General features: G+C 47.9%; 1 protein-coding gene and 1 non-coding gene across 3 annotated transcripts; one reads left to right on the top strand and one right to left on the bottom strand.

Annotated features, from left to right (window-relative positions):
* Positions 1-36730: 36730 nt before the first annotated feature.
* Positions 36731-112423, bottom strand: MAP3K9 (mitogen-activated protein kinase kinase kinase 9). 2 transcript variants are annotated; one of them, XM_066277038.1, is made up of 12 exons: positions 111705-112423; positions 105057-105470; positions 61861-62041; positions 55539-55687; positions 54430-54605; positions 48665-48905; positions 47004-47126; positions 44691-44844; positions 42456-42524; positions 41001-41113; positions 39259-40062; positions 36731-37916 (listed from the first exon to the last, which is right to left on the bottom strand). In XM_066277038.1, exons 1-12 carry the CDS (start codon positions 112102-112104, stop codon positions 37432-37434), a joined length of 3309 nt encoding a protein of 1102 aa, XP_066133135.1. In that variant the 5' UTR covers positions 112105-112423; the 3' UTR covers positions 36731-37431. The 2 variants fall into 2 exon arrangements, with proteins under 2 accessions (XP_066133135.1, XP_066133134.1); XM_066277037.1 differs by lacking the exon at positions 42456-42524.
* Positions 63720-63836, top strand: LOC136337093 (small nucleolar RNA SNORA68). Its single transcript, XR_010731803.1, has one exon. It is a non-coding gene; the product is annotated as a small nucleolar RNA SNORA68 (small nucleolar RNA).
* Positions 112424-112627: the final 204 nt, after the last annotated feature.

The following is a 112627-nucleotide window of genomic DNA, read 5'->3' as shown; positions in this document are numbered from 1 at the left end:
TGTACTTCTTTCTTTGTGAATTTTATATTTATTTGATATTGGTATGTTTGCCTTTATTATCACTGTGTAATTTTATTAAGAGTATTATTTTTGTCAAGAAACATTGCAAATACGCTTTCCAAGTGCTTTGCTTTCTACTTTTGTTTATGGTGCTTCTTTGACACACATAAATTCTTAACTCTGCAATTAATTTGTTCTTCTGTCGCCAGTTTCTTCTGCCCCCAACTCACTCTCCCATTTCTGTTAGAGTGGCCCTTCTAAAACACAACTGATTATGTCGCTTCACAGCTTAAAATCTGTAGTGGTGCCTCATCACTTAAAAACCCAACTCCTTAATGTAATACACGAGGTCTTTGATGTGATTTTTCCCACTGACTCTTCCAGGCTCACTTGCTGGTCTTCATCTCAGGGTACCTGCCTTCCATTGCTGCACTGCTTCCTGTGACTCCCTGAACCCATTGCTCTGTCTGCCTAGCTGCCTGTGCCTCACCCTTCCACCTCCCTTCTTTGCCTATAGGGCTTTAAGCATCACTATTTGAAAGCCTTCCTCGCCCCTTAGTCGGCTCTCCTAAAGCAACATGAGCCTTCCTCTGGCTTGCACTTGCTACAGTGAATTGCGATTTCTTACTTAGGTTTGCCTCCCCCACTACCTGGATATTCAAGGTTGGCATTGTGATTTATTAATTTTTGCAGCCAGGATGTCTAGCACAATGCCTGCACACAGCAAATGCTCAATAAATGTTAAGTATTGAGCTTGGAATGAATGAATAATGGACTCAGCGGCAAATGTTACTTGAGGTAAACGCAGAGCCGGACTGGATCTGTGCTTCTGGGAACTGAAGAAATCCTGGGAGACTTGGGTTAGAAGAGAAGCCATGTGCTTCACTGCTATGCTTTCCAAAACATCAGAATCACTTGAAGTAGCTTTTTAAAAATGCATAATCTCAGACTCTGCTTTAGACCCATTGAATCAGACTCATGGGAATAATACTGAAGATACTCTAGAACTTTTTTTTTTTTTAATTTTGAGTCTTGAAGTGTTTCTGATGACCAGCCAGGTTAAAGAGCAGCTACTGAGGCAGACTAGCAGATAAATCAGAGCCCCTGGCCCTGCCGTTTCAAACCATTCAATCTTAGGAGTGGATAGATGGTGCAGTATTTGAATACCAGCTTTGGCATCCACTGGCTGTGTGACCTTGGGACAACTGCTTGACTTTTCAGATCCTCATTAGCCTCACTTACACATGAGGACAATAGTATATATTCCTGAAAAGGATGTAGGGAGAATTAAGTACCTGTCTCCTAGCTCAGTGCCTATCACAGAGTAAGCATGAAATAAACATTCATTTCCCACACCCCCTCCAGCCTCAGTTTCCTCATTTATAGCGTAGCTGTTAATACCTGTATGTTTATCTCTCTATTTCCACACTGAACTCTGGAAGGGAGAGAGCTTCCCACAGCCCTTGGATTACTCTGATCGAGCAGGACCGGTACTTGGGCAATGCAGGGGGCAGAGGAAGCGCAGCTGTTAATACCCGTATGTCTCTCTTCTCTATTTCCACACTGAACTCTGGAAGGGAGAGAGCTTCCCACAGCCCTGGGATTACTCTGATCGAGCAGGACCAGTACTTGGGCAATGCAGGGGGCAGAGGAAGCGCAGCTGTTAATACCCGTATGTTTATCTCTCTATTTCCACACTGAACTCTGGAAGGGAGAGAGATTCCCACAGCCCTTGGATTACTCTGATCGAGCAGGACCGGTACTTGGGTAATGCAGGGGGCAGAGGAAGCCCCCTATTCTGCCAAGCGTGTTCTCTCCAAGCGTATCAGAAAATGTATAGCAATCAATTAGAATAATTCTGATGCTTTTCAGAACCAGTTATGTTTTAGTCACATCCAAAGATCAACAGTTTTCTTTTTGTGGTTTTACCGAGAGGCCAGTGACCTCTGAGCTACAAGGTGAAGGCAACTGTCAGAAAAAAGAGTAGCCATTGCCCGCTCTCCTTCCAGTGCCATGGATCCTCATCCCACCCCTCAGGGTTGGAAAGACAAGACTGGATATGAGGTCACAGTAGCTCATCTGCAGCCGCTTTGATGAAGATGCCCCTGCTTCCCACTCCCAATGCCGACACTCTCCCCACCTGCCCAGGCCCGGCAGCAGAGACAGGGAAAATGCATTCGGTCCCTCAGGCCTGACAGAGTTCAAATTACCAAGTCAGTATGAAAAGTTGCACTCTAAATGGACTGAAATTGGATTCTATTAAAAACCACATCACTGAGGTCCTTGGCTATTAATATTTGCTAAGACATAGAGGAGGGGCAGGAGGCAGAGGCCCCTGCAAATTGTTGGAGATTGCAGCTGTTCTGTTGAATTGCTTTTCTGGAAGCAAGCCTACATCTGAAAGCTAGATTTACCGTTTTCAACATTTCACAGAATATGAGGGCTAGAAGGAATCTTGAAGCTCTATAGTTCAACCTTTCACCTCATGGATGAGGGACCAAGCCCAGAGAAGGTAAGTGACTTACTTAAGGTAGCACAGCTAATATATAAGTAACAAAGCCAGAATTGAAACTTGTATCAGTTTTCCGACAACAAGCATAACAGACTTTACAGTGAACTAACACACACTTATAAAGCACCTGTCTTAATGTAATGCTGTAAAATTATTCTGTTCAAAAGAAATGTTAACCTAAAAATAAAAGGCCAAAGTAAGAGGGAACAAGCATTTATTTGAGATTAAAAAAAATAATAACTACTCTTAGTAGACTTAAAATATAAATTTTTTAAAAAGAGAGAAAAGATATAACATAAAGCAATTACTTTCAAATATTGGAGAGTCCTGTTTTTAGTTTTTCAAAATATTATATTTACATTTAAATATGATTGAAGAATACAATATGCGAACCTTGGCTGGATCCAGATTGGGGAGGGACACAAGTGATCAAGAATATTGTTGGAAAAAAAAAAAGAATATTGTTGGTGCCTGACCAGGCGGTGGCACAGTGGATAGAGCATCAGATTGGTATGTGGAGGACCCAGGTTCAAAACCCCAGGATCACCAGCTTGAGTGCAGGCTCATCTGGTTTGAGAGAGGCTCACCAGCTTGAGCCCAAGGTTGCTGGCTTGAGCAAGGGGTCACTCGCTCTGCTGTAGACCCCCAGTCAAGGCACATATAAGAAAGCAATCAATGAACAGCGAAGGTGCCGCAACAAAGAATTTGATGCTACTTATCTCTCTCCCTTCCTGTCTGTCTGTCCCTCTCTCTGTCTCTGTCTCTGTCACACACACACACACACACACACACACACACACACACACACACAAAGAATGTTGTTGGTATTTTATACTTCACATTTGCTGAGAGAGTAGACCTTAAATATCACTAAAAAAAAAAAAGGTAAAGTCATAGCATGTTAACTAATTGTGGTAATTTCATATTACACATATCAAAATCATCATGTTGTATACCTTAAATTTATACAATGTTATAACTGGTTAAGCAGAGAAAATACCTTGTTAACCATTGAACCACCTATACTGAAGTACCTGGTGATATATACCAATAAACATGGAAAATAGTATATATAAAAAAAAGAATAGCAATTCAGGAAGCATTGATTAGGGCAGAAACCCAAATCCAAACTCCTCAGATGGAGAGACAAAGGCAAGGGCTACTTATGAGAAAGGGAAGGGGAAGAGCCAGATCAGTTGAAGGAAGGCATTTCTATTGGTGCAGATAAGCTACATAGTGATGCTATTTCAAAACAATGTTTTAAATTTTCAGTACAATAGTCCTCAGTCCAGTAGTCATAACTGCCTTCTTGTTATCATCCTTGCAAATAGTTCTTTGGGATACAATGTTGCCTTAGGCTCAGTCCAAAGGTTATTTTGATGTTTTAACATTCCAAAAGTTTAAGGCATAGATATGAAAGGAAGTGCGGGGATGGCCGCTCCAACTCCATGTTAAAGTGGCTGTCTCTCTATGTATCACCCCAGCTACTTCAGGTTAGGTACTTCAGTGGTTCAGAAGGTATTTTCTCTGCTTAACAAGTTTACAGTCTACAAGGAAGAAAGAAAAGTAAAAGGGCAACTTCAAATCTGTGTATTAAAAACACCAAGGGCACACAAAGAGGCAGCGTCTATATACCTTCCAGTTCTGGAAGGTCAAGGAGGATTTTCCTGAGAGGGTGCCAACTGGTGGAGCAGCAGTGGTGAGAGCTGAGTAAACTTCAGTCCAGGGTCAATGGCAATGCTCTGCTACTCCCTTTCCTAGTTTCAATGTGGAAAGATTTGAGATTTGGAGACCAAGAGCTATCTTTTCTTCTCTTTGCCCTGGTTTACAATGCCTGAGCTCAGGCAACGTCACTTTTTAGTACCTTGTAGACCCAAGGGCTGAGAAGTCACAGAGGACTCTGAAGGTTATATCTGATTAAATTCCCTCGTTGTAGAACAGGGACAAGTGGCTACACGTCTTATCTCTGAGTATGATCAGAAGTTCTTCAGGACTTGTGATTTCACCTGACCTGTGGTGGCACAGTGGATAAAGTGCTGACCTGGAATTATGAGGTCACCAGTTCGAAACCCTGGGCTTGCTCGATCAAGGCACATTTGGGAAACGACTACTTTGAGTTTATGCTTCCTGCTTCTCCGCTCACGCCCACCTTCTCTCTTCCTCTCTGTCTCTCTCTGGCTTGCTCTCTCCCCTCTATCTAAAAATCAGTAATAATAGCCTTAATAAAAAGACATGTGAAATAAGCAAAAATTCTAGACCAGGTTTCACAAATATTGTGCCAGAGTCATAATTTCATGATTGCTCTATGTCCCATTGTTTTATTTTTCTTTGTTTTCTCTAAGCTCAGCTCTTTTATTCTTGAACAGCACTATTCACTAGAAATATGTGGTCCACTAATATAATTTTAAATGTTCTAGCAGCCACCTTTTAAAAAGTAAAACTAAACAGAAAATTACCTTAATAACATGGTCTAAACAAAAATAAAATAGGAAAAACAATTTAAAAAATAAAATACTATGGGAATAAATTTAGCAAGAGAAGTACAAAACTTACTGGAGCTACAAAAACGTTATTGGAAGAAATTTAAAAAGACCTAAATTAATGGGAAGATAGCCCATTTTGTGAAACAGAAAGCTTACTATTGAGATGGTAACATGGACACAGCACGATCTCTATCATGTCCCACATTATTTCTTTGCAGAAACTTACAAACAGATCCTAAATTTCCTATGGAAATTCAAAGGACCCAGCAGAGCCAAGGCAATCTTGCAAAAAGAAGAGCAAATTTGGAGGACTGACACGTCTTGATTTCAATACTTAGTACAAAACCACAGTAATCAAGACTATGGCACTGGCATAAAGACAGACAATAGGCCTGACCTGTGGTGGTGCAGTGGATAAAATATTGACCTGGAACGCTGAGGTCGCCAGTTTGAATGCCCAGTCAAGGCACATCCAGGAAACAACTACTGAGTTGATGCTTCCTGCTTCTTCTCTCTCTCTCTCTCTCTCCCCTCCCCACTCCTATCTTTAAAACAGAGAAAGACAGACAACACATCAGTGGAATAGAAATGATAATCCACAAATAGCCTCAAATTTATGGTAATTTGATTTTTGACAAGAGTATTAAGAGAACTCAACTGGGGGATGGAGGAAGAGTCTTTCCAACAAACTGCGTTGGAACAGCCGGACAGCCACAGGAGGAAAGAAAAATGAAGTTGGATCACTACCTCACATCATACACAAAAATGTACTCAAAATGGATTAAAGACCTAAATGTAAGAGATAAAACTATAAAACTCTTAGAATGTAGTATAACTCTGTGATCTTGGCAGGTGATGGTTTCCTGGATGTGACCCCAAAAGTATACACAACTACAGAAAAAAAAAATAACCTGGACTTTTTCTCTATTTAATTTAAAAACTTTGCTTTTCGGCCCTGGCTGGTTGGCTCAGCGGTAGAGCATCAGTCTGGCGTGCAGGAGTCCCAGGTTCGATTCCCGGCCAGGGAACACAAGAGAAGTGCCCATCTGCTTCTCCACCCCTCCCCTTCTCCTTCCTCTCTGTCTCTCTCTTCCCCTCCCGCAGCTGAGGCTCCATTGGAGCAAAGATGGCCCGGGCGCTGAGGATGGCTCTGTGGCCTCTGCCTCAGGTGCTAGAATGGCTCTGGATGCAACAGAGCGACGCCCCAGAGGGGCAGAGCATCGCCCCCTGGTGGGCATGCCAGGTGGATCCTGGTCAGGCGCATACGGGAGTCTGTCTGACTGCCTCCCCGTTTCCAGCTTTGGAAAAATGAATAAACAAACAAACAAAAAACAAAAAAAACTTTGCTTTTCAAAGGACACCAACAATAAAGCAAGATGACCAGGAGAAAATTTTGCAATCAAATATCTGGTAAGATAGCTGTATTTAGAATATATAAAGAACTATTATAACTTACTAACAAAAGACAAATAACCCACTTTAAAAACGGACAGGGCCTGACCTGTGATGGTGCAATGGACAAAGTGTTGACCTGGAATGCTGAGGTTGCCGGTTGAAAACCCTGGGCTTGCCCAGTCAAGGCACATATGAGAAGCAGCTACTGTGAGTGGATGCTTCCAGCTCCCCTCTTCCTCCTTCTCTCTTTCTCTCCTCACTCTAAAATCAATAAATAAAGTTTTTTAAAACATGGACAGGACCTCTGAATAGACATTTTTTCCAAAGAAGATATGCAAATAGTCACTAAATACATTAACAGATGCTGATCATTAGCAACTAAAGAAGCGCGAACCGAAACCACAATGAGATATCACTTCATATACGCTAGGATGGCTGTCATCAAAAACACAGATAACAGTCGACCTGGAATGCTGAGGTCAGCGGTTCGAAACCCTGGGCTTGCCCTGTCAAGGCACATACCAGAAGCAACTATTACAAGTTGACGCTTCCCACTCCTTCCCAACCCCCTTTCTCTTTCTCTCTTCTCTCTAATAAATCAAGAAATTAAAAATTTAAAACACACACACAGATAACAAGTGTTGGTGGGAATGTAGAGAAATTAGAACCCTTACACACTGCCGGTGGTGATTCAATAACGTGCAGCTGCTATGGAAAACAGTCTGGTGGCTCCTCACACAGTTAAACATGGAGCTACCTTATGACCCATATATGCACTATAAATACACAGAGCTCAAGTGACAACTGGTAAGTCCTAAAAATGAATACACACTCCTGCAACCAGCACAACAATCATGATACAGAACTTCGTCCTCACCCTGGAAAGTTCCCTCATGCTCCTTTCCAGCCAATTTCCTCCGGGAAATTCTAGAGACAACTACTATTCTGCTTTCTAGCTCCATAGAATTGTTTTGTTTTGTTTTGTTTTTTAAAAAAAAAGATCTTTGAAATTCATATAAATGGAACAACCTAGTATTATAGCATTATATTTTTATCTTAATGCACAATCTTATTCCTGTTAAATTTAACCATGTTGATTTCAGTCTTTCCTTACGGCTCGTTGCAAGCATTTTCATCTTGATTCCATCACACATATCTGCTCATTTCCGCAACTTCATGCACCTACACCTTCCTGTCCTTAATCCAACATGAAACAAGAACAAAGGTGGAGTCCAGCAGTACTAATGTAGAAAGTTCCCTTCCAAGATTAGGAGATGAGGAGCATTGTGGAGGCTCTGGCGGAGGGAGGGGGTGGGGCAACCACGCTGATGGAGAGGACTGGATCCTGTCTGGCACACATTGAAAGCGGGAGGTAGAGACAGGACATCCCAGTGGGGTCGTGTGCTGGGGAGAGGGCAGGGCTGCAGGGACAGTCTGAGAGTCGCATGCATAGAAATGAGCCCGGACATAAAAGGCGGTAGAGAGCTCCTGAGAGGAAGGACCGAGGGCTCTACCCGTCACCCGAAATTAGAAGGTCACGAAAATTTCCAAGATCATCGCAGGAGTCCTGAGCTACAGTTACCGTTTGGCCCGGTTTTAGATTTTGTTTTGCTTGTTTTGGTAAATCCTAAATGGAATCTGACAGCTTGTAAGGGAATTTTAATTTCCTAGATTTAGAACGTACTGAAATTGTTAAAAATCAAAGAGGTCTCTTAGTCTCTCCCCATACTCCCCCAGTCTCAAAGCAGTGAGTCTTTGGGGACCAGCTGAGAGCAGGCTGAAGGGTGGGGCTGGGGGGAAAGACATTTGCAACATGTTGGGGACCTCTCTGGTCTTATCCAAATGTTCCCTCAGGCCCTGGCTGGGCAGCTCATTTGGTGAGAGCATTGCCCTGATAGGCCAAGGCTGCGGGTTCCACCCACCCAGATGGGGGTGACAGGCCCCGTTTACCCCACCCCCATCTATTAACGGCAAAAGAGAGTCAGAAATCTGTCTGAGTGTCAGAACTAGACATCATTTTAAAAGAAACAGTTGGTGGGATCCTGGAAACTGCATTTTTTAGACTAAATTTTGACACTGGTTCACAGACTGGTATTTAAGAATCACTAAACTACTGGTAAGGTCTGTTATAGTTCCAATATTCTATAATATGTGGTAAGACATCCTCTCTGAACCCAAAAAGAATCGGTCCTTTGTGGTCTATGCATTTATTTCATTTATTTGCATGAATTAATATTTATAGTGGTCAAATTGGGGAAAGATTTTTGGGGAGGGGGTCAGAAGAAAAGATGGAAGGATAGCAATAAAGATAATGGGGATGGAGTGCCTGACCGTCCAGCATGGTTACAAGTTCATGGCAAGTTGATATTTGATGGAAACTTCTTTTAAAATTTTTTAACTGATTTTGAGAGAGAGAGAGAGAGAGAAACATCAACTTGTTGTTCCACTTATCTATGCATTTATTGGTTGACTGCTTTATGTGTCTTGACTGGGGATCAAACCCACAAGCTGGGTGTATCAGGACAATGTTCTAATGAACTGAGCTACCTAGCCAGGGCCTGATGGAAACTTCTATGATAAGAAAATAGATGTAACCTGACCAGGCGGTGGCTCAGTGGATAGAGCGTCGGACTGGGATGCCGAGGACCCAGGTTCGAGACTCCGAGGTCGCCAGCTTGAGTGCAGGCTCATCGGGTTTGAGCAAGGCTCACCAGCTTGAGCCCAAGGTCGCTGGCTCAAGCAAGGGGTTACTCGGTCTGCTGTACCCACCCTCCACCCCGGTCAAGGCACATATGAGAAAGCAACCAATGAACAACTAAGGTGTCACAACGAAGAATTGATGTTTCTCATCTCTCTCCCTTCCTGTCAGTCTGTCCCTCTCTTTGACTCTCTCTGTCTCTGCCACACACACACACACACACACACACACACACACACGATGTAAAAAGGCATGCCAGGGCCCAATTGGCACATAATTCAGTGTGAAAAGGTACTGACACCTCATCCCCGGTGGATTGACCATGCAACTTTTGAGCATGGGGTAGCTTAGGGCTCTCAGGAGCCATCAGGGCTGTCACCGAACTTGTAGAAGGGCTAACTTCTCCAGCTTCCTTCATCCCCCATCCACCCCTTGCAACCAATAGATGATGAATGCAGACACATTCCCCATACTCCCATCCCACATCCCACTGACCTATCCTTTCTGAGCTTCCTCCGCCCAGCCCCGCCCTTCCCACATCAGAGATCCTCCCACCAAGTCCAAGTAACCTTATCTTTAATGTTAAACGCTTTATCCATAGTGTATTTTATTTGTTCTTAAAAGGTAGGTAATATCATTCCCATTTTTACACAGGCAAACTGAAGCTTATAGACTGCATTAAATACCTAATTGGGTGATTCCCCACTTTCCTCTTCTCTGAAAAGCTTCGACCCACCCCCCAAGGTGGGTTGTTGCTGGCAGGTTGGTACAAGACACACACCAACCACCACACTCCTCAAGCCAGGGATGAAACTTGACCCCAGTGCAGAACACTGGTCATCTTTTCCCAGAAATGTAGATTCGGATGTAGAGACATTTGTCCTCACTGATAGGCCTTCATAAAGGTGGGACTGCAACACCAGCGTGTGGTCACGTGTACCGTGAAGGCCAGCTGAGAAAGAAGAATCAGCAGTGCCGAGCAAAGCAGGAGCAGAGAAAAGCTGCCACCTCAGAGAAGAGAGGAGACAGGCCACACCCTGGTCCACAGGGGCTCTCCCACCAGCTCCCAGGTTTTCTGAGAATCCCTCTGATTCTTCAAATTAAGTACTCTATTTTAATCAAGCTACATCAAGTGGCTTTCAGTTCTTGGTAACGAAAGGGACTTGACTCAGAAAAGTTTAGTAATTTAACCGATGCCACACAGCCCAGAAGGATGGAGCTGGAGCCGCAAAGCCCTCACACTGCTGTCACTGCCAAGCTGCTCAGGGGCTGGCAGGGCAGACGTAGGGCATTTCCTACCAGATCATTGTCTCCTGTCCCTTCTTTTACACCCAATACACTTTCTCAAGGACCTCCAGGGCAGCCTCAAATGGGAAAAGAAGTTACAACGTAGAGACTTGTCCTCACTGATAGGCCTTCATAAAGGTGGGACTTTATAAAGGAAGAGAGAAGGGCAGCACCACTTTGGTGGGCGGGGATGGGGCATCATAGGGCAAATTCTTGTTTTTACCAAATCTCAGGTCTTTGCAAGAACAGGTGGAGCCATCTCCTTCCCTCCATGAGACCCAGCTCAGCAGATGGCTAGAGCGAGGAGGGAAGAGGCCAGGAAGGAATGGGGACAGCTGAGTCTTTGGAACGGGAACTTTGACCATGAGCCCCTCAGGCCCAAGGCCCTCCAGGGAACAACATTCAGATTTGCCCCAAATGTGCAGTCAAGCCAGGTGAAGCCCAAAGGAAAGTGGGTCAAGTCTTCTCTGGGCACATGCATGAGAAGTAGCTGCTCCCTGAGAGCCACTTGAAGCCGCAGCTCCTGGAGCTCCGTTTATTGACTCTGTTTATTTCCCTAATTCGTCAAGTACTGTCTGCAAGCTGGAGCTTGCCTCCTAAATGCTCAGCTTCCATCCCGCCTTGCAGGCTTCACCAATTTGATTAGCATACTCTATGCTCTCTCTTTTGAGTCATTAATGAAAACACTGATGAATACTGGGCATCAGTCAGATCCCTGGGAGGCCTCTTGGCTGCAATCTCTTTTTGCCTGGCTGACAACCTAACAGGGATGACCCTTCTTTTCAGACTGTTTTTTGCCCATCATTCAAGAGTTTTTGTCCCCTCTTTTCATCCACTTATTTACTCATTCACTCATTCATTCATTCATTGCACTAGGGCTAGAGAGTTACCCCAATTCCTGGAAAGTGAAAATTCATGGCAAATGCTTAACAAAGGCAAGCTATTACGACTATTCGGTGTTGTGGGAGAACAGAGATACACAGGACAGACCCCAGCCCTCAGCAGTGGGAATAACAGCTTCCACTTGCCAGCGCTGGGCTGAGTTTCATGCAGGTGTTGTCCAACCTGTGCCTGAGATCAGCCACCCGAGGGAAGGAGCTGTTGGTAACGATGAGGAGTAAGAATTCTAAAGTTTTTATTCTGGCTTAAACTTCTTTGGCTTAGATTCTCTCTTTGTAAACTTACCTTCTGGGGTTGTTAAAAGGACTTAAATTACTAAATTAGATAATATAGAAGAGGTATGTGGAGCATTGCTCAATACATAATAAGCATTCACTAAATGCTAGCTATTACTCTTATTTCAAGCACTATGTATAACTATCCAACATGAGGTCTTATTATCTGTGTTTTACCAGCAAGAAAGCTGAGGGTTAGGAAGATAAGTAATTTGCCCAAAGTTTCAGCCGATAATAGAACTAGGGTTCAAGCCCAAGTCTGTTTGATGCCAAATCTCATTTGCTTTCTTATCATAACCTAAAAAGGCAGAGGACATGCACAAATAACTATTTTACAAGATAGAAAAGCCAATGAGACTGTAGAGAATATTTTCATGACACAGAGTAGATGCTCAATAAATACTACCAAATGATGATGATGATGATAAAATTATAAGCACCATACTGAAGTTTTAGGAAAAAAGTGTTTTACGATATCAGAAGAGAGAGATCTTTTTTTTTTTCTTAAGTGAGAAGTAGGGAGGCAGAGAGACAGACTCCCACATGTGCCCCGACCAGGATCTACCTAGCAAACCCTACTGGGCACTGCTCTGCCCATCTGGAGCTGTAGCTCCGTTTCTCAGCAACCAAGTTATTTTAGCACCTGAGGCAAGGTCATGGAGCCATCCTCAGTGCCCAGGGCCAACTTGCTCAAACCGTTTCAGCCATGGCTACAGGAGGGGAAGAAAGAGGGGGGGGGAGAGAGAGAGAGAGAGGGGGGGGGGGGAGGGGTGGAGAAGCAGATGGTTGCTTCTCTTGTGTTCCCTGACTGGAAATCAAACCCAGGACATCCGCATGCCTGGCCAATGCTCTACCATTGAGCCAGCCAGCAAGGCAAGAGAGATTATCTCTACGCAGGAGAATAGTTGGAGACTTTTATGGAGAAGGGGCCATTTGACTAGGCTTTAGCAGATGGGTGTGAGTTAGACACAAAAAGAAAAGAGTGTGGGCCCCAATTAGAAAGATATCTGTCAAAATGGACTTCTTGTCACTAACTGGGCCAAAATTCATAACCAGAGTCTGGAGGCCATTGCTGACAAAGGCCTCTCACACACTCTGTATTTCAGGAAAAGCCATATGAGCCCTCAACCTCTTGAAGTATGTATGCTCCTGCCATCTGAGTCAACCATTGTAAGGGAGTTTCTGCTTTTGTCATTTGACCAAAGGACTGACACCTGTCCTGTTCAATCAGAATTGCACAATTATATCCTTATTTGCACCTAAACTGATCAATCAGGACTGCTCTATAATAACCAATTAGAACACCCAATACTGACCAATCAGAACTGTCCACCTTTAGAAACCTCATTTGCATAAAATTGAACCAATCAGGAACCTTCTCTATAAACTGTGGCCTCCCCTATGTGTTGAAGGAAGGCACTTTTTGTTTCTACCAGAGACTGTGTTTCCCCCATTTGCAAACTGCTCACCTAAAGTACCACCTTTTCCCACATCTCTTTGGGAATTTGTGGCAACAAAGATAAAGGCACTCCTGATAGAGGAAACTGCATGAGCAAAGGCATGAAGATTAGGAATGTTTAGGGTGTGTTTGAAAAAAATATAACAAGAAGTTCCATTTAGATAGTCTGTGGAATAATAAAGGACATAGTTTGGAATGAACTAGAAAGTATTGGTAAATGAAGTCTGGACCACAACACTGACCTAAGTCGAGAGATTTCTCATACTCCAAGAGTCTCCTAAATACACTGGGGGAAGTGCCATAGTGGGGATTTGGGGATAAGGAAGGGGATTTCTTTAGTATTCAGACAAGAGTAATTTTCAGAACTGTGTGATAAGGCTTAAGCTTGAGGTGGGGGCCACAACAGGGCTGACAGCTGATTTATGTGTATAAGTATAAATTGTTAAAATACCAAAGTGTTTTGAACCTTGAGGACATGAGGCTAAGTGAAATAAGCCAGTCACAAAAGGACAAATATTGTATGCTTCCACTTGTAAAATATCTAAAATGGTCAAAATCAAAGAAACAGAAAGTACAAGGGTTGTTTGTTGCAAAAGAATGAGGGGAGAAGGAAGGGAGAATTAGTGGTTAGTGGGTATAGAGTTTTAAGTTTGCAAGATGGACAAGTTCTAGAGATCTGTTGCACAACAATGTAAACACACTTAACGCTACTGAACTAAGCTCTGAAAACTGGTATCTTTAATGTTGTGTGTGTTTTTACAATAAAGTAAAGAAAAAGTGAATCCCCTCCCCAATACATTCAAGTGCTTTCTATCCAGCTGGTGAATGGCACCGCCCTCAGCCACCCAAAGCCCCTTCTCCGGACCCTGGACCTCCTTGACATCCTGCCGTGAAAGGATTAATGTCTGGCACTATTTTGAAAACCACCCCTGGGGTTAGGGGACTTGGCTTGAAGTTGCATTTGCACAGCATTTTTCTTAAGATGGAAAAACACAACAATTGTGTCAATGAATGGGGGAGGCATCCCAAGCAGTTGCTGAAGAGTGTTGAAAAAGCAAACAGACCCACCAGGGGCACTCTGGCCTCAGATATTCCTCAGGCAAGATCCCTGCAAAAGCAAGCAAGCAAGCATTGCCGGGAACTCTCTTCCTGCTGAGTCATGGGGCGGCAGGGCTGCCCAGCCATGAGACTTGTGAGGGAGTCTGGAAGTACAGAACCTGCAGGGGTCCCTTTCTGAACCCAGGGCGACCGCAAGAGTCCATATCAGGACAATAGCGGCACCACGCTAGGCACACACCTGCCCGTCTACCTTGTGGATGCCTCGTTTTCCCATTGCTCCTAGCATCAGATATCCCTAATCCCTCCATTAGCTTGGCAGTGCTGTGGAGAGTGTCAGAGAAAAAGCAATCCTAAAGCATTGGTTCTTGGCAGCGTTGTCCCAGTCATTTCTCTTCCTAATGAACCAGCAGAGAGCTGGCTCGGTTGGGACCCTGTCGCTCCTTGTCCGGCTCCTGATTCATCATCTGTGAGGCTGTACCACTTCATCCGAGGTGACAGGAGGGAAGGAGAGGCAGAAGCTTGGGGCCTGCTGTCCCTTCTGCTGCAGCTGTTCTCCTCCTGCCCCAAGGAGCAGCCTTGCTCAGCCTGGTGTTTCAGTTTGATTACTCCCACTCCCACCATCACCGCCCCAACCCCCAGCCCTGCACCAAAGACAGCCTAGAGCGGGGAGGAAGGGATCCTGAGGGCGGGTCCCCTACAAGGCCGAGGTCCAAAGGCAACTCCAGAGGTCAGGTGTGAGCGGTGCTCCAGGATGAACGGTGCCCCCACGCACCCCCACGCACCCCCTGCTGCTCCTCACGGAGGGGGGGGCACGACAGGCCCACCCCGGAGCCAGGAGCAGTAGGAAGGAGGACCTGGACTTCCTGCATCTGCCCTCCTGCTGGGTGAGATATTGTTTCTTTAACAAAAGTGGGGGCTTTCCATCCTCTTAAGAAGACAGATAGGCCCTGGCCGGTTGGCTCAGCAGTAGAGCGTCGGCCTGGCGTGCGGGGGACCTATGTTCGATTCCCGGCCAGGGCACACAGGAGAAGCGCCCATTTGCTTCTCCACCCCCCCCCTTCCGCTCTGTCTCTCTCTTCCCCTCCCGCAGCCAGGGCTCCATTGGAGCAAAGATGGCCCGGGCGCTGGGGATGGCTCCTTGGCCTCTGCCCCAGGCGCTAGAGTGGCTCTGGTCGCAGCAGAGCGACGCCCCGGAGGGGCAGAGCATCGCCCCCTGGTGGGCAGAGCGTCGCCCCTGGTGGGCGTGCCGGGTGGATCCTGGTCGGGCGCATGCAGGAGTCTGTCTGACTGTCTCTCCCCGTTTCCAGCTTCAGAAAAATACAAAAAAAAAAAAAAAAAAAAAAAAGAAGACATAAAAGACCTTAACTCCTCCACCCCTAGGTGTGGCTTCTGAGGGTGGCTTTTCCTTGGGGCATCTCTCCCAGGAGGGGGAAGGGGAACCCATGAATGGCATTGAGGGCCTGAACAAAAGAGAAGGGGTGAAGGACATGTAGGAAAAGGGTTGTGACAATTTAAAGGGGTCTTTATTGGCATGTCAGCCCTCCACATGCAGCAAGCAGGTCCCCCCTACCATCCCCAAAAGGTTCCTAAGGAAGCATGTGTGTGGTCCCTCTTGGCCATTCGCATCCCCCTCCAACAGCACGTGCTCTCTGCCCTCCTGCTCACACTGGCCCGATGTTTAGTCCGGTGGGTGCCAGAATGACATCTTTCCTGTCCACGAGGAACCCACCTGCCATTCCACATCCCCCCCTCAACTCCTCTTCCTGCAGCAGCTCCCAACCCTCATGCTGCCTGTGTGAATTTGGGAGCTTGTTCCAGCCTCGCCTGGGTATCACCAGTGTTGGCCCGGTCACCCCACGATGGCCTTTTAGTCAGCTTCCCGTGGCTGAAAGGGACCCTCTCCTACATGCAGAAGAACCCTTAGCTACGCCTCATCAATTCACATTTACATGGATAACAACACCTAATACTTATAAAGCTCGAGTGCCAGGCACTGTCCAAAGTATTTACACGCATTACTCATTTAACCCTCACAATTACAATTCCACGAGGCCTCCACTATTGTCCGCCCTGACTGACAGACAGAGGAAACTGGAGCATAAATATTTGGTGACAGAGGAAACTGGAGCATAAATATTTGGTGACGTAGCCAGAGCTGCATATAAGAAACTGAGCCCAGACTCCAACCCACGCTATTAAGCTCCAGAGCACAGGCGCTTCCCAAAACATCATACCACAGGGCCACCAGAGAGGTACCCGGGCCTGATACCTAGCCCTTCCCCCAGAACAGGTGCTAAGTGCTGGGTGGAGGAGCAGGGAGGAGGCAGATGCCTGAAAGAGGGAGGGGAAAGAGTGCAGAGAGGGGATCAGAGCAAAGGGCCACAGGGGAACTTTGAGTCCCTCTCTGTGCTGTCTGCGAGCTGGCTGTCACCGCGGGTGAGATGTGGGTGGGGGTGAGGAGAAGGGGATTTGGGAAGTGGAATGAGAGTGAGCGAGCAGCGGGCGCCTGGAGGTGGAGGTGAGGAATGCCGACAGGGTGACCTGAGAGACTGGTACAGACACACCCAGAGCCCGATGGGAGGGGGGAAGGGAGCCAGCAGCGCCCAAAGGTGCTGACCCAAGTCTGGATTGCTGACTCGGGGGCTGACCAGGCAGTCATCAACTTTGGTTTTACCACCAGAAAGCAATGCATTCATTACTGCACGCTACTTCTTGACCAAGTTTTCCCAAAGGTATAAGATGCCAGTGGCTGCTCAACGGGACGCTGCAGGTTCTGGGGAAGAGAGGGCCAGGGAGGCCAAAACGGAGACCAGACACTAATTCTTCTGCCAGCAGAGTCAGAGCAAGCCTGTCAGTGCCGGCCCACCGGCCGAAGCTGGCCACAGGCAGCCAGGACAGGCACAGGCCAGGGCAAGGCAAGGGAGTAGGCCGCCCCAAGGCCCTCGGGATACCTTGTCAACAGGCCAGTGTCCCTTGGAAACAATCCAGATGAAACAGCAACTGTGAGACAAAGGATTTCCTTCCTCTTCAGGCTTGTCATAGGTTCCCTCAGGGTTCTTCCAGGAGCCAGGGTCCGTCTTTATAAAAATCCTAGTCTAAGCTTTTAATCCACCCTGAAAATGGGAAATGGAGAAAAAAGCGAGATTGAAAAGGTGTTGCTGTGGTCATCCACGCAGGATAGACTACCATTACTGAGCAGAGAGCAGCTGAGCAGTGTGGGGTCAAGACCACTGTCTGGGAGCAGGATTCTCTAAGGTCATTCATGCCCTGTGATGCCCGCCTCACCCACTGTCTGAGGGCTGTTAGAGCTGGGGAGACCTCGGTGCTCCTCACACCAGTAGACCAGGGAGGGGAAGGGATCGCCCAAGACCACACAGTAAGTTAGCGGCAGAGGAAGTGCCAGAGCCTAGGTCTCCTAGTGATCAAACCTACCATCTCATTGCTACATGCACCACACTGAGTCCTGAGAATAGGAGAGATGCTCCCAAAATGTCGGGTTTCAATAGGAGGGACAGGTTCGCACAAGAGAAGGGGCAGGCATACCACAGGGGTCTCGCTCTGTGGCACTCGGAGAAACCCTGGCAGAGCTGTGGCTACAGGCCCTGCGCACTGTGTTGTCGGAGTGAAGAGTGCTGGGTTCTGGGCTCAAACAAATAAGGACTTGAATTGTGTGTGACCCCGGCTAGGTGACTCAACTTCTCTAAGCCTCAGGTGCTACTTCTGTACAACAAAGAGAAAATGAATACCTCACAGGATTTGGGAGAGGATTAAATAAAATAATCCACACAGAGCCCTTAGGACATTTGAAAACTGGCACTGAATAAGCACTTGATCTAATGGTTCTCATTTTTATCTACAGCGGTTGTCTGATTTAATTTTCACACCTTTTAAGAGAGGGAGGACATCGGCTCAGAAAAGGTCAGTTGCTTGCTCAGACGTGTATGTATCCACTCAGATTCCTTAAACTTACGTCAAGAGCCAGACACTGTTCTAGACGTGGGGATGCAGCAGAGAGCAAAGTTGACAAAGGTCCCTGCCCTCACAGCACTTACATTGTCTTTGAGGAAGATAAACAATAAAAAATATAAATGAGTGGTATGCTATGCTAGAGGGTGATAGGTGCTATAGAGAAGCAAAGCAGGGAAGAGGATGGGGTGACAGTGTGGGGGATGGCAGTACTAGAGCAGCCAAGAAAGGCCTTCCCCTGATGACACTGAGCAAAGGCTTGAAGAAGGCAGGGGTGAGGGCATCTGGGGGAAGAGCATTCCAGAGAAAGGGAAGTACAAGTGCAAAGGTCCTGAGGCAGGCACCAAGTATTAGAACAGGGGTCAGGAAACCTTTTGGCTGAGAGAGCCATAAACGCCACATATTTTAAAATGTAATTCCATGAGAGCCATACAACCACCCGTGTACATTAGGCATTATCCAATAAAAATTTGGTGTTGTCCCGGAGGGCAGCTGTGATTGGCTCCAGCCACCCGCACCATAAACATGAGCGGTAGGAAATGAATGGATTGTAATACATGAGAATGTTTTATATTTTTAACGTTATTATTTTTTTTAATTAAAGATTTGTCTGCGAGCCAGATGCAGCCATCAAAAGAGCCACATCTGGCTTGTGAGCCATAGGTTCCCGACCCCTGTATTAGAAGGACAAGTTGGAGGCTAGTGCTGAGAAGCAGAGGAGTGCAGGAGGAGTAAGAGATGAAGTTAGAAATTCTATAAATTATGATGCAGGAAATGTGCATTTGAACCCAGAACTGATTCCCAAACCCATGCACACATGCACACTCACACACATACACACTCACACATGCACATGCACACCTTGCCTGGATCCCTCACAGCTTCCCTAGGTGATTGGCAGTTGTGACTGGGGAGTTAATTCTATTCTTCCCAGAGAGGGTTTTTTGTGGTTCCAAGTCAAATCCCAGGGAGTGGGTAAAGAATTCCATTTCTAAATAAGTATACTGTCTCTAGTTTCAGAATCAAAAACCAGAATACAAATTCCAATAAAGAGGGTAGGACAGAATACTTGAACAGGGCATCTAAGACATCCAGGACACGGTCACCTTAAACAAGCACAGATGCTTCCATCCCAAAGACCTGCAGCTGTTTCACCTGTATCCACCTCTGCTAAAGAGCAGCTGAGAAGCTCCTTCACTGGTCTTGGGAAGGAGAAACTGGGACTCTAACATCCTCTATCTGCAGCAGCAGGAGCAAGTCCAAATGGGCCAGTGGGCTGACTTCTGGTCACCCTCAGGACCTTCTGACAACCATCATCTGCTTCCCACCCCCATCTGCCCACCTCGGAGGATATTGCTGGGAAGGATCAAAGAGAACCTCTTGAAAGGGCTGGCTCCCATTCCAGATAATTGCCAGGTAAACACGCAGTGTCTTTGTGATGTAATGGGCCTGTGCTGGCAGAGCAGAGGAAATTGCTCACTTTGGGGAGAGGCAGGAACTCTTCCAGGCCATTACGATCCACTAAGTAAGTTGCCTTTGCCAAGGTGAAATGGTTCCCTCGTGATCTGAAAAGCGAACTATCTTCTACCATCTCAGAAAGCATTTCAGTTACCTGGGCTATGACGTGACCTTCTCTCTCCATGAACCCCCCTGCAGCAGAGTTCCCAGACTCCTGGCAAAAAGACTGGGAAAGGAGCATGTATTTCAAAGAGGGTGGGAATTCCTATTGAATGCGGGCTGGGGGAAGAAGAGACTGCTCCATAGGGGCCTCCGGGTTATACCCTGTGCCAGTTCCAGTCCTGGTCATTGGTCATTTCCTCATAGGCCCCCCCCCCCATCAGCTGAGTGACCTTGAGCAAGTCAGTTCTTGACTCTGGCCCTCAGATTTATCATATATAACATGGGAAGGTAATTGTAAAGTTGACATTCAGCTCTAAAATTCTGTCATTTTAAGCAGAAGAGATTGTGTGGGGCATTTATAATGACCAGGATGGTTCATGATTTGAACTGAATGATCTGTCTTTGTTTTGGGTCCAGAAACAACACCTTCAGCTGAATGTTATTATTGCAAGTCACAATGAGACCTAGGCAGGGATTTTCACATAGGCAGAAATAAAATAAAACACAATTAACCACGTTATGGGGTTGGGGCGCGGGTCATTTCTGCTTGGAGCTTGGAAACCCAGAGGAAAAACCGCAAATAGGGCTGGGGACCCACACACATACTCAGCAACTGAATTTTAATATCAGAAGATCACTTTCATAAGCTACATCAACAACTTGTATCTCAGTAGGTGCCAACTAAGCCCTCCCGCTTAATTACATGCCTGGAGCACTACAATTTAAAATCCTGGCAACCATGTTCTATGTAATTAAAAACAAACTAACAAACAGGCCTTCCTTGAGCCCCTAATATTTTATTAGAGTGTTTGCCTGCGGTTCTCCCACTCCCCTGGTGACACAGAAGGCTCCTCACCGACCAGCCTCAGTCCCCTATTCCCTAACGCCAGCTGATCACTCCCCGGCCTCAGTCAAGAGGTCCAACATCAGGTGCCACTCAAACCAACAGTTGTGCTTCCTCCCAGCCTGAGTTTCCAGGTCACTGTGCTTCCACTTTGCCCTGTTGGAGCACAAGATTCCTGAGCTGGGGATGCTGAGAGAATTTTGCATCATCAGTGGCTTTAAAAGTAAGACATTAGTATGCTGCCTCAATTAACCTTCAATCACTAATCAGCTTTGCTTTTTCTGCTTTCCCAGGTTTATGAGCAGAAATTGGGGCCTGAGAGACACTATCAGCCAGAATCCCAGGGGGCAGAGAACCCTGAACCCACAGCACTCCCTTCTATACATCAACTCCACTAAACGTTAGCCCAACAACATATTCATATGAGAGCTACGCTAGCAGGCAGCTAGGGGTCCGGCGCAAAGTGTACCCATGCCTCCCCCCTTCTTCCAGCAAACGAGGGAGCAAAGGGGACACCATCAGATATGCTTAGGGATGGAGTCTCCACATCAAATCCATCAGCAAGATCTGGGTGTTCTACTTCCAAAAGTGTGAGCATTTATCCCCTTCCCTCCACCCCAGTTCAGGTTACCATCATTTATTTCTTGGGTGTTGGGCAGACAACAGCCTCCTTTAATAGCTATGACTTTCTCTATTACTCTAATCCAGGGGTCCCCAAACTACGGCCTGGCCCGTGGGCCACATGCGGCCCCCTGAGGCCATTTATCCGGCTCCAGCTGCACTTCCGGAAGGGGCACCCCTTTCATTGGTGGTCAGTGAGAGGAGCATAGTTCCCATTGAAAAACTGGTCAGTTTGTTGATTTAAACTTACTTGTTCTTTATTTTAAATATTGTATTGTTCCCGCTTTGTTTTTTTACTTTAAAATAAGATATGTGCAGTGTGCATAGGGATTTGTTAATCGTTTTTTTTTATTGTCCGGCCCTCCAACGGTCTGAGGGACAGTGAACTGGCCCCCTGTGTAAAAAGTTTGGGGACCCCTGCTCTAGTCAATCCATTCTCCACGCCACAGCGTGAATGATTTTGTCAAAAGTCAAAGTAAATGATGTCACCCGTGATTAAAAACATTGATTCTTTTCTATAAACAATATCCAAACTCCTTACTGTGACCTAAGAGACTCCCAGTGCAATTCTGTTCTCTCTTGATGGCTCGGCTTCTCATCTTTCTGGTCTTAGCTTTAATCAGTGGTTCTCAATAGGGAGCACTTTTGGCCGCCAGGGGATATTTGACAGTATCTGGAGACAGTTTTGGTTGTCAAAGTAGGGGTGGAGGGTGCTTCTGGATCTAGTGGGCAGAGGCCAGGGATGCCGCTAAAAGTCCTACCATGTGCAGGATAGTCACCGCAACAAAGAACTGTCTGACCCAAAAGGTCAATAGTGCCAAGGTGGACGAATGCTGGCTTAAATCCACTTCCTCAGAGAGGTCTTCCCTGAGCATCTTTATCTACAGTTGGTCCTGGTGCCCCTCAGCCTTCACCTCGTTAGCCACTGTCTGTAAATACGCTTTTGTTCTTGTTTACACACTGGTGTGCTCCACCAGGTGAGAGACCAACTATGTCTTGTTAAGCACCTGTCACTTAATAGGTGATTACTAAATATTCATGGAAATGAAAGGGCAAGAAGGAAGGGCAGGGGGAGGAGAAAGGACCGTGGAGCGGGAGCAGCGTCCCGGCCACCCTTTCTGAGCCTCTCACGGGGTCACTCCCACCTTCAGCTCCACGTGGAAAAGCTGCCATTCAACTTGGCCAACTGCGCTGATAGTTTTACCAGAGAATAAACTCAGTGGACTTTGAAACATTTTTAAAAAGCCTATGTTGAGCGGTTGGCGTGAAGATGTCTAGATTTCTTGTACAGTATGGGCTTTGCTTTTTCCAAACGAGTCGCCCTGCAGGTAGGACGTGGGTCTACTTCAGTTTGCACTGGAGAGCCAGCACCCGGCAAAGTGCCTAGCACACAGTGAGCAGGTTCCAAACTCTGAATGAATAAATATCAAAGGGGGAACACATGGAAACCCCAGCCTCATTGCACCTGCTTCTCTAGCATCTCCTAAATCCATTCAGAGAGCCCGCTGCCCGCTGCCCACTGCCCTCACCACCTTTCTAGGCCCCATCTCCTTTGATTGCTGACCCTTAAAGAAAGCCCTGCCAATAAAACTTCACTTCTGGAAAAGACTTCTCTCCTTTGTCAGCTATTTCAGACTGCCCTGGAAGGAAAAGTAAATTTGGCTTCGAGTTTTCCCAAGGCCCATTGTCGTTCCTCACCCAAAGCCCTGACATTTATACTATTGATATTTTGTCATCTTGTGGCCCACTCACTCTCTTAAAGGGAACCTTCTCTCCACCCCCACCCCAATGGCTCCGCCCCAATTACCTCCTCCCCCACTCAGGGCTTCCTGGTACCTAGAGGAATGAGCTGCTGGCTGTGAGGTTTCTACAGTGCACTCCTCACTGGAATAAATCTGCCTAAATTTCACTCTTAAACCCCAGGGATTAATGTTATTTTATTAGCGACACAAAATGGGAAAGACTGAGCTCTTTCAAACCTAATCTGCTTTGGCTGCCTAGGCTGCAGGGAGCTTCTCCAAGGAATGTGCTTGGCTATTGTTAGAAGGGGGAAAAAAGCCCTACATATTATTTGGCATAAATCTGCCTATCTAATTTAGATTGTGAAAACCCAGCTGATTAAGCCCTGCACCTATCTTTTTTTTTTCTTATGGAGTCTACAAATATCATTACTATTAGGAAATATTATACCATAAAACTCACTACTACAAATACTACTTTTATTCTCTCTCTCTCTCTCTCTCTCTCTCTCTCTCTCTCTCTCACACACACACACACACACAAATCTACTCTTTATTCTCATCAACGCCATCTGGTGGTGACTCAAATCTTCTACTTTAAAAACTATTAACTCCCCAATGCCTGTATATGTATACATATTGTATCTATTGTATTTATCTATTGTATTAAAAAATAAAACCTAGAAAGAAAAATAATTTATTGATTAATTTAAAAATTACAATAATAATCCCATTAAAATTTTAACAAACACATTTTAATAAAAAATAATCATATGTTCCAAAACAAAATATATAGAGAGTACCATTATTTTACTTTTCTCTCTCTTTTTTTTTTTTTACAGAGACAGAGTCAGAGAGAGAGATAGATAGGGACAGATAGACAGGAATGGAGAGAGATGAGAAGCATCAATCATCAGTTTTTCGTTGCAACACCTTAGTTGTTCACTGATTGCTTTCTCATATGTGCCCTGACCGTGGGCCTTCAGCAGACCGAGTAACCCCTTGCTCAAGCCAGCGACATTGGGTCCAAGCTGGTGAGCTTTGCTCAAACCAGATGAGCCCACGCTCAAGCTGGAGACCTCGAGGTCTTGAACCTGGGTCCTCCGCATCCCAGTCCGACAGTCTATCCACTGTGCCACCGCCTGGTCAGGCCCATTATTTTACATTTCTGCACATCTCTTTAATGTCTGGCTTAATAAAACAGCCAAATTCTCATTTCTGTTTCTAAACTCAGTCTATTTCAATATCTTGTTTTTGGTGGAAATATATGAAGAAAATCTGCCCTCACACAGATACATAGCTGGAAAAAGGGGTATTTAATAGCCTTTCCATATAATTGTGGGCATTCTGCTTTCATAGTATACCAAAATTCAATAAGTTATACAGTTTCTTAAAAGTTAGTTGGAATGTGGAACCTAAAATCATAATCATAAACTTTTTGTACTATGCTACATTGAAATTCATTGGTCTATCTTAGACTTTGAATGAATATTTGATGCATGATTTTATAACTTTATTCCTTTTCATATGGAAAATACTGTTCACTGAATTATACAGAATTTCCAAAGGTTGACACATTTCATTATATGACATCAAAATATCATATTCATTAATATCATTATCAACCTCATCAGAAAAGTCAAATCAGAAAAGTATTAAGAAGCTATTATGCTCATAACAAACTCACATTTCGCCAAATCCTAATTTTCACTTGAAAGTTCAAATTTTATCATTGGGAACTAATAGTATCAATTGTTTTCCTTGAAGTAACAGTTTCAGCCCTGGCCAGTTGGCTCAGTGGTAGAGTGTCAGCCCCATGCATGGATGTCCCAGGTTTGACTCCTGGTCAGGGTGCACAGGAGAAGCGCCCATCTGCTTTACCACCCCTCCCCCTCTCGCTTCTCTCTCTCTCTTCCTCTCCTGCAGCCATGGCTCAATTGGAGCGAGTTGGCCCCTGGCCCTGAGGATGGCTCCATGGCCTCCGTCTCAGGTGCTATAAAGAGCTCAGTTGCTGCACAAGGGAGCAACACCCCAGAGAGGCAGAGCATCGCCCTCTAGTGGGCTTGCCGGCTGGATCCCGGTCAGGGTGCTTGCGGGAGTCTGTCTCTGCTTCCCCTCCATTCACTGAATAAAAAAAGAAGAAGTAACAGTCTCACTTGATTCATTTTCGAGAAAATTTCTGCCGAATACCACAGCTTGTTTGTCAATCATTCTTTTGAGGAAAAAATGGTGCTCCACTACAGAAAGAAAGCAGCTAATTCAGCTAGCAACTCAATCATATACGTGCTTTTAAAAAAAGACAACCCTCTTCTACTAACATAAGCAACAAAAATGCCTCATGCAAACTTCACACCTCATCATATAGAATGTTAAAAAGATGTACTCATGAGTCATTATGTATTACATTAGTACTGCGCAGCTGACGCTTCGGTTGCTGCGAGTGCACGGTGGTGATGAATACAGGGGTGCTGTCCAGTCTGGCATCAGGGCCATGACATGTGTAAAGGTGCCAGGAGTTTTACCTACCGTTGATTTTTGCATCCCTGGTGCAGATATCAACACAGTGGAAAAGCAAACAACTGGTTACTACTATTGGAAAAATAGTTTCAGCCTCACAGGTCTCCAAGGGTCTATGGATCACACTTCAAAAATCATTGCTCTGTTGGGGTAAATCTCCTAATATGGGCTGCAAAAGGAAGGACAGAGAGGCTGTTATATTCTGTCATGAATATAATTTGCACAGAGATGGGATAAAAAAAAAAAAGATCCCCATACCCAGAACTCATCTCCTCAACCCTCACCTCTCAGGTTCTTTTCCATTGCCAGTAAGTACCCTGTTCTAACTCCCCATAGAAAGTCTCCTGAGAGGTGCAACTCTTATTGTCACTACAGGGCAGACAAAGTGGCACCGGTGGGACCCACTTTACCTCCCACCTAGGCTAACGTTTATCTTTTCTTTATCTCTCCCAGTTATCACCTAACCCCTAGCACTTATGATTAGGAAATAAAAAAGGCTTCAAGAACAAAGCACCCCAGAGATGAGGTAAAGAATGCAAGATGAGCAATCTGGCAGAGGCTATAAAAATCCCCTTTCTGTGGGCTTCTTGCAACACATGGAATCCCCATCGCCATTACCACCCAGTGACTGTTTTCGACTCAGTCATCTTTCAGGTTTCAACTAAAACATCACTTTCTATCTCTCTAACTATATCTGCCTATCTGTCTAGATGGTGCTGGAATGGCACAGAGAGTCCTCGAGTTACGACACAGTTCTGTTCCTATGACAGTGATTTAACCCAATTTTGGTGTAAGTAGAACCACACCCTAGCAGTCCAAAATGGCATCGGTAAGTGTAGGGGGGAGGGGGGACACACCAACTCCCTCCTTCATATGCCCATTACTGTGTATTCTGCCATGTGCAACCAAATTATTTCACCCACGCAGTCCGTTAGTACGACACTAACGGCGTAATCCCAAACACTTACCTCTCAATTTTTTTAAAGTTTTTATGGGAGTGAGCGTTGTAAACCCCAAGCGTCGTATGTCAAGACTACGTAACCTGAAGACCCTGTACATAGATGCACAGCCGTATCTCAGCCTCGGATGCCTTCACTGTCCGCTGCCTTTCGTGCTTCCCCCCACTAGATGGTAAACCCCAAAAAGGCAGTAGTCATTTTCTGCCAAGGGATTTAAAACATAGGGCAGATGGTTTATGCATTCTTTTTGTAAGCCAGTGCCTCTAGATGGGGCATTCCTCTTCATTCTCCGCAGTCTCCTGCCACATCCTGTTGTTATAAGAATGCACCACTCACGGACCTGCCTGGCCCTGAAAGAATTAGAATTTGCGAGTCACACCGCCTCCCAGAACAGACTTGGCCCTCTGTAAGTACTGTATTTTTCAGAGGAATATTCTTTTCTTTTCAGGTTTGCTTAAAGCACAAAATGAGATGGGGGGTTCATGCTCCTTTAACTGGCCAGCCTTCACTCACCCCCCCCCCAGGGCTGCTTTTATTTGCGGGAGTCCCTTTGCGCTTGGGCCACTGCTTCCCTGCACCCCAGCACAGTTGGTCTCATGAGGGAGCTGTGACATTCTAGAGCGCAGAATCTAAGTCGCTCTTCCTTTCTCCGCTTACCCTCTTTCTCTTGCCTCATTCTCCCTTGCCTCCTTCTACCCCCATTCAACCATTTAATGTCAATCACTTAATTAGGTTACAGTTAAGGTGGACGCCCAGGTAGGGAGCAGAGAGTCTGCTCGTAAAGAGGATAATGCTCTCTCAGGCAGAAGGCCTCTGTTCCTGGAAGATCGAGTCTTACAAGAAACAGGGACGTGCACAGTCTCATGGGCGGGGGAGGGCAGGAAAACTGGTAGGACTTCGGGAAGGTAGGCTGGGACCTGACTGGGATGGGCCCTCAAGGCCATGCTAAAGAATGCAAGTCTTTTCCTACAGACATTGGGGGTTAACATGACCGGACCTGTCTTCCATAAGCTTATTTCCTAGGGCTAATCTTCTATTCCAACTCTTCCCCTTTCCTCCCTTATCACAAAGACGTCTCCAGTGCCTGCCAGTAAGACATGAGAGGCCCTCCTGATCGGTGGCTGCAGTGTGACCAGGTCTGAGAGGAGGGGCAGGGCAGGACACGGCAGCAGCTGCCCACCCTTCCCACAACCCTTCTCCTACCAAAACACGTTCTCCAGCTTGAGCTGGTCTGACTAGACTGGGTGGGGACCCGAGGGCTCAGACGATTAGCATATCGGTCCCAGCCTTAACGAAGCACATTCCACAGTCAAGTAAACAGGGTGTGGTGTACCCAGGCCCCGCCCTGCGCAGAGGAGCGTGTGCATGTGCTGCCCCCTAGGAGACCTCCTTGGTGCTTCCTCTCTTAGAACATCCTCTGTCCCTCCTCTCCCTCCCTCTCTCTCTCTTTCTCTCCTTCCTCTCTAAAAAATATCAATAATTAAAAAAACAAAAAACAGAGGGTGAGGCCCTGGCCAGTTGGCTCAGTGGTAGAGTGTCGGCCCAGCTTGTGAAAGTCCCAGGTTTGATTCCCAGTCAAGGCACACAGGAGAAGCACCCATCTGCTTCTCCACCTTTCCCCCTCTCCTTCCTCTCTGTCTCTCTCTTCCCTTCCCGCAGCCAAGGCTCCATTGGAGCAAAGTTGGCCCAGGTGCTGAGGATGGCTCCATGGCCTCTGCCTCAGGCACTAGAATGGCTCTGGTTGTGATGGAGCAATGCCCCACATGGGCAGAGCATCGCCCCCTGGTGGACATGCCGGTGGATCCTGGTCAGGCGCATGTGGGAGTCTCTCTGCCTCCCTGCTTCTCACTTCAGAAAAATACAAAAAATAAAAATAAATAAAAAATTTAAGAAAAGAACAGAGGATGGAGGAAGACTGAAAAATATCTCATTTGGGTCATTGGTAGACACTTGAACTCTCCTGTAAATAATGTTGGGATGACCTGTAAGTGGATTTTTGCTTGCATCTGACTCATTCTCATGACACAAGTGTTCATGCTAGAATCAGACCAATCCCAGCCCCGCTATTTGATGTGTGGCCCTGGACATGTTACTTGACTTTGATCCTCATTTCCCTCAATACAAAATGAAGATAATAATGAGATCTACTTTTAAGGATGTTAAAAGGTTGCAAATGAGATAATGTAAGGTCAAGTCCTAGCTCACTGTAGCTAGTTTTTACTACCTTGTTTCCCCGAAAATCAAACATCCCCCGAAAATAAGACCTAGTGCAATTTTTTTCAAGTTTAGAAATATGAGGCCTCCCCTGAGAATAAGACCTAGCGCATCTTTAGGAGCAAAAATGAATATAAGACAATGGTTTATTTTCGGGGAAACAGGGTAGATTGTTGTACATGGAAATAGAGTCACAGGAAATTCTTGATGAAATTCAGAGTTTGGCTGGTTATGCTGATGTTTGTGATGACATGACTAAAGTATATTAATAAATGTTTATTTTTTGTTCAACAATAAATGTGAATTCTTGTTCATGGAAAAATAACGGAGCCCCTGAAAATAAGACCTAGCATGTCTTTAGGAGACACTGTCTTATTGTCAGGGAAACATGGTACTACATGATATTTCTGGGCCCGTGTTATAAAATTAATGTCACATAGGCACAGTGGGATAAAGCGTCGACCTGGAACACTGAGGTTGCCAGTTCGAAACCTTGGGCTTGCCTGGTCAAGGCACATATGGGAGTTGATGCTTCCTGCTCCTCTCCCTCCTCTCTCTCTCTCTCTCCCTTTCTCTCTCTCCCCCCTCTCTCTAAAAATCAATAAATAAAATATAAAAAAAGAAAAAAGAAAAAAAATGAATGTCACATAGCCATACTGCTTCCCAGAAACAGGGGGCAATTTATCCACGTGCGTCTGGCACATGTCACCTTTCCTGGTATCTTCTTCAGCAAGGCGTTCGGTCAGTTTCCCATCTTCACCCAACCCACTGTCCATAGCAGATTACATAGGCCCGGGACAAGCCTGCCTTGAAATCCAGCAAAGCTCATCTTTCTCCTCACAATCAAAGTGTCCGGCACAGAGCCCCACCTCACAGAGCGAATGAAATGTCACGGCTTTCAGGCAGGAGGGTGTCAGTATAGAAGTTCAGAAGCCATTTTTCCACATGCAGCTAAAAGTTGAAATAGGACACTGTGGGGAAGAAAGCCCCCAACTCAGTCTTCCTGTCTGCTTTCACCCTCACTCCTACCCAACATATAATCACTCAGAGTAAGAGCACAACAGCCATGTTATGCTGCAGAAGTGGCCCAGAGAGGTAATGTGTTGTGCCCAAGGTCACGCAGCTAACGAGTGCCATTACAGGTTTCAAGACCACAGGGGATCCATGACACGCAGCCAACAAATCTTGTCTACGAGTGTAAAACTCCATTTGTGTTTGTCCCCTTAACCCTATTCACAACTGTACCGGCATTGTCAGGGTAGGCAATGACAGGGAGCAGGGGACAACACAAACTTGCTCGGGGCTCTGAAAGCCAAAATCCATGGGCTGTGCCAAAGTCAGTTGTGAGAAGAGACCGACTCACCTGGACAGGGGCACTCAGTGTCATGCTCCAGAAAAGCCCCTGTGGTCCAGTTGGGGGTGCTAGGACCTTAAGGGAGGCGCCTCACCCGCCTCTTTCCTGCACCGTATCCATCTTTCTCTGGCTTTTCCCCACATACGGGAAATGCCCCACAAACTTGTACGTCTTATCTAATTAAAAAGAAATGAGGGACCCTGGCTGGATAGCTTGGTTGGTTAAAGCGTCGTCCCAAAGCCCAGAGGTTGCTGGTTCGATCCCCAGTCAGGGCACATACAGGAACAGATCAATGTTCCTGTCTCTGTTTCCCTCTCTCTTCCTCTCTCTCTAAAATCAACAAAATAAACATTTAAAAAAAATAAAAAGGGGGAAATAACAAGTTTATAAAGCACCACGGTAAACCAGAAGTCATTGTTATAACAGTTTTATTCAAGTTTGTGTGTACTCTGGTGGGAAGACCAGGCTGAGATCAGCATTACACGGTAATACAGTAAGAGGTTAAGCCATTGAACCAAGCCTGCTTGGCACCCCTAGTCAACAATTTACAGTACCTTGAAAAAAAAAAGCCAAAGAAAAGAACCTGAAAAGTTTCCTCCAGGACTTTTCGATTTTTAAATATTGTTGATGAAATAACAATAACTTAAATCCCAAAACAAAATGGGAATTCAAGAACACAGGGTCAGGACACACGGACAGGACACTGGAGCAGGGAAAACCCAGGCATGAAAACTGGTGGCTAATTACAGAGGAGCAAACGAACACGTGTGTGAACTCTCACATTACCTAGACTCAAAGGTTCAAACAAGGACGAAAACCTCAAAGAAAGCTTTTTTTGTGAGCTAGATCAAGCCCATCTCCAACTCCTTCCCCTAATCGCTAGAAAATACACCTTAGCCTAAATCTGAGTGAACACATGACCATTTGCATGTGTGTGTGTGTGTGTGTGTGTGTGTGTAGAGCAGGTGATAAGGAAAAATCAGAGGAGAAAGTCGACAAGTTCATCAACCCCCTTCTTTGCTACAACTGGGTACCAAGGGTCTATGGTGCCTCAATACAAGTACAACTTCAAGATCCCAGTGAGGAGCGATGATAAGGCTTCCACACTGGAAAGACCAGAAGGGACGTAGGTGGAAGCTTTAGCAAAGAGCAGCGATGGGGCCACTAGAGCTGGAAAGGGGAGCGAGGCCCATAGGTCTTCAGTGGTCCTGGAAGGGCTACAGAATCAATACGTTCAAACCCCCCGTGTGGAACAAATCCCTGGAAGTTTGTGGGAACGATGAGGAGAAAGCAACCAGGAGCAGGATGCTGGGAGGTTGCAGGTCCTGCCGGGTGAGTCCAGTGACGAAGGCAGGAGGGGTAGCCACAGGACACATCCCTCCTCGCACAAAGCGCCGTCTCCAAGTTTAGGCAGACCTATGCCAGGCTGATTTTACCCCAGGGCTTCTAAATAGTGGCCCCAAATGTGCTCAAAAGAAAATGAGAAACAACTTTGGAGGCAAGCAGATCAGTAGCGCTGTTTCATAGCCTTGTGTGCTGCTACATAGCATGTTATATAATTATCTGAGCCTCGGTTTCCACATCCTCGGTTTCCAGATGGGGGTCATACCTTCCCTTCAAGGATTATTGTGATTCAGAATATAAGGATAAACCTCTGGGACAGCACCTCCCCCACAGGAGAAAGGTAATGGTTTCTTATCACTTCTTCTTAGTCGCCATGCCCGGGCCAGGATGAACCCATGCCTCACTCCCACAGTGATGAAGAAAAGGGCCATAGCCAGCATGGCTTCTGGAACTGGACGGAGAGGTAAGGGACGAGAGTGAGATAAAGACGAGAGAACGATACTGGCAGGGAGAGGGCACGACGGCTGACATTACGAAGGCTTGCTGGGGGCCGGGCACAAGGCTGCAGCACTCCAGCGACTGCAGTCCTTGCTGGAATCTGGGAGAGGGCATGAGTATGAGTCATTCCCATCTCCCAGAGGTCAGAGGTGGCCCAAAGAGCCGTCAGAGGAGAGTCAAAAGGGTCCTCTACTGTAATGACCATCCTTTCTCCTAAAACCCCCGACACACCTCTTACGTGGCCTCAGGGTTTCAGGGAGCCTGATGGGAAGCTAGAAAACTTCCATGAAAAGTTACCCCCAATTATAGGCCCAGAGATGAAAACTGCCCTCACATGCTTCACTGTTCTAAGTCGACACATTCCTATTAAAATTAAATACTCCCAGCGAACTACCACCTCACTCGGGACTTGAGGGTAAAGGCAACCAGAAACCCCCCTAAACCCTATTCCCCAAATCTGCCTGAGTACTGTCACAGATCCGGGTGAGGGCCCTATTCCCCAATTCTGCCTGAGTACTGCCGCAGATCTGGGTGAGGGCCCTATTCCCCAACTCTGCCCGAGTACTGCCGCAGACCCGGGTGAGGGCCCTATTCCCCAACTCTGCCCGAGTACTGCCGCAGACCCGGGTGAGGGCCCTATTCCCCAACTCTGCCCGAGTACTGCCGCAGACCCGGGTGAGGGCCCTATTCCCCAACTCTGCCCGAGTACTGCCGCAGACCCGGGTGAGGGCCCTATTCCCCAACTCTGCCCGAGTACTGCCGCAGACCCGGGTGAGGGCCCTATTCCCCAATTCTGCCCGAGTACTGCCGCAGACCCGGGTGAGGGCCCTATTCCCCAATTCTGCCTGAGTACTGCCGCAGATCCGGGTGAGGGCCGGCAGGGCCAGGCTGGGGGGGTGAGGGGTGTTCACTGTGGATGAAAAACTAAGAGGGCACCAGCACAATTCTCGGTGTGGAGACAAGTGGCAACACATCCACAGGGCCTTCATTCCCCGGACTGTTCTTCACAAAACCACTCTGCCCTCTGGATTCAGAACTCCTGGATGTCAACTGCTCATAAAGGGCTATCTCGGAAGGCCTGGAACTGTCCACCCGCCCGTGTCCCAGCTGAGACACCTCTCCAGTTGTCAGGTCCACACCTGCCAAACGGGTCTAGCAGAACTAGGTTGTGGGTGTTTGCAGGGAAGGGGGGTCAGGAGAGAGGTGGATCTGTTTCCAGGAGAAACAAAGAGAGGGGTGGAGAAGCTCCTGGCTCTGCTAACCCACGGGCCCTCCTCTATTGATTCTCTTTCTGGCTGCGGTTGTGAGCTAAAGACCCAAAGCAAGGCTCTGGGCAGGGGCTGCAGGGAACCAGATGGGAAGAATCAGGAAGGACCAGCCCTACTGGCTCCAGGAGGGAGCCCAACCTTTGGAAGAACAAATGCCAGGACTCCTTCAGAAGCCTGGACAGGCCAGGGTGCTTCCTGGGCCAAGACTGGAAATGGACAAAGGAGGGGGTGGGGCCCGAAAGTATCTCATCAAGATGAATGGAAAACAGTCAACAGTCTGAGAAATCTAGGAGAGGCTCAGTTGGCCTGCACAGTCAACCAGAAGCCCAGGGCTGGGTCAGGTTAATTAGGCACCTAAGCCCTGTTAATTAGCCTTAATCAGCCAGGACTCCAGTGTCTGCCTCCTGTCTTCCAACACCAGTGCACGGGCCAGGCCAGGAAAAAGCCAGGGACACAGGACCCTCCGCCCAGAAGCAGCAGTGGGTATCCCTTTCTGATGTGGATTTTTATTAATTTGATTTCCTGATCTCAGAAAACAAGGATTTGTCTGGAAGAAGAGAGGTGCATTCGGGAAGGTGTTCCTACAACAACTGCAGCTTAACAGAAAACCATCTTCGGGCCTGAGGCCAAGGAGAGAGGCCAATGGTAGCAGGTTGAACCACATGAAACTGCTTTTTTACCCCTACTGTTTTTTTGACCTACAACAACTCCTCCCACACACACATAATTTTCTCTACAGAGAGAAGCAATCTAGCAAGATGAGGCTTATCAGCGCTGGACCGTTCCAAGACCACACATATTTTAAAGTTAGAAGGGCTCCATGCTTCAGGTAGGAAAGAGCATCATCCTTAGTACACGGCTAGGCTGACGTCCAGAGACAGGAAGAGACACTTGCAACTCCATACAATTAGCATGTGGGCAGCTCAGATCACCAGATTCCCGTGGCTCCTGCTGCCACTTCACTCCCGTTCACCTCCGATCGCAATGCGCTGTGGGCTGCCCTCATTTCTGACCAGGTCTGCCGTCTCCGGCGGAGCCCTCCAGGAAAGCCTGGCCCTACAAAAAACTCAGCACCTTCTTCCCCCAGTCTTTCAAGAGGCAGCGTCTGACCCCCCTGGAGGGGCCTCCCACTCCTGAGTCAAGGCACAGGCTGATGAGAGGAAAAGGGCAGGTCCTGCACTCAGAGGGGCCTGCCCGGCGGACATTTCAGCCCTGAAGTGGAGCCTTTGCGGCCATTCGGTTTCATGGATCTCTGCTCCATGCTTTGTTAAAAGCGAGCTTGAAAAGTTAGGAATGTTTAGGTGTCTCCCTCCTTGTAGGGGAGGGATGGGGGAGAGGGGCCCCCAATGTGGAGACCGTGGAGTGTTGACAAGAAGTCAGGCCTTTCTGCCCTTGTGTGTGTGTGTGTGTGTGTGGGGGGTCTCACCATGTCCCTGAGAAATCGCGGTCTGAGGGAAAAGGGCTTTGTGAGGAAACCCACACCAGGACACAGGTCCCAAGGCCAGCAGACCCTTTCCCAAAGATTCTTCCAGGAACTGGCCTGATTACACTCTCTATAAACAAAGAAGACTCTGGGAATGACTCCAAGAAACTAGAGAACCCAAACTGCTGCTCCGGTGCTGCTGCAGCCGCTTCCTCCTCTGTAAGACACCGCGGTGGAGAAGGCCACCCAACACGTTAGGCGGGGGAATGGGAAAGGACGCAAGTAAACAGCAGGTGCTACATAAATGCAGAAGAGCAGGGCCGGACCGTGGTCCCTATCAGTCACACAGAGCCAGCTCCCAGTCACTCCTCTGCCAGAAGACACAGGGAAGAGACAGTAGGGGGGACCCCTAGACGTAAAGGTGATGAGAACCACTGTCAACTTCTGCAGTTCATCCCAGTCCCGCCCGCAGGGGCCGTGCGCTTCCCTGACCTGCTGGTACTCCCTCTCGTTGCCCTTGTGAGGGAGGCGGGTGATACGGGCAGCTCTTACAGGAAGGTAACATGAGAGGGACGAGGAGACAAGCCCGAGGTCAGACAGCAGAAGCCGAAAGGGGAACAGAGCCAACTCGCTCAGCTCTGAGCCTGGTGCCCGACTCAGCAATCAATCCAAGCAGCTTTTTAATTTCTCTTCTCGTGAATCTGTCCTTAAGCACTTCCCCGTCTCTACCGGCAAAAATATCGAATGTAGAAGGAAAATGATGTCACTGTATAAAGGTCAGGAGAAAGGTTAGCATTATTCCGAGTCATGCAAATGTAAGCTATCGTCACCATCGTCACTACCAGACCTCGGGATACCAAAGCATGAGAAGTTAAGAGCATTTCCCTTAGAAGAAGCCTCTCAGAAGTAACAGATGAGGGTAAATGGGACATCTACTCAGCCTGGCAGTGGCCTGGATGCCCAGGGGGGTAAGTGAAGGGCAGTTCTGTTTAGAAGCAGTGGAAGGAGCCCACAGATCTGAGGAGGGGGGCAGGGCACAGAGTCCGTTTCCCGTCAGCATCGTCCAGGCAGGGGAAGAGCACCTGCCCAGGGCAGGGGAAGTCTCTGAGGAGAGAGAAGCAAAGGGACAAGGGAGGCCGCCATGGCCACTGCTGGGCTCGCTCCCAGAGTCAAGGCCTGACCCTCACCATGACCACAGAGGCGAGGGTACCCGAGTGGACAGGAAGCAATTCGAACTTGGCGCCCCATTAGGGTCCTTGTCCCACCCCAGCCTTGCTTGCCCTCCAGGGAGACTATGGCGAGCGGGGGCCCAGAGAGATGGTAACTCCTTCATCTCCATGGAAACTCATAGAAACACTTTCAAAATAACCCTGCTTCTGCCTCTGGCAGGTACAATTCTTCCCTTGGCAGAGACCCAGCTTTCCATCTTCTCCCTCGATGAAGGAGGAAGAACTGTCACTCAGTGGCAAGTGGCTGTCATTTGGTTTATGCGACACCAGTTACACTACTACCTCCAAGAAAGATGGCTACAACCTAACAAAATGACAAAACTGAAAATGAGCACAGGAACAATCCCCGCCTCCCACCACAGAGCACGGCCCCAAGCAGCGTGGTTTGGATGAGGCTGGAGCCTGCACTCCACGGAGAGCCGCTTAGTGGTGTACAGATGTGCTAGTGGCTGAGACGGGGGCTGTGGAGAGCCCAGGGGAAGGGCCCAGGACGGACCTTCTGCGCTCCTCTCCCCACCAAGAAAGGAGAGGAGTCACTCGGTTGGCTGTGCACAGGCAAGAGGCCTTGGTCAGTCTCCAGTGCTTGGGACCAGAAGGGCCACTGTACCGTGGCGGTTCACTGAGCACCCTGCAGACAGCACCCCCCCTGCTAAGGGCTCTGCTTCCCTCCGAGGGCATCACAGAACGATGGCCTGGCTGACAAGGAACACCCACTCCCAGTTCTGACTCCCGGTGTCCAGGACCCCCGCTGACCCCATGCGCTACTCTGGTGCAATGCAGAGATATCTACCAACCAAATATATGACCCAAAGTCCACTATTTCAAGGGACAGAGGAAAGATCAAAGGAAGAAAATAATGTAAAGATAACAAAAGGGACAAACAAGGGGACTTTGCCTCTGGCATCCCCAAAAACTTAACCATGGGATGGGCATATGTTAGTATCAGAAGCTGGTCTGACCACGTCCAGACCCTAGGGAGGACACGGGTGCTGTCTGCAGGGACTGCTTCCCTCCCTTCTTTGAGTTTTTCCATAAGGAACAAGGACAGACAGACTCTGTTACCCTCTTTACTGAAACTCGACTGTATTTTTCCCAGCTCCCTCCCCACCCAGTCCTCCCTGAGGCAGTTCCCTGACCACTGGTAGGCTCAAACAAACACCTGGGGCGCCTGGACATGCCGGCGGGGCCAGGCCCACCAGCTCCCACGCGCCACACCGGCACCTGGCCTTTAGTCCTCCAGCTGGCACGAAAGGGCTCAGGCCACAGAAAAGCTCCTCTTTCACATCAGACAAGGTTCTGACTCCTGGGTGTTCAGAAAGAATGTGGAAGATGAACAAAACTAATCACAGAACATCCAATCCTGGTGTTTGGGAAGGCTGAACTCAGGGCTAACGAGGACGCAGGGCAGGCTCTGGGCAGACCCGGGGGCTGAGGACAGGGAGCAGCAGACAGATTTGGCTGGGTGACGCTACAAGGGTCACCCTGAAGGCGAGGAAGACTGTGGAGGGTGGGGGACATGCACGCACCCCTCCCTCCCCTACACAGCCAGAGCTGCTAGCCACAGCCCCTCCAGTGGATGTGGGCCAAGGCCCTGCAGGCCAGAGGCCCTCTGAAGGGGCCCTGCGTCCATCCCTTCCATCTTCAAAGTGCATTATCAGTGCAAGAAGTAGGACTGGATTCAGGGGCTCCGACTCTGAGAAAGGGCTGTGCCAGCCAGCTCCCCAGCTCCTCCTGCTTCCCCCTGGCCCGCCCTGGAGCCTTCCCAGGCTACGACCAGAATTCTTGCTGGATCTCGTAAGGGGCAGGCCTGTGTGTGTTCAGGCCGGCTCTACACAGTGGCACAGTGCTGTCCTGGCTCTGGCCCTCTGTGTCCAGGTCCAGAAGCGTCCGCTCGGCGGGGGGCAGCGGCCCCGCCTGGAACGGGAGCAGGGCTGGAAGCCCAGGCCGCTCCTCCACAGTGCTGCTGCTGCTAGCAAAGCAGGAGTCCAGGTTGCTGGGCGTCTCTGTGCTGGAGCTGTTGGCCGGGGAGGCGCTACGGGCATGGCTGGGGGACACAAACCACCAAGGGTCCAGCCGCTGCCGGTTGGCAGATGGACGTGGCCGAGGCAGAAACTCCAGGGTCTTGGGTCTCTCCAAGGTGGGGTCCTGCTGTGTGCTCCAGCGCCTTGGGGTTGGGGGAAAGACTACATTGGGGTCAGGGAGACGGGGGAATTCACCTGGGTCTCGGCTAGGGCTGGGGGTCTTCAACGTTCCTGGTCAAAAAGACAGAGGGAGAGGCATCAGATGAGGGTGCCGTGGTTAGAGGCCAGGTATACACTGCCCCTCCCTTGAAATAACATGAATAGCAAGTGCTTAGTGAGCACCTACTATGTGCTATACAGTGTGTTGGAGGCACTAGAAATACAATAGTGAACTAGAAAGCCAAGGTCACTCTATCTGATAACAATGATGGGACATACGAGGTTCTATCTGTAATAGTTACTTAAGGTTGATGTTGGCAAACTACAACTCACACAGCAGCCATCTGTGTTCGTATTAAGTTTTATTAGAACACAGCAACACCTACTATGTCCTGTCCCACAACAGCAGCAGGAATGAGCAGTCACAACAGAAACCGTGTGACCGATAAAGCCAAAATATTTACTATCTGGCCCTTTACCAAAAATGTTTGCTGACCCTGGGCTTAAGGAAACGTCTGTTCATTCATAGTTCATCTGTTTAATAAACGTGATGGGAACAAAGCTAGGTATCAGAAATCTAAAAAAGATGAGTGATATAGGGGACTCTAGCCCCAAAGAGTTCATACATTTATGTTTAACAAAAAAATCTAAAGAGGGCAGAGAGAGCTGAGTGGCCAAATACCATGATCATTTACACGCAAATCTCGTGGGAAGGGTGTTGCCATCCCCTCTCCCACTGGGTTGGAGGTGGTTTCGAAATCAGGTCCATGTCTTCTAGTGAGGAAGGGGCAATGATGGGAAAGACTAGGAGCGTGTGTGCATGCCCAAGAGTCACAAGGGTCAGAGGGAGAAGGCGGGTGCACGCACAAACAGCAATTTACCTGGACACACCTCCACTTCCAAAAAGCCAGGCCTGAGTACGGAGAGAGAGCTGAAGAGCAGGAGGCAGAGGTGGAAGCTTGCCTCCTGAGTGTGCCTGTACTAATGCCATGATGAGTGTGCTCTACAGAGCACAGCTACGTGGCGGACAACAGCCCTCCCAGGTTCGGGGCAGGGTTCCTTCCGGAACCTGTCTCCTCGGCAGGGAACAAGCAGAGCTGGACTCCGCCCTCCCTGTACTGACTCTGACCCTCTGCATCCTGGTCCAAGAGTGCTGCTCTCTGTAGTCCAAGGCCCAGGGCCTGAACACCTGCAGGATCCAGCGCCGACCCTTCCTAGAACCTGCCTGTCTTCTTTTGCTCCTTGGGGAAGACCCCCTGCGTCACAGGACAGAGAGAAGTTGGCCCCGCCTCCACCCCAGATCAGCCTGTCTTGATTGGCTGAGTCAGAGGAGGAACAGTGTTCATCCCAGCGTCTCTACTTCTGGGGGAGACACACAGGCCGGAAAGAGAACAAAGAAGGGGGCAGGACTCACCTGCTCCAGGGCTGAGGCTCAACCCACTGCTAGAGGGGCTCCTGCTGACTAGGGGATCCGCTGGCTTGAGAGCCCCATCAGAAGGAGTCCTCCGGTGACCACTGGGCTGCTTGGGGGCCGTAAGGGTGACGTGAGTAGGAGTCAGGGATTGGTTAGGGTCTCGTTTGAAGCGCTCCACTCGGATGTTGACCAAGGGGTTGTGGGTGCAGGGGGTTGGGGGTGGGGCCTCCACCGGGCTGACAGGCATCTCATATACCACTATCTCATCGCTGTCCGAACGCAGAAGGGAGCGGGTGGAGTTGCACTCGGAGATGGAGGAGAGAGAGAGCAGTGTTAGGGAGGCAGAAGGGTCTCCTAGCAACAGCAAAGGATCTTCCTTCTTGAAGAGCTTCCGGGACGGGGGGCTGGTGCTCCGACGAGGACGACTGGCCCTCTGGAAAAGACCCTCACGCCTCTTCTTCTCCTCCCGCGCTGGTGGCTCAGGCTCCTCCGGGAGGAACAGCTGGCACTTGCCAGCTTCCAGCAGGTCAAATCCTAGGCCTGTGGCTGCGAGAACAGCTCCACAGCCCAGCAGAGCCACTTCGCAGCGGCGGTGGTGGGTGCCGCCCCGCTTGAGGCTGTTGGTTGGCGTCAGCTGAGGGGTACTGGTGGCTGAGTTGACTGGGGTGGGCTCTTCGTGGGCTCCGTCACTGGAGGGGCCGTCCCCATCTTCTCCGCGAGGGAATGGGATACAGAGGTAGGACTGGTTGGGTGAATGCTGCAGACGGCTCTCCCCGCTCCCTGGGCCTTCGCTATCCTCATCCTCTGTGAGGACGAGAGGAGTGGATGGAAATAGAAAAACGGAATGCAGCAGCAAGAATAAGATTATGGTCCTTCCCCCCAAGCCCAGACCTCCTGGCCTAGTGTCAGAGATGCAGAGGTCAAACAGTCCGATGGGCGGGACAAGGGACTAGGCATTGAGCTGAGAGCACTCTACCCGTCCACACTCAACTGCGACCAGTGAGGAATCACGCTCCACTCCAGAGCCTGCTTTCCAATTTGCAGAAAGGGGACTGCTCATTTGCTACTCTTTCATTGGGACCCCCAACACAAAACGTGGAGCGAGTTTCCTAGAACACCGGACAGAACAGAAACATCCCTTATTTTTTTGCATTTTGGAATTGCAAGAGACCTTTCAGAATTATAGCCTAAAAATCTGTCTTAAGACTAGACTCCTGCAAAGGATTAGAATCCCCTACATGGATAAAAGCCAATCTGCTCTGCAGACTGACCTACTATGGCCTTGGATATCTACAGAGATAACACCTGAGAGAGAGCCTGGACAAGCCCTTACCAATCCGATGCTCAGGGACAATACTGCAAAGCTGCCTTTAGAGGGAGACTGTGGCACCTTCCACCACCCTCTCCTGTTTTATGGCCTGCCTCCCTACACTAAAGTAACAGGAAGCAGACCAGAAGAGCGGAGTGCCTGATTCAAGGCCTCACCTTCCTGCACTCCCCTAAGAAGACTACAGCTGGCCCCTGGGACAGAAAGCCAGGAGCAGGCTCCATGGCAGCGGTGGTGATGTGGGAAGTCAATGAAATGGGAACAGGGCAAACGAGGAGGGAACAGGGTGGGGGACCAGGGTTTGAGTAAAAGAGGAGACGACCTCCCTGCAGTAGTACGGAGGGCCCTAACCAGCCCTAGGAACTTGGCCAGGAACTCCCTGAAGAGGAGAGAGCATGACAAGGGCAGTGCTTACCGATCTCCATAAGGCTGGTGAACCCTGGCAGGGCGGGGCTGCTTCTCGGGCCCTTCCCCAGGTTGGGGGCGCTGGATGACCACTGTTTGTATCCATCTACCAGGGACTTGAGGCTAGACAAGGGGAAATGAGGAAACTGTTGATACTGGTTACTTCCCTTACTCCACCCTCAACTCCACGTGCCCATGGAAATGTGCCTCCCTTAACGACACCAAAGCCCAAGGGCCCTGGGGTACAGGCAGCAAACCTTAGTGAGCCCGCCTGCACATGCTCTGGGGAAGGAAAAGCGGCGCACGGCGTGCCCTTCACAGGCGGCCACGGGCTGTGGAAGGATCTGGAGGGCAGGCCAGGCCGGATAGAGAGAATAAGGACTGCCCGGCACCCGCCAGGGTCCAAGCCCATCATAAGGGAGAGGCCATCAACCCACAGACACTGAACACAGCACATTGATGACATCGCAAACATTGTAACTTGAAGACTTGCAATGCAAGCCAAGCACTGGGCAGATGAGCTAGCAGTTATGGGCCAGGTCACCCCATTGCATAATTTCTCAGTTTCTCCTTTCAAGCTTATGGCATGCCTAGGCAACTTTTAAAGCCATTCACTTTTCAAAAACAAAAATCAACCAACAAAGCTGCACCCACCCAGTGCACTCTGGGACAGACCTATGTGGGGTATACATAACGTACCTGAGCCCTCGGTTTGTTGAGGACTGGAGGGCACAGCAGCTCACTTGCAAATCCCTGTAATCTCACACTAGCAAGCCAGCAACTCCAGGACACAGACTGGGAAGCTCACAAACCCTCTTCTAGCCTGGGGGACAGGAGTCTATGCTATGTGATGGTTGCCTTAGAGACCACAGGATTAGAACCAGAAATGGCTCTCATTTTAGGGCTAGAAAGAGCTGTCAAACGAAAGCCCACTCTTCCCAGCCAATCCTAAGGGAGAGAGAAGGACCAACATTTTCCCTGAATTCAGGTCTCTGTTTCAAGTGCTATCACAAATACCACCAAATTAAAATACATCCCAGCCACTAGTGGTGTGGACGAAAATGCACAGCCAGAGACAAGCAGGCTGTTAACGCCCTAGCCTGCTGGGACTCCCTAGCCTGCTGGGACTCCCGATGATCTTATGACATTGCCTCCAGCTCGGGGTCCAAGGAAATCAAGATTAGCAGAGTCAGAGCCAGTGCAAACAGCCAAGTACTGTCCCCCTAAAACTAAGGGTACCCAGACAGGAGTAGTAAGGGAAGTGAAGAACCAGGTGAAGTTAGACCAACACAGGCATTCTCCCAAGGTGCACGGTGGTACTGCTTACAAAAAAAGAAAGGAAGAAAAAAAAAAAAAGCCGCAGTCTGGCAATAACGAGGCTTGATTTTATGAGGTGCGCGGTGAGAACAAAGAACTGGAAGGGGATTATTGCCAACACATTTGAAACGGTGAAGATTAGACTCACCCCAAGTGGAAATGTGGAGAGTCTGATGGGGTACTTAAACCATTAGCTTTCTCACGTCTCTGAGGGGATCTTCAATGAATAAAGAGAATCAGTAGTGGGCAGCAGCAGGGGAGAGACCCCTTCTCAAGGCTGGATACGAGCTACGTCGCCAGCCACCCCCCTTGTCCAGTCCGCAAAGCCCACGCCATCAAAGAATTTTAACAAGCGGGCCCTGCTGGAGCTGCTGTGGACCAGAACCTCCCCACCTGTGGGACACAGGCCCCTGGGAAGCCACAGCACAGTTCAAAGGGGCCTGTGGACTCATGGATTCCCACGCTGTCTACAGACAAGTACATCCATTTCCTACAACTGGGTACTATTTTTTTTTTAAATATGGAGATGCAAATTCACTTAACATTACTAAATTCAATAGAGCTTTATGTCATTATATTTTCTTTAGCCAGTAGAGACTAAATTTAGAAATACTGGCATATGCAGGTTCTCAAAAAGTTCTACTATTAAGAGGTCTTTCACTCAAGACTTGATGGAATATATTTTATTTCTTCAACAGGAATTTTGAGGGCAAGTCTATGTGAGAAGGAAGAAAATTCCAAAGTTAATATTTTATAATGCAAAAGTCACATAACTTACTAGCAAGACAAAAGCCAAACCACAGAAACTATGGGGACCCATAGCCAACCTGGTAAGTCCTAGCTGTAATCTCACTAAGGTCAGAAAAATTATAGGTTCCGAGTAACTGAGTTTTTCCTTGGCCCCAGGTCACCCCAACTCTAGCCTGGGGCTCAGAGGACACACCGAGTAGCCCCTGCTCCTGTAGAACTTAGTACAGCAGAGTCACCTGCCACGCCCAGGGGCTTCAATCACTGAGTTCCCACAAAGCACAGGCGGTGGGCCCTACATGTCTAAACTTCCACTACAAGGTATCTAGCGATTTCCAAAGCCTGGCTTCAAACAGTCAATCCTTTATGATCCAAACTGTTACTTTCATCTTCAGCTCAGATCTGACATAGGAAGAGATTTTTGCCATGAAATCTTAGTGTTCGGAGGAATACTAAGGCCAATTACAGGTTCAGGACATCTATAAGCCTAATACTGAATCTTTGAAGCTCTTTGGAAAGCCACTAGAACGGGTGAAGCAGGTTGCTGCTTATTCTCACACTAGAAAAAATAGAAAAAACAAAACATGGTTCTAGATTCTATCAACAAGAACAGGCACTATACACCATTATGTTTGTTCTTCAGGTATAAAACAGAATTGCATAAGAAGCATGGAAGAAGCACAGCAAATACTTCAACATGCTTACCAGGAGCCAGCTATTCATCTTCTTTGGCACTTCACAAAGATGAGCTTATTTATTCCTCTATCACTTCCATGAGATGGGTATGGCTATAATCTCCATTTTATACATAAGAAAACCTAAGGTCCCACAGCTAGGCATGGTGGAGCCAGGATTCGAACCCTGGCAGCCCCGGGTCAGCATCCCAGCTCCTCACTACTATACTACAAGTGACTGGCCTCTGAAGGACAGGGACCAGGAGAATGAGTCCTAAGTCACAAGCCCACAGAGCAAACACAAGCACATCTAACACACCAAGACATGCTGTGTGCTTTGTCCAGAGGCCCTTACACCTGTCAGTGTGGCTCAGGGGTAGAACCTAAAGGAAGTCTAGTGGCCCTGGAGTGGATTACTCTGCCTGCCCCACACTCAGGATGAGCCTCCAGTCAAGACAGTCCCATAATCTACGCTTCCTTCTCCTTCCTTTGAGCAGATGTTTTAAGGGGAAGAGCCAAGTATAAGTACAATGCTCAAGCAGAGCTCTATACATCTGGGTCATGCTTAGACTACTTGCTGCTCTGAGTAGGACACTTTGAGGGGTTGGTAAACTGTAACTCATGGCTAAATCCTGCCAACTACCTGTTTTTCACTTGCGTCCTGGCCGTGGCCTATGGCTGCTTCTGCACTACCACGGTGAAGTCGAGTTGTTATCACAGACACCACACGGCCCACAAAGCCTAACGTTATTACTTGGCCCTTTATGGAAAAGGTATGCCGACCCCTGTTCTAGGATGTCGCAGGGGAAAGGATATTGGCCAACTCCCTGTTGTAAAGATCAAGTGGCTTATAGTTTCTCAGAAAAAAGTGAAACACACAACAGAGAAAAAGGCATTTCTCATCATAGTTTGAAAAGAGTGCCCCGTCTTGAAACGAGAACTTCCCAGCACCTGGCCCTTACCCTTCATCTCCTGAGGCAAGCTCCTTCTGACCAAGTGTGCCTGGCCCCCACGTCCGTCCCTTCTTCTTGGAGGCCCTCTTCTCCTCCTCCTCCCCTTCCTCCTTTGGGACGACTGAGCTCCGGCCCCAGGTTTTGCTGCTTTCCCCTGGTGTCACTGTGAACAATAAAGGTTGGTTGGGACCTGGAAACAGACATACAGTGCTCCCCACCCCAAAAACTAGCCTCTACCCAAACAGACAGACACACACACACACACACACACACACACACACACACACACACACACACTTGGAGCTCCTGAAAGAAGTTAGACTTCCACAAATACTCTGTTTGCAAGTGGAGCCTTCCAGGAAACCAATGGTGTTCTCAGCCACCAGTCACTTAGCATTCTCAAAGCCAGGGGTCCCCAACTATGCCCTGGGCCACATGCAGCCCCCTGAGGCCATTTATCCAGCCCCAGCCGCACTTCCGGAAGGGGCACCTCTTTCATTGGTGGTCAGTGAGAGAAGCATAGTTCCCACTGAAATACTGGTCAGTTTGTTGATTTAAATTTACTTGTTCTTTATTTTAAACATTGTATTTGTTCCCCTTTTGTTTTTTTACTTTAAAATAAGATATGTGCAGTGTGCACAGGGATTTGTTCATAGTTTTTTTTATAGTCTGGCCCTCCAACAGTCTGAGGGACAGTGAACTGGCCCCCTGTGTAAAAAGTTTGGGGACCCCTGCTCAAAGCACTAAACGTGGAAACACATCTGTACTGCTCACAAACCCAACGTCAAGCTGCTGGAGCTCGAGCCAGCCAAGCCTCAGAGCGCCAAACAGATCTCACTCAAGGAATTCGTTGGGTTGGGTGGAGCTGGATTGTGGTGTGGGTGGATGAGGAGACAGGTGGGAGAGAAAAAGGACCAGGTGTAAGGAAGATGTGGTAGTGCAGAACTTTTGGTAAGGCAGGTGTTGGAAAGGAAGAAAATAGGAGTTTCCAGACTGTGGAGAAGGAAGTCAGGAGCAGGAGGACGGGGAAGGAACAAGCCCAGAGAAATACTGTCAATAAGAGGGGAGGAGCCCTGGCCGGTTGGCTCAGCAGTAGAGCGTCGGCCTAGCGTGCGGAGGACCCGGGTTCGATTCCCAGCCAGGGCACACAGGAGAAGCGCCCATTTGCTTCTCCACCCCTCCACCGCGCTTTCCTCTCTGTCTCTCTCTTCCCCTCCCGCAGCCAAGGCTCCATTGGAGCAAAGATGGCTCAGGCTCTGGGGATGGCTCTGTGGCCTCTGCCTCAGGCGCTAGAGTGGCTCTGGTTGCAACATGGCGACGCCCAGGATGGGCAGAGCATCGCCCCCTGGTGGGCAGAGCGTCCCCCTGGTGGGCGTGCCGGGTGGATCCCGGTCAGGCGCATGCGGGAGTCTGTCTATCTCTCCCTGTTTCCAGCTTCAGAAAAATGGAAGAAAAAAAAAAAAAAAAGAGGGGAGGACAGTCTTCTGAAATTGATGCCTGAGGACGTGGGCTGGAGCCCGAATGCTTCTGACTTGGCTTAGAGCATAAATGAGAGAAGTGAGCCAGTTGCCAACACAGGAGGCACTGAGGGAACTGAGGCAAAACACAAAGCATGTGGATGCTGCCATGGGTCCCAGCCAACTGTAGGGCGGGCAAAGCAAAATCCACTGATCCGATTTTTTTTTTTTTTTTAAGGAAAGCCAGAAGTCCAGGGTGTGTGTGTGTGTGTGTGTGTGTGTGTGTGTGAAATCACTCTATCTTTAAATCAGGGAAACTAATTCATACACATAAGAACACACGCATACGTGTGCACATGTATGTGTTGGTTGTATGCATAAATTCTTTTCAAGAATTAAGAGCACTGTAAAAATAAAACTGATCTGGATTTGGCCTGTCATAAAATATTTGGGTGAGTTTTCTTAGGACCTACACTTTGCGTACATCCTTCCTGGGATGCACAAACAAAAGAAAATCAATGATGCTCCAAATATGGCAGCATGGACAGGTGCTCAGGTCATGGTACCAACCTGTGTATGCTCCACACATTAGTTTCAAAATTGCTTTGTACCCACAATACTCACAGAGCCCTTTGCTGGTATCTGACTAAGAGTGAGAGGGAGAGGAGGCAGCAGTAAAGCTAATGGAGAGAGAGAGGGGGAGGCCCACAATGTCCATACACATGTGCGTATATGTACACAGTGTCGAGGAGAGGCGGCAGAAGCTATGGATGGTGCAAGCCTGAACCAGTCGGTGGCTGGACAGAGTAGGGAACAGGTGCCCCTGGTGTGTTCTGGCCCCGGCTAATTTGGGAAACAGTCTCACACTGGATGGCTCGAAGGCGAGGAATGATGGTGGGGCTCGCAGGAGGACTGGAGCGGCTGTTGATGAGACTTTTCCTTTTATCCATGGTGGGGGAGGCCTGGACCGTGAACTTGTGCTGGAAATCTGCTTGGGGAAAGACAAACACATGCATGTGCGTTACAATTTTCCCACAGTCAGATTCCTCCGAGAAAACTGACACTTCCTGCCAGGCTTGAGGGACAGGCCCGTTTTCTGAGAAACTCCTTGTTCACCTGGGGAATGTTCTCTTTCAGAATCATCTCTTTTCACCAAAAGATGGCAGGATGGCAAGGTGAACAGGCAAGGAGGAAGAAAATTCCTTACCCGAGCGAAAGTCCTTAGTTTTCATAAATGTATGCAGATGTAGCAATTACAAATTTAGAATAGTCTTTTTTATAGATCGTGAAAGCTGATGATTATTCTAGAAATCTAAATTCTCCATTTCCTATAATCTATTAGTATGCACCCCCTCTTCTCACGGACCAAAGCCAGCAGACTAATGCTTCTCACTAAGCACAGGCAGAGCAGGGTGGTAAGAACTAATTCTCGGTGGAAACCTAGGGACGTGAGGGACACGGCTGACGGGCTAAATTCTGATGCATTCCAAAGGCAGTTACGGCACTGCCTAAGCGACGTGAGCCTCACAGCGCTGCACTTCTGAGTGGCATTCTCCTCATCTCCCAAGGAGGGGTAATTACAGCTGCAGGTCGACACTAGGTCTCCCCCAGATCCCCCAGACGGTGCCCCCCCCCTGGAACTATCGCCCTTCTGTCTGCCGCCCCAGCATGCAGCGGTGCACTGGCACGCGCTGGATGCTCAGGGGGCGCTAGAGGCTCTGTGTCGCCTGGAAAGAGGAAAAACGTGCCACAAGGAAACCAGTCAACAGGTCCCACGAACACGTTCACTGATTTCCACGAAATGAGTTCCCTGGTCTGTACTTATGCCATCATCCCTGTGCTTACAATCATCCACTGCTGCTCCTATGTGCCATTTTCCCTCGGCTCCTTCACTGCTGGGCCTTAAGGACTCCGAATACAGTGAACTTTTTTTATCGACGGAAACACACCCTTGAGCACTCACCTCCCTCCACAGGGACATTGCACCCCACAAGATTCTCAGTCACAGTTTCATATTTCTTTGCATTTTTCCCAAGGCTGTGCGCATCACAAATGTGCTTGTATTCAGCCCATGTATTTCTGAAAGGGTATGTGTAAGTCAAATTCTTATACATGAACCCTAACCTCAACTACAGGCAGAACTAATTATTTAAGGAAACCTTGAGATGAATTATTTTATAGAGACAAGCATTCTCTGGTCTCACACATAACATCCTCTGGAATTTCCCTTCCCCCCATTTACATGCTCCCCTCACCAGGCGTGCCTACAGTGTGACATGTGCCTTCCTGAGTAACCGTGCCCGGACTGTGCGTTCCCGGCAGGCCCACCACCAGTTGGTCTTCCCTTCATGTTCTATGTTTAGTCACACTTAAAAGTCCCCTGGAGTGGGGTCGCTTTCAGCAGGCCAGACTACCACTGGCCAGCGCGGCCCATTCCCCACTGGCTCCAAGCTGAGACTCAGGGTCTGTGTCTCCAAGCTCAGCACCCCTGTGGTCCCGGCCCGGCCCTGCCCCACCCCTACTGACCGGAAGGGAGGCTGATGCGGTTTCCATCTTTGAGTTTCAGCCGGCTCTTCCGGAACTTGCCCTTGCGCTTCTTCACCCGTGGCTTCTCCTGGCACAGCTGGTGGATGATGATGTTGAGCTCCCGTTCCAGGATGTCGATCTCCCGCTCGGCCAGCTCTTGCTCCCGGCGCCGCAGCAGCTCCTCCTGGTTCTTCTGCTGCAGCGCAGCCCGCGTCAGCTCCTCCTCCCAGGTGCGGAGCTCCTGCAGGGTTGGAGGGACCAGGAGCAGGAGGGGGCGATTGGGGCAGAGGGCTAAGGCTTCGAGCCCAGGGGCTGGGGCTCACTGCCACCTGGAGAGCACTCCCATAATGCCCCGCACGTCACATTCCCAGCAGAGATGGCAGCACAATAGTTAGCTGGCAAATGAACACCTGGCCACCTGAATGGCTGGGAAAGGAAGGCTCGGAGCAGCCAAACTGAGGAACAGCTAGGAAGGAGCCATGGGCCAAGCCCTGGCTGAGGATTCTCGGTTGCTTCTTGATTACTGATTAAAATTGCCTGTGACCTGGCAAAAAAATGGGTGTTTGAGAAGAAAATATAACATCTACTTAAATTTTACAGACTTGGTTCTATTTTAATTTTTTTCTGTCACATAAAAAAAATTTTTTTTTGCCCTGGCCAGTTGGCTCAGCAGTAGAGCGTCGGCCCAGCGTGTGGAGGTCCCAGGTTCGATTCCCGGCCAGGGCACATAGGAGAAGCACACATCTGCTTCTCCCCCCTCCCCCCTCTCCTTTCTCTCTGTTCTCTGCCTCTCTCTCTCTTCCCCTCCCGCAGCCAAGGCTCCATTGGAGTGAGGATGACCTGGGGGGTGAGGATGGCTCCATGGCCTCCACCTCAGGTGCTAGAATGGCTCTGATTGCAGCAGAGCAACACCCCAGATGGGCAGAGCATCGCCCCCTAGTGGGCATGCCGGGTAGATCAAAAGGTATGTGAGGCACGTCCCCTAGGTGAGTGATGCCACAGAAGCTTGTGGTTTGAACTCTCATCTTATCTTAAAGAACAACCATTTGCTTAAGAAGGATCGTGCCAGTTCAGCAACAAGAGGAGAGAGAGAGAGAACATGAAGTGAGAAAGAACATTTCCTGATGCCTTTGTCAGGCACTGGCACCAGGATGGCTGCCACATGAGGTGAGCAGAGCCTCTCCCCTGCCTTCCCTCTTTCCTTCTGCATGAAATTTATCAATGAACCCAGCATGAAGTTCTGGGAAGAACTGAAGGATATAGAATCAGGAAATAGGAGAGAAAACAGGAAGGAGAACAAACCATGTGCATAAAATGTTTAAACATGGAATCTAACCTGTTAACATTAGCTTCTCCGGGCCTGGGACTGGAGTGGGGTGGGGACAGGGAGAAACCTAGGCGGCTTTCAGGTTAATAACCCGAGGGAACCATGCCTAAAAAGAGGGAAGTGCCTTCAGGAAAGAAGCCAAAGCAACACAACTGTGGTCGAAAACCTAAAAATCTTAATGACATGCTCCTCTAGAAGAAGTCATTCTGGAAACTACAAACTACTGTAGATAAGGAACCCAGAGCTATTTTTTAGAAAAGTATGTGCACACATACTGGGGAAGCTGAGCGACAGATAGAGAGCAGAAGGGAAAGCAAAGGTGGGAATAAAACATCCTGGTGGTAGGAGCTCTCATTGGCCTTGCCCTCCATTCCCAAGAAAATATCAAAATAATCATAAAAGTAATAAAAGAGTAATAAAAGAGAAATGAGAAGAGGATTAGCACCTCTAAACTTTTCTAGTACACAGCAGGTGCTCAATAGTTGCTGAATAACCTGTTGAGTCAATGAAGGAACGAATGAGAAAGGAGGAGATAGAAGACAATTTTATAAATGCAATCCTGCTTTATGAGAACACAGATTCGTCATCAGTCTCTACGAGGTGAGCTTGAACTTTTGAGCTTCTCCTTTGATGAAATAAGCTCCAGAGAGATTAATTGTGCACCCTGCACTTCCTTGCTTCCCTGTCCCCATTACTTGGTTTTCACCAAAAACACCTGGAAGATTTAGAAAAAGTATTACTGGTTGGTTGATTTTGCTGCTAAATGGGAAAACTAAACAGTTCAAGCTCATACCAGCTTTCCTAACTCCTCTCTTCCACATGCTATTGTCTAATAAGGGACGTTTTGAGTCTAAGCCCCTTCCTTTAAGGGAACTCGGACCCCAGTCCAGAGACCAATCTACGATCACAATACCTAGAAGCAGTAGGTTGAGCCAACTTGAGAATCAGCTGAATCATATAGGACACCAGGACATTTCCAGAGCATTCTTCTATGGTGCCACAACACCTGGAAGACCCTCAAACACGGTAGGTCCCCTTCCTGTGAAACACCTGTTTGAGGATCAACTTCACAGTATGCAAATCACATCTCCCACAAATAATAAGAGGAACCCCTCCAGGGAGAAAGCTCATTATTCATCTTACCCTTGCTTGTCCAACAACCAGCTTTATTTTTATTTATTTATTTATTTTTTTGTATTTTTCTGAAGCTGGAAATGGGGAGGCAGTCAGACAGACTCCCGTATGCGCCCGACAGGGATCCACCCGGCATGCCCACCAGGGGGCGATGCTCTGCCCATCTGGGGCGTCGCTCTGTTGCGACCAGAGCCATTCTAGCGCCTGAGGCAGAGGCCATGGAGCCATCCCCAGCGTCCGGGCCATCTTTGCTCCAATGGAGCCTTGGCTGCGGGAGGGGAAGAGAGAGACAGAGAGGAAGGAGAGGGGAAGGGGTGGAGAAGCAGATGGGCACTTCTCCTGTGTGCCCTGGCCGAGAATCGAACCCGGGACTTCTGCACGCCAGGCTGATGCTCTATCACTGAGCCAACTGGCCAGGGCCTCCAACAACCAGCTTTATAATGGAGAGGCATCACAGCATGGTGATTAAGAGCAAGGACTCTAGAACAAACTGCCTGAACTGTGGCCTTGGGCAATTTAATATGGGCTTCATCTGTGATATGGAGTTAACAGCACCAACATCACAGGGTTGTATCCATAAGACAATTATTATTGTATTATGTAAGATTCTGTAAGAATTCACATAAATTACTTATAACAAACCATGACACACTGTACATGCTCTACAAATGATAGCTCTTATGAGAATGGGTTTGGCTTTTTCTAGTAACAACTTATTGACAAAAATCCAACTTTTATTTATTTTTTTTTACAGAGTGGTAGCAGTAAAATTCCATCAATCAAAAGAAATAACCAAGAGGCCCTGGCCGGTTGGCTCAGTGGTAGAGCATTGGCTTGGTGTGTGGATGTCCCGGGTTCAATTCCCAGCCAGGGTATACAGGAGAAGTGCCCATCTGCTTCTCCACCCTTCCTCCTCTCCTTTCTCTCTCTCTTTGCCTCCTGTAGCCAAGTCTCCACTGGAGCAAAGTTGGCCCAGGCGCTGAGGATGGATCCATGGCCTCCGCCTCAGGTGCTAGAATGGCTCTAGTTGCAAAGGAGCAAAGCCCCAGATGGGCAGAGCATCGCCCCCTAGTGGGCTTGCCGGGTGGATCCCAGTCGGATGCATGCGGGAGTCTGTCTCTCTGCCTCCCTGCTTCTTACTTCAGAAAAACAAAACAACAAAAAACAAAAACTAAAATAATAATAATAATAAATAAATAAATAAAACAAGAGCCCTGGCCAGTCGACCTGTCATGTGGATGTCCTGGGTTCAATTCTTGGTCAGGGCACACAGAAGAAGCACCTATCTGCTTCCCTACCTCCCCCCTCACTTCTCTCTCTCTTCTCTTCTCTCCCCCTCCTGCAGCCATAGCTCGATTGGAGCAAGTTGGCCCTGGGTGCTGAGGATGGCTCCATGGCGTCTGCCTCAGATGCTAAGAAGACTTTGGTTGCTCAGCAACCAAGCAACACGCCAGGTGGACAGAGCATCGTCCCCTAGTGGACTTGCTAGGTGGGTCCTGGTTGGAGTGCATACAGTAGCCTGTCTCTCTGCCTCCCCTCCTCTCACTGAGTAAAAAAATTAATTAATTAAAAAAAATAATAACCAAGAGTCAGTGATTCAGCAATCTAAAAAAAGGCCAGCAACTCTGTGGTTCTTCTAGTTGGAATAGCATCAGTACTAGGAACAGTCTCTCTCTCTCTTTTTGTAGGAGGGAAGGGGGGAGGGGAGGAGAGAGAGAGAGAGAGAGAGAGAGAGAGAGAGAGACACGAGAGTGAGAAGCATCAATTCTTAGTTGCTTCACTTTAGTAGTTTACTGATTGCTTCTCCTATGTGTCTTGACCAGGGGCACAGGCCAAGCCAGTGACTCCTTGCTCATGCCAGCAACCGTGGGCTTCAATGACCTTTGGGCTAAGCCAGTGACCTTGATCATGTACGCAAGATGCCGACCCCACGCTCAAGCTGGCGTGCCTGTGAAGTTCATGAACCCACACTCAAGTCGGTGAATTTGGGGTTTCGAACTGGGGTCCTCAGAGTCCCAGGTCAATGCTCTATACACTATGCCACCACCAGTCAGGCAGGAAGTCTCTTTTAATCATTTTGCTCAATGGTCAGTGCAGGTCCACCCTCCAACCCCTGGATCTCTAAAGATAGGTCACAAGCTCATTCCATTCCTCTGTAGAATGCTTGTTGACTTGTCAAACAGTACAGAGTTTAGGATTGCTATGTTGAATAAAAAGAGTTTAATCTCTTCCACTCAGTTCCAGAAATGATATTTAAGCCATTTGTTTAGGGAAACAACAATGATACTGGAAAGTGGATGGTCTTGGAATCAGAAGCCCCAGGTTGAAGATTCTGTTCCCCACTTCCTAGATAGAGTCACTGATCCTCAGCTCTGAGACGAAAAGAATAATACCACCCGCCCTACATGCTGGTGGCAGAGACCAAAAGATTCCTGGATAAAAAGAACAAAAAGGTCTTATCAGACCTTTCAAGTGAAAGAACTGGGAAGTAATTAAAAACATATATAACGTTAGCTACCATTATTATCATATTGCTTCCCAAATTTCCATGGAGGGGAATGAGAAGGGTACAAGAAATTAACCATCTATATACAGGCATCCCTCCTGCCCCTCGCCGTGGCCCTTAGATTCAGTCCTGCCCTTGCAGTATAAAGCAACACCTGTGAGGACACTGACTGCACCGAGGGCTTAGAGAGGGGCCACTTAGGGAACGGCCACCAAAACAAGATGGATCCTTACCCGCTCAGTCTCTGAACTCCCCAGTTGGTTAGGCCTTTCAGCCCTTTTCATAAAAACATGAAAAATGCCAAACAATTTCAGATCCACGGTATTTTTAGCCTATGTGCTATTTCTGATTCTGATACCAAAAGACACTGGCAGATGTTCCAATAACTGCTCTCCATGTTGAAGTTAACCCTGTCTCAGGCTAACCCCTCTAGAAGTCCACTGCAAAACCGAGACGCCTTGCTAGGACCCTCGTCTTCTCAGCTGGCAGGTGAGACACCATGCTGGTTCCTGCCCAGGGTGCTCTCCCTCCAGTTCAGACAATGAAGTAGATACACTCGAGAGCCTTGGACCCGTGACTCCCCCCGCTTAGTCCTGCCACATCCCCCAAAGAAAGAAAATGTCTATATCACTTTAGGTCACACCTGAGGCCTGGAGAATTCTTTCCATGCAAAGCTGGGAAGGGAAGAGCTTCCCTGTTACCGCAAATCAAGCAGGAAAGTGGTCGTGTCAGGACGTCCAGAGCCCCCGTGGAGAAGGCTCACTGATTCAGTGCATGCCTTTATCTTTTCTTTCTTACCTTTTCTTTGGCCCTGAGTTGGTCAAACATCTCCTGGATTTCATGTTTCCAGTCATCCTGCAGGCAGTGGAAGGAGTCCTTGGGCATTTCAAAGAAGCCAGATTCCTCTATGGTAGTTAGCTGGTCCAGGATATTCGTGAAGGATGGTCGTGAGTGGGGGTCAGGATTCCAGCAATCTTCGTGGGACACGTGGGCCGACAAAAAGCATGAACGGACAAGGGCACATATAAGACTTAGGATGTTAAGTGACCTCATTTATCAGAAAAGTACCTCTCATTTCTCCTTCCAGAAACACAGACTGGGATCTAGGTCCACAAATAGGGCTTAGGAAGTAAAGCACAGTGCTTTCATAAAGAGTGAATCTGGGAAGAAAATGCAACACGTCTGCACCCCATCTGATCCTGACTATTGACCTGGCATGAGAAAAGCAAGTCCAGAGAGTTCCTTTGTGGGCAGTACACTACCACAATTTATCAAGGTACCGATGATTCCAGTCCACACAACGCGTAACTGTACCATGGACCTCAGTTCCCCACAGATAAATGAGCCACCCTGCCCAACCTCAACAGGCAGTCGAGAAGGCAAGGATCAGCAGCACTGGCGTGGGAGTCAGGAAAAGGGAATTCTTCCTACTCCCAGCTCAGCCGGAACGGATAAGGTGGCCACCTGTCCAAGCTGCCTCTGCTTTGGCTTTCTCACCAAATTACAGGGTTTGACTAGATGACTTTTAGAGTTCCTTTCTTCTCAGGTATACTTTATTTCTACATGTAAGACAGTCGGAGGTCCTGAAATAAAAGCTGCTAAACCTTCTCAGTTTGTATTAAATAGTAATATAAAGAAGCACTGGGTAGCAGGCTTTAGTTACTAAGTTATGATTGTCAGCGGAGATGGCCAGAAGGGACATCTGTGACATCGATGTATCAGGGTGCTGACAACATCGATGTAACATCTTGAAGTAGCTCTTCCAATGGGCCATAGGATTCCTCCTTGAGTGACTAACACTTCCTCTCCCCTTTCGGGAACTGATACTGCAGAATTGGCCAAAATCACTCAGGCGCAGATAGGAAGGTGACCTGTCTCCGGTTTTGTTCCAGCCAGGGATCACTTACCTTCCATGAGTTTGGCAAAAGGTTCTGGGCACGTAGAAGGGATGGGAAGGGCGAGCTTGTTCATGGCCACTCCATAAGCGACTGCTAAACCATCAATTCCTCGGAAGGGCACCTCACCAGTCAGTAGCTCCCAAAGCAGCACCCCATAGCTAAGAAGAGAGAGAAAACAGAAGCCACATAATAGCCACAGGTGCAACTTCACTCAAATAGCTCACAAGGTCTCGCTGAGAAGTCCACATTCTCCACAGCACGTCGGGGGACCAACAAAACAGACATACTCATGTATGATGAAAGGGAGACCATAAGGCCCACTGGCTGAAAGCAAAAACTCTGGCATCAGACATACCTGGTTTCAAAGTCTGTTCCTCAAATTCCTCACCTGCAGGCCCTGGCCAGTTGGCTCAGTGGTAGAGTGTCGGCCTGGCGTGCAGGAGTCCCAGGTTTGATTCCCGGCCAGAGCACACAGCAGAAGTGCCCATCTGCTTCTCCACCCCTCCCCCTCTCCCTCCTCTCTGTCTCTTTCTTCCCCTCCTGCAGCCGAGGCTCCATTGGAGCAAAGTTGGCCTGGGCGCTGAGGATGGCTCTATGGCCTCTGTCTCAGGCGCTAGAATGGCTCTGGTCGGCAACAGAGCGACGTCCCAGATGGGCAGAGCATCGCCCCCTGGTGGGCGTGCCAGGTGGATCCCACTCGGGTGCATGTGGGAGTCTGACTGCCTCCCCGTTTCCAACTTCAGAAAAATACAAAAACAAACGAATTCCTCACCTGCAAAGGGCAAATAACACTAGCAGTCTCTCAAGACAGCCATGAAACTGAATGAGCCACTCAAGTGTTTACATCAGTGACCAAGGGCCACAGCTACTTTGTTGTTGTTATTATTAATGTAATAAACTGAAAGAAGGAGCAACCTCCCCAAAATACAATTTTTGTTTTAAAAAAACTTTAGTCACAAATGCATTTTTTTTCTAGCCTTTAGAAATGCAGAGTTGACCACTCAAAACAAACATTCTTTTTTTGTTGTAAAAGATTTCTGGCCCTGGCTGGTTGGCACAGTAGACAGAGTGTCAGCCTGGTGTATGGACATCCCCAATTCGATCCCCAGTCAGGGTGCCCAAGAAAAGTAACCATCTGCTTCTCATCCCCTCTCCCTCCCTCTTCTCTCTCTCTTCTCCTCCCGAAGCCACTGGCTTGACTGGTTTGAGTGTTGGCCCTGGACACTGAGGATGGCTTGGTTGGTCCAAGCACTTTGGCCTCGGGCACTAAAAATAGCTTGGTTGATTTGAGCATCGGCCTCAGACAGGGGTTGCCAGGTGGATGCTGGTCAGGGTGCATGTGAGTGTCTGTCTCTATCTTTGGATAGATTCCTGGTCCCCTCAGTGTGAGTCCTTCATGGACACCTCTGTCTAATTCAGAGGGGAAAGTTTCACCATGGTGGCCAGCACCAGAGGGACAGAGATCATCAGCTGTGAGGACTTACTTCAGAGTTCCCTCCCTACCTGCAAGTTCACATGAAAAATTTCTTTTCACAGGTCCTGGAAGTCAGAAAACGAGGAGCATAAAGCTTAGCGTAATTATTATTCTACAAATTCCCAATCAGAACAAGACAGAACTATGTAGCATTTAATCCTCCCAGGAATAAGTCAGGGTGAGGAAACACAAGAGCATGAACAGCTGGAACAGCGGCTCTCCTTGTTTTCAACATAAATCTCAAATTTTTTAATGGTCGTCAGTAGTTTACAAACAACAAGAAATCATAATAATTTAAAAAAATAATAAACCCAGTATCTATTGTATCATGGTACCTGGCATGTGCAGGGGGCTATGCCATTTACAAACATCATCTTGAATCCTTATAACAAACCTGTGAGATAAGTTTCATCGTCATTTTGCAGATGAGGAAAGCAAGTTTTAGATAGGTTCAGCAGTGTATAGAAAGGGCATACATGACTTAAGTCATGGTGGACCCTGGACCAACTTACAATTCTTTCTCTCTAGAATGCCCTTCTACCATTTCTCTGCCTGGTAAACTCTAATAGTCTATCAAGGTCTGACTCAAATATACCACCATTTACTCATTCATTTTAAACATCTACTAAATATTTCTTATGCATCAAGTTCAGTACCAGGCACTTGGATACAGGATAGAAGATACAGATCTTATCCACGAAGAGACTCGTGAGAAGAAGAGAAAACACACCAATTCCCAGATGCCGAAATGAGTCACAACATAGATGCTGTAAGAGCCCAGAGGAGGATCATCCACACCGGACCACGATGCGGCAGGGGCTGCTCACCCTGGACTCGGAGTGAAGGGACAGCCAGCGCTCCAGAAAGGGGGAGCAGCACGTTCAAGGACACGAATTTGTCTTGAAAGAAGCCCAGTGGCCTGGCCTGGCTCCAAAGAGCAGCAATGTGCCCGGGTATCTGGGGGATCCCTACAGATGGACCCTGGGAATGGCCTGGTCAGGCTCCTTGGACAATGGCTTTACCCCAGTGACCCCTCCAAATACTTTTGTTTTCTTTATGCAACTTGACAGAGAAAAGCCTGGCACATGGTTGCAAGTCATGTCTTGTCCAGACGGGGAGCTGGATTTTAGACTGAGGCTGATGGGCACGATTAGACACTTTATGAAGCCTTCCCTAACACCCCCAGGTGTTACTCAGCCTTTGGTTGGGCTGCCCCAGATTGTAGTTGTCTGTCCACCAGCCTGTGGGCTCCTAGGGGGCAGGGGCAGTATTTTTTAATCTGCTTCCTCAGGGCCCTGCTCAGGCTCTCGTACATGGTAGGCACGCAGTTAGTGAGTTGGTGGATGGGTGAGGAAGTGAGTGCATGGTGAGGTGGTTCTGCAGGGTGCAGGGGGTACCCTAGAAGTAAGCCCTGAATACCACCAAGAATGGCACTATTGTATTTCCTGCCAAACCTTTAATGGGACTTACCCCGACAGTGGTCATGCTGGGTAGCTTCTACCAAGTATCTCTAGGAACTCTCAACACTGCTGATTACATTCCTAGGTTAGTGTGACTTTCATCACCAGTGGCTGCTCTGGGCATTACTGCCCATCTCTGCCCATCTCTGCCCTAAGGAATGAAAATCCAAGGTCCCAAAGAACCCCTTTCTCCCATCCAGGCAAAGACAACTGGTGATATAACCTCCTGGAAAGAGAGTGTCTCAAAGATCCAAACACATGTCCTCTTTGTGTCCCAGTGTCCCCTCTGTGATGGTTTTCACATGGAGCCCTAGGTGACCCATGGAGACGCCTCAGGTGACCTGGATAAAACGGGAGGCAGCACGCTCACCCCCTCCCCCAACATTCAACATGGGCAGCTCTGCTCATTCCTGGCCTGCTTCTTTGCTCCTCGACATTCCATTCCCGTCGAAGGGCTCTAAAACTAAGTGAAACGGGAGGACTGCTGCTCAAGAAGCACTGAGACAGACTCGAGTCAAATGCCTGCCCTGCCACTCGAGTCAAATGCCTGCTCTGCCACTCCCCAGCTGTGTGACCCTGCAAAGCAAGTCCACGCCTCCAAACCTCAGTCCCCTCCTCTGTACAACAAAGACAGCCATCCCTGCACCTTACAGATAGCTGCAAGGAGTATGCAACACCTGCTCCTCATCCAGAAATGGCCATCTACAGCTGGCAGGCACTGTGTCCCCCTTGGAAAGAGCCTGACACGAGAAGTGGCTGTGGGAGCTGGGGGAGCCCACTGTGCCCGGACAGAGCCCTGTGGAAGGACATCGGCCTTGGAAAGAGCCTGACACGAGAAGTGTCTGTGGGAGCTGGGGGAGCCCACTGTGCCTGGACGAGCCCTGGGGAAGGACATCGGCCTTGGAAAGAACCTGACACGAGAAGTGTCTGTGGGAGCTGGGGGAGCCCACTGTGCCCGGACAGAGCCCTGGGAAAGGACATCGGCCTTGGAAAGAACCTGACACGAGAAGTGTCTGTGGGAGCTGGGGGAGCCCACTGTGCCCGGACAGAGCCCTGTGGAAGGACGTCGGCCTTCTGGCCAGAAGCCTTTCTGGGGATGACTAAACCAGCCAGTTTTCCTCTGCCAGTGTTTGTTTATTTTTGTAACAGAAGGTGGGTGATAGAAAGGAGGTCCTGGAATTCCTTTCACAGGCACAGAGCCCAGGAAGGAAACTGGAGAAATACAGGTTAGTTGGGTCTGAACCCCAGGGAGATGTGGGCAGAAGCCCACAGGTTTAGCCTACTTTGCAGCCCTCCCGAGACTGAGAAAATAGGTGAAGGGGTCCTTTCAAGACCATTTCAAAGCAGCCTGGAGGTAGCAGCTAACACATGGCCTCGGAGTCCCTCCCCCACAGAGAACGCCAGCTCCCACAATGCCACCAGCGACTCCCCAAGAACCCTCCCTCCTAACCTGAACCCTCTGGGAGTCCACCTGCTTGTCACTAATTAGCCACCTGGATCCACAGGTGCAGTAACCCTCTCCACTGTTTGGTATGGCGAAGGTGGGGGAGGTGTGTTTTATTTTTTTCGACTTGAAGAAAAGCATTGGAATGGATAGCAATCCTTCCCAACTAAAAGGCGCAGCAATTCTGCACCTGAACTGGACCAGGACTGCTTTCTGATCAACCCGTGTTATCTCTAAATTAAAGATAACCTGTTTATTAGCAATAACTGTCAACTCCAGGGCCATGCTCTGAAAGGACAGGTGGCCCCTGAATGGGCTCTTGCACTTGGCAATCAGCTGTGATCCCACATTCAGGAACCACACTGACTGTTTATTAATCTTTGGCCAGGACAACTGAACTTACTCTATGTGAAACACCGCAAATTACAAAATAACATACAATTCTTCTTGTTAACCAGACCCTCATTCAAAATGATGATGCACTTACTAACATATATGTAATACATACATTAATATTTTTACTGACAATAAATATTTATTGATAGGCTCATGCAATATTATATTTAAACAGTAGCTTAAAAAACAGAATGATCCCATTTTAAGGGACGGGTGGATGAGCATGTGAACAGGAATAAACACGCTGACATATCAACATAAGTTCTCTTTAGAAGTAGGTTGTGGCAGATCCCCAAGCCTGCTTTCAGGATCTGTGGTTTAAGGGCAAGACCTGGAGGTTAGTCTTAGAACGAGGACATTTTGGGCAAAAGTTGAAAGGTCCTGCCTTGTTCCTTCCATGATGGACAGAGCCCCGCCATGGCCTCACTCTTCCTCCTCTGCCATTTCTAACACCAGGAGAAGATCCTACATTGGGCATTTGGGTTTTCCTTTTCCACCAAGAATGTACCTGCCCAAATCACTGTAGCGGCAGCAGTCTTTGGAGTGTATGACAGTAAAACCTATTAGCATCATCCCCACATTCTCTTACAGCCAGACACTGAGCCATGTGGAAGCCACGACTTCCCAGGCTGGAGTACAGGGGTAACCTGTCACCTTTCCTTTGCACAGCAAGGTGACGCTGCTGTCTCATAGCCAGGAGTGTGCATACTCTGTAGATGCTCATCCTGTCAGTGGGGACAAGAATTTAGATCCATGTCCTTGTGACCTCTCGGGCTGACATTTACTAGGGGAACAGCTGGTCTAATCTGCAACTCTGCATTTCTGGGCACGTGCCCAGAACCTGTCTTTTCCCATATTCAACAGATAGACTAAAAAGTTCAACTGGATAACTGGAAGAAAAAAGAGAGAGAGGGAGAGAAAGAGAGAGAGAGACAGCACAGTGAATATTTCTCAGTCCAGGAGCTTCCAGTGAGGACAAGTCGAGCAGTAACAGCCACTGTTGCTAAGCAAGGCAGGTGAGCCTGGTGGAGGTCTCCGGTAGCGCGAGTGCCCTCCCCACCCTAGAGGCCCTGACGAGAGTACACACTGCCCCTGGTGGAGGTCTCTGGGGGAGCGAGCGCCCTCCCCACCCTAGAGGCCCTGACGGCAGTACACACTGCCCCTGGTGGAGGTCTCCGGGAGAGCCGGCGCCCTCCCCACCCTAGAGGCCCTGGCGGCAGTACACACTGCCCCTGGTGGAGGTCTCCGGGGGAGTGGGCGCCCTCCCCACCCTAGAGGCCCTGGCGGCAGTACACACTGCCCCTGGAATATGCCGATCTTCCCCAGGGAGCAGTCACCAACAGAGGGGCCTGCACAGTGTATACTTACTACAGCACCAGAGGGATTTCTGGTAGATGAGGAAATTGGAAACTGTCCCCCGGCAGCACGGGAATTAGTGTAGACTGCTCTGACGGGGTCTCTTAGACCTACTTGGGGTTCCTGGGAGTCTACGCAACCTCAATTCTCCAAGTCCAAAACAGACCTGGGGATCCCTGAGCCCACACCTCTGGCCCTTACCTCCACACATCGCTGCCTTTGGAAAACATGGAGGCACGAATGACTTCAGGTGCCATCCAAGCATATGTCCCTGCCGCGCTCATCTTGGTGGTTCGGTGCCACTCCCGAGCCAGGCCGAAATCAGTGATCTTCAGAATCTTGTTGCTCAGGTCTCCATTCTCCACCTTCTGGAGGACCAGGACTGGCAAGGAAGGGAACACAGAAGAGACCAGACGGTCGCATTAATCACTAGTCACAGAGCCCTCCTGCACCCGCCTGTCCTCTCCCGCAGGCACTAGGGACTGACGGATGGTAGGAGCCATCATCTCTCGAACACCAACGGTGCATCCATCTTTATCCAGAGTCTTTCCTAGGCATTCTCTCCAACCCTCCCAACAGCCTTATGAGGTGGGCACTATCGCCATCTCTGGTTGACAGAGGAACTTACGATGGGGACACTGAGTTATAGCACAGGAAATAAACTTTCCAAGGCCACCACACTAACAACCCAGGGCCAAAACTCAGGCAGCCTGACTTGGGAGCCTTCTCTCTTACCATTCCTACCATTCAGCCCATCCACACCCTGGGAAAGGAGTTGGGAGGTCCCAGCTGACCCTTCTGAGGAGGGGCTGCTTGGGCTTCCTGCCTGCCAGGGCACGCAGGGGCTGTAACCACCCGCAGGCCACAAGGAACAGAGATGCACGTTGGATTTTCAAGGTTTCAGTGTCTGAACAGTTTCCATGAACCAATTCGAATTACTCTTAAGAAAACACATTTTGGGACACAGAGGTTCCCTATAATCCAGGAACGCACCCCTACCCACTGAGAACTGGCTGACAGGAACAGAGGGCACACACATGTCCCCACCGGTGATGTTCTCTGTGAAGATGGCCCAGGAAGGACGGAACGGTGCACTGAGCTGGTTATATCCTCAGCCCTGTCTTCAGAGTTATAACACGAAAGCCACGTGGTGTGGGAGGCACCTTGGCATTCCTAGGACAGCAGATGAGGCTGCCACCTCATCCATAGGATAGTTCTGGCGAGAAGTGTGCCCATCTCCTCCAAAAGGACAAATTGATTACAGCACTGTAAACTAAGCCAAGGAACTCCGCCCAACTCCTTGGGCCGGTGGAAGGCAAGCCTCCATTTTCCCAAGTGGGATGGTATCAAAGGCCCAGGACAAACACAATCTTTTGTGGGCCAGGCACTGAGTCATGTGGGATCCAGAGTTCTGAACATAGGATTTCAGGGAAGAAGAATTCTCTCTGCCACTGGGGGGGAGGGGGCAGTTTTAGGGCAAGGGCCACAGGCAGGTCCCTAAAGTCACACAACTGTACTTTTCCTGACGAGCCCCCTGGCTCAGCAAATGTCCACTGAATTGCTACCAAAGATCTCTAAGTCCTATGAGCTCCTCAGAAAATTGTCAGTAAAGAGGGAATGCAAGCAGCCTGACCTGGGGTGGCACAGTGGATAGAGCATCGACCTGGGATGCTGAGGTGGCCAGTTCAAAACCCTGGGCTTGCCCGATCAAGGCACATGCAACAAGCAAGCAATGAACGGCTAAAGTGAAGCAACTATGAGTTGATACTTCTCGCTCCCCCCATTCCTCTCTGTAAAATCAATAAATAAAATCTTAAAAAAAAAAGGGGGGGAGAAAGAGAGAGAGAATGCAAGCAGCTACAGAGCTGGAGGCATGCAAGAAAATAGTGCCAGCCACTCCCTAGCCATAATGGACTAAGTCTCCTTCCTGCACACCCTCCCTGGCACACGCCTCCCCCTCCAAGCGTCCAGCACACTGTATGGGTCCAGGCCTCTGCATGCTTGGGCAGACTAAACAAACAAAAACCCTTTCTCCATGTCATCTAATAAAAGCCCTTCCACAAGCACCTAAGCCCAAGAACTGTTTGTCATAGCAGCAGCTTACACACAGGTGCTGGCAGCAAGCCTTTGGGGGCTGGGGCTGTGCCCCTCAAAGTGAACTGGGGGGTTCTACACTCCTGGAAATAAATCTTTCTAGATTCTTCTGTGCCTCTCTCCCCCTCTCCTCAAACAGAGGCAATGGGCACATGTGCACTCAGGTTGCTGACACTAAGCGAAGGTGACACCAGAGAAGCCCACCGCTCCCTCTGAGGAGGGGCCACCAGCTGCTGAGCCGCCTTTAAACCAAAGGTTCAGCGAGAACCCTCCCTCTTCCACAGTCAGTGGGGTGTGGTCCTGTCACCCCCAATCTCCCGGCGGCTGGCGCAGGGTGCAGTGGGGAGGAGGGTGAGGGTTTCACGGCAGGTATGGGACCAGCTGAACTTCCTCAGATGCTGTGAGGGAAGGGGAAGCAGAGAAGTTTAGGTTCTGTTACAGGAAGTGGATTTTAGCAACTCAATGGCATACTGCAGATGATTATTTAAAAATAGACTAGTCTGTTAGAGGATTTAAGAAGGAAAGCAAGGCCCTGGCCGTTTGGCTCAGTGGTAGAGTGTCGGCCTGGCGTGCAGGAGTCCCGGGTTCGATTCCCGGCCAGGGCACACAGGAGAAGCGCCCATCTGCTTCTCCACCCCTCCCCCTCTCCTTCCTCTCTGTCTCTCTCTTCCCCTCCCGCAGCCAAGGCTCCATTGGAGCAAAGATGGCCCGGGTGCTGAGGATGGCTCCTTGGCCTCTGCCTCAGGCTCTAGAGTGGCTCTGGTTGCAACAGAGCAACGCCCCAAGATGGGCAGAGCATCGCCGCCCCCTGGTGGGCGTGCCGGGTGGATCCCGGTCAGGCGCATGCGGAAGTCTGTCTGACTGCCTCCCCGTTTCCAACTTCAGAAAAACACACACAAAAAAAAAAAAAAAAAAGAAGGAGGAAAGCAGAACAACAGAGATAGGGCAAGAATCGGCCTGGAGACTGCCAGTCTGAATCTGAATTCCTACAGACAGGCAGGTCCAGCCGGTTTCACCTAGTCCCCACTGCTCCCTGCTGCCGTGCACCCCGCGGGCCTCAAACATTTATCCCAGTGGGTTGGGCCCCTGAAGTCATAGGAGTTAGAAATCCCTGGCTGAGGTGTCCTGCCCTCAGTCAAGAAGAGAAGCCATAATCAGAAGCCAGACAGTTCTGCAGATGACGAGATACTGTATATAGAAAACCCTATGATTCCACCAAAAAACTACTAGAACTGAATGATGAATTCAATAAAGTAGCAGGTTCCAAAATAAATATACAGAAATCAGTTGCATTTGCATTTTTTTTTGTATTTTTCTGAAGTGAGAAGCAAGGAGGCAGAGGGACAGACTCCCACATGCACCCGACTGGGATCCACCCGGCATGCCCACCAGGGGGCGATGCTCTGCCCAGGGGCATTGCTCCATTGCAACTGGAGCCATTCTAGGGCCTGAGGCAGAGGCCATAGAGCTATCCTCAGCACCTGGGTCAACTTTGCTCCAATGGAGCCTTGGCTGCGGGAGGGGAAGAGAGAGAGACAGAGAAAGGTGAGGGGGAGGGGTGGAGAGACAGATGGGTGCTTCTCCTGTGTGCCCTGGCTGGGAATCAAATGTGAGACTTCCAAACACCGGGCCAACGCTCTACCACTAAGCCAACTAGTCAGAGCTGTCAGTTGCATTTTTTAAAAAAGATTTTATTTATTGATTTTAGAGAGGAGAGAGAGAGAGAGAAAGATGGGACGGGAAAGGGGAAGAGGAGCAGGAAGCATCAGCCCATAGTTGCTTCTTGCATGTGCCTTGACCAGGCTAGCTTGGGGTTTGAACTGGTGACCCCAACATTCCAGGTTGATGTTCTATCCACTGAGCTCACCACAGGTAAGGCAATCAGTTGCATTTTTATAGAACAATAAGAATTATTAGAAAGGGAAACTAAGAAAAACAATCCCACTTACAATTTGCATTTAAAAAAAAATCCAAGGAATAAATTTAACCAAGGATATAAAAAATTTGTACTTAGAAAATTGTAAGACATTGAAGAAGGGAAGTAAAGAGAATACAAATAAGAGGAAGCATATACCGTGTTAATGGATAGGAAGAATTAACATCATTTAGGCCCTGGCTGGTTGGCTTAGTGAATAGAACATCGGCCTTGCATGCAGAAGTCGCAGGTTCAATCCCTGATCAAAGCACACATGAGAAGCGACCATCTACTTCTCTTCTCCTCCTCCTCCTCTCCCTTCTTTCTCTCTTCCCCTTTCACAGCCAGTGGCTAGACTGGTTAAAGCATCAGCCCTGAGCGAGGATAGCTCGGTTGGTTTGAGCATTGGCCTCAGGCACCAATCATAGCTCAGTTGATTCAAGCATCGTCCCTAGATGGGGTTGCCAGGTGAATCTCAGTCAGGATGCATGCAGGAGTCAGTCTCTCTATCCCCTCCTCTTACTTAAAGAAAAAAAATTAACATCATTAAAATATCCATACTACCCAAAACAATCTATAGATTCAAAGCAATTTCTATCAAGATACCAATGGCATATTTCACAGAACTTGAACAAATATTCCAAAAATGTATATGGAACCACAAAAGGCCGAATAGTCACATCAATCTTGAGAAAAAAGAACAAAGTTGAAGAAATCATGCTACCAGATATCAAACTACACAACATGGCCATAGTAATCAAAACAGCATGGTACTGGCATAAAAACAGAAATATAGATCAATGGAACAGAATAGAGAGCCCAGAAATAAACACACACATTTATAGTGAACTAATATTTAACAAAAGAAGCAAAAACATACAATAGGGTAAAGACAGTCTATTCAATAAATGGTGTTGAGAAAACTGGATAGTTACATGCAAAACAACAAAACTAGACCTTCTTACACTATACACGAGAATAAACTCAAAATAGATTAAAGACTTCAATGTTAGACTCAAAACCTTAAGAATCCTAGAAGAGGCCCTGGCCGGTTGGCTCAGCGGTAGAGCGCCGGCCTGGCGTGCAGAAGTCCCGGGTTCGATTCCCGGCCAGGGCACACAGGAGAAGCGCCCATCTGCTTCTCCACCCCTCCCCCTCTCCTTCCTCTCTGTCTCTCTCTTCCTCTCCCGCAGCCAAGGCTCCATTGGAGCAAAGATGGCCCAGGCGCTGGGGATGGCTCTATGGCCTCTGCCTCAGGCGCTAGACTAGCTCTGGTCACAACAGAGCGATGCCCCGGGTGGGCAGAGCATCGCCCCCTGGTGGGCATGCCGGGTAGATCCCGGTCGGGCGCATTCAGGAGTCTGTCTGACTGCTTCCCCGTTTCCGGCTTCAGAAAAATACAAAAAAAAAAAAAAAAAGAATCCTAGAAGAAAAGATAGGCAGTAAAATCTTGGACATTTCTTGTAGGAATGTTTTTTCTGATATATCTCTTTGGGCAAGGGAAAACAAAAGAAAAATAAACAAATGGAACTACATTAAACTAAAAAGCTTCTCAACAGCAAAGGAAACCATCAACAAAATGAAAAGACCTCCCACTGAATGAGAGAACATATTTGCCAATGATATATCTGATAAGGGGTTAATATCCAAAATTTATAAAAAATATATAAAACTCAACACCAAAAAACCCCAATCCAATTAGAAAATAGGCAAAGGACCTAAATAGACACTTCTCCAAAGAGGACAAAGAGATGGCCAAAAACAAGAAAAGATACTCAATGTCACTAATCATCAGAGAAATATAAATTAAAACCACAATGAGATATCACCTCACACCTGTCAAAATGGCTATCATCAATAAATCAACAAACTGCCTGAACAAGCGGTAGCGCAGGTCTCCAAACTTTTTACACAGGGGGCCAGTTCACTGTCCCTCAGACTGTTGGAGGGCCGCCACATACAGTGCTCCTCTCACTGACCACCAATGAAAGAGGTGCCCCTTCCGGAAGTGCATCAGGGGCCGAATAAATTGCCGCAGGTGGCCACATGCAGCCCATGGGCCGTAGTTTAGGGACGCCTGAATAGAGCCTTGGACTGGGATGCAGAGGACCCAGGTTCGAGACGCCGAGGTCACTATCTTGAGTGTGGGCTCATCTGGTTTGAGCAAAATTCACCAGCTTGGACCCAAGGTCACTGGCTTGAGCAAGGGGTTACTTGGTCTGCTGAAGGCCCACGGTCAAGGCACATATGAGAAAGCAATCAATGAACAACTAAGGTGTCGTAACGAAAACTTGATGATTGATGCTTCTCATCTCTCTCCGTTCCTGTCTGTCTGTCTGTCCCTGTCTATCCCTCTCTCTGACTCTGTCTCTGTAAAAATAAATAAATAAATAAATAAATAAACAAACAAACAACATGTGTTGATGAGGATGTGGAGAAAAGGGGGCCCTTCTGCACTATTGGTGGGAATGCAGATTAGTGCAGCCACTGTGGAAAGCAGTATGGAATTACCTCAAATAATTAAAAAACAAACTGCCTTATGACCCAGCTATTATTCCACTTCTGGGAAGATATTATCCAAAGAAACCTGAAACACTACTTCAAGAGAGTATATGCACCCCTACATTCATTGCAGCATTATTTATTTATAATAGCCAAGACTTGGAAGCAGCCCAAGTACCCATCAGTAGATGAGTGGATAAAAAGCTGTGGTACATTTGCACAATGGAATACTATTCAGCTGTAAAAAAGAAGGAAATCTTACCATTTGTGAGCACATGGATGAACTTGGAGAATATTATGCTAAGTGAAATAAGCTAGTTAGAGAAATACAAGTACCACATAATTACATGTGGAACTAAACAAACAAAATAGAAAAAGACTCACAGATACATGGAACAGACTGATAGCTGTCAGAGGGGAGGGAGTTTGGGGGCTGGATGAATAAAGTGAAGGGATTAAACAAAGAAAAAGAAATAAAAAGAAGCCAGCTAGTAATCCTGGCAGATGGTTACAGCCCATCATTCTTTTTATTTTTTTTTAATTTTTTGTATTTTTCTGAAGTTGGAAATGGGAAGGCAGTCAGACAGACTCCTGCATGCACCCGACCGGGATCCACCCAGCAAGCCCACCAGGGGGCGATGCTCTGCCCATCTGGGGCATCGCTCTGCCGCAATCAGAGCCATTCTAGCACCTGAGGCAGAGGCCACAGAGCCATCCTCAGCGCCCAGGCCAACTTTGCTCCAATGGAGCCTTGGCTGTGGGAGGGGAAGAGAGAGACAGAGAGGAAGGAGAGAGGGAGGGGTGGAGAAGCAGATGGGTGCTTCTCCTGTGTGCCCTGGCCAGGAATCGAACCCGGGACTCCCACACGCCAGGCCGACGCTCTACTACTGAGCCAACTGGCCAGGGCTACAGCCCATGATTCTTAACAGCAGTGTCCTGACATTCTGGCATCAACCCAGTATGTATTACTAGTAATAGCTGTGGTTTTCAAGTTTGTGAAAGCTTTATGGTTTCTTTTTCAGTTTTTAAAAATTGAGATGAAATTCACATAACAAATTAACCATTTTAAAGTGAACAAATTCAATGGTATTTAGTATGTTCACAATGTTGTACAACTACCACCTCTATCTAGATCCAAAATCATCACCCTCACAAGGAAACCCCATATCCATCAAGCAATTATTCCCCATTCTCCCTTCCTTGTAAGCCCTGGCAATCACCAATCTGATCTTTATCTCTAGGGATTTACCTATTTTGGATATTTCACTTATATGGAATCATATAATATGTGACACATATGATTACTCCACTTAGTATGCTTTCAAGATTCATCCACATTATGCATTGTATCAGTACTTCGTTCCTTTTAGTGACTGAATAACATTCCATTGTGTGAATGTACCACAATGTGTTTATCCATCCGTCCACTAAGAGACACCTGGGTTGTGTCCCTCTTTTGATTACTATGAATAGTGCTACAAACATGTGTGTACATACATTTGTTTGAGTGCCTGTTTTCAATATGTTGGGGTATATACCTAGGAGTGGAATTACTTGGTTACATGGTAATTCTATGTTTAACTTTTTGAGGAATCCCCAAACTTTTCCACAGTAGTTGAACCAGTTTACATTCCCAGCAGCAATGGGTAACAACTCCAATTTCTCCATATCCTCACCACACTTATTTTCTTTTTCCTTTTCTTTTTTTAAATAATTATCCTGGTGGCTGTGAAATGGTATCTCATTGTGGTTTTGACTTCCATTTCCCCAATGATTAATGATGCTGAGCATCCTTTCAGGTGCTTTTTTAGCCATTTGTATATCTCCTTTGGAAAAATGTCTGTTGTTTGTCTGTTTTGAATTAGAAGAATTCTTTGTATATTCTGGATACTGGACCCTTATCAAATATATGATTTGCAAATATTTTTCCCTTTCTGTAGGCTGTCTTTTCACTTAATAATGTCCTTTGATGCATAAAATTTTTTAATTTAGATGAAGTCCACTTTATCTATTTTTCTCTTCTGTTGTTCATGCTTTTGGTACACTATCAAAGAATTCATCACCAAATCCAAGATTGTGGAGATTTACCTCTATGTTTTCTTCTGAGAGTTATATGGTTTCAGCTTTGTATGTAAGTCATTCATTCATTCTTAGTTAATTTTTGTATACTGGATGAGATAGGGGTCCAACTTCATTTTTTTTTATGTGGTTAATCCAGCTATACCAATGCCATTTGTTAAAGAGGAAAGCTTTGCCTTTTAAAACAGAATGGAGCTCTGGCCAGGTACCTCAGTTGGTTAGAACAATGTCCCAATACAGCAAGGGTGTGGGTTTGATCCCTGGCCAGTACACATAGAAGAATAAACCAATGAGTGCATAAATAAATGAAACGACAAATTGATGTTTGTTTCTCTCCCTCTCCCTCTCCCTCTCCCTCTCTCTCTCTCTCTCCCCCCCCTTCCTCTCTCATTTAAAAAACAAACAAAACAAGCCCAGAATGGAGACAATATTTTCCCAAGATGCTTTCCCAGGAGGCAAAGAAAGGTTATATTCACACGCTTACTCATCTGAAGCACTGCAGTGGACCCATTCTAAGCTTCCACCACTGACAAACAGCTGCGGCAGTAACAAATTATTGTACTTTACTTCTTGGGAAATTTAAGAATGCGTTATCAAAATCTAGGATGCCGCCTGACCAGGCGGTGGTGCAGTGGATAGAGCGCCGGACTGGGATGCAGAGGACCTGGGTTCGAGACCCCGAGGTTGCCAGCTTGAGTGCGGGCTCATCTGGTTTGAGGAAAAGCCCACCAGCTTGAACCCAAGGTTGCTGCCTCCAGCAAGGATTTACTCGGTCTGCTGAAGGCCCGCGGTCAAGGCACATATGAGAAAGCAATCAATGAACAACTAAGGTGTTGCAACGCCAATGAAAAACTAATGATTGATGCTTCTCATCTCTCTCCATTCCTGTCTTTCTGTCCCTGTCTATCCCTCTCTCTGACTCACTCTCTGTCTCTGTAAAAAAAAAAATCTAGGATGCCATAAAAGAATACTGTGTAAACCTCACCTCTCATGTGGGGCAGTAGAACAAATCCCAAGAACAACTCAAAGGTCAGGACGAAGTCAGTGGGTGCCTGGCCAGAGTGAGGGGAACAGAGAGGAAAAGATGCATCTGAACTAAGAACCTAGTGATAAACCAGACAGAGGGGCTTGGTGGAGAAGGGAGAGGTCTCCAGCCTTTCAGACAAGAGTGACAAGTGGAACTGCAGTGACAAAGCCCATTTGAGGAAGCCAAGTTCAGCGGGACATAATGGGTTTAGGGTGACAGTGACAAGAGTCAGTATGGAACAGAAAAAGAGCAGATGCCTTAAATCCCAGGCTTGACACTCCACGAGATCCCAGACAAGTGTCACACACTGGGCGCCTCTATTCCTGCTTCGATTAAATGGGGACAGGGATTAAAGGCAGTATAAGAATAAACACCTGGCGGGGTGCATGACGCAGGACACTACAGCTATTATTATTACTGTCCTGATGAAGTGTCTTGTACGTAAGTGAAGCCCCTGGGACTCGGCAGCCACAGTATTGAGGTGAGAAGCCTGGCAGCCCCTGACACATAACAACCATGGAATAAGTTCTTACCATATCAATAAACAAAATGGCTGATTAAGTAATAACGATAGCTACCCATTATGGATCGCTTCCTATGTAGTAGCATGTTGCTCTTTACATGATGTATGTGAAGTGGCTGGTGTACACCGCCTTAGTTCATCTTTAAGTCAACCCTGTGAAGTAGGCAGACATCATTATCCCGAGTATCTGTGCTGAAACAGACACAGAGGGTTAGGTCAGTGAGGACAGGAATGGGATCCGAAGCCAGACCTCTCGAGCGCTGTGCCACCCAGAGGACGGAGAGAAATCCTGTGCCTCCCAGGTCTACTTCAGTTTCCACCTGATTCCTAAAACGGTCACTGATGAGTCTTCACTGCTCTCCCTTTTCCTGCATTATTTATTCCTTCCGCATCCAAACCACTGGCACACGACTTAACATCAGACACTCCTTTCATCATTCCCGCAGCTGCAGGTGCGTGCCTCTCCATTTCCTCTAGAATGTGACGGAATAGGACTCCTGGGAGGCAAGGGGCCCACACAGCCTCCACACCTGGGGACCCAGCACAGGGCTGGGCTCTCGGAAAGAGCGGACCCCTCCCTGGCCTCTCACTCCACTGAAGGAGTCCCTGTCCATCGTTCCCAGGCTATCCACGTGCTGGGTGTGGGGGGCATCTTCCCAATGTGACCAATCCCTGGGAAACTAACGGGAGCCAAGGGCAGAGCAGGGAGGATAGCGACCCTGGAGAGAGAGCAGTGCCTCAGCCAGTGCTCACTAGTGACTAATACAAGCATCCGGTGCTGGGTGGGGGGACACAGGAAAGATGAGCTGGTGGCTCTCCCATCGAGCACCTTCCAAAAGCTATACCGGAAGATATACGACGAAACTGAGTATTGTGTGACGACACAGTGTGCATCAGTAAGGCCTAAGGTTTTGCTATGATCACCGAGACGATCATGGTTTTCCAAACCTCAGTAGCTCAAGGTGACTGACTCGTTATTATTTCCACATTGGGACACCACCTACATGCCGTAAAAAAATATTTACTTAATATTTTTCTTTAAATTGACTTCTTAAAAAATGACTTAAAACAGGGGTCAGGCCCTAGCCAGTTGGCTCAGTGGTAGAGCGTCGGCCTGGCGTGCAGAAGTCCCGGGTTCGGGTTCGATTTCCGGCCAGGGCACACAGGAGAAGCGCCCATCTGCTTCTCCACTCCTCCCCCTCTTCTTCCTCTCTGTCTCTCTCTTCCCCTCCCGCAGCCAAGGCTCCATTGGAGCAAAGATGGCCCAGGCGCTGTGGATGGCTCCTTGGCCTCTGCCCCAGGCGCTAGAGTGGCTCTGGTCGCAACAGAGCGATGCCCCAGAGGGGCAGAGCATCGCCCCTGGTGGGCGAGCCGGGTGGATCCCGGTCGGGCGCATGCGGGAGTCTGTCTGACTGACTCTCCCTGTTTCCAGCTTCAGAAAAAACAAAACAAAACAAACAAACAAAAAAAAAACAGGGGTCGGGAACCTTTTTGGCTGAGAGAGCCATGAATGCCACATATTTTACAATGTAATTCCGTGAGAGCCACACAACAACCCGTGTACGTTATGCATTATCCAATAAAAATTTGTTGTTGTCCCGGAGGACAGCTGTGATTGGCTCCAGCCACCCGCAACCATGAACATGAGCAGTAGAAAGTGAATGGATTGTAATACATGAGAATGTTTTATATTTTTAACATTATTTTTTTATTAAAGATTTGTCTGCAAGCCAGATGCAGCCATCAAAAGAGCCACATCTGGCTCACGAGCCATACGTTCCTGACCCCTGACTTAAAAGGAGAAAGTTTATATCATAACAATAGGAAAAAAATGTTCTCCTAATATTAGGTACAAATAAGTAAAATAAAAATAACTTATTACGTTTCAGTAGATCCTGCTATTATTCAAAGTTCTGAGCCAAAGGCCCGCTTTCCTGGTTAGAAGTGTTAGGAATACAGGCAAACTAGTGCCCAAACGGAGTTGAGCGTCTCTGAATATGAAGCGGCGGAATGACTTTCTATGGGATTCAATGGTATTTCACACAGATCACCTGGAAGGGGGTGCGGGCACCCCCCACTAGCAGGTCAGCAGAAGGAATGCCTTGGGCAGGATGGCCCCAGAGGCTTCGTGCATCATGCCCTTTAGCCGGAGACCAGGCTCTCACAACTCGGCATAACTGAGACGCCCTCGCGTGTCCTAATGTTGAGTGATTTTTTCAGATTTTTTTTTTTTTTATAAAGACAGAGAGAGAATCAGAGAGAGGGACAGACAGACAGGAACAAAGAGAGATGAGAAGCATCAATCATCAGTTTTTCATTGTGACACCTTAGTTGTTTGTTGATGGCTTTCTCATACGTGCCTTGACCGTGGGCCTTCAGCAGACCGAGTAACCCCCTGCTGGAGCCAGTGACCTTGGGTCCAAGCTGGTGAGGTTTGCTCAAACCAGATGAGCCCGCGCTCAAGCTGGCGACCTCGGGGTCTCGAACCTCGGTCCTTCCACATCCCAGTCCGATGCTCTATCCACTGCACCACTGCCTGGTCAGGTTCAGATTTCTTATTTTTCGCCTCCATCAGCACAAGGGGCTGATTGGTTAAACGCTCACCGGGCACCAAGGTTCCTTCCCTGGGCCTTCACTTGGTTCAGTGATTCCGCATCATCTGTCCTAGATTAAGCAACTGGTCTAACTCAGTTCTGAGGGTTACATTTTGCCTGGTTTCATCTTTTTTTTTTTAAAGTTTATTGTCAAATATACACATAGCAGAGGGTATAGAAACCATGTATCACAGTTTAAAGAAAGGAAAATGAAAAATGAAAACCCAGGTGAGCCCAGCCAATCGCTTAGAAGCTCCGTGTACCCCTTCCTGTCATTTCCCCTTCACTCTCCACAAATCCTGACTTCTGTCATTCACTCCTTTACTTCTCCTTGTAATTTACCTCCTCTGTCTACATCCCTAAACATAATATTATTTAGTTTTGAAAAAGGGGGACAAGCACAAACCAGTTTCCCAGGGCCACCATGAGAAACTAACACAAATTTGGTGGCTTAAAACAACAACAGAAACGTATTTCCTCTCAGTGCTGGAAGCTAGAATCCTAGTCCGAAATCAAGTGCTGGCAGGGCCCTCTCCCTCAGGAGGCTCCAGGGAAGATCCTGCCCTGCCTCTTCTAGCTTCTGGGAGCTGCCAGCAAGTCTCGGCGCTCCCTGGCTTCGGGCAGCACAACCCCAGTCTCTTCATGGCCCTCTGCCTTCTTCTGTGTCTGCCTGGGTCTTCACGTGGCCTTCTCATCTCTGTGTCCATATCCAAATCCCCATCCGTGGATTGGTGCCGATCCTCACCCAGCACAACCTCGTCCTCACTCGATTACCTCTATAGAAACCCTATTTCCTAAAAAGGTCAAATTCACAGGTTAGGCCATCAACAGACCTTTTTTAGGGAGATACAATTCTATCCACAATCCTGTATGACAGTAAAAATATTGTCTTCACCTCTCAGAAGGGAATAAGCTGAATAGAGTGTTTGGTCATGGTTCCAGAGAATTGCCAAGAGCCCTTTCTGGGAAAGTAGGTAAGCAAGATCATAAACGAATCCCAACAGCATTGGGCAGGTGGCCACAGTGGGGACATCTGGCAGCGAGGACATGAGGGGAGGTGCAGAGACTGGGCATCCATCAGGGAGATGGCTCAAGGAGTGAGCTCCTCTGATTTCCTATTGCTGAGTTCACGATGGCCTGCCCCTGGTTCTCAGGGTTGGGCAAAGAAAACACGGTCTCTCCGGTCAGCAGAGCAAAGTCGGTGAGCAAGACAGCCAAGTGCAGATAAGAATCCGGGCCAGGCTCCCCCAGGTAGTCAGTCCTCAGGCTAAGCTGATGGAACACTGGCAGTGGGTGAGCAGGTGGTGACAGCCCTGAGTCACACTGCCTGTCCTCTGTCTGCTGCACGGCTGTCCTCCTGGGATCTCTCTTCACCGTCCTCAGGGACCTCCCTGCATCTCTCTGCTGGGCTCATTCCTGTGCCCTGTGCCCCATTTTCTCTTTGGCAGGTTTCTTTTCTTGCTTTGGGGGGGGGGTGCGTGCGTTCTCCAGTAGTTCCTTAGAAGGGATGCGTGGAAGACTCTTTTGTTGTTGTTGTTATAAATTATCCGTTCCATCCTCACACTTAGTATAGAAATGACTGGAGATTTTCCTTCATAAGTCTGAAGGCATCATGCATTCTACTCTTGCTTCCAGCGCTGCTGGTAAGAAGCCCTGAGCACTTAGTTTCCTGATGTTCTGGGTATGATGCATCTTTTTCTTTCATTCAGAATATTTTTAGTCTCTTCTTCTTTTTTTTTTTTTCTTTTGTATTTTTCTGAAGTTGGAAACAGGGAGGCAGTCAGACAGACTCCCGCATGCGCCCGACCGGGATCCACCTGGCACGCAAACCAGGGGGCGATGCTCTGCCCCTCTGGGGCGTCGCTCTGTCGCGACCAGAGCCACTCTAGTGCCTGGGGCAGAGGCCAAGGAGCCATCCCCAGCGCCCGGGCCATCTTTTGCTCCAATGGAGCCTCAGCTGCGGGAGCGGAAGAGAGAGACAGAGAGGAAGGAGAGGGGGAGAGGTAGAGAAGCAGATGGGTGCCTCTCCTGTGTGCCCTGGCCGGGAATTGAACCCGGGACTTCCGCACGCCAGGCCGACGCTCTACCACTGAGCCAACCGGCCAGGGCTTTAGTCTCTTCTTAATTCCCAGTGTTCTGAAATCTCAGAGGGTGGGAATTAGTGACTACTTTCAAATCTGAACCCTCCCATCCTTCGGTTACAGCGAATTTTCTTGAAGTATTTTACTATTCATTTCCTCCCCAATATTTCTCGGCTTTCTCTTTCTCTAGAACCTCTATTCAGATACTGGGCTTTTGAGACTGGTCCTCCAATTGCATCTTTTCCACTTTGCCCAGCTTTTTTTATTCTTGCTCTTCTTCCTGAGGCATCGTCCCTTTTTCCTCTAACCCTCCTACTGGGTTTGTCATTCCCCATCACGGTTTTCATTCCTAAAAGCTCTTTTTAGTTCATTGGATTTTTTAAAAAGGATGGTTTTCATTTCTTTGTTTTCTCCCAATGTTGTCTGTTCCAGCTGTTTTTTCTTGTGCCTTGGTCTCTAGTGCACTTTTTCTCAGCGTTATAGTAATCCCAGGCTGTCTGTTCATAACTAAGAACCAAATTGTGCTTAGGTCATAAAAAGGAAGTCCTTAGGCTTTAAAGGTACATACTGAAATATTTAATATATAAATAATACTGTATATATACATCTGATATTGCAGATTTTCTTCAAAATAATCTATATATAATATATAATTAATAATAATATATTATCATATATTAAATATATTATATGTATATTATATATATATATCTGATATTGCAGATTTCCTTCAAAATGATCAAGGGTGGGGAATGAGTGGGGTGACAGAAGATACAAGATTACCTGTTGTAATCTTTGTTGAAACTGCTGGAGTCACATGGGGGCTCATTATGGCATCCCTGTTACTTGTGTATAAGTTTTCTGTAATAATAAGGGGGGAGGGTCAAAAGCTAGTTGGAATCTCTAAGCACATATAGGAGGAATTAGCCAGCTTTGAACCTCACTGTGCGGAAAGTCTAGACGAGACAATCTGAGGCCATTTCTCTTGAGCTGCTGTGCTCCCAGAGGGCAGTACTCTCCCAAACCGCTAGGAAAACCAAGGTCTGGCTGCCGGCGATCTGGGAATCAAGTCATGACGAGTGCAAGCTGGTCTCAGAATGTAGGCTTTAGTATAGAAACAGTGACTTCATCTCCCTATTTTTTTTAACAGTTTTTTTTTTATTCATTTTAGAGAGGAGGGGGAGAGACAGAGAGAAAGGAGAGAGAGGAGAGACAGAGAGAGAGAAGGGGGGAGGAGCAGGAAGCATCAACTCCCATATGTGCCTTGACCAGGCAAGCCCAGGGTTTTGAACCGGCGACCTCAGCATTTCCAGGTCAACGCTTTATCCACTGCGCCACCACAGGTCAGGCCTTCATCTCCCTATTTTTTAAAGTAAAGTACCCATCCTCTCCATAGGCTCAGTGTCCTGAGTCCAGAAACTTTCACCCCTTCCAAAAGGAAAGGCCGCCCGCTGGCTGCATGGAGTGGAGAAGGAGGCAGTCCAGGACCCAGATGCACTGCCTGCAGTTTCCACCCAATCTTTCCCTATTTTAGCACCCCCCGCACCCTAGTTCCTGAGATACCTGGAGCTGCCAGTTCCTAGATTTTTAAGGAGCCTGCGATATAAACAGAATGGTCCTTTGCTTTCCTCACTGTCAGCTTAAAAATTATCTTTCTCAAATGTTAGTCAGTTACCACGAATCCACCTGATTTCCAGCTTTCAAAATGTTACTGCTGTTGTCTCCTCTCCTGTTTGCCTCGTGCGTTCCTGGCCTTGCAGTTGGAGTTCAAGAGAGCACAAGCAGATGGAGCATGCGTATGTATTCACCCTGCCTTCCTAGCCCGGAAGGCTGCCTTTGGGAAGGCTGTTTGTTTTCTTGGGTAGGGAGAAGGAAACTGGTGCCGTCTGTATCAGAGGCGCCCTGCACACTCTTCCCGCTTTCCTTGGCCTGGTTCTTCCAACTCTCCCAACATGCGAGATCTGTGCTCCTGCTTGTTCCTGCCAGAGCTCAGCCCAGCCACCAGATCCAGTCGCAGCCTCCTCTCCCACCTTAACAAGAGCATTTCTGAGCTTCAGCGAAGAAGAAAAGAAAGAGCAACAGATGAAGACCCAGAATGTCTGGTCTGGCTTCACCACCATGTGGTCTTCACCTGGACCTCACTCCCCCACCTCTGACATTCTTTGTAATTCCCAAAAGCAGTGTCAGTCTTTCTTGGGCCCAGCTAAGCTCCCCCACCCATCTGAGCTAGGGAACTGCTACACTCAAGGGCAAAGAGAAGTTAGGCCAGAGAATCCTACCACAGAGAAAAGCTCCCCAGACACAGCTGGGCCACAGCCTGAGTCAGCACGGGAGACATCTGCCTCCTGCAGCACTTCGTCTCCAGTGGCAGAGGGCAGACTCCCTGTCGTGCTGACTCAGCAAAGCCACAGGGAGGCGCCTGACTCATGGACCACTACCACGCAGTGAAAACGTGGCCAGCATGCATCCCCCGGCCTCTCTTGGCCACTGGCCCTCCAGCAAGGCCAAGAGAGGCCAGATTTGCTTACTGAGGCAAATGATTCACCACCTAGACACCCCGACTCTGCCTCAGCAGAGGTGTGGTGCATCCTGCAGACAGCAGGGAGATGCCAGCGGCAGCTACGGCCCCAGCCGGGTTCAGCAACGTCAGCAGAGCTGCGCCGAGTTCACTGGCACAACCGGCGAAGCTGAGCTTCCCAGCAAACACTCGGGCCCAGGCAGCTGGAAGGCCCCGTGGGAACAACTACAGATGGGTGCAGAGAGTTGGGTCTTTGGGGACTTAGGACCTGCCCCCTCTTGGTTCAGAAGAGAAACCACTGGATGTGTGCAATGCACTGCCAGCAGAGCCAGAGAATACTCAGCTCAGTGACCTTTTCCTGTGACCCAGAACTAGAGCAAAGCTGAACTACAACGGCCTCCCTTTCTAGATCTCTCACCTGGGGAGGCCTGTAGGTGCTCAATAAATATCTGTCTTGAATTAATGAATGAATACAAATCATCCCAAAAGTTTCTGACAGATCGATGAAGGCAGTAGTTCCTAAATATCTGTATGAGAGCCGGCTACATCAGAATCACCAAAGAAATGATAGCAAATACATCCATTCAGCCTTAAAAAAATGTTATCATGATGGTAAATGTACTTTTAGTGTGTCAATCCGGAAAAACAATAAGCAGAGCTAATGTTTATGAGGGCCTCGATGTGTGCTGCACAGCAGACTAAGTGATGCATCCATAGTCTTATTTAATTCTCCCCACAGTTCTGGAAGACACTTTTAGACATGGACACTAGAACTCGGGCCGGTCACCGGGGGAAGCAGCAGCGCCAGAACACAGCCCAGGTCTGAAAGAAATCGCAGTCAGAGCCCCAGACCATCATACCAAATGAAACACCCAATAAGAAAACTGCTTTTGAATGAATATGTATTTTATCCAAGCAGCAGTACCTACACCCATATGAAAAACAAGACTATGAATAGTTGCCCTTGCTAAGAACATACTCACATTCAAGGACACCGTGAAGCTGACCCCTCCCCAGGGGTCTACAGCCTATCACTGGGAACCACTGAGCTCAACGACGGAAACATCTCACATCCAAGCAGGAGTCTCAAAGCCTCCGACCCCAGGGATGGATGGGAGAGAATCTCCACGGAAGGGTTAAAACAGAAGGACACAGTCAGCAGGCGTGAGAAAGGGAAAACAAATTGAAAACACAGCAGAAACAAATTGCTACATTAGCAATCCTGGCAACATATTGTGGAAGGACTAACAGGGATTAATGATAGGAAAAGAGCCTGAAATCTGTGATCCAGACTGCTAGTCGCCCATCACTGTTTTTCTCCCCGCCTCCCATAGTAACAGAATCCTCAATTTCAAGATGGGCGTCTAGCCACCTATAACATCGACATTTCCCAGTCTCCTTGTTCCTAGGTATAGCCAGGTGACTAAGACGTATCCAGTGGCTGCTTTCTGTAACTTGTCTTAAAAGAGAACAGTTCAGGGCCTCTAGCCCTGCTTCTTCATCCCTTCCTAGGTAATATATGTGATTATGTTAAAATAAAATATTAGTATACAAAAATACATAGTTTGATCATATTTCCCTTTTCTTTTTAGGGAGCGAGAGAGACAGGAAGGGAGAGAGATGAGAAGCCTCAATTCGTAGTTGCATCACTTTAGTTGTTCATTGGTTGCTTCTCATACATGCCTTGATGGGGGTGGGGTGGGGGGATCCAGATGAGTCAGTGACCCCTTGCTCAAGCCAGTGACCTTGGGCATCAATCCAGTGACCTTTGGGCTCAAGCCAGCGACCATGGGATCGTCAATGATCCCATACTCAAGCCATCAAACCTGTGCTCAAGACAGATGAACCCAGGTTCAAACTGGCGACCTTAGGGTTTTGATCAGTGGTCCCAGTTCTATACTCTATCCACTGTGCCACTACCAGTCAGGTGACCATATTTCTTTTTGTAAGAATATGCTTGAAAACACATGAAAAGATATATACCTATACCTAAATGCTAACAGTAGTTATATCTAGGCATTGGGATTTGAGGTGACAAATTCTTCTTTATACTCATCTATATGGTTAAAATTATCTAAAATAAACTTTTTAAAAATATAATAAATAGGTTATTTAATAATAACAACAACCATACTACTAATAACAGCAGCTACCATTTCTTGCATGCCTCATATGTCCCAGGCATAATAGTAGAAACTTCACAAATGCTACCTCATTCATCTTTATGACAACCTTGCAAAGTGGGCAGCATGCTCATCTTACAGACGCAAAAGCTGGAACTCAGTGGGTAAGTAACTTTTCATCATCGAAGGAGAGAGGGGACCAAAATTTGACTCCTGCTCTGGCTTCAAGGCCCACGCTGCCCCCTCCAGTCGGGTTCAAATGTTCAGCAGTTATATCTCTACAACAAGACCTTGTACATCTCTACAAGGCTGGTCTCTCCTATGCCACAGTGCACCCCACATCTTCCTTTTATTTGTTGTCTTGGGATGGGCTCCTATCCTAAATTAATTGGGCAGGCACATCACCTAATCCTATGATCCTGTGTCCTGTACGGACAGAGCCACTGCTAAGAACGGTTTGCTCACAGCAGTTAGTTGATGATGGCCACTTCTCACTGGCCAGGACAAAGAGGGATAACTGTCTAGAACAAAAGAAAATCAGCAGAGAAGCCACCAAAGCTCAGAGTAAAACCCAATTCTACCTGAGTCCACTGTCCTTTCCACTAGAACTCAAGTGGTCTCTGCAACCAAACCACCTGAGTATCGCTCTGTGATCTTTCCAGGGAGGGGAACCAGCCTTTTATCTTTAAACAGGAGTGCTTTAGAAGTAAAGGCCAAATATCTGAGATGCTCTACCCTCTCTCGGGCTGCTGCATTAAGATTTTCTTAGACAAGTTTCCTGCAATTAAAACAAAAATCAGCCCTGGCCGGTTGGCTCAGCGGTAGAGCGTCGGCCTGGCGTGCGGGGGACCCAGGTTCGATTCCCAGCCAGGGCACATAGGAGAAGCGCCCAGTTGCTTCTCCACTCCCCCCTCCCCTCCTTCCTCTCTGTCTCTCTCTTCCCCTCCCACAGCCAAGGCTCCATTGGAGCAAAGATGGCCCGGGCACTGGGGATGGCTCCTTGGCCTCTGCCCCAGGTGCTAGAGTGGCTCTGGTCGCGGCAGAGCGACGCCCCGGAGGGGCAGAGCATCGCCCCTGGTGGGCGTGCCGGGTGGATCCCGGTGGGGTGCATGCGGGAGTTTGTCTGACTGTCTCTCCCCGTTTCCAGCTTCAGAAAAATACAAAAAAAAAAAAAAAAAAAGAACAAAAATCAGTGCCGTCTCCCTGGCCAAACCTTCCAGCATGTGTATGCAGACGTCTTCCTCTCTCCATCATCATACAATATGATATTTCAAAAGATGTCAACCTGGGTACCTACAGCTACTGCCATCTTGTGCAAATTAAGCCCAGATAACACAGCTGGCCGTCCGGCCTCATGCCTACCCGACACAGATGTCACCAGCAGGAAGCACAAAAGCAGAGGTGGAGCCCTTATGCAGCCAGTATGCTCGTGGGAGAGCATCATCCCAGACACCTGTGTGCCCTGAGCACTCCCACAGCACCAGCTTGACTTTTCCAAGCCGAGCTGCCAGACCTCTCCATGCCTTTGAAGCACACAGCGACCAACTGGACAAAAATACTGTAACAACAACAACAAAAAAAGAGGCAGCACATCAGACCTTTGATGAATCTGTCAACAGAAAGTCATTCTTCTTTCTTGGCAGGAGGGCATGGGGTGCTGCTGAGGCCCAGGCTCTCGGGACCTGTAGCCTAAGTTTGGCCACCAGAGCTCCCTTGGCAGGCATGGCAGTGGCATTTTCAAAATGGCACAACATCTGTCATCTTATAGGATTCTCTCCAATGTGACTGGACACTCCTCGCACTGAGAGGCGGGTCTCTGTCCCCTCTGCTGGAGTCTCAATGGGCCAGAGCTCACTTTAACTACTAGAGTGCAGTGGCAGTGACACTAAGCCAGATCAGAAAAGACAGTGCAGCTTCTGCCTTGCTCACTTGTGCTTGAAGCCTTGAGCCACCACGTGAGGAGGCCAGGAGCCCTGGGACAGCCACACTCACAGAGGAGTCTGCGGTGGGCACCGTTGTCAGCAGTCCTGGCCTTCGAGTCCCGCCAGCCCAGGCTTCGGATGTGAGTGTGAACCAGCCTTTCCCAAGATTCCTGCCCCCATCTCCGGCCTCCCCCTGAGCCTGCAGATCTTCTCAGCCACGGCGCCACACACCGAGGAGCAGAAACAAGCCATTCCTGATCCCTTCCCAAATTCCCAACCCCAGGCCTCTATGAGCATAATGAAATGGTTCTCGTTAGGGGCAGTCTGTTCTGAAGCAACAGGAATGGAAACTGTAGTCTCATCTGCGGCTGAAAGAGAAGTGAACAGTGTTTTTGAAAAAGAAAAAGCTCCCTTTTATCAAGCATTTACTTTGTGCCCAGCATCATGCTAAGGGCTTACACACATAATTTCATTTAATGCTCATTACCATGCTGTAAGTAAACACTATTATCACCAAATGGAAATGAGCTCAGAGGCTGAAGACCTTACCCAGATCCGCCTGAGTCAGAGCCCATTAACACTGGGCCGCGGTCTGCTCTTGTCACTCGGAGATGGTGCTTCTATAAGGAAGACTCAGCTACTTGGAGCACAGTCTCCCTGTTCAATAGCCCAGGTCCGGGAACTTCCTAAAGAACCCAGGTGCCAGGCGCACGGCATCAACAAACACTTGGCCTTGTCTGAACTGGGGCAGAACCACCCCCCGGATAGTCACGGCTGTGGCCCAGCACCCCATTAGTAATTCCCCCTGAACCCTACGCCTTCTTTAAGGCCTAACTCCTTCTTCAAGGCCTTCCAGAGGATTCCGCCTCCTCTAGACACCATCTCACGCAGGTTGGGCACACCATTCCACACCGCCCACAGTGCTCTGGGTGGGTGTGTTCCACAGTCAGGCTCCTGAGGATGGACACAATGTGTCGGAAGCGGCGTCTGAGTTACAAATATGATAAGTGACCTAACCCGCAGCACCCACACAACAGCAAGTACACAGCCTCTTCGGACGAGAAGCATCATCCACGCACAATGCAAACATTCCAGGCTCTGGCGGCCTGCACTTCACCCCAGGCGTCCCAGAGGAGAAGGGACGTTGAGGCCAGTGAAGGAAGTCACCTGACCCGTCACAGACACCTTTCCCCACCACCTGGCAGCCCAGGAAGCCCTGATCACAAAGGCTTAACACAATGGGAGCTGTCACATTGAACCTTAAGTCCTTAATAGCCCTGGAAAGCTAAGAAACACAAATTCAAGTTTCCTATGAGTCACTCAGCAACCTCTCCATCTCAGAGTAAGGAGGGACCAATCTCACGTATCTCCTCAAGCTAAGACTAGCTTTGTTCTGACTCACTGTTGTGCTGTCTGTGCTTCGGATGCTTTTCCTAGACCCTTCCTTCTGCCTCCACGCCCACTGGGATGGGTAAGTCCAGGTTTGTGTACCTTCCCAACCCACATCCAAAAATGACTCTGCAAACCCTGTTCCCCATGAGAGGGAGCTGAGTATCTTACTACGGTTGGGCAAACTAAGACCACACAGGTTCGCAAGGCGGTACACCTCAGTTTCCAGGAGAAGCCAGTCTTCCTTCCTTCCCTGCTACCGAGGACGGCAGGGATAATGAGCATACCCAGAAAACTGCTGGGAAATATCCCAATGCCTGATTTCCTGCGCTTGGGGAATCTCCCTGTGAGGAAAGGTCTTAGAATATCTCCCTCTTCCTCAACAGGGGCATTCTTATGCTTTCTGGAAGGTCATCATCGGTGACCCTGAGATTCCCAGCCTCTCCTCCAATCTGCTACATAGCAAATCAAGCACCAAAAAAGCTTACAGGAGCCTAAAATTGTCCAGATGCATGGTCTGTGCCAACTAGAGCCATGTATATAAAGCCAGGGTCAAAGGTTATAATCACACCCAGTGGGAGGAGGGGCGGCATCCTAAAGGAAACTAAAGTTTGTTGAAATGTTTCCTTATTTTGTCAGGCATCAGAGGGTTCATACTGTCGACAGCAATATGTCTTCAAATCCCCCTTTCTTGGCCTGACCTGTGGTGGCGCAGTGGATAAAGTGTTGACCTGGAAGTGCTAAGGTTGCCGGTTCAAAACCCTGGGCTTGCCTGGTCAAGACACATATGGGAGTTGATGCTTCCAGCTCCTCCCCCCTTCTCTCTCTCTGTCTCTCTCTTGTCTCTCTTTCTCCTCTCTAAAAAAAAAAAAAAAAAAAAAAAAAAAAAACCCCCTTACTGCCCTTACACAAAGATGCCCACAAACCTCCTGCTTAAAATTACTTTTTAAAAAGTGTTTCTGTCAAGCTGAATGGGAGGATTCCAGTCCTTGTCCCTTCTCTCCCCCCCCCCCCCATTGCAAAAGCTCAAAAGTACTAGTAGCAACATAGTCAAATTCTCTCCAGTGCAGTGGAGAGGGGAACCCTGGGGAAGCTTCACTCAGCACAGTCTGGGGCTGTTCCACCAGCAGTTGATCCAAATTGAAGTATTAAAGAATGAATGGTGAAAAACCAGCTTTCTCTTTCATGATATTAATCTGAAACTATAAGTGAGCACTACAAAGCATGCCTATTTACCTCTCCCCCTGGGGAATACAATCACCATGCTGGTCTGCCATGGTTTCTCCTGGTTACAAACTCTCTTGCAAAGGCAATATTCAGCGGGGGTAGGACTGCTCACTGCCAAGAGGACCTGAGCTAACAGCCATGGCATCTGAATAACACGCAACGCTCTGCCATTAACCCTTTGAGTAGTGAGTTCTTTTCATGCTCACTGACCCCCCGGGAGTGAGTGTTTTTTTTTCCAAAAATGAAATTAGTTCCAGTTACAGTTTTATTAACTTAAAATTATGTTTGTTTAGTAACCAATTAATGGAAACAAGAACATACATTTGACTTTTTTTAATGTTGCCATACACATTTTTAAAATAAATCGATCGTACTCTGGATGGTCGGAAGGCATGAGGATGTACATGAATGTTCGTACTACTCAAAGGGTTAACAGATGTGTCTGAACATTTTTGAAGGTTCATATTACTTTTCTGGTTAAAAAATTTTAAATGCTATAAAGAAGGATCTGTGAATTCATCTGAAATCTATACATACTTCCCTTGTTTAAACAAAAAACCATAGCAAAAACAAGAGTCCAAGAGAGGGGAACCTTGTTACGGCTCAGCTTTTGGACAGCTGTATGCAAGCACAACTGTGGCTCAGGACCAATACTAACAAGAAGCAAAGCGAGGCTACAGAATGAAAGCTGAGGTTCACTGTGCTTCTGGAGGGCCCTGGGGAAGGAGGAGATGAGAGACTAGCTCACGGCCCCAGGGCGTTTTAGGACCGTCAGGTTCAGAGGTGTCAGAGGCCCCCAGGTTGGAGCAGTGAAGGATCTGCTCCCTGCAATTCCAGATACGGGGGTGATCTGCTTCACAGAGGGTCCAAGACCAGGTTCAAAGTCAGGGACTAGCCTCATCACTCCCAGACTCGGGTGAGTCTCAGGGGCCAATCACAGCACAAGCTGCTGGAAGAGGGTCTCCACCTGCAATCTGTTCCCCAGGAACAGAGCAGAAAGGACAGCAGGCAGGAGCTAGAGAGCCCACGATTCAGGTTCGTGCTCCACGTTCCCTCGCTCTGTGTTCTCGGGCAAGGCATCTGAAACCTCTCTCTGCCTCAACTTCCTCTCCTGTGAAATGGGGATAGCATCACCTCTGCCTGGAATACATTAGATAGATATTGTTCCAAATAAAATTCTATAGCACCAAATACAAAATGTGATTATTATTCATTCCATCTCTAGAAATGTGTGGGGGAGGGGGTGAAGGTTCATTTATTGCTGTCACTATGAATAACAGGCTAGAAAACAAAATCAGATAATTGTCATGTTATCCTAATAATCTTAAATCATCTGAAAAAGGCTTGTGGGAAAAATTTAAGATGGTTTTACATTGCCATCCGTGGAACCTGACCAGAGGCAGATTTAACAGTGCGCGCCCTGGGCCCCAACTTCTGAAGGGCCCCGCAAAACCCTAACTTTACACTTTTTTCTAATGACACCAAGTTTGGTTTCATATGTGCAATTTTAACATTAATAGTACATAAAGTACATAATATTTTTTATTTATTTAAAAATGTGGTTAACATGTTTGTTTGTTTTTTGTATTTTTCTGAAGTGAGAAGCAAGGAGGCAGACAGACTCCCACATGCGCCCAACTGGGATCCACCAGGCGTGCCCACCAGGGGGTGATGCTCTGCCCAACTGGGGTATTGCTCCATTGCAACTAGAGCCAGTCTAGTGCCTAAGAGAGAGAGAGAAAGGAAAGGGGAAGGGGTGGAGAAGCAGATGGGCACTTCTCCTGTGTGCCCTGGCCTGGAATCAAACCTGGGACTCCCACACTCTGGGCCAATGCTCTACCACTGAGCTAAACGGCAAGGGCCTGATTAACATGCATTTTTATTTCTCTTTCTCTCTTCTCTTTTTTTTTTTTACAGACAGACAGGAAGGAAGAAAGATGAGAAGCATCAAAATTCTTCGTTGTAGCACTTTAGTTGTTCATTGATTACTTTCTTTTTTTTTGATAGAGACAGAGAGTCAGAAAGAGGGACAGATAGGGACAGACAAACAGGAAGGGAGAGAGATGAGAAGCATCAGTTCTTCGTTGTGGCTATTTATAATATTTGTTCATTGATTGCGTTCTCACATGTGCCTTGACCAGGAGACCACAGCAAAGTAAGTGACCCTTTACTCAAACCAGAGATCTGGGGCTCAAGCCAACGACCTTTGGGCTCAAGCTAATGACCCCACACTCAAGTCAGTGAGCTCGGGGTTTCAAACCTGGGTCCTCTGCATCCCAGTCCAATGCTCTATCCACTGTACCACAGCCTGGTTAGGCTGATTGCTTTCTCATATGTGCCTTGACCATGGGGCTACAGCAGACCAAGTAATTCCTTGCGCAAGCCAGTGACCTTGGGCTCAAGTGGTGAGCTTTGCTGAAACCAGATGAACCTGCACTCAAGCTGATGACCATGGAGTGTTGAACCTGGGTCCTCAGCATCCCAGTCCAACACTGTATCCACTGCGCCACCATCTGATCAGGCTCTTTCTCTCTTTTTTTAAGGGGCCCAATATTTTCTTCTGCACCCAGGGCTTAAACCACCTCTGAACTTGACAGTCTATCTTTCCTGGTCACCAGCTGCCACGCACGCGGCTAATGGGCTAATTTTTTTATTCATTGAATCCAAATATTCAGGATGGGTAGCTTTCCTTTGGGGGGAGAAGGGAGAACTACTAACGGCAGAGAGATTGTTCCTGATCCATCCCAGGATTCCTATCCCTAAGCTCAGGTACCAGGACGTGACTGTTTAAGAGTAAAAATGTTTTCAATCCAACTAAAAAATAGGCAGAAGACCAGAATAGACATTTTTCTAAAGAAGACACACAAATAATCAACAGGTACGTGATAAGATGTTCAACATCCCTAATCATCAGGGAAATGCAAATTAAAACCACAATGAGCTATCACCTCACACCTGTCAGAATGGTACTGTCAACAAGACAAGTGATAATAAGTGTTGGTAATAATGTGGAGGAAAAGAAAACCATTGAATACTGTTGGTGGGAATGTAAACTGGTGCTATCACTCTGGAAAAGTAACAGAACTACCCCATGACCCAGCAATCCCACTTCTGGGTACATATCTAAGGGAAATAAAATCACTACCTAAAAGCAATATCCGCACTCCCCAAGTTCAGTGCAGCAATATTCACACAGTTAAGATAAACTAAGTGTCATCTACAGATGAATAGATAAAGATGTGATACGCACATATACACACATACACAATTCAGGATCAGTCAGCCATGAAAAGGAATGAAAACCTGCCGTTTGTGACAACCTGGATGAAGCATGAGGGCATTATGCTGAGGGACAAGTCAGACAGAGAAGACAAATACTATGATATCATTTGTATGTGGAATTCTAAAAAGCCAAATTCATAGAAACAGAGTAGAATGGTGACTGCCAGGACTGGAAGGTGGAGGAAATGGAGAGACATAGGTCAGAGGGTACAAACTTCAAGTTATAAAATGAATCAGTTCTGGGGGAGGGGTCTAATGTAAAATATGGCGACTACAGTTAACAATACTGTACTATATACTTGAAAGTTGTGAAGAGAATAGACCTTATGTTCTCAAAACACACACACATACACACAAAGGTAATTATATGAGGTGACGGAGGTGTTAGCCCTATCGTGGTGATCATTTTACAATACATATGTGTAGCAAATCATCATGTATTATACCTTAAATTTCCACGAAGTTATGTGTCAATCATATCTCAATAAAGCTGGGGGGGGTAGATAAAAATGTTTTTATTGTTTTTTCTTCCTGAAAATGGAACCACCTGGAAGAGCAGTGAACACTGTCCCTCTACTACCTAACACAGAAAATACTCGAGCTCGTGTTGGTGAGCAGGCAAGACGCAGACTTCACTGACCCCCACCCTGGCTTTGACTCCAGGACCTTATAAGCAAGCCACCCCGTTCCTTGGACAGTGTGTAGGTCCTCATTCCATCACTGTCCACAATCCCTCGGACCTGGCTGGGAAGTCTGGCAGAGTCACTGGCCCACGGTCAGGGGCTGGGGGTGGCTGGAAGAAAGAACACTGTCCTGAGGCTCTGGGATGTCAACAGCCCGACCTCAGGCAAGCCACTCAGCTTGTGGGGTCAAAACTCTAAGGTTTCATTAAGTTCTGACCTTATCAATAAACACAAAAGAAAGTTAACAATCATTGGAAACGGAAGACTTATCACTATTTCCCCCAACTACAGTATTTTCTCCTTCCACTTGGCTTTTGAAGGTGAACAGAATACAGAAACAAAATATATATATATATATATATATATATATATATATATATATATATATATATGGTTTCCAGACAGCATGTGTACTATGACTAAAATGGCAGAAGATGAGGTGTATAGAGAAAAATAGGCAAATCACATATAACAATAAAAACAGTGACATTTGGCCCTGGCAGGGTTAGAGTGTCATCCCCGATATGCCAAGGTTGTGGATTCGATTCCCAGTCAGGGCACATACAGGAATCAATGAATGCATAAATAGGTGGAACAACAAATCGGTGTTTTCTTCTCTCTCCTTTCCTCTTTAAACTACATAAATAAATAAACAAACAAACAAATAAAAATTTAAAACTCAGTCACATTTGCACAGTGAAACCTGTGATTATTTTTTTTCTTTTTTCAATGATACGTTTTCCTGTTACATTGCCTTATCGGGTACATCAGGTTACAAACAGTCACGAGAATTTGCCGGGTAAGGTCTTAGTTACAAGAGCCATCACTGCCAGGACCCTACAGCCTCACTGGTGTGGCAACAGCTCCCACCCCCACCCCACCCCACCCCCAGCCCGCTCCCGGGGATGGTAGGCAGAGCCTTCACAGGTGGGCAACTCCAGAGGCACACATTAGGCTTCTGGCTCTCGGAGCAACTCCAGGGTACACCTTCCTTTAGGGTCCAAGCACCTGCAAAGTTTAGGACATGGATGTATACAAGCAAGGGCTTGACGGAAGCAAACGCAGCTCATTCAGTTAAGGAGTTTTAAGGAGTTTAAGTCCATCCACCAAGGAACTAGAAATGGGAAAGGTAAGATTTCACAGCAGAATGGGAACTGCTGCTATGCATCTGGGCTGCCACATGCAAAGTACTATATTCGGCATGATTTGAGGGAGAGGAGACGTAGGGAGCAGGGGAGGATGGCAGAAGAGAACACCACACCACCTCTGCTGTCAAGAATCCTACTGGGAGTCCTGTTTTTACAGGGAATACATTATCAAAGGAGACCCAAAGAACCTTACTTCCATTTGCTTCTAAGAAGTAAACCTTAGGGCAGGAAGGAGACTGACTTTACTTGGTAGTTCAGTTTTGCACTATTTTGACCATGTGTACATATCACATTTTGAACTTTAAAAATCCACAGTGCAATCAGAGAGAATAGGACTAAAACACTGAAAACGCAGGTACAAAACAAACGGTACTCAAAAGCACAAGATCACAAGTTGTGGATCTAAACACTGAGGGAATAAACATAGCTGCTGGACTTATAATAATAGTGATCAACATATGGAGCTCTTGCCACGTGCCAGGCACCGCTCAAAGCTTCACCTAGCTTATTTTATTTAATCCTCGCTTCTACCCCGTAAAATGAGATGGGTGGATTATAATTATTCCCATTTCACGTTCACAGAAGCTAAGGCACAGAGGGTTTATCATCTGCTCTAGGTCCCAGCTAGACAGAGCGAGGTAGGGCCAACCAATCTCACCCAGAGCTCACGTGGGCTCATCTCCACTCAAAGGGGGGTTCACATCCTAAATGTGGGTGCTGGGGGGGGTCCTGGCATTGTTTGGAGAATGTCTTGAGGGAGTAGATAATGCATGGGAAAAGGTGTTTAACTGGATCCTGTGATCAAAACCACAAACATTTCTTGAGGACCTACTAAGTGCTGGACACAACCAGATTTGGAATAGCAGTAGAAAGATAAGAGTCGCTATACAGAGATAGGAAAGGGCTAATCCATTCTCCTTCCAAAAAAAAGACTACATAGTCAAAATAAAGTCTCTTCTGCCCACCCCGAATACTCCACTCTTAAAAGAGACCGAGAAACAAGAATGTTAAGTTGATTTGGGAAGGCCAGGAGGAGGGTTTGAAAAAAGGCATTCCCTTTGACCTCGGCAGCCGAGAAGGGAGAGAGGGAGAAATATACAGCCTTCCTCCTGGGACAAAAGCATTTTAATTATCAGCTGAGAAGCCAGCAGAGCCATAAAACTGGCCAGCTGTCCCATTCAATCAGACGAAAGGCCATAATGAGACAAGACAGGATTTCTCAGGGGGCCAAGCACTGCCTGTTAAGTGGGGTCCACAAGAAGCCCAGGCACAGTTGGAGGGGGCTGGTAGGGATCCACCCCTTTCTGCAGCTTCGGGCGGAAATAAATCTGCCCATTTCAGTGGAAGCGGTAAAATTACACCTGGCTGACTTGAGAGATGGCAGCTCAAGGCTGCCCCCAAATCCTCAGACTACTTTAAAAAGGAAACCCCGGCCCTGGCCGGTTGGCTCAGCGGTAGAGCGTCGGCCTAGTGTGCGGAGGACCCGGGTTCGATTCCCGGCCAGGGCACACAGGAGAAGCGCCCATTTGCTTCTCCACCCCTCCGCCGTGCTTTCCTCTCTGTCTCTCTCTTCCCCTCCCGCAGCCAAGGCTCCATTGGAGCAAAGATGGCCCGGGCGCTGGGCATGGCTCTGTGGCCTCTGCCCCAGGCACTAGAGTGGCTCTGGTCGCAACATGGCGACGCCCAGGATGGGCAGAGCATCGCCCCCTGGTGGGCAGAGCATCGCCCCTGGTGGGCGTGCCGGGTGGATCCCGGTCGGGCGCATGCGGGAGTCTGTCTGACTGTCTCTCCCCGTTTCCAGCTTCAGAAAAATGAAAAGAAAAAATAAATAAATAAATAAATAAATAAATAAATAAAAAAGGAAACCCCAGTTATGTCCTGTATACACCTAAAGCAACAAGGAACAGAAGTAAGTTTCTCCTCCTTGGGAGGCGGGGGACAGTGCAGTCCCATCGTCAATGGCGGTTCTTGGGTGACACAGCATCTTACAACAACCCTTCCCTTTTCTGTACTGTCCACATTTTACCGATGAGAATCCTAGTCACACACCCTATTTCAGGGGCTCAAGAAATAGCTTAAATCCGAGTCTCTCTGAATCCCAAGCCAGTGTCCCTTCCACTACAGCCCATTGGTTCCAAAAGTCACGCTTAAGGCGGACATGCTTTCTTCTCAAATCAAAACCTTCACATTTCCTACAGAGAGCAAAAACCCCAGTGAAGTTAGGAAGGAAAAGGATGTGTAAGCCACAGTTTTACTATGTCTCATTTCTGCCTCTCAGGGTCGCAGCCTAACGGCCTGCAGAGCCAAGTCCTCCTGCAGCTGCACTGGTGAGTGGGGACAGAGGCAACAACTGAAACCACCTAAATGGTCTTGAGGCCTGCCTGAAAAAGCTGTATTTGTGTCCATTCAGAAAAGTGGGTGGGAAGCCAGTGAGCAAAGCCCTGAGACACTAGGATGCCCACTGCTCAGCTCCGAGGCCGAGTAGTTGACCGGGTTCAGACTGCGGATGCAGGCTGGCTGTCCTTGGTTTACTGCGAATCCACATTATGATTGACGTGATGGGAACATCACCTCCCAGCCAGGCCATCTGTCATGCCCCGGGCAGTGAAGGGGGAAGGGAGCACCTGTGGGCTCCTGTCAACTTCTCCTTGCTTGGTAAAGATTCCCTGCCAGGAGGTGTGTCCCTGCAGTGCCTGACCACAGCTTCAGAGACCCTGTAGTCCCCACCTATTCCCAAAGCACATCCATTCACACTTGAGTCACATAATATCAGTCCTGGGAGGGACCTCAAACACCATCCCATCCAAACCTCTCATTTCACAGACAAGCCGCATCTGAGGCCCAGAGAAAGCACAAGACGTGCCCAGGGCCACTCAGCCTGTCAGTGCCAAGGGCGTTACCTGCACTGGTGTCCCCTCCACTGCTCAGCTGAAGTAGTTTTCTATAATGGTGTTAATTCATAACTTTATCTGAGACTTGGTCTGGTAAAAGCTACCACCCTTTCTCTGCAAATAAACCTACATACTATATACAGTGTGTCCGTAAAGTCATGGTGCACTTTTGACCGGTCACAGGAAAGCAACAAAAGACGATAGAAATGTGAAATATGCACCAAATAAAAGGAAAACTCTCCCAGTTTCTGTAGGATGATGTGGCAGCATGTGCGCATGCGCAGATGATGACGTAACACCGTGTATACAGCGGAGCAGCCCACGGCCATGCCAGTCGAGATGTGGACGGTACAGAGAGGAAAGTTCAGTGTGTTCTGTGGCTTGCTAAATTCGAATCTGTGACCAAAGTGCAACGTGAATATCGGCGCGTTTATAACGAAGCACCACCACATAGGAATAACATTACTTGGTGGGATAAGCAGTTGAAGGAAACAGGCAGTTTGGTGGAGAAACCCTGTTCTGGTAGGCCATCAGTCAGTGATGAGTCTGTAGAGGCTATACGGGATAGCTACCTATGAAGCCCTAAAAAATCTGTGCGTGAGCCCACATCGAACTGCACTGGATAGGTATGAAACTGGGAGAGTTTTCCTTTTATTTGGTGCAGATTTCACATTTCTATTGTCTTTTGTTGCTTTCCTGTGACCCGTCAAAAGTGCACCATGACTTTACGGACACACTGTATTTTGCATAGATTCCAAGGGGTTCAAGGTTAACAACCCTTCCTTAATAAGAAAAATAAGTATGTTTCTACAAGAGGCCGATGGGGGAATTCAGGGAAAAGAGATGGGTGGCCAGGGAAAGAAGATACATTTTTCTCTTGACTCAACCAGACCACTGACATCACAACTTTATATGTCAGTTTCCCTATCCACAGTGATCCTGAGCTACCTCACGGGAATGAGGTGAAGCACCAAGTCAGAAATGGGAGATTTTCCAACATGGAGGAAAGGAGACAGGTAGGCTCTTCTCTGGTCTCCTTAGAGATCGGACATAGAGCACCAACCTTGACCCTAAGGGATGGCAGTGCCGTCGGCCACCTGTGAAAGGTGGTCACTACTTAGCTGTTACCAGGTTTGCTTGGGGAGAGGTCTAAGGAAGAGAAGACCCAATAGTTTATTTGACTTTCAAAGCAATAGCGGCTTGAATCAGCAGAAACAGAGGTCAAGGAGACAAGACCAAAGAAACACAGGGTGGGGCAGAGTAGGTCTACAGTTGTGAGTATGCGAAACACAGAGTTTCCTCTTGTATTCTTACTTATTAATTACTGTATTATTTTCTTTTTTTGTTTTTTGTTTTTTTGGGTTTTTTTGCATTTTTCTGAAGCTGGAAACAGGGAGAGACAGTCAGACAGACTCCCGCATGCGTCCGACCGGGATCCACCCGGCACGCCCACCAGGGGGCGACGCCTGCCCACCAGGGAGCGATGCTCTGCCCATCCTGGGCGTCGCCATGTTGCGACCCTCCTGGGTGTCGCCATGTTGCGACCAGAGCCACTCTAGCGCCTGGGGCAGAGGCCACAGAGCCATCCCCAGCGCCCGGGTCATCTTTGCTCCAATGGAGCCTTGGCTGTGGGAGGGGAAGAGAGAGACAGAGAGGAAGGCGCGGCGGAGGGGTGGAGAAGCAAATGGGCGCTTCTCCTATGTGCCCTGGCCAGGAATCGAACCCGGGTCCTCCGCACGCTAGGCCGATGCTCTACCGCTGAGCCAACCAGCCAGGGCCTTATTTTCTATATGAACAACTTTAAACCTACGTATGGCCCACCCTGTCCTTATAAATCAGAGCCCACACACCTGACCCTTCACTGAGGCAGTCCCCTCCACGCCAGTGGCTCAGTCACAGTCCACAAGTACCCACCAAGATCCTCCGCACAATACAAGGTCCTGCTCCAACTCCATCACAGGCTTTACAGATGCCTAAATGTGGCCCAGGGCCCCAAGTCAAGTCCCACTGAGTAAGCTACAGAGCAGCCCCCAGAGGCAGCAAAGAGGAAGGGAAAGTGGGAAGTGGGAAGCACTCCGGAGCAAACTTGGGGAAAATAAAGGGAAACAGTCCACAAAGAAATCAATTTTCCTCATGAAGCCCCTCCAACCACGGGAAAGGGCTGAGGCAAGAGAATCCACAGGGAATGTCCGGGGCACCCTTTGTCTCCTGGGGGGCCATGCTCTCACTGGGCGTTTGTGTCCGTTGGTCTCCCTGCCGGGAACCTCCTTGCCCCACCTACCCACTGTCTCATAACTCCTCCTCTCTCATTCAGATCACAGGCTCCGCGAAGCCTCAGGCATGTCATTCTCATGACACCAACCTCTTCCCTCCACTGCAATCACCAGTCTCCAAGCTGTCGGTCCTGCTTACGGTTACAATCCCGACTCCAAATGCTCAAAGTGACACACCAACCAGAACCACCTGTGTGCAGACAATCACCACACTCAAGGGAAAAAGCGGGGTTCCCAGACATAGGGAAAGAACTGAAGACACAATGTGACCTGCAGGTCGAACTTCCTGGTTTCACGGGGTTCTTCTGCTGAGTCCTGTCACCTGGCTGGTTGCTTACTTCACTTCAGCTTTACTCACGTATTTATTTTAACTTGCAGAACAATGTCTTTCATGGAAAATGCTGCCCATCAGCTGAGCACAACCCTCTGGGATATGCCTGATGGCTGCTGACCATAGGTGCAGTCTCCTGCAACCACAGGAGAAATGCAATTCATTGAGCACCTGTACTCTTCTGCCAGGAGAAGTCCTCAAAACACACCTGTCATCCTCCAACTCTGTGTAAGAGGGAACTTGTAGCAAAGAACCCCCAAGACCAGAAATGGGGAGAATAACAGGGCGAGAGGTTCAGAAATACCAGAGCCAGGTACTGTTGGAAGTATCTCATTTGGGGATGTGTTCATGAGACACAGAAAAAGTCATTTCTGAACCTCTCAAAAAAGACTAAGAATTGGGATCTCTAGTGGATACCTGGCTGCCTCCCAGATCCACCCTGGGAATGTTCTCGAGTTTCTTCTCCTACAGGAAAGCGACTTTCATGGCTACTCCTCATCCTTTAACAGGCAAGTCCCGCTGCCACATTGCTGCTGGCCACAATGCCTGTGCCTCAGTGGCCTCATGCCTAAGCCAGGAATACGCTCCACCTCCGGAGCAACGTGAGACACTAGGAACAAGGGGACTAGAGAGCGGAATCCAGCGGCCTCGGGGTCCCACGAGCCTTGCAGCCAGCAAGCTCGCAGCCTGGCGAAATTCCACACAGGGAATACAGTCAGGTGCTGAGGTCAGTCAACAGTCCAGGTACACACCGGCTTAGAGCCGCCCTGAGGCCAAGGGCAAGATGGAAGCTCCTGCCCTTCCTTGCCTTGTGAGCTCTGAGAGAAGGCTGGACGCAGGCACAAAGCCCTCGTGAGCACACAACTGGGTGAAAGGGGATGCCTCCCGGGCCTCCAGTTGTAAGAAGAGCAGCCAATCAAACAATTCAACAAAACTGGACTGGGCACTGTGAGGAGCACAACAGGAAATTCACGAGGTGGGACCACAGGGAACGCTGCGTTGGACGCGACAGGCTGGCTGCGGATCCGGGCAGCACAGGACAGTGGCCTGTTCCAGCAGCACCTGGCAGCCCGGGCCAGCTGCAGTGGGGACATCAGCCAGTGGGAGTCAGTCGGGGCTGGCATCTGGGAAGGGTGCAGAGAAAGAAGAGGCAAAGCAACCGAGGCTGGTAACAAATATGCTGTAAAAACGCCACACACAGCACCCAGAATAGGCTGATGAACTCAGATGTTAGCAAGGATCAAGGGCCTGGAGATTATAATGAAAATAAAAAGCAACTCCCATGCAAGTGAGGTGTGAGGGACCTTCTCCCACAAGAAAAGGGGAATTTTTACATTGAGATCCTGCAAATAGACCAGTACAAGTGATACATTCATTCATTCATTTATTCATTCAAGTGCCTGGAAACTAAAGACACAAAATCTATTTATTTATTTATTTATTTATTTATTTTCCATTTTTCCGAAGCTGGAAACGGGGAGGCAGTCAGACAGACTCCCGCATGCACCCGATGGGGATCCACCTGGCATGCCCACCAGGGGGTGATGCTCTGCCCCTCTGGGCATCACTCTGTTGCATCCAGAGCCATTCTAGCGCCTGAGGCAGAGGCCACAGAGCCATCCCCAGCGCCCGGGCCATCTTTGCTCCAATGGAGCCTCAGCTGCGGGAGGGGAAGAGAAAGACAGAGAGGAAGGAGAGGGGGAGGGGTGGAGAAGCAAATGGGCGCTTCTCCTGTGTGCCCTGCCGGGAATCGAACCTGGGACTCCTGCACGCCAGGCCGATGCTCTACCATTGAGCTAACCGGCCAGGGCCCACAAAATCTATTTAGAGACATCGGGGATGCTCCTGAAATCAGAGCCGACAGAAGCAGGGGGCTGGGGACTGCAGTCTGGCATCCAGCTGCAGGCCAGCACAGTGCTTTGCTTTGTGTTCCAACGGCCTGTGCTGGGTGGAGGAGACACTCACTTCACCACTCACTCCCACCAAGCCCTCCACCTTCATACCAGCTACTTCGCAAATGTACTGACCCTGACTGGAAGGCATCTAAGCTTACAGCCACTGGCCTAGCAGCTCTAGCCCCTGTCACCTTACTATAAAATGTGATTAGCACCTAATGACTACAGTGATGGGCTTTCGGGAAGGAGAAGCAGCCTGCTTTGAGCTGTGCACAAAAAATGCATAGAGTTTGGACAGGCAAAGAGATGAGGCCAGGGTACCCTGAAAGCAAGGTCATTCCCACGGCAAGAGTCAGTGTGATGAGGGCCTACAAGCTGAAAACAGGGTGTGTTCTGGGGGAAAGAGAAAACCAGCCTGGCTTAGGGAAAAGTATCTTTGAGGAAAAGAGGGAAATAAGACAACAAAAACCTCAAGAGAAGATTAAGCTGACATCCAAAATCAGGGAGGCAGGTGTGGCTATTCCCAAACCAAATACAGCTCACCACTCACCTCTGTTCTCTCAACTACAAAGTTAAGAATAAGGTGATCAGACACGAATGAAATGCAGGTGCTATGGCTGTGAGCAGGGGGATATCACTTCTAATTATATAAAACTAAGGTACTAGGGTCACTGAAACACCCCGGCGTGTGCCAACTACGTGGTTGGGAACTCAAGCTGAGGAGTCCAACCTGGGCTCAAAGTCTCATCAGAGGACTGGCAATGAGATATAGAGAAATGGCCGATCCCTCCTGTGCCTCAGTTTCCTTATCTGGAACATAAAGATACTCACAGTCTTTATAGGGTTGCCACGAGATTTATATGGAAATTCACGTAAAATGCTTAGACAGCGTCTGACCTAAAGAGAGCACTCAACAGGCATTAGTTGTTGTTGTTATTACATAGGAGTTTGACTTTGTCAATACAGCAGAGTACATCTAAATAGTGGAATACTGTGCAATCTTTAAATATCTTGTGGTAAAGGACTATTTACTCACGGAAGAAGGTGGCCACAATACACTGACAAACGGGGGAGGGGAAGCATGCTACAGTGTGTATTAGCATTTCCTGTGCATGATTTGAGTGAAAACAAATATGCATAAATGCAAAAACTGGAAAACCGGATGCTGCTCCTTCCTCTTATGTTTTATTCTGTGTTTCCTAAGAGAAGAAAATAAATTATTTAATAATAAAATAAAATAACACAACCTTCACTTCAGGTAAGGCTTTTCATTTTCTAAAGCTTTTTTCATAGGATCTCATTTTTAAACTAATTTAACTTTTAGTGACCATATTAACCTGTTATTCCACCAAATGCCTGCAAGTGAAAAGCCTGAAACCCATCTACTAACCCCCAAAAGGACAATCTTCCCTCCAACAGACCATCTTCCACTAACACTGCTGCTAATAACCAAGCCGCTGGCTTTCCCCAGTCTGACAGAGCAGAGACCCATAAATCCATTTTTATAGCCAGCGCTTTTACAAGTAGTTTCAAAAAGTGATATTTATGCTAATGGTGCAATGTGGTAATGCAGTATAAACCATTAGCTCAATCAGGGGTCTGAGCCACACATCCCAGGGCCTGGCTACCCTTGCTTGGCTGTATGATGCTCAGTATCCAAGCTAACAGTTCTTCCCCATGCATGTCCCGCACTGAGAGTCCTCAGTAAGATGGCCAGCTGCTTCCCCCACCAGCCACGCTCTCCCTCTTTGCTGGTAACAGGCCCTGATTAGCAGCGGCACCCAATGCGTCCAGAATGAAATACTCCTGTATAAGCCACGACTATGTGAGCACATTCAAACCAATTAATGCAAGCAGATGTGTTGTGCTGGACTTGTGGGAGATTCAGAAGTCAGCCACAGGAGCCACAGAGCTCAGCCACAGGAGCACCTTCTGTGCTTCTGCTCTCCTCTGCCTCCAGGCCTGTGTGTTAGACCAGATAACAGCCTGTGGGATTGTAAAGTGACCCCTGAGGATACCAGCCAGGTACCAGGATGATGGAGTGAAAATTAGGAGCCTGGGTCCCTGACAACACCATGGAGACACCCTAAAACTCTCTAGACTTCTTTACAAAGACAAATGAATGTATATCTTGTTTTAGCCACTGTTAATTTGGTGGGTATTTTTAAGGTTATGTACACTCAAACCTAAACTTATTGCCAAGTATATATCAACACAGGATACGATATGCTATACACATTTCACTGCCACTAAACAGCACATGGCTTTTTTAAAGTAGGTGACCAGATGATAAAAACACTTTAATAAATCACTTTTATACCGAACCTTTTATAATAGCTAGGTGTCTATCACCAACTACTTTTTTTCCCCAAAGACCTCCCCTATATATACGTACTCTTTTCTGTAGAGGTTCAAAGTCAACTAACACATGTAATTCATAGAATTCTGCTCTCATATGACAGTGACCAAAATCCAACTCTCTGGAACCCCTAATGAAAGCCTAAGGAGACAGGCCAGTATCCCCAGGTCTGCAAAGCACAAAGAAGTTCTGACTCTCCCAATGGAGGCAAAGACGTGGCATAACATTTTAAAAAATGACTTCCTAGTCATGTACACACAGCAATGAAATAAGAACAACAGTGTCACCAAGGCTCATACAGGATATGCCATGTACAATCCCAGGCAAACAGCCACCCACAGACAACCGCCAGGGAGGTACCACTCCTCACGCAGGAGATTTATAGCCGGCGTCAATGTTAACACCAACCATGCAGCCCAGTGGACCCCGTACACTTTTGGATGTCAATGATCTTGATGAGATCCTTTCAAATGCCGCCCTATATATAAGTCCAACACCTGCCATGATACCCCGCACATGAAGGCAATCCTAAAACTCACTTAAGGACAAAGAAAGGACTTTGTCTCCTGGATGACAGAATGACACTCAAGTCTCTTGCTCTCTCCTGCAAACAGCGGAACCTTGACAAGTTAGCATTTCCTTCACAAGAGCCTGGACTTTCAGGCACAAATCTCATAAAAGGTAGTCTTGTATTTACAACTTGAAATTATACCCAAAGTTAAAACTTCATGGTAGAAATGATTAACTTTCACAATTCCATCATCCTAGCCCAAGTTTTTAAGTAGGCTCAATGACATATGGTTAAAGCACTTTGCTTAGTTCTTCCAGCATGCTTAGGATATAAGAAAAAAATAAGGCCCTGGACAGTTTGCTCAGTGGTAGAGCATCAGTCCGGTGTGTGGATATCCCAGGTTTGATTCCCGGTCAGGGCACACAGGAGAAGCAACCATCTGCTTCTCCACTCCTCCCCCTTACTTTCTCTCTTTCTCTCTCTCTCTTTCTCTCTCTCTCTCTCTCTCTCTCTCTCTCTCTCTCTCTCTCTCTCTCCTCCCTTCCTGTAGCCATGGCTCAAGTAGTTCAAGCACACTGGCCAGGCGCTGAGGAAGGCTCCATGGAGCTTCCACCTCGGGTGCTAAAATGAGCTCAGTTGTGAGCATGGCCCCACGTGGGCAGAGCATCAACCCCAGACAGGGGTGGCCAGGTAGATCCCAGTCGGGGCACATACAGGAGTCTGTCTACCTATCTCCCCACCTGTCACTTAGAAAATAATAATAATAATAATAATAATAATAATAGAAACAAACAAACAAACAAATAAACTTCAGCTTCTGCATCATGTTTTACACCAACACATGTGCTTCTTCCTGCCCCATCATCCAAAGCAATCTCTAGGTAGAAATTACTTTGAAAAGTGGTCACCAAAAGTTTTAAGTTATTTAATACATTTAAGAACAGAATTTTGGGAGGCCCATATGAGAATAATCATATGATAAAGAGATAGAATAATGGCAGGAGAAAAAAAACCATATTTCACTTTTTGGAACTTAAATCCTTCACATGCCTTATATCTAAAATACATACTTAATGTTCCATACTCTCACAAGAATGAATTTTTTTTAGTGCATGCACATACAAGAAAGACAGAGATGGGAAGGGAGAGAGATGAGAAGCATCAACTTGTAGTTGTGGCACTTCAGTTGTTCACTGATTGCTTTGCATAGGTGCCTTGATGGGGGCGAGGAATGAAGGGGCTCAATCTGAGCCAGTGACCCTTGCTCAAGCTGGTGACCCATGCTCAAACTGATGAACCCACGCTCAAGCCAGTGAACCTGCACAAGCCGGCAACCTCAAAGTTTCAAACCTCAGACCTCTGCATCCCAGGTTGACACTCTATCCACTGTGCCACCACCAGTCAGGCAAGAATGAATTTTCTATTGTAAAAGGGGAAGCAAGTGAGTTGGAGGAGGTAAAAGTAATAAAGGCTATTTAAAGTAAAGTGGAAAGTGTATTGGTATATATACAGTATGTCCGTAAAGTCATGGTGCACTTTTGATCGGTCACAGGAAAGCAACAAAAGACGATAGAAATGTGAAATCCACACCAAATAAAAGGAAAACTCTCCCAGTTTCATACCTATTCAGTGCAGTTCGATGTGGGCTCACACACAGATTTTTTAGGGCTCCATAGGTAGCTATCCCATATAGCCTCTACAGACTCGTCACTGACTGATGGCCTACCAGAACGGGGTTTCTCCACCAAACTGCTGGTTTCCTTCAACTGCTTATCCCACCAAGTAATGTTATTCCTATGTGATGGCGCTTCATTATAAACACGCTGATATTCACACTGCACTTTGGTCACAGATTCAAATTTAGCAAGCCACAGAACACACTGAACTTTCCTCTGTACCGTCCACATCTCGACTGGCATGGCCATGGACCACTCCGCTGTATACACGGTGTTATGTCATCATCTGCGCATGCGCACATGCTGCCACATCATCCTACAGAAACTGGGAGGGTTTTCCTTTTATTTGGTGCATTTTTCACATTTCTATCATCTTTTGTTGCTTTCCTGTGATGGGTCAAAAGTGCACCATGACTTTATGGACACACTGTATATATTTATATATGTAAACCACACATGCTCTAAAAATAGCTGGCAGGAATGTCAAATGTAATAGCTATATGCCTTGCAGGAAAACATTATGGGTTATATTTTTATTTTTGTTCATCTACACTTTCAAGATTTTTTACAACAAAAATACTACTTACAGGATTTTAAAATCTGTTTTCTTAAACAGATTCACAATAGCATCAACAGAAAAGTGAGCCACACCTGGAACAGCCCCGAATGAAACAATGCCTAAAGGATTTCTGCTCTTAAAGCTGAAGGACACAGGCCCTGGCCGGATGGCTCAGTGGTAGAGCGTCGGCCTGGCGTGCAGGAGTCCCAAGTTCGATTCCCGGCCAGGGCACACAGGAGAAGCGCCCATCTGCTTCTCCACCCCTCCCCCTCTCCTTCCTCTCTGTCTCTCTCTTCCCCTCCCGCAGCCAAGGCTCCATTGGAGCAAAGTTGGCCTAGGCACTGAGGATGGCTCTATGGCCTCTGCCTCAGGCGCTAGAATGCCTCTGGTTGCAACAGAGCGACGCCCCAGATGGGCAGAGCATCGCCCCCTGATGGGCATGCCGGGTGGATCCCGGTTGGGCGCATGCGGGAGTCTGTCTGACTGCCTCCCCGTTTACAACTTAAAAAAAAAAAAAAAAGCTGAAGGACACAGAGAGAATGAAGTCCTTGTTCCCATGTCACACCAAAGTCCTAAGGCCCTCCTCTCTGGACAGGGTGCTCACAGTGATCTCAGGCATATACCATTAGCAAGCTGTACTCTCTATACCACACGGTTTAGGCAAGAGAGAACACAAATGACCACACAAAAGCCAATCCCCAGTACCTGCCGACTCAGCCAAGGAAAGAGACTGCAATGTCGACCAACTCCCCATTTAATAATGTCTATCATTTACTTTACGACCCAGTTTATGGACTCTGGGTGTTTCATAAACAGTTACCTCTCAGTTCCCTGCTATTAAACACTAGGGTAGTTAAGACATTAATGAATACTACCCCTAGGCTATCAGGAGGTCTGTAATACCATCAGCCAGGTTGTGCTGTCCAGTTGGTACTGTAACCTGAATCGGCCTCACACTTAAACAACACGCCTCCTCTCCCTTAGAGTCCCTTCTCTGGTGGGTACCTCAAGCTGAGTAATGAAATGCAAACAGGTGGTACAGGTTTGCTTTACCTAATGGCCCACGAAAGAGGAAAACACCTTTTATGATAACAGACACACTTCCTTCAAGCAGAAAAATAAATCTATATTGTTGCTGGGGGGGGGGGTTGCACAGTATATGAGAATTATATCTATACATTGCCAAACTTGCCTGTTAATAGGAGCTCAGAATCATCCCAACCCCTCCAGTGCCTCATTCTTTTCTTCCTAAACCAATTCTTCTGGCACTAACTCCAGCCCTACATCTCAACTCAAGGATGGAACAGCTTTTATTGTTTGTTTGTTTGTATTTTTCTGAAGTGAGAAGCAGGGAGGCAGAGAGACAGAATCCCACATGTGCCCGACCGGGATGCACCCAGCAAGCCTACCAGGGGGTGATGCTCTACCCATCTGAAGTGTCACTCCATTGCAACAGGAGCCATTCTAGCGCCTGAGGTGGAGGCCATAGAGCCATCCTCAGTGCCTGGGCCAACTGTGCTCCAATGGAGCCTTGGCTGCGGGAGGGGAAAAGAGAGATAGAAAGAAAGGAGAGGGGGAAGGGTGGAGAAGCAGATGGGCACTTCTCCTGTGTGCCCTGACCGGGAATCGAACCCGGGACTTCCATATGCAGGGCTGACGCTCTACCACTGAGCAAACCGGACAGGGCAAGGAGGAACAGTTTTAAGCAAGGAATTTCACTGCCCACTAAGAGCCCTTTATGAGTCTACTCCAACTGAAGCCATGCACCGAGTCTGAATGTGCTCTTCATACTCACTGTTGCTGGACTTAAGGTCGCGGTGGATGATGGGGACAATTGCCTCATCATGTAAGTAGTTCATCCCTCTGGCAATCTGCACGGCCCAGTTAACCAGAATGTCTGGGGGAATCCTCTTCCCAGATAACACTCTATTCAAAGGTCCCCCACGAGCAAACTCCATGACCAAGCAGAGGTTGGGTTCCTTCAGACACACTCCCCTAAGAGCAATGATGTTGGGGTGCTTCAGCATGGCGAAGAGCTTGGCCTCCTGGCGAACGTTCTCTATGGTCTGGCTGATGTCCTCATCAGGATCGTGGCGAGCTGCTTTCACGGCAACCTCATCCCCAATCCAGAAAGCACGATAGACCTTCCCAAAGCCCCCGATGCCAATAATCTCTTCCAGGGTTAGCTCCGCAAAATCAATCTCTAACACTGAGAAAGAGAAGAAAAGAAAGCAAATCAAAAACATTCTGAAAACACCATGTAATCACCCATTGTGTAGAAGCAGAGTTGTCTGTTCACTTGGCTTCTCTTGTCTTCCCCACTATAAGGTAAACTTCACAAGGACAGGAAATGCATTATCCTTAGTAACTAGCACATAAGTCCGTGATGGTGAACCTATGACATGCATGTCAGCAATGACACGTGTAGTCATTTTCAATGACACATAGCCACATGCGGCCACATACCAGAGAAGTATGGGGCCACATGCCGAGAAGGACGTTTCATCCTCGGTTCCTGCACAGCCAGGTGCAGTAGCCAAGGATAAAACATTTGCTGTAGTGTAGACACTCTGTGCCAGAGGTCTGTAGGCCAAAGCAACAGAACTCCAGCACAGAGCGTCTAGTTCTGGGACTTCCAGTTAGGCCGTTAAGGGATATTTGACCTCATTTCCCGCTGGCAGAGCAGGGAGCAGGGGAATGCCGCGGGGGACACATCTCTGGGGGCCCTGTGATCCCCGTTACCAGCAACCACATAACCACAGCAACCATCATCCAATCTACTGTTCTGGGGTGTCGAGGATTTCTAATTGACCATCATTACTGAGATAAGTGAGGGGGAGGCTGGGAGAGGCGAGGGCCTGTGCTATGGGTGCCGTTTCCTGCCATTAGAAATAGTGGCAGCCATCTTAATTTACATAAGATGCAACTTGAAGAATTTCAAGACAGCATCTGGGGTCAGGTGTTTGTCAATTTGAGGTCAAAGCTTGAGAATCTGGAAAGGTGCCACTTGGAGAATCAAGAGGAGTGCCACTACGAACAGGAAATTTGGAGTGCCTGGAACCGATTACCAGACACTTTCAGCACCCTGAAAAATATAGCAATGGCTTTACTCACAATTTTACCCTCTACGTACTTTTGTGAGACCTTATTCTCAGCATTAAATAATATCAAAACCAACAAAAGAAACAGACTGACAGATGAAGTTAGTAGTGCTTGCTTGGGCTTGAAGTGTATAAAATACCAACCTTCAATTGAAGATTAAGCCATTGAAATTCAGCAACAAAAAAGTATGGGGCTAGATATGGTTCTGCTGCTATATGAGCAAAGTGCAACTGTAACCTCACGAAAACCCTGTTCCAAATCTTCAGTCTCATTGTCTTTACCTGGCTTACTCATACTCATCTCTCAGGTTGCAGCTTTAACAGTAATTTCCTCAAGGAACTTTTCCTAACCCCCAACTAAATGGGCCTAAGTCCCCATCATACACTTCCATGGCAGTCTCTATTTGGCAAGACTTACCAAGGTGACATTACTTGTTCAAGGCCTGCTGTCCTGCTAGATTGCGAGATCCCCAAGGAAAGATTGTGTCTGCCCTATTCACCACTGTACTCACCATACCAAATATTCAGTAGGTGAAGTAAAAGGGGGGTGGGGGGAAAATATAACTCAGTAGGAAATAATCCAAACTTAGATCTGAAAGAAAAAATTAAACTGAACCTCCTAAAACAAATATAGAGAATAGTCTGTACTTTGGTTAAAAACAAAACACACACACAAAACCAACCAACCAAAAAAAAAAGAAATTTTACTAAAAAAACTAAGAAACCAAAAATATATTTCTGAACTTTTGGCAAGACCAAAAGAAGAACTGCCCACTGCTTCCTTCTACGGCCGACCCCATGATGCCGCCATTCTCCACTCAGATGCTGGTGGTACTACTCCAAACTGTTCTTCCTTAATTATAGCGTTTCTATCCTATCTAGGGCTGATAGTCATTTGTACTTTGTAATGCAACTGGTAGTCTAGTCTGCACAGGGATAACTCTTAGGAGAAGTCGTTGGACTGCCTTTAAGTATACAAGAAGTATAGCCCGTCTTGCCTCCCAAAATTCCAAGTGTTCAAGCTTATCACCCCGCCTAGCGCTCTACCTGAGAATGTATGGTGTGGCAGGTCCTACAGACTAGCAAGCAGCATCCATTCTAAAATCCTTCCAGTAGGCCTTTCAGTACTACAGAGGCCAGAAAGCTGAACACTCCATTTCCCAGACTCCCTGACAGCTGGAGTTCTGGATGCAGATTAGATTCTGCCAATTAGATGCAGAAGATTGGGGAGGCAGAAGTGAGATGGAGACCATATCCCTGCTGCTTCTCCTGGCAAGCCTGGCTGTGGAGAAGAGGGGGTTTTATGCAACAGCACGTCAGTGTCCAACCATTAGCTCTGTGGATGTAGAGAGGCATGTTGCAAGGCCAAGTGGAAGCCTAATATTGGATTGCAACAACAACCCGGTATTCTTGAAGTCAACAGCTTTAGTGACAACTCCTGATTCTGCACCTTCCCAGTCAGAGAAGTAGCAGCTTGCCTGGTGGGCCCAGTCTATAATGTTCTGGGAGTTTTTCCCATAGAGTCCCTTCTCCCTACCCTTCCAATAATTCTGTAAGCACTTAATTTCTTGTGCTAGAGGACTTTCTGCTTAAAATAGCTTGAGTGTTTCCAGGTCCTAAAATGAAACCAGACATTACTAATTTTTGCCTTATCTCATCTATATAAGTGAGAAAAACATATGCCTATGTTAAAGAGAGATAAGAAACTCTCTTGGAGAAAAATATGTTAGGAGTCTCTTGGATCATGGAAGGAAGGAGAATTCATTTTTTTCTACTAGCTTTTCCACTGGTGAAAAGATGCGTGCCTATTTACCAAATTTGTATTTACACAACTATTTCCTCAACTGAATATCTGAATTCTCCTTAGGGAATGAATTGTTGTATTTTCTCTTGTACCCTGCCTTCTTGCCTCTGGTCTGAAGCTTAGTTGTGAATACATAAGAGATGTTAAATATTTATTTAAATGTATAAGGATTTAAAAGATGTGATTCTGAACGAGGGTGCTGAAAGGACAGCTCCTCCAGTGGCATTTTGCAGAGGACAGAAAACCTCCGTGGGGAAGGCAAAGCAATGATCTTGCTTTGGGTAGAACATAAACTCTCAGGTTCTTGCTATTTAGTTAAGTAAAATATTATGACCAGACTTCAAGAAAAGTATAGAACACAGCTTACAAGCAGGTGGAAGACAGAACAGAGGGGAATGGAGGCAAGGGAGGAAGGTCCTTTCTTTTCCCTTCCCTGCTAAGAAGGCCCCTGGAGAAGGAAGTAGACCTCCAGTTGCTGCTGAGTGATGTGGGGCTCTCCTTTCCTTCCCCGCTCCAGTCAAGGCCTCATTTTAAGTAAGAATCAGGTCAAATTGCATTCACCACATTTTTCAGTTTCTGTGGAAGGACATTTCCAGGAATATCAGGAACAAAACCTCACTTCTTTAATTTTTGGAAGCAAGATGTTATTCCCTCTCAATTATATCCTTGGAAATGAAATGTTTAGGCATATTCTGGTGGATTTGGGCAAGTAAATGATACATATCTCACTCATTTGAAAATCTTGAGTACATCTGACAATGCATCCTTGTATTTCTAGGGGTGCAAGAAAAAAAAGTAAATTAGTAATAACCTTTAATTTATGCCTTGCTTAAAAAGAGATACAACTCTTCTATAGAAGAAACTTAAAAAAATTCCTACTTATCTCCCAAGAGAGCTCCTGGGTTTTTATTTGTGAGCTCCATAGAGAGCTATATGTTAATATCTAAATTGGAAGGGATAAAAGCATTATATAAATACTATTAGGTAACTTAGAGTATCACTATTATCAATATATTTCTCTTTGCCATAAGATTTAGTGATTTCCCCCTCTTCTGTTTTAAATAAAGTTTGAAGCAAAAATTTCACTTTGAAAGCAATATTTAAAACTAAAATGGAACTTAGTGTCTTCTATTCACAATCTGGTGTCACAATTCATGCTCCAGACAGGAAGTTCAAAAGGGTAACTAGGGAAAAGTTGTCAGTAGCTCAAACTTCATTCCAAATCTTTGTGGAGACAGGTTGTCAATCACCTTTAACTTCTGACACTAACTGAACTGACAGTCATTAGCATAGAGATCAGAAGTACACCCGTCAACAAATTCCCCTGTTCGTCTTTATCAAAGCACTGCACTAAAATTATATATTTACATCACCAATTTCCCTCATGTGTGACATATAAGCAACTTCTTATCATTTCTTTATTCCTGGGTATCTAACACAGTATCCATTTTTCACTAGGCCATCTAATTGGTTTTTGACTGGAATTACATTTTCTGAATTATCAAGAATTAATTCCAGTCACGATCAGAAGTCCTGGTGATGCTAAATAAAACAGCTTACCAGAATCTTCAAATGCCACATTCTTCAAGTGAATTCTTTCAGTAAGCACAAGGTACTTCCCATTTTCTCATCAACTGAGTTCTAGATTTAGGAATCCACTCTACGCAGGGTAACTTTTGTTACAATAAAGATTAAGTCCTGGGCAACCAATGGAGAAGGAGCTTCTAATGTAGCACACGGGACGCATCTGGCTCTCTGTGGATGGGTTCCTCCAGCCTCAGTCATATTCACTCCTGACTGCTCTGACAGCAGAGAGTACAGACAGTAAGGAAACTGAGTCCCTGCTCATGAGCCCCACACCACCCTTTTGCTCTAACTTTAGCTTTCTCTGAAAAAAAAAAAATCACAAACTTAACCTACTAAGAACCTTGAAAGCTGACTTTATGTTTAAAACTACACTGTTTTCTAACACACTAGGCCATTCATCTTCAACACTACTTCAGACACTGTGGTGGGACCCTTAGCCTTCATCTTCCCAGTACGAATGCCAAAAAGATATAATGCCTAGAAATAACTTATTTTGTTGCCTCCACATACTATCAAAATGCAGAAACGGGAAGTTTTTAATTGAATGAGAGGGAGAGAGAAACAAAGGGAACTAAAATGCCAATAAGAAAAAAAGAGTAGAAAAACTGGGTAAGAGATTATAATTTTGGTATCAAGTGATGGTATTTAATAAATATCTTAAGAGAATAATACAATTATTCTGGTGGGAATAAGTTACAGAGCCAGAAGATAAGTATCACAAATGTAATTTTAAAGCTAGATGTTTAAAGTTGGCCATTGGTGATGATTTTTAAAAATCAACTAAGACAAAAAGCATACAAAATATGAAATACAGAGTGACAAGTATCTGTTAACAATACTATTTTTTTAATCAAAAAAGAAATTATGGAAGCCCTCAAATACAAACTAGTAAGCTATACTGGGAGATAGCGACATCTTTCTGCTGAAGCCACCTAGCAGCGTTGATTAAGGGATTTTAATGGCAACATAATTCCTTTGAAAAATAACAAAGGAAATTTCATTACAGGGTGTGGAACAGGGGACTCCTGGGAAATTGGTGGAAACCAGGACACTGGAAGACAGGCTCTGGGAGGGACCTTTGGATATGGTCCCCCTGAGATTTAGCAAATACCAAATATAGGCAAGGATCTAGGGTGAGAAGAAAGAAGATAATGTATTGTCTTAACATTCTGGGTGTCAGGGACTAGGATTTAGCCACTGTACCTTGACCTCCTGATCTCTCATGGGAGAATGACATACTTTCCCCTCTCTAATCATTTCTCTACCCATCACCTGCTCCAACATACAACACACATCCCTCTTAGCACCTTATTCACTGAGACACCTGAAGTACAACTTCTGAGTTACAAGATTAGGATCCAAGAAATCAACACGACATTTCAAAGACACTTCTGCCCTGAGTTCACACAGGCTTCCGGGACTTGTGAGCCAACCCAAATGTCTTTAAGGGGCGGGGACAGACGACAGAAGGTGCCAAGAGGTCCCAGACTTGGGGACTAAGGTTAGGACAGAAACCACCAGTTTGTCTGATATCCTTCCAGATTTCTTTTGGGGGAGTTGGGAGTGGGAAATGGGGACATTCTCATGCTGGGGCTTCAGGAAGTGGGATCAGAAGTTCCTGCTGCGGTGGTCGGATGAAGGTTAAGCCCAGCGCCTGAGGTTCCAGGCAAGGCCTGCGGCGTCTCAATCTTACCCACTGCACCGGCCACAGCCCCTGCGGCCTGGGCGCGCGCGCCCGCGCGCGCACACCCCCACCCCCAGGTCAACCTTTCCCCACCCTCCACCTAACCCTCCAGGAGGGCTCCCACCTCTCCACCCCCACCCCCAGGTCAACCTTTCCCCACCCTCCACCTAACCCTCCAGGAGGGCTCCCACCTCTCCACCCCCACCCCCAGGCCTCCATCATTCTCCCTCCCCGCCAGGTAGGTCCCGGGCCCCGCCTTCGCCTTACACTGAATGGGCGGGTAGCAACTGGGGTCCTCGCCACCGGGCTGGCAGCGGCTGGAGAAGACGCTGCGCGGGGTCACGTAGTTGCTGGGGAAGATGCCCACCCGCTGGTTCAGCTGCCCGGTCCACCAGCCCTCGTCGCCGGACACCTGCGAGTCCTTGGACAGCACCTCCACTACGTCGCCCAGCCGCAGGGTCAATTCGTCCTCGCCCGCTGCCTCGTACTCGAACACGGCAGTCCAGTAGGGCAGCGGCGCGTCGGAGCCCAGCTCTCCGGGGACCGCCGCCGCCTCCTCCTCCTCTTCCTCCTCCTCCTCGGCCCCGGCTCCCGCTCCATCCTCCCCCGGTGGGGCGGCAGCGGCGGCGCTCGCCAGGCAGCCGAGAAGCGCTCTGGAGGGCTCCATGGAGCGGCCGATCCATAGGGTGCGGGGCTGCCGCCGCCCGCAGGAGCCGCCGCCGCCTATTGTTCATGCGGCTCCGCAGAGCTGGGGGGGACCCCCTCCCCCGACGGCGGCCGCAGGTAGGGCCGGGGCTGGCGGGACGGCGAGAGCTGGCTGCCTAGGGCTGGCTGGCAAGTGCAACGAGCGCGACTGCTCACCACAGCATGGGGAAGCAGTGGGCCTGAGCCCCCGCCTGCGCGCTCGCCCCCTGGGGGCGGCCTGGCACGTCCGCCGCGGCTACCTGCTAACGCAGCCGGTGCCCGCCGCCGCCCGCCAGCGGCCGCTCCCCTCTCCGCGCCGCGCCCCGCCCCCAAGAGCCGCCAGCCCGCCCAGAACCACCTGACGCGGTCCTGGCTCCGCCCCAGCCCTGCGGACCCGAAGGGGCGGGGCTTGCCGGCACCCGGGTCCGCCCCTGAGTCAGCCCACCTTCCCATTGGCCGCCGCCGCCGACCGGTCCACAGGTTCTCCGGGCTGTGGTTGAAGCACC

Source organism: Saccopteryx bilineata, chromosome 4 (genome assembly GCF_036850765.1).
Source record: "Saccopteryx bilineata isolate mSacBil1 chromosome 4, mSacBil1_pri_phased_curated, whole genome shotgun sequence".
Classification (NCBI taxonomy): Eukaryota; Metazoa; Chordata; class Mammalia; order Chiroptera; family Emballonuridae; genus Saccopteryx; species Saccopteryx bilineata.
Note: the sequence above shows the minus strand (reverse complement) of the source record. Positions and strands in the feature narration are given on the sequence as shown.

What these genes read in the sequence shown, in the direction of transcription:
- MAP3K9 (XM_066277038.1), bottom strand. Translation starts at nt 112,104, where the DNA reads ATGGAGCCCTCCAGAGCGCTTCTCGGCTGCCTGGCGAGCGCCGCCGCT. An exon ending in CGACCTTAAGTCCAGCAACA is followed by an intron (nt 62,042 to 105,056) that starts GTGAGTATGAAG and finishes CTTCCTTGCCAG; the next exon opens with TCCTGGTCCTCCAGAAGGTG. An exon ending in AACTCAGGGCCAAAGAAAAG is followed by an intron (nt 48,906 to 54,429) that starts GTAAGAAAGAAA and finishes CCAACCCTGCAG; the next exon opens with GAGCTCCGCACCTGGGAGGA.